Raw genomic sequence first — 144179 nt, forward strand, 5'->3', positions numbered from 1 at the left:
GTGGCGTACAGAAGACTGACTCCCCGGCGTCGCTCAGGGGGCCCAAGTCCTACTGATCGAGGCTCACCCCGCGGACAGTGTTAGGACGGTAGAGGCCCCTGGCACGCCGAGATCAGGTCTTCTCGGAGTCGGGTTGTTTGGGAATGTGTGGTAAACTCCATCTAAGGCTAAATACGGGTGCTAGACCGATAGCCAACAAGTACCATAAGGAAAAGTTGAAAAGAACTTTGAAGAGAGAGTTCAAGAGGGCATGAAACCGTCGAGAGGTAAACAGGTGGGGTCCATGCAGTCCACCTGGAGGATTCAACACGGCGAGCAGGTCGGTCGCCCGGAATGGCAGATCACTTCGCAGGACCGCTGCCCGGGCGCACCCGGCCCCCGCATGGCTCATTTCCTCCGTGGCAGTGCACCGTGACCGGCTACGGTTCAGCTGGGAAGGCCCTGGGAGGGCACGTGGCTCTCCTCTCTGGCGGAGAGTGTTACAGCCCCCTGGCAGCAGTTTCGCCGTGTCTGTGGGGCCAAGGGAGAGTGGCCACTGTTGCACCCTTCTGTGGCAACCGTCCCGGCCCCTCTTGGCGGGTCATGGGGGACGGGGCCCCCTGCTCCCGGTGCGACTGTCGATTGGGGTGGAATGTCCTCAGTGCACCCTGACCATGTTGCACTGCCTTGCGGGGAGACCCATGAAGGGCGCCAGGGGTCTTCTGCGGTGATGTCGGTTACCCACCCGACCTGTCTTGAAACACGGACCAAGGAATCTAACACGTGCGGGAGTCAGAGGGCCGTACGAAACCCTGTGGCACAATGAAGGTGAGGGCTGGCGCACACTGGCTGAGGTGGGAACCATTGCAGCGTTGTGGTGGGTGCACCACCGGCCCGTCTAGCCCGCTCTATCGGGGAGTTAGAGTATGAGCGTGTGTGATAGGACCCAAAAGATGGTGAACTATGCCTGGGCAGGGTGAATCCAGAGGAAACTCTGGTGGAGGTCAGTAGCGGTTCTGACGTGCAAATTGGTCATCCGACCTGGATATAGGGGCGAAAGACTAATTGAACCATCTAGTAGCTGGTTCCCTCTGAAGTTTCCCTCAGGATAGCTGATGCTGGGAAACCATAGTTTTATCTGGTAAAGCGAATGATTAGAGGTCTTGGGGCTGAAACGATCTCAACCTATTCCCAAACTTTAAATGGGTAAGAAGCCTGGCTCAATGGCGTGGAGCCAGCCATCGAATGCCAGTGCCCAGTGGGCCACTTTTGGTAAGCAGAACTGGTGCTGCGGGATGAACTGAACGCCGGGTTAAGGCACCCGATGCCAACGCTCATCAGACCCCAGAAAAGGTGTTGGTTGATATAGACAGCAGGACGGTGGCCATGGAAGTGAGAATCCTCTAATCAACCACCTGCCTAATCAACTAGCCCTGAAAATGGATGGCGCTGGAGCACCGGGCTCATACCTGGCCCTCGCTGGTGCTGAGAGCCGAGGGAGCTAAGCCACGACGAGTAGGAGGGCCACTGTGGTGCACACGGAAGCCCGGGGCCAGGGCCAAGGTGGAGCAGCCTCAGGTGCAGATTTTGGTGGTAGTAGCAAATATTCAAACAAGAACTTTGAAGGCCGAAGTAGAGAAGGGATCCATGTGAACAGCAGTTGACCATGGGTCAGTCGGTCCTAGGAGATGGGCGAGCGCCGTTCGGAAGGGACGGGCGATGGCCTTCGTTGCCCTCAGCCGATCAAAAGGGATTCGGGTTCAGATCCCCGAGCCCGGAGTGGCGGAGACAGGCGCCCTCGCAGCGTCCAGTGCGGTAACGCAAATGATCCCGGAGAAGCCGGCGGTAGCCCTGAGGAGAGTTCTCTTTTCTTTGTGAAGGGCAGGACACCCTGGAATGGGTTTGCCCCGAGAAAGGGGCCCGAGCCTTGGAAAGCACACGGTTCCGGCGGCATCCGGTGAGCTCTCGCTGGTCTTTGAAAATCCAGGGTGAGATGGTGTAAATCTCGCGCAGAGCCGTACCCATATCCGCAGCAGGTCTCCAAGGTGAACAGCCTCTGGCATGTTGGAACAATGTAGGTAAGGGAAGTCAGCAAGATCCGTAACTTCGGGATAAGGATTGGCTCTAAGGGCTGGGTCAGTCAGGCTGGGGCATGAAGTGGGGCTCGGCATGCGCCACTGCTGGATGAGGCGTCTCCCCCCAGGGGCGGCGCCGATTCTAGATGCGAGCCGGGCCCTTCCTGTGGATTGCTCCAGTTGCGGTGGTCGCCTCTCTCCATTTCCCTTGCGGAATTCGGGGCTGACGTTCTGCCTCTGCCGATGCCTAGCAGCTGACTTAGAACTGGTGCGGACCAGGGGAATCCGACTGTTTAATTAAAACAAAGCATTGCGAAGGCCCGCAGTGGGTGTTGACGCAATGTGATTTCTGCCCAGTGCTCTGAATGTCAAAGTGAAGAAATTCAATGAAGCGCAGGTAAACAGCGGGGGTAACTATGACTCTCTTAAGGTAGCCAAATGCCTTATCATCTAATTAGTGACGCGCATGAATGGATGAACGAGATTCCCACTGTCCCTACCTACTATCTAGCCGCTCGCCTTGGGACTCGAGTGTGGACAGAAGGGGGCCATCTCTCTCACCCTTAGTGCAATGCATGTTCATGGGGAACCTGGTGCTAAATCATTCGTAAACGACTTGATTCTGGGTCAGGGTTTCGTAAGTAGCACAGCAGCTACCTCGCTGCGCTCTATTAAAAGTCATCTTCTGAGCCAAGCTTTTGTCACAAGGTCCTCGAAGGGCCTCAGTCCTTCCTCCCGCCTTTCTGCGGGGAGCACGGGAGACTCCCACCCACTCTAGGTGCACATCCGCGGGGGTGTGCGGGATGGGCGGTGAGCGCTCTTCTCACCTTTCCCAGTCTGCCCGGTGGACCAGATGGCCTCAGCCCCGGGCCGGCGTCGAGGTGGTGCCTTAAGTCCCAGGACAGGGCGGGGGAATAGAGGCTGCAAGCCTCCCCAGGGTGTGCGGGGGGCTTGGAACCTTCCTTAAGCCCCGTGCCCATGGATGGTGGGGTCGGAGCAGGCGCAGCTGGCAGGCCGCCGGGCCAATAGGCCAGGGGAGTAGGACCAGATGGCCCGAGTCATGGCTGGCAGACCAGATGGCCCAAGTTGTGGCTGGCGAGGCTGGCTCCTGCACTTGTCTCCTCCGGTCGGGTTCCTTAAGCCCCCCACTGTGTGGGGCTTAATAGTCAGCAAGGAAGTGTCTCCCAGGCCCGGGCCCGAGGGCGCATGAGGTTGGTGCCTTAAGCCCCGGGAAGAGAGGCAGCGGCTTAAGCCCCCGACCCCACGGGGGTGGAATCTTAAGCCTGTGCCCCTGGATGGTGGGTTCGGGGCAGGCGTGGCCAGAGGGCCGCCGGGCTATCTGGTCCGGGGAGTAGAACTAGATGGCCCAAGTCACGGACGGTGGATCAGATGGCCCAAGTTGCAGCCGGCGTGGCTGGCTCATACATTTGTCTCCAGTCGGTGTGGAAGGGCCACCCTGTGGCCTCCAGGTCAGCCATTGCGCTGTTACTGGCCTCCATTCCATGGCGTTCGTGGGCTGCTCCCGGTCCTCGGGGTGCGTGTGTCAAGGTGGCACCCTGAGCGGGCCCCTTCCCTCCACTGGGCTATAACTGCTTATAGCATCCGGCCTTGAGTTCCATGGCATTCGTGGGTTGCTCCTGGTTCTCGGTCCAGTGCCTCCCTTTTGCGGTCAAGTCCAAAACGAGGTGCGCGTGTCAAGGGGCGCTCGTAGTGGCCGGACCTGACTTCCATGGTGTTTGTGGGTTAGTTTGGAGGGCAAGGCTCAAATGTGGAGGGAGCAGCTCTAAGGGGACCTGGCCAGAGCTCCAGGGTGGCCAGGGCTGCTGCCCCTGGCCTTGGGCATCTGTCTCAAAGGTTCCCGGGACCAGTGGTGGTCGCAGGGAGCCCCGGCGGGGTCCCCATCACTCCTCACAGGGAAAAGCTCATAAGGGGGCATGCTGAAGCCCCGGGGCGGCTGGAGGGGCTGGCCCCTGGCCTTGCATGCCTCCCTTGCGATTGGGTCCCAGTCCCGCCCGTGGGAGAAGCTCTAATGTTGCAGGGGAAGCTCTGAGGCAGCCCAGCCCGAGCTCCAGGCTGCTGAAAACCCATCCTTGGGAGCCTGTCGACTATCCCCCAGCCTGGCGGCGAGCCCGGCATGGCCCTGTCCCTCCACGGAGGGAAAAGCTCTAATGTGGAGGGGGAAGCTCTAAGGTGGGCCGGGACAGAGCTCCATGCAGGCGCCCAATGCCGGGCTGCTGCAACCTGGCCTTGGGTGCCTGTCGACCGTCACCAGGCCTGGCGGCAGTCCAGGGGTGCCCCGGCAGGGTCCCCATCCCTCCCCGGTGGGAAAAGCTCTAATGTGGAGTGGGAAGCTCTAAGACGGGCCAGGCCTTTGCCGAGCTCCAGGGAGGAGGCTGGGGCTGTTGCAGCCTGGCCATGGGTGCCTGGTGGTCTTAAAAGGTCCCTACGCCCGGCGGGATCCCCGTCCCTCCCCGGAGGGAAAAAATTCTAAAGGGGCTGGTTCGACCGTCACTCAAAGCTCGGCAGCGGTCCCAGTATCCCCGTCTCTCCCCCTAGGGAAAAGCATTAATGTGGGGGGAGAAGCTCTAAGCGGCCTGGGCGGAGCTCAAGGAGGACCGTCCGGCACCTGCCAGCCCTTGGTTCTTTGCCAGACGGGGGCCAAAGGCCCTTCCTGTCCAGGCCCATTGTAATGCATTGCCCTACCAGATGGCTGCTCTCTGAGCCCGGCCATCTGGTCGTCGGCCATAGGAACGACTGCAAGGACCAGATGGCCGGGCTTCTCTGGAAATCCTGATGGTTGTCAATTGGAAATTTGCTTTCAGTTGGGTCTACAAGGAGCCCGGATGCTTTTGGCAAGAGGTCCCCCTCTGTCAATCTGGGCGCACACATTACATGAAAGCTTAGTCACCTTTGTCTGGATTACTATAGATAGGGGGAGAGGGACTTGTCTGCGCATCCTCTGGGTTCTACCTGCCTGATCTTGGCTCTGTGGCAAAACCACTGCACCTCCCTGGGCCAGCCGGGGGGCCGTGCCCCATGCAGCACCCCAGCAGAGACTGGCCTGCTGGGGGTGCTCTTCCGAGCACTCCATTGGATCGATTTGGTGCACTTGGTCCATCTAGGGTTGGACTGCTTGTCAGATCAGACTGGACAGGGTCGGGTGGCCGGGCCCTGCTCCGTCAAGCACGTTTTTCCAGCCATTCGGAACGCATGTTCCGCGGGGTGCTGACCCCCTCCATCGCCACTATGGTGGCAGTGTTGCGGGCAAAACCCCTTACCGCTCCAAGTTGTGCCTGGGCTGGTTCGACTTCCCACCCACCATGTGGCGTGGTGGAGCGGGCCGGACCGCCAGCGCCCACGTGACCGACCTGACCACCCAGGCCCGACGCTCAAGTGACGGCCCCCAGAGGACGCGAAGGTTGGCTCTTAGGCGGGCCCGCGGCTCCCCCCATTGCCACCCTCCAGCAGGTGGGGCTACCTGGTTAATCCTGCCTGTAGCATGTGCTTGTCTCAAAGATTAACCCATGCACGTGTAAGTACACACAGCCGGTACAGTGAAACTGCGAATGGCTCATTAAATCAGTTATGGTTCCTTTGGTCGCTCCATCTGTTACCTTGATAACTGTGGTAATTCTCGAGATAGTACATGCCGACGAGCACTGACCTCCCGGGATGCGTGCATTTATCAGACCAAGACCATTCCGGGCTCGCCCGGCCGCTTTGGTGACTCTAGATAACCTCAGACTGATCGCCACTGCTCAAATCATGCCCAAGAGTGAGGGTAAAAGAGTCTCACTCTTGGCAGGAGAAAAAAATAAACCCCAAAAATCCAGCAAAGCTGCTGGGGGACTCACTAGGTTAGGAAATTCAGCCTAAATAGAGAATTCTCCCTAACACTGGACCCTTACCTAGGCCTGAGAGAACTGGTTATTCTCAATACTGGTGGAAAACCAGGAAAGAAAAGTCTAAGGCCAAAACCCTTCAGACTGTTGGACCTTCTACTGAAGACCCCAACTCTAATCCTAATATTAGGGGGAAAGAACAGTCTAAGGCCAAAACCCTTCAGACTGTTGGACCTTCTACTGAAGACCCCAACTCTAATCCTAATATTAGGGGGGGAACTCCTAAAGTAGGTAAGGTTAGATCTAAGAGGAAGGGGAAGCAGGTACATTGCCTAACCCTAACCCCTCCAACCAAGAGGCCTAAGACCCAACCTGCTCCCACAAGAGAGGTGGTGAGGAACCTTGGAGGCCCCTCTAAATCCAAGGGAATCCTTTATAAGGACCCCTGGAAAAAGCTAACACAGGTTCAGAAGTTGTACCAACTTCTGAGGGACTGGTCAACCAGATCCCCTATAGTTTCAAAAAAAAAAACTGATGCTCCTCAAACGGTTTGTAGGTCATACAGCTTGCAAAGCTTGCAAAGGAAAACCTTTTATTTGACCATAGAACATAGGTCAAGGTGTCACCATCAAAATGCTGATGGACTCTCTAGGATGTATGGACGGAGTGCGACTTGAGTTGCCTAGGCAACTCGGTCCAGGGTGCCTAAATCCCCCTCCACCCCTCCTAAGTACCCCAGACAGAGTGGCACCACTTTGGAGGGCTTCTGTGGAGAAGCCCGCCAAAATAGTGGAACGAAAGGGCTCAACTTGGGTTGGAGTCACAGAAGCGAACACAAACGCCATTTTAGAACCGAGTTCTGGCAAAAAAATACCAACCGGGGAATTAATATTAAATAAATAAACTGGCGGGATGTTCGAGGCTATAGGAATTAAATAATTAAAGTTGGAAGCCTCGAACAATGGGAAATCCCATAGGGATATATTCGTGGTTGAATATAAAAAGTAGTATCCACTGCCACCAGCCAAAACTCAATCAGGGGGGATGGAGACGTGCCCCCTCGACTAACAGACCCCGGGGCAATCGAATTGCCCCGGCCAGTATGTCCACAATATGATGGTTTGTACTTGTTCTGTTCAGAATTTGAGACTAGTAAAGTCAATGGTGACTTTACATGCCCTGGGAGACAGTAGTCAGTCCCAGGGTATGGAGTCTATACTGGGGGGTCACTATGACACCCCTGTGTTACTGCACTGAGGGTGACACACATCACAAAAACACATGAAGCCCTATGGAGTAAAATACCCCATAGCCCATTAAACACATCTAGAATCAAAGAGACACACTCAAATCATGCCCAAGAGTGAGGGTAAAAGAGTCTCACTCTTGGCAGGAGAAAAAAAAATAAACCCCAAAAATCCAGCAAAGCTGCTGTGGGACTCACTAGGTTAGGAATTTCAGCCTAAACAGAGAATTCTCCCTAACACCATCTCTGTTCATTGCATGTATAAGCAGTAAGATGAAAGAGTCTTATTTATTTATTTAATTTTATGCTCATAAAAGCCTCCCTGCCGCAGGTTACAAACTGCCCATGTGGTCACTTGGTGTCGCAGGGCGCTTAGCTGGCGTATGTGTGGCTCTATTTGATTAACTGGTAAAGTGCAGCTAAAGTGCTGCTGCACTGAAACTATTATTGTATTATTATTAGTGGGTAGAGTACCAGTCAGGGCAAGTGCTGGGCCAGGGGTTATAGTAAGGTAGGGTTAATAGAGTAAGGGTTTAAATAAGTGTGAAAGCAATAGGATAGGGAGGTTGGGGAGGACTTGTGATTGCACTGTTTAGAATTAGGTTAGGGGTTAGGGTGAGGGTAGGGTTATGTCAGGTTTCGTGGGATTTGGTTGAATGTGGTAGAATGAGGATATGATTAACATAAAGTATGGTTTGGGCCTTGGCTTTCTGTGCAGAGTGTGGAGAGCTTCCCAAGTCAAAATGGAGACTTCCAAAAGGATCAGTGATTGGTCAGAAGTAACAGAAGGGCATTGTTGGAACATTCTAAACCGCCTTTCATTGTCAGAAGCCCAGCTGGAAGGTCCTATGTTTGAAGCTCTTAAGATTTAGAAAACTTTAGTTAGGCCCTTGTGCCTAAAATTAGTTATTTTGGTTCTGGAAAGTGTTGGAGATTTAAGAAGAAACTTAGAAAACGTTCCGGTGAAAGAAAGAAGCAAGCTAAGTGAATTCATTATCTTTTATGGATCTTTGTGATTTTCAAGCAGGAGTTAAATATTAATTCCATTAATTAACTTGTTCCTGTTTTTATTAGTTTTTGTTAAAATAGTAGTTCATTTCGTTCTTTCATGAATCTATTTTTGAACTTCTAGAACTGTATTTAAATTTACTGAACTGCGTCACATTTTTTGCAATTGGCTAGTTGGAGTGTGGAGGTCTGTTTATCATTTTAGCGTCGTGTGTTTTTTCGGCCGTATAAAATATTGAGTATTGTACCCTTTTTCGGTAACAGTGCTTTTATTAGCGTCGGACTAGCGTTAGAAATCTTACACTGTCTGCGCAAGTGACAGTGTGGTAGCCATGCGACTCTGAAGCGTTATGTTTAATTTACTAACATTCTAACCTGGCGCGTGATCATCACTGGGCTGCCTCTTCAAGGATTAGTGTCCGGAACTGAGGACTTTCTCCTTCCTGTTTGAACACTTCATATTAAGAAGAGTGGAATACTATTCATTTACGCATGCGCCCATGCCAGTTTCATTTTTGAACTCATTTCCTTGTTTTTGTGCGCTTCCATTTTAGAAGGAGTAAACAATATCTTCACGCATGCGCATATTCTGGTTAAAAGAACGCTTCTTTTATGAGCGATCATCTTTGCCAGCAAAAGATCCAATTAATGAACACTTTTATATATTCAGGAAACAAACCATTTTAACTTGAATAGCCAGAGTGTCATTTTTGGAATTGGTATTGAAGCAGCTAGAAATCATCAATACAAACTACATGTAAAATATTTCCAGCGGGTTGTTTGGGTAAATGACATTGGAACTGCTTGAAGATTAACTCATTAAACTGAGAGAGATTAGCAGCTTTTTCACAACCGAATTGAAGAAATTAGTAAGAGCATCTGAGACTCTATTTTTCTGTTTTCTTCATTTGAATTCACACACACGTCCTCTAAGTTATTCACAGAGGATAATCAGGTATGGTGGCGTGTTTATTTACTTAATATTATAACGAGAAGTCAGAGCCAAGGAATTCAAAGGTTAGTGACTAAAGTGAATTTGTTGTTATTTTCACCAACAGGTTGACAGATAAAGAAGCTGAGCAAAACCTGAAGTTTATTATTTTGTCCCATTTTCCCCCTTTCCCTTGGGGGTGCTCTCAACTGAACTGTTTGATACCAGTTAAGAGGTTAGCATCCAAAGGGGACTGCGGGGGTTCAGCAGCTTCCGGGGACAACATCAGATTTGAGAAAGCCTGACAGTATGAAAGGCCAGAAAAAATAGTCCTCCTAAGCTGTCATGAACCCCGAGTTCTCAATGGAAGCGTTAAGTGTTTTAGTGAGGGAATTACAGGAAGAATTAAAGGTGGCATATCAAGAGAATAAAAAATTAGGACAACGAGTAGATGAGTTAAGTGAAAAGATGGCACAGACGCAGGGAATTGGGAGAGAAGAATTTCCCCCGGAATTGGTAAGGGTTGGTGAGGAGAGAGGTGTGGGTAGAGGTGATGGGGCAGAGGGAGGTTTTAGGGCATTAGTTATGCCAGTACCTTTGGCAGCTCCAGAGCGTTACTACGGAGATTCAAGTAAATTTCAGACGTTTGTAACCCAATGTGAGTTGCACTTTCTTAGTAGGCCCGAACTATTTCCTTCTGATGCTTCCAAAGTTACTTTTATGATGTCTTATTTATCTGGAGAGGCTTCTACTTGGGCAGGTTTATTGGTCAGGCAGAAGAGTTTATCTTTAAAAGATGTTTCTCTTTTTATGGAAGAATTTAAGAAAATGTTTGATAAAAGACAACTGTCCTTAGAAATTGATGGTGAATTATTAGATTTGCGTCAAGGAAACAGAGACTTGGTTACATATATCACACAGTTTAGGTCTTTGGTTTTAGAATCCCAGTGGCCAGCAGAGAAGAGGTCTTCTCTTTTTTATAGAGGCCTCAAGGAGGAGTTGAAGGATGCCTTGTCCAGTGTAGTCCAACGCCCTTCTTCTTGTGAGGAATTGATTGATTTAGTAGTTCAGTTGGACTATCGTATAAGTGAAAGGAAAGCAGAAAGGCGTCGTTGTACTCAGGGGGAGGTGAGGTCAGTCATTAGAGGAGAGCGTTCAAAGCTTGAGGTGGGTAGTAAAGAAGTGAAACCAAGGGTGAATGATCAACAAATTAGAATAAAAGGTCCTTTATCAAAAGAGGAAAAAACTAGGAGGCGTGAGAATAATTTGTGTTTATATTGTGGTAGGGGCGGTCATTTTTTAGGAAATTGTCCCTTTACACCCAAAAAATTTTCATCAGCCGGAGGAAAAGCACAGCAGGTTGCAAATACAGTTCAGTCAGCGGTTCCACATATAACTGTAAATGTATCCTTGTATTTGAAGGAGGAAAAGAAAGGGTATGGACCGGTAGTGATTGATTCAGGAGCCACCGGGAACTTTATGGATTGGGGAGTAGCTAAGGCATTGGGAATACCACTAGTGAGGAAGGAAGTTGTGGAACAAGTTCGGGCTGTAGATGGAACTTCTCTTTCATCAGGTCCTATAACTCATGAAACTGGTGTCTTGGTTATGGAATTACTTGGAGGTCATAGAGAAGAAATCTCATTTGATTTAATTGATACACCAATTTTGAAAATAATTTTAGGCATGCCATGGCTAACCTTGCATAATCCTCACATTGATTGGAGTAGACGAGTGGTAGAATTACAGTCTAGTTTCTGTTTAGAAAATTGCCTTTTGAAAGGTAATCCTGGGAGGGAAGAAACACAAGGTTTAGTTTCCTCTTTTCTGACTGATGCAGGTATTACAGGACATAATATAGGAGCGGTGTTAGGACATCTTCCGGAGTGTTATCAAGGGTACAAGGAGGTGTTTGATGAAAAGGAGGCAGGAGAATTACCTCCACATAGGAGTTTTGACTGTAAAATTGATTTGGAGCCCGGGGCGGTTTTACCAAGTAGTCGAGTGTATGCATTAACTGAAAAGGAGAATGATTATCTTAAAGAGTACCTTGCAGAAAATTTGGCTAAAGGTTTTATTCGTCATTCTCAATCTCCAGCCGCATCTCCATTATTTTTTGTACCAAAGCCAGATGGGTCTCTCAGAACATGCATTGATTATAGAGCTGTGAATAGAATTACAATCAAAAACAAGTATCCTCTCCCTCTAATTTCGGAAATCTTGAATCAGGTCCAGGGAGCCACAATTTTTTCCAAACTAGATTTACGTGGTGCCTATCATCTGGTGAGAGTCCAGGAGGGTGATGAGTGGAAGACGGCATTCAAAACCCGATTTGGGCTTTATGAGTACTTGGTGATGCCTTTTGGTTTATGCAATGCTCCAGCTGCCTTTCAATTCTTTATGGATGAAATTTTAAGAGATTTTTTAGATATATTCGTAGTAGTATACATTGATGATATTTTGATTTATTCTCAGGATTTAGAGTCGCATAAAATTCATGTGGGAAAGGTTCTACAAAGACTCAAAGAGAATCATTTGTTTGCTAAATTAGAAAAATCTCAGTTTCATACTAATTCAGTGGAATTTTTAGGATACATTGTTTCTCCCAAGGGATTGGAGATGAATCCGAACAAAGTTCAAGCCATCACGGATTGGCCAACACCAACGAAAGTAAAAGAAATTCAAAGCTTTTTAGGTTTTGCGAATTTTTATAGAAGATTTATTGAAGGATTTTCTCGATTGATTACTCCCATAACAAAACTTTTAAAGAAAGGTGCCAAATTTGTGTGGTCGACAGAGGCAGAGGAGGCATTTCAAGAATTAAAGAAAAGGTTCAGTTCGGCCCCTATTTTAATTCATCCAGATCCATCTCAGCCTTTTTATGTAGAAGCGGATGCATCGAATCTTGCCATGGGGGCTGTTCTTTCTCAGAGACATCGAGAGACCGGACAACTTCATCCAGTGGCTTACTATTCTAAAAAATTCTCTATGGCAGAACAAAATTATACGATCTCAGATCGAGAATTATTGGCAATCAAGTTTGCTTTTGAAGAGTGGAGGCATTTTTTAAAAGGAGCAAGACATACAGTGACTGTGTTAACAGACCATAGAAATTTGCTTTTTCTGAAATCAGCCAAGACTCTCACACCAAGGCAGTTAAGATGGTCATTGTTCTTTGCTGATTACGATTTTGTAGTGACATTTAAGCCAGGTAGGCTTAATGGAAAGGCTGATGCTTTATCACGTCAATTTCCTGGAAGTGAGATGGAATCAGAAAAGGAGATGATATCCATTATCGATCCATGCTGTTTTATTTCTGCCGGAATACAGAAAATTGAGGATGTTGAGGAAGAAGTTCGAAAGTCCATGTCAATTGCACAAATGGAGGAATGGGTCCGAAAGGATCCGGTTCGAAAAATTGAGAAAGGATTGCCGTTCTTTGAAAATAAACTTTACTTACCTATTTTGGAATTGAGAGAGAGAGTAATAAGAGACTGTCATGAATCTATGCTGTCCGGACACCCAGGTTTTAGAAAGACGCTAGAATTGGTCAGGAGGAGCTTCTGGTGGGAAAAAATGCGTCAGGACATCTTAAATTTTGTAAAAACTTGTGCTATTTGCGCTCAAATGAAGAGTCAAACCGGAAAACCAGTCGGGTTGTTGGAGCCGTTGCCTATTCCACCTCGTCCTTGGCATACAATTTCCCTGGACTTCATTACAGATCTTCCTTGTGACAAGGGTTGTACATCTATTCTAGTTGTGGTGGACCTCTTGTCAAAAGAGGCTCACTTTGTTCCAATGGAGGGAGAGGTTACTGCAGACAATTTGGCCAAAGTCTTTTTGCGAGAAATAGTTAGACTGCATGGTCTTCCTAATCAAATTATCTCAGATAGAGGTCCTCAATTTATTTCTAGATTTTGGAGGGTTTTTTGTAAGGATTTGGGTGTGGAAGTCAGTTTATCATCAGGTTATCATCCCGAGACCAATGGACAAGTAGAAAGAGTAAATCAAGAACTGGAGAAGTATTTGAGGTGTTATCTACAGGCAGGGGAAGAATGGGTGGATTTGATTTGGCTTGCCGAATTTGCTTATAATAATTGTGCTAAAGATTCAACTAACATGTCTCCATTTTATCTTGGAAGAGGTTTTCACCCACGGTTTTTAAGTTTTGAAATTACTGAAGAGTCAGAAAATCCTGGAGTTGAGGTTCGATTAAAAACTATGAGAAAAAATTTGGAAAGAGCAAAAAGGGTACTTTTCGATAGTAAACAGAAGTACAAAAGATTTGCAGATCAAAAAAGGAGGTTGGGTCCTAAATATAAGGTTGGTGACTTGGTTTGGCTTTCGACGAGACATTTGAGAATTAAGGGCAAAAACAAATTTACTCCACGTTTTGTAGGTCCATTTAAAGTAGAAAAGATAATCAATCCAGTGTCAGTACGGTTAAAACTACCTACTTCCTTGAAAATACATCCAACTTTTCACATTAGTCTATTAAAACCTGTGATTCCGGGGACTAGAGTTGTACATCCACCTTCACCAGTTCAGTTAGAGAATTCATCCGAAGAGTTTGTGGTGAAAAGAATTGTAGATTCCAGGAGGTTAAGAGGGAAACTACAATATTTAATAGACTGGGAAGGTTTCGGACCTGAGGAACGTACATGGGAAGACGAGGTGAATGTGCATGCACCACAATTAGTCTCAAAATTTCATAGAAAGTATCCTTCTAAAGTTGGCCCTGGGACAGGGCATTAAGGGGGGGGTACTGTCAGGTTTCGTGGGATTTGGTTGAATGTGGTAGAATGAGGATATGATTAACATAAAGTATGGTTTGGGCCTTGGCTTTCTGTGCAGAGTGTGGAGAGCTTCCCAAGTCAAAATGGAGACTTCCAAAAGGATCAGTGATTGGTCAGAAGTAACAGAAGGGCATTGTTGGAACATTCTAAACCGCCTTTCATTGTCAGAAGCCCAGCTGGAAGGTCCTATGTTTGAAGCTCTTAAGATTTAGAAAACTTTAGTTAGGCCCTTGTGCCTAAAATTAGTTATTTTGGTTCTGGAAAGTGTTGGAGATTTAAGAAGAAACTTAGAAAACGTTCCGGTGAAAGAAAGAAGCAAGCTAAGTGAATTCATTATCTTTTATGGATCTTTGTGATTTTCAAGCAGGAGTTAAATATTAATTCCATTAATTAACTTGTTCCTGTTTTTATTAGTTTTTGTTAAAATAGTAGTTCATTTCGTTCTTTCATGAATCTATTTTTGAACTTCTAGAACTGTATTTAAATTTACTGAACTGCGTCACATTTTTTGCAATTGGCTAGTTGGAGTGTGGAGGTCTGTTTATCATTTTAGCGTCGTGTTTTTTCGGCCGTATAAAATATTGAGTATTGTACCCTTTTTCGGTAACAGTGCTTTTATTAGCGTCGGACTAGCGTTAGAAATCTTACACTGTCTGCGCAAGTGACAGTGTGGTAGCCATGCGACTCTGAAGCGTTATGTTTAATTTACTAACATTCTAACCTGGCGCGTGATCATCACTGGGCTGCCTCTTCAAGGATTAGTGTCCGGAACTGAGGACTTTCTCCTTCCTGTTTGAACACTTCATATTAAGAAGAGTGGAATACTATTCATTTACGCATGCGCCCATGCCAGTTTCATTTTTGAACTCATTTCCTTGTTTTTGTGCGCTTCCATTTTAGAAGGAGTAAACAATATCTTCACGCATGCGCATATTCTGGTTAAAAGAACGCTTCTTTTATGAGCGATCATCTTTGCCAGCAAAAGATCCAATTAATGAACACTTTTATATATTCAGGAAACAAACCATTTTAACTTGAATAGCCAGAGTGTCATTTTTGGAATTGGTATTGAAGCAGCTAGAAATCATCAATACAAACTACATGTAAAATATTTCCAGCGGGTTGTTTGGGTAAATGACATTGGAACTGCTTGAAGATTAACTCATTAAACTGAGAGAGATTAGCAGCTTTTTCACAACCGAATTGAAGAAATTAGTAAGAGCATCTGAGACTCTATTTTTCTGTTTTCTTCATTTGAATTCACACACACGTCCTCTAAGTTATTCACAGAGGATAATCAGGTATGGTGGCGTGTTTATTTACTTAATATTATAACGAGAAGTCAGAGCCAAGGAATTCAAAGGTTAGTGACTAAAGTGAATTTGTTGTTATTTTCACCAACAGGTTGACAGATAAAGAAGCTGAGCAAAACCTGAAGTTTATTATTTTGTCCCATTTTCCCCCTTTCCCTTGGGGGTGCTCTCAACTGAACTGTTTGATACCAGTTAAGAGGTTAGCATCCAAAGGGGACTGCGGGGGTTCAGCAGCTTCCGGGGACAACATCAGATTTGAGAAAGCCTGACAGGTTAAGGGTAGAGCAGAGATGTTGGTTTAGTACAGTTAGGGTAATGGGTAATGGGTTAGGGTCAGGCTGGTTGTGTAGAGCTGGTGATGTTGAACCTTGATTTGGTACTAGGTAGAGTAAGGGTCAGGGCAAGTGCTGGCGTAGGGGGCAGGGGTTAGGGTAAGGCTAGGGCAAATAGAATAATGGTTATGCGTATGTGTTAAGGAAATGGAAGGGGAGGTTGTGGACGGTTTGTGCTAAGATTGGGATAGGGGTTAGGTTAAGGGCAGGGGTATGGTTAGAATAGAGACTTTGGATTGGTACATTTAGGGTGAAGGGTTATTGTCTTGGTGGCTGTGTGGGACTAGTGATGTTGGGGCTTGATTAGGGATTAGATAAGGGTCAATGCAAATGCTTGGATAGGTGTTATGGCAAGGCTAGTGCTAATGGAGTAAAGGTTTAGGTACATTTTAAAGAGAGGGATAGGAAGGTTGCGGAGGGGTTGTGTTGGCCTTGTTTAAGTTTAGGATAGCATCTAGGGTAAGGGTAGGGTTATGGTTAGACTATATCTGTTGGGCTGGTACAATTAGGGTAAGGGGTTAGAGTTTGGATGGTTGTGTAGGGCTGGCGATATTGGGGTTTGATTAAGGAGCAGGTAGAGCAAGGTTGAGGGCAAGTGAAATGGTAGGTGTTATGTTAAGGCTAGGTCTAATGGAGTAAGGGTTTAGGTAAGTTTTAAAGAAAGGGAAAGGAAGGTGGTGAAGGACTCGTGATTGCCTTGATTAGGATAGGGGCATGGTTTGGGAGAAGATTTTGGTTTTGTACAATTAAGGGTAAAGGTTATGTCGAAGTGGTTTTATAAGGCTGGTGATGGGGATTGATTAGTTAGAGTAAGGGTCAGGGCAAGTTCTAGTGTAGAGATTAGGGTAAGGATATGGACAAGGATAAGGATGTGGAGGACTTGATAAGGCCTTCTTTAGGATTTGGATAGGGGTTAGGAAAAAAGCATAGGGGGTAAGGTTAGGATAAATATTTTTCTTTGGTACAATTATGATATAGGGTTATGGTCGTGGTGGGTTTGTAGGGTTGGTAATGTTGGGGCTTGATTATGGCCTCAGTAGAATCAGGGTCAGGGTAAGTTCTATGGTATGGATTATGGTAAGGCTAGGGCTAATAGAGTAATGGTTTAGGTAAGTGTTACAGAAATGGATAGGGAGGTTGGGGAGGCCTTGTGATTGTCTTGTTTTTGATTAGGATAGGGGTTAGTGTAAGGATAACGGTAAGGTTAGAGTAAAGATTTTGGTTTGGTACATTTATGCTAAGGGGTTAGGTTTCTGCTGTTTTTTAGGGCTGGTGATGTTGGGACTTAATTAGTGGTTAGGTAGAGTACCAGTCAGGACAAGCGCTGTGGCAGGGGTTATTGTAAGGTAGTGCTAATAGAGTAAGGTTTTGAGTAAGTGTTAAAGAATGTGATAGAGAGGTTGGGGAGGACTTGTGATTGCCTTGTTTAGGATTAGGCCAGTGTAAAGGTAAGGCTATGGGTAAAGATTTTTATCTGCTAGAATTTGGGTATGGGGTTAGGGGTGAGGTGGTTGTGTAGGGCTGGTGATGTTGTGGCTTGATTAGGGGCTAGGTCGAGTAAGGGTCAGGGCAAGTGCTGTGGCAGTGGTTGGAATACGGCCATGCTAATGGAGTAAGGGTTTAAGTAAGTGTTAAAGGGACAGAGAGGTTGTGGAGGGCTTGTGATTCCCTTGTTTCGAATTAGGGTAGGTGTTCAGATAAGGATAGAGGTAAGATTAGAGTCAAGATTTTGCTTTGGTTCATTTATGCTAAGGGATTATGTTTGGGGCTGTTGTTTATGGCTGATGATTTTGGGACTTTATTAGTGGCTCGGTAGAGTAACAATCACGGCAAGTGCTAGGGCAGGACTTAGGGTAAGGCTAGGCCAAATAGAGTTAGGGTTTAAGTACATTTTAAAGAATGGAATAAGGAGTTTGGGGAGAACATGCGATTGCCTTGTTTATGATTTGGATAGGGGTTAGGGTAAGGGTAGGGCTACAATTAGAGTAAAGAATTTGGTTAGCTGCAGTTAGGGTAAGGGGATAGGATATTTGTGATTGTATAGGTCTTGGAATGGGGCTACAATAAGGGCTAGGTAAAGTAAGGGTAAGAGGAAGTGCTTGGGCTGAGATTATGATAAGATTGGGGCTAATAGTGTAAGGGTTTAGGTAAGTGCTAAAGAAAGGGACAGGGAGGTTGGCAGGGGCTCGTTATGTCCTTGGTTAAGATGTCAGATGGAGTGTCAGCATGTGAGGACTCCTCTAAGATGATCTGATAGATGTTTACATTTGCAAAGGTTCCATGTGTGGGCAGTTGATGGGCTCTTGAAGGAGATCAGGCTGCGTGCGGGCAGCTGGGGGTCCTTTATGTATTTAACTCATAATAAATGCTTATGAAACAATCCTTTGTGATCCTCAGTGTGCATCCTAACATTGGCGACGAGGATCTGGCACCATTACCCAAGAAAAAGGACCAGAGGAGGACCAGAGGGACCAGAGGGACCCCTAGTAGGAGTCAGTTGATTGACTCTCACCAGACTCCAAGGCCGCTCTCCCTCCGCCGCCCCAGGCTTTGCTGCGGCCCCATTTGCCCATTCGTGTCGCACCTGATATTTGGCCATGCCGCTCCGCTTTACTGCGTAGCAGCAGCTGCTGTGGGATCACCAGCAGCAGTCGCGTGAGTATTGCCACTTACAAACTTCGCGGCTCCACCCTGGTGTGTGAGGACATCGGCATCTGCGTGGGAGGAAGAGGACGGGAGGCCCAGTTTGAAGCTTCTTGTCTGCGGCCTGCTCCGATGTCAGAGATACTGCATGTAACGTAAGAGAGGGGAACTCTCTTACAGAAAACACGGAGGCACGGCGGAGATCCAAAATACAGGCATCCAATACAACATGAGAGAGGGGCACTTCCTCATTCAGGCACCAGGAAGAGTGGAAGAAATACCAAGCACAATATAAGAGAAGTCTACTCTCTTCAGCATTGAAGCCACCAAGCACAGCATAAGAGATACAAAATACTGTATAAGAGAGGGGCACTTTCTTTAGTATTGGAGATGCCAGGCACAGCACAATAAAGGCAACGCCATTATTACAGAATAGGTGCATGCAACCATCTGGAAGGTGGAAAGAGCAAAATAAAGGCTGTCAACGTAGTGGTATTGTGAGTACCACACATTGTATAGGAGAGAGACAGAACCTTTAGCACAGAACAAGCGCACCCATCTGGAAGTTTCAGGTTGCAACACATCCAGTAATTCACGACATACATGGGGAAGAAGAACAGAGAAAGCAGAAATAGAGAGAGGAGAGAACAGCTCTTAGTGTTCATAATGAGAAGTTAAAGGAGCCACAAAACAGAATGGCAATGTCAGGAATAAACGGGCCCCCAATGTTTATGGCTACCCCAGGGATGCCCAATATAGCATGGTTGCAATGGAAGAAGGGCTTCCTACATTATCTAAAAGCAGCGTGTGGCAATTCATATCCCAATGACAGGAAGATGGCCTTGCTCATGCATTTTCTGGGGTATGAGGGTCAGAGAATATTTAAAACTTTGCTGCATGCCCAGGACGATGGAACAGGTGATGCTTCAAATGAACTAGATAGTGCTTTGCTGAGACTTGACAAACACTTAAATCCCAAAACTAGCACAATCCTAGAGCGTTTCAATTTCCGTATGTGTGTACAGGAGCAAAATTAATCTGTCGAGGATTACATCACTGCACTACGGCTCTTGGAATTGTCCTGCAAATTCAATGATGCATTTGATGAACATATAAGAGATCAATTTATGACACCTTGTTGTTCAAACAAGATTAGGGAGGAACTATGGCTGACGGACGAGCCGTCTCTGGATGAAGTGTTAACAATCGCACGCAGGGTTGAGCATTCATTGGCATGTGTGGCTACATTGTCAAAGAATGAGAACAGCACACACAAGGATGTAAAGCCCAAAATTATGATTGTGAATGAAACCAAAGGCAAGAAAAATATAAGCCCAAACAAAATAGTTGAGGAGGAGGAGAGTCGAAATCCACACAAAGTTCTAGCCAGAAGGGAGACAAGAAAGAAGGGCAGAAGAGAGAAGACCACCTTTGCTTTCGGTGTGCTAGCGGAATCCATTTTGCAGCGTTTCTGGGATGTCCTGGAAGGAGAGGAACATGTTCTAAGTGCAAAAGAAGAGGACATTTTCCTAATTGTCGCAAGAACTATCAGTCCGGTCAATTTAACCAGAGGAGAGTACTATACTTAAATGATGAGTCAGACCGAAGATCGTCAGAAGACGAAGAGTCAACATATGTTGAGAATATAACTGTTGGCACTATAAATTTCATTGGTGATGATGATGATGATGATGATTGCAAGCATCCATATGCATGCATCAATGTGAATAGTCAGGATGTGATGATGATGGCTAACTCAGGGTTTAAGATTACATTAGTGTCCAAAGAAGTATTTGAAAGGGATGTGAAGGGAAGTGAGACTACTTGCTAAACCTGATATTAACCCAGGTGGATACAACCAGGATAAAATTGAGTTGTTGGGTTACTGTGTGGGTCAATTTGAGTTCAAGGGCTGCCGATGTGTGTCAAAGAAAGGTCTCACGCTATTGGGATGGAGAGAACAGAGAAAGTTGAAAATATGATTAGACCCCAATGAAGAGGAGCAGGTTCTTCATGTGGGTTGTACTATAGCTGAAAGATATCCAGGTGTATTTAAGAAGGGTGTTGGGAAAATAAAAGGGGCCCAACATCAAATCATTCTGAGGAAGGATAGTAAACCTGTGGTAGCGAAGTTAAGTCCTGTACCTATGACTCTAAGAGAAGGTGTCAAAAAGGAGATATACAAACTCTTGCAGATGGATATCATTGAAAGGGCTCGAGGTGTAGAATGGACATCCCTGGTGGTGGTGGTGAGAGTTTTGGAGAGCTCAGGTTATGTGTAGATCTGCGCGAACTCAATAGATGTGTGTTGGTAGATCGTCATCCACTCCCTAATATGGGTGAGAAGTTGGCAAGGGTCGGCCGCGGTAAGGTATTTTCAAAACTTGACATGGCGTCAGCATACCATCAAGTGGAGCTTGAGGAGAAATGTCGGAAACTAACTGATTTTGTTACCCATGAAGGGCTTTTTCAATTTAAAAGGATGCCTTTTGGGTTAATATCAGCATCATCAGTGTTTCAAAAACTCATGGACAGAATGTTAAGTGGTGTAAAAGGTGTACTTTGTTTTCAAGACAACGTGCTTATTTGTGGTGAATCTGCTGAGGATCATGAGGCCATACTAAATGACGCTTTGAGAATTCTTGAAAGGAAAGGTATTACCCTGAGGGAGGAAAAATGTTTGTTCGGTGTGAGTCAGGTAGAATATTTGGATCACGAAGTATCAGGAAATGGGGTCAGGCCAAAGAAAAGTTTAGTGGATGCAATAAAGGTGGTGGAGAGGCCCACCAACAAAGTAGAATTGAGGTCTTTTCTTGGCTTAGCAGAATCTTACCAGAAATATGTGGAAAGTTACGCATCTGAGAATGTAGAATTGAGGACATTGTTAAAGAAAGGGGTTGAGTTTGTGTGGACCCAGGCATGTGAGGAGGAGTTCATAAGAGTGAAAATGGAAATTGATTTGGCACAAACGTTAGGGTGCTATGACACCAGACGGAAAAGTGTTATAACTGTTGATGTATGTGATTCGGGGTTGGTACAGTTTTATCTCATATTAAGGCAGATGAATCTCATGACATAATAGCACATGCGTCGCGAGCATTGAGGGGTGCAGAAGAGAGATACTCCGTTTTGAAGAACAGAGGCACTAACGTGTTATTGGACAGTAGAACATTTTAAAAATGTTGTATGGGGAACAGATTTCATAATTCGAACGGATCATAAGCCGCTGAAGGTCATTTCTGAGAACAAAGGATTAGACAAAGTATCAAGGAGGGTGGCAGGATGCAATGCCATCGATTTTAGATGAAAGTAATATCTGGCAAGGAAAATGTTTTAGCTGACAGCTTATCTAGACTAAGGGTAGCATCCAATACAATGGAGGATGAAGAGGTGCAAATGGAGATGGTGTTTGTGAATACAGAAGGTATTGTTCCCAGAGAGACATAGAAGAAGGAAGAAAAGATGAAGTCTTGTCATGTGTCATGACATATGTTTTAGCTTCGGTGTGGCCTAGAAGGATGGACTTATTGGAGGGAGAGAAGCCCTTTTGGGAAATTAGGGATGAACTATCTTTAAGGGAAGAGGTGATGTTCCGATGGGAGCGTGCAGTTTTTCCGATTGGATTACGGGCCAAAGTCATTGATTTAGCTCATGTTGTGCACATTGGCATAACCAAAACCAAAGGGGTGCTCAGATCGGATTATTGGTGGCCTGGCTTTGAAAGGGACATTGAGAAGAGAGTAAGTGATTGTCAGGTATGCATAAACTCAGGGAAGGGCCTGGTCGCGGTGAGGCAACAAATGGTGGAGGTGAACATTCCCACGGGTGTATGGAGAGAATTGGCCATGGAAATATTAGGACCAGTTGACTTGGGCTATGGAAGAAGAGGTAAATATGTGGTACTTATCATGGACATGTTTTCACAGTGGTGTGAGTGTGCGATTGTGAGGGAGATTTCCAGTGAAAGTATGGTTGATGTCTTGCAAGAAATGTTTGCAAGTGAAGGTGTTCCCGAGAGTATTCTAACAGATAATGGATGCAGTTTACTGGAGGATATTTACTTGAGTATTTGATGAAATGTGGGGTTAAACACAAAAAATCGGACCTGTACCACCCAGAGACAAATGCTATGGTGGAAAGGATGAATAGATGTGTGCTGGAAAGTGTACGCATGGCTCAGGAAAACGGGTGCGATAATAAAGTAGCCATTCAGGAAAGGATATGGGCTTTACGAATGGCTCCACATGTGGGGATGGGTTTATGTCCTTTGAACTGATGCATGGGCGGAAACCTAATTCTGTAGGGAGTCCACCATGGTTAGGTGTGTGTAGAGAATCTGAGGTGGTGGTTGAGGATGTGAGAAAGTTGTTAAAAAGGAAGAAGGAGAAATGGGTAATGAGAGAGAATGTGAGGAGAGGAAGAAAGGAGCTGAAAGTTAAATGTGGTGTAATGGTGTGAATAAGAAAAGCTGTGTTAAAATGGAAATGGGATTCTTTGTATTCTGAACCTGTGAAGGTAGCTTCTGTGTTGAAGGGGGCCATTTGAGTTGTGGGTGGTCAGGTATGTAACAATAGTAGAGTTGCTGTGGTCAGGAGAAGTGTTGTTTGAATGAGTGGAGGAGAGAATGAGAAGAGTTTCAGTTTCAGTTTTAGTTACATTTAATTAGTTCTATGTTATTAGTTCATTGTTATTTAATGTATGAATTCATTAATGTATTATATATGTAATAGGATGGAGAGGTGTTATGATGTGGCTTGAGGGATGTCTGCCATTATAATGAATCTTGGCAGGAGCCTTAGCGATGTCAGATGGATTCTTCTAAGATGATCTGATAGATGTTTACATTTGCAAAGGTTCCATGTGTGGGCAGTTTATGGGCTCTTGAAGGAGATCATGCTGCGTGCAGGCAGTTGGGTCCTTTATGCATTTAACTTATAATAAATGCTTATGAAACAATCCTTCGTGATCCTGAGTGTGCATCCTAACATTAACCTTGCAGGATTGTCAGGTTAGAGCTTAGTACTAGCTATGGACCTTTAGGTTTAGTGCTTATTGTGAGCAGTGGCCCTCTAGAGGTTAAGTCAAAACCTTCATGATGATAGAGCTGCAAGCTAGCTGTTATATATTGTTTTTGTACAGTTGACTACTCTCAGAAGTACTTGAGGTAGTCACAGGAGAGCAGTGATATTAAGTTTACTAAACCCTGGTAGAGAAAGGTGCTGCATCCTCCACGTTGACTAGAGTTCCACCTCTCGTTAAAAGGTTGCAGTGACAGAGGTGTAAGGTGTGGGTGTTGATGTATACTTGCATGTTCTTCTCAAAGGATGAGTGGTGGTTGGTGAAAAGTGCTTTCTTGCTTTGTTTGAGGATAAAGACACTTGGCCTCCACTTGCTTTTGTTTATCTGCAGAGAAGTTGGTGCTGCCCCATCTCCATTCTCAAATTCTTTGTGTCATCAGCGTGCGGTTGATATCAGTTGTGGTGAATGAGTGATGTGTGTGTATGGTGTATGGTTTGATTTGTCAATGAGAGGAGAAGTGGTGCTGAAGGATCAGTAAGTTGGGAGGTCCAACCCTCCTGTGAGTGGAGTGGGCAGTTTGATCAGTGGTTGTGCTCAACCCAGTGGGTTTGTGCCTGTCCACCTTGTATGTTGTCTTTAGAGAAAAATAGTCATGGACTTTGCTTTTTGGGGTTTCTCTCTCACTGAGTAGAAAGTGAGAGGGGCATTGTTGGAGTAAGTTGTGGGAGTCCCTCTCCTACCCAGTAGAAAAGAAGAGAGGCTTTGTTTGGTGGACTTGTGGTTTTTCCTTTGTTGGGTCCCTATTTTTCTGAGTAGAAAAAGAGAGGGGTGACAATTGGTTATTGGGTTTGTCACTTTTGACATTCATGCTTATTCAATCTTGTTGTGTGTAGTTTCGAAAGAAAGGAGATTTGTTGCAAAGTGCTTGGGATGTATGCAGGAGCCTGGTGATATCAGAGGGAATGTTGGTTGTGACTGAGAGAATGTTGGGTCTGACTGACAGAATGTGTGCAGCAAAGGTTCTAGTGACAGGCAGTTGGAGAGCCCCTGTCTGGGTGATGGAAACCAGTGGTGTTCTCACAGAGTTATCTTGATGTACCTAACATGACTGTAATAAAGTAACATGCTGGAACCAACCTGATGTGACTGAGGATCCTCCTTTAGTCAACTGGCGCCAAGTTGGTCTTCTTGGAAGACTGGAAACAGACCTGTGATGCAAAATAAGGAACTTAAGGTGACCGGTCTGCAGTGGGGGGTGCAGAGAAAAAGAGAGAGGAACCACTGCCCCCACAAGTAAGTCCCTTCATCCAGGGCCAAGAAAGAGGGGGAACTGCAGGTGGCCCCAAGGGTCAAAGCACAAGTTCACAATGACCCCAGGGCAAGAAGTGGCTGTGAGGCCAGGACTTTGTAAAAGGCAGTGGGACAGTGACCAGGCTCGAGACGGGAGAAATGCCCTAGGAGTAGTGGATCTGAAGAAAAATAAAAAGGGCTCCGCCCCTCACTAGAAGACCATGGGAATGTAAAGAAGCTGAAGATGTTTGTCCCCAGGGTACATGCAGCTCCTGATATATGTATATGGTATAGGGGTGGAGAAGTGCTGCCAAAACCCAGCAGGAGGAAGTATTGCATGCGGTTCAGTGCTGCTTACCTGGTGCTGAAGAGGAGGGTGGAGTCACGAAGCTCTGCTGGGCTTGGTGTCACACAATGCACTTATGACGTCAATGACACAGTGGAGGGGATGGCGGACAGCTGAAACGTTGATTGTGAGGAAGTGTGTGTTCCTCGGCCTATGGCTTCATTGTGGAGAGTTCCGAAAGAAGTAGGAAGATCCGAGTAAAGGACCTTGCTGAGCCGCCAGACCGTGTTGTCATCACGCCAAGAGTAGGAGCAGTCATGAGCTCTGTCAGGGTGTGGAAGTAATCAAAGTCATGAGCTCTGTCGGGGTGTGGAAGCAATCAAAAATCCCCTCAGCCATTCTTCAAACAAGTGTGCTTATGTGCCAGGTGCCAGTCCGAGTAGAAATGTGATCATAGTAGGGCAGGGCATGTGAAATGTCCTAAAGAAAAAGATGATATGTGTACGAGAACGTTTCGAGAATGGTCAAGTTGAGCCTGCTTGATAGCGGCGCCAATAAGGAAAGAGCAGAAGTAGGAGGTGCCATGTGTTTAAATGTTGAGCCCAATTCCGACAGGTTTGAGCGTTCCAGGAGGAATTTTATCGTGATCTGACTATTGTCGTAGGCTACCAAAAAAGGGAAAAAGCCACGTTCTTGGGACTTCTGAGGGTTATTTGTATAATTCGCTTAGTAAAATATGTTTCAATATTGTGACACCGTGAGTCGGTGAATAGGAAATGATGGCATATCAGGATGTTTAATATTTGTGTAGTACATATGTGTAGTACATTGTAGGAGGTGCAAAGTGTTAACCGTGCAAGATTGTCAGGTTAGAGCTTAGTACTAGCAATGGACTTTTAGGTTTAGTGATTTTTGTGAGCAGTGGACCTCTAGAGGTTAAGTCAAAATCTTCTTGAAGATTGAGCTGCAAACTAGCAATGGACCTTTAGGGTATGATAGGACTGTGTATCTCTAAAGATTAGCACAGACTCTTTATCTATAAAATGCAGAGCCTTATAGCTAGTCCTGGTTATGGTGTGTAATGATTGTACTTCATTGTAGTAATGGCTGTGAATGTGGGCTAGCTTGAGGAGGTTTAAGTGTGGTATGGTGTAATTGAAGACTGAGTGTAGCTAGTATTAACTGAATTGAGGAATTTCAGGTTAAAGCTGAAGTCAGCTATGAACTCTTAGCACAATATGTTTTACAAAATGTTGAAATGCCATATTTCTTGTGTGTGTGTGTGTATAACATTGTGTGGAGAGTGTTTGCTGAAATCTATTTGAGAATTGTCCAGATGTGTCTGTGTACTAGCATGCTCTGGGGGAATGTTTGTATATGCACCTGGCACCTGAGTGTTTTGGTTATATTAGGATTAGCTTGTTGTGTGGATTTGCAACAAGAATAGGTGTGTGGCGTCTGCAGAGCGACACAGCTCTTTACAAAGGTGTGTTGTGCAGTTGACTACTCTCAGATGTACTTGAGGTAGTCACAGGAGAGCAGTTGATATTAAGTTTACTAAACCCTAGTAGAGAAAGTGGCTCCGTCCTCCACTTTGCATAGAGATCCACCTCTCGTTAAAAAGTTGTAGTGACAGAAGTGTGCAGTGTGGGTGTTGATGTATAGTCTTACAAAGGAGGAGGGGTGGTTGGTGAAAAGTGCTTTCTTGCTTTGTTTGAGGATAAAGACACATGGCCTCCACTTGCTTTTGTTTATCTGCAGAGAAGTTGGTGCTGCCCCATCTCCATTCGCAAATTCCTTGTGTCATCAGCGTGTGGTTGATATCAGTTGTGGTGAATGAGTGATGTGTGTGTATGGTGTATGGTTTGATTAGTTAATTAGAGGAGAAGTGGTTGGTGAAGGATCAGTAAGTTGGGAGGATCAACCCTCCTGTGAGTGGAGTGGGCAGTTTGATCAGTGGTTGTGCTCAACCCAGTGGGTTTCTGCCTTTCCACCTTGTATGTTGTCTTTAGAGGAAAATAGTCATGGACTTTGCTTTTTGGGGTTTCTCTCTCACTGAGTAGAAGGTGAGAGGGGCATTATTGTAGTACGTTGTGGGAGTCCCTCTCCTGCTCAGTAGAAAAGAAGAGAGGCTTTGTTTGGTGGATTCGTGACTTTTCCTTTGTTGGGTCCCTATTTTTCTGAGTAGAAAAAGAGAGGGGTGACGTTTGGTTATTGGGTGTTGTCACTGTTGACATTCATGCCTATTCAATCGTGTGTGTAGTTTAGAAAGAAGGGAGATTTGTTGTAAAGTGCTTGAGATGTATGCAGGAGCCTGTTGATGTCAGAGGGAATGTTGGTTGTGACTGAGAGAATGTTGGGTGTGATTGAGAGAATGTGTGCAGCAAAGGTTCTAGTAACAGTCAGTTGGAGAGCCCCTGCCTGGGTGATGGGAGCCAGTGGTGTTCTCACAGAGTTATCTTGATGTATTTAACATGACTGTAATAAAGTAACATGCTGGAACCAACCTGATGTGACTGAGGATCCTCCTTTAGTCAACTGGCGCCAAGTGGTCTTCTTGGAAGACTGGAAACAGACCTGCGAGCAAGATAAGGAGCTTAAGGTGACCGGTCTGCTGTGGGGGGTGCAGAGAAAAAGAGAGAGGAACCACTGCCCCCACAAGTAAGTCCCATCATCCAGGGCCAAGAAAGAGGGGGAACTGCAGGTGGCCCCAAGGGTCAGAGCACAAGTTCCCAATGACCCCTGGGCAAGAAGTGGCTGTCAGGCCAGGACTTTGTAAAAGGCAGTGGGACAGTGACCGGGCTCGAGACGGGAGAAATGCCCTAGGAGTAGTTGATCTGAAGAAAAATAAAAAGGGCTCCGCCCCTCACTAGAAGACCATGGGAATGTAAAGAAGCTGATGTTTATCCCCAGGGCACATGCAGCCCCTGATATAAGTATATGGCACAGGGGTGGAGAAGCACTGCCAAAACCCAGCAGGAAGAAGTATTGCATGCGGTTCAGTGCTGCTTACCTGGTGCTGAAGTGGAGGGTGGAGTCACGAAGCTTTGCTGCGCTTGGTGTCACACAATGCACTTATGACGTCAGTGACACAGTGGAGGGCATGACGGACAGCTGACACGTTGGTTGCGAGGAAGTGTGTGTTCTACAGCCTATGGCTTCATTGTGGAGAGTTCCATAAGAAGTAGGAAGATCAGAGTAAAGGACCTTGCTGAGCCGCCAGATCGTGTTGTCATCACGCTAAGGAGGAGGAGCAGTCATGAGCTCTGTTGGGGTGTGGAAGCAATCAAAAATCCCCTCAGCCATGCCTCAAACAAGTGTGCTTATGTGCCAGTCCGAGAACAAATGTGATCATAGTGGGGAAGGGCATGTGAAATGTCCTAAAGAAAAAGATGATATGTGTACGAGAACGTTTCGAGAATGGTCAAGTTCAGCCTGCTTCATAGCGGCGCAAGTAAGAAAAGAGCAGAAGTAGGAGGTGCCATGTGTTTAATTGTTGAGTCCAATTCTGACAGGTTTGAGCGTTCCAGGAGTATTTTTGTTGTGATCTGACTATTGTGGTAGGCTACCAAATAAGGGAAAAAGTCACGTTCTTTGGACATCTGAGTGTTGTTTGTATAATTCGCTTAGTAAAATATGTTTCAATATTGTGACACCGTGAGTCGTTGAATAGGAACTGATGGCATTTCAGGATGTTCAATATTTGTGTAGTACATTGTAGGAGGTGCAAAGTGTTAACCTTGCAAGATTGTCAGGTTAGAGCTTAGTACTAGCTATGGACTTTTAAGTTTAGTGATTTTTGTGAGCAGTGGACCTCTAGAGGTTAAGTCAAAATCTTCATGAAGATAGAGCTGCAAACTAGCAATGGAACTTTAGGGTATGATAGGACTGTGTATCTCTAAAGATTAGCACAGAATCTTTATCTATAAAATGCAGAGCCTCATAGTTTAGTCCTGGTTATGGTGTGTAATGATTGTACTTCATTGCAGTAAGGCCTGTGAATGTGGGCTAGCTCGAGGAGGTTTAAGTGTGTTAGGGTGTAATTGAAGACTGAGTGTAGCTAGTATTAACTGAATTGAGGAATTTTAGGTTAAAGCTGAAGTCAGCTATGAACTCTTAGCACAATATGTTTTACAAAATGTTGAAATGCCATATTTCTTGTGTGTGTGTGTGTATATAACATTGTGTGGAGAGTGTTGTTTGCTGAGATTTATTGGAGAATTGTCCAGATGTGTCTGTGTACTAGCGTGTTCTTGGGGAGTGTTTGATTATGCACCAGGCACCTGAGTTTTTTTGTTGCATTAGCCACATTGTGGTGAGGATTCACAAGAAGAATAGGTGTGCAGCATCTGCAGAGCGACACAGCTCTTTTAAAAGGTGTGTTGTGCAGTTGACTACTTATCATGCGCCGCCTTCCTTGGACATTATGGGCCCGATCGCGGCTGACGGGCCGACATTGCAACGTCCCACCACGTTTTCGGACGTCGCTGTAGCGGTCTAGTTTTTCCAACGCTGTGAACCGGGAGGCTTATTAGCCACGCCCTCCCTGTTCACAGTGCGTTGCAACCCGCTTGGTCAGCCCCGCCGGCTGTGTTTTTCTTCCGGTTGCTGTACGCATGTTTTTCTTTCCTTTTCTCTGGCTCTCTCTTTTCCCTTCTCAGTTGCCCTTCGGGCCGCTCCTCATCCCCGCTGCTCCTTCCCAGGCTCACTTGCCTTCTCTTTCTCTGCCTCCCTCTACGTTTACTTTTTTCCGCGCTTCCCGCGGTTGTTTACTTGCGGTCTGTCTCTCCTACTGCACTCCTTCTCTGTGCTTGTTGGTTCGCTGCTTTCTCACCATCAGTCTTCCATTACTTCCCTGTTACTCCTGGTCTGAACGCCTCGCCCTTCTTCCGGTGCCTTCGGAGCCCACATTCCACTTGGTATCTCCACTGCGGACAGCTGCTGCTACTATTCTGCCTTTGGGGTTTTTTGTGCTGACATGCTTTTTCCCCAGATTGTCCCTATCGGAAGAGGGGCCGGAGGTAGTGCTTATCTTAGCAGTATGCTGTGGCTTCCTTCCACGAGAAAGACACTTTCCCAGAAAAAAAAGAAAGAAGGAAGAAGGATTACCGCACCAGAAGACCACAGATATCTTCTGTTCAAGACCAATCTTCAGGTGAGGAGGAGGAAAGGGGTGAAAGGTCGGATTCGGAGGTGGTTCAGTCTCCAAAGGCTGACAGTTTGCAACGCCAGGTGATCAGGATGGCAACCCCAGAGCAATTGCAAGAGATGGTGGCCGCTGTTCAAAACCTTTCAGTAGAGGTTCAGAATTTATCTATAGAAGTGCAGACATTGAGGACTGAAAATAACGTGCTAAAACAACTGGTTTCCACTCGTGAGCCCAAACGGGTAGACTTGCTTCCCATGGCACTACCATCTGGGAAATATGATGGAACACCAAAAAGCTAAAGGAATTCCTGGAGGCTTGTAGTGTCCATTTCACCTTCAGACCAAATACTTTTCCCACCGGTCATACCCGGGTGGGATTCATGATCTCTAACATGTCTGGAAATGCCCTGGCCTGGGCCACTCCACTAGTGTTGGGAACTGATCCGATACTTCAAGATTAGGAGGCATTTGTAGCCCGACTGAAACAAGAGTTTGAGAGGCCTGAAATTACTTTTGCCGCAGGTGAAGACCTGTTAGATATACGTCAAGCTCAGACGGATGTACTCACATATATTACCACTTTCAAACGTTTAGCCACAGAAGCTGGTTGGCAGGAGCAGACACAATAAGTTATATTCAGAAGAGGATTACGGGAAGAAATCAAAGATGAGTTAGCCAGATCACCCCGACCTGCATCATTTCTGGAATTGATGGCCGCAGCTTTACAGATCGAACATCGACTCCACGGGCGCAGAACAGAAAGGCGATGGAGTCGGAATCCGACCTTCCCCACCAGTTTTCCTCCTTCATCAGCTTCAGCGTCGACACGAACAGAAGAGCCTATGCAGATCGGAAGCACTCGTTCATCCTTGACCCCAGAAGAAAGAAAGAGAAGAAGAGACTTGGGGTTATGCGCATATTGTGGTTCGGACCAACACCAAATAAAGAATTGCCCAGAGATTCCATCCCGAAGAGCGGGAAACAAGAACCTTCAGTCCTAGGAGGGACGGGAATCTGAGGGGAAACAGTCAGTCCATATGTGTCGTTATCGGTGGGTCCAGCAAACCCACTGGAAGATTCGAGGCTAATGGTACTAAAGGTACTATTGATTATAGACCATCGCAAGATTGAAGCACTGGCCCTATTGGATTGTGGGGCCGCAGTGCAACTTTGTTGATACAATCTGGGCGGATACAGTAGGCTTACGCCGCATGGACCCCAAGGAAGATCAAAAGGTGGAAGGGGTGGATGGAAGTCCCCTCAGTTCGGGTCCCATCACACAGATTACTGAGTTTCTTAACATGTCCATACAACAACATTCAGAATATATCCAGTTCGATATTATCCATGCGGCCCACTTTCCGCTCATTTTGGGCATTACCTGGCTAAGCAAACACAACCCGCAGATCAATTGGTCCACCAACAGCATTAACTTTGATTCAGGGTTTTGTCGATAGGCTTGTTTAAAGAATCTACTGTATATGGAAGCCAAGGCCCAGACTGTTCCTCAAGCCAGTACCGTTGGGGTCCATTCCCTTCCCATGGACATTTCATCTTTTGAAGACATTTTTCCAGAAAAGAACCCTTTGGAACTACCTCCCCATAGGGCGGATGACTGCGCAATCGATCTCCTTCTTAATACCCTCATCCCTTTTGGCCGAAAAGAAGGCTCTCAGGGCTTATTTAGAGGACAACTTACAGAACGGACTCATCCGGCCATCCAAGTCCCCAGCGGGAGCCCCCTTATTCTTCATACCGAAAAAAGATTCTCCAGACCTTCAACCATGTATCGATTATCGCGGGTTGAACAAAGTTACGATCCGGGATCGATATCCCATGCCTGTAATATATGATATTCTAGAGGCGGTTCAAGGAGCAACTATATTTATCAAATTGGATCTGCGCAGTGCCTACCATCTTTTACGTATCCAATCAGGGGACGAATGGAAGACGGCATTCCATACTCCATTCGGGCAATTTGAATACCATGTAATGCCGTTTGGATAGGTCAACGCACCAGCGGTGTTGCAGAGATTTATGGACCGGGCATTTTCAGATCTTATGTTTGTTTCAGTAATTGTTTATCTGGACGATATACTTGTATACTCTAAGGATCCCGAACAACATCAGAAACACTAAGGATCCTGAACAACATCAGAAACACTTCACTGAAGTCTTACTTCGCCTAAAGAAACACAAGCGTTTCGGTAAAAAAGGAGAAATGCCAGTTTGGAGTTTGTACGGTACCCTATTTGGGATATGTACTCTCACCCCAGGGGGTTCTTATGGATCAAAGAAAGGTGGATGCCATTTTAAGTTGGCACTCTCCCAGATAGGTCAAAGAGGTACAGAAATTTCTGGGAGTAGCAAATTTCTATAGGCGTTTCATACCCTCTTTTTCTGAGGTGATGTTACCTATTACTTGCCTGTTGAAAAAGTCCTCTTTACCTTTTTGTTGGAATGACCAAGCAGAAAGGAATTTCAAACACTTGAAGGAACTGTTTTGCCAAGCTCCCATTTTGCGTCACCCAGATCAAGCAAAACCCTTTATACTAGAAACGGATGCCTCTGCGGCCGCGGTGGGAGCAGTCTTACTTCAAGAGCATGATGGGAATGAACATCACATCGCATATCTCTCACGTACTCTTACTTCAAGTCAGCAGAATTATTCGGTCATTGAGAGGGAACTCCTAGCCATGAAATTAGCGTGTGAAGAATGGAGGCACTTGCTGCAAGGAAGTAGCTGTCCATTCACCATTCGAACAGACCATGAGAACTTGCAGGTCCTTCAGTCTATGGACTGCGTCAACTCTCGTCAAGCCCGGTGGACAAATTGTTTTGCCCAGTACGACTTCCGTATTACTTATATACCTGGAAGTCAGAATCTTCTTGCTGACGCTTTATCACGGAAAAGTGGATTGGAAGCTTCCCATTTACCGACCACAGAAAGACTTTTCCCCAGAAATCGGGTTTTTCTCTATGTTACCAATTTTCTCCAACAGCTTAAAGAGGCTACAATTCTGTCTACCCCCAAGAAGGAGAAGGAAGCCTTAATAGACAAAGAGGGCCTTTTGTTTCATGATCATCGGTTGTTTATACCTTTGGCCCCCCTCCAACGACAGGTCATTCAGTGGCGCCATGATCACAAAACTGCAGGGCATCGAGGACAAGCAAGCTCACTTGACCTGGTCAAGAGATATTTCTATTGGGCCGGAATGCGGTCCGGAGTCAGACATTATGTCCAATCCTGCAAGATCTGCAACAGCAGTAAGAATCGCACCACAAAACCCTTCGGTTTACTCGAACAGAGTGCGCTACCCTTACGTCCATGGAGTCACATCTCCACTGATTTCATTGTGGACCTACCGGTTTCTTGGTCTTGTACCTGCATTATGGTAACGGTAGACTATATGTCCAAAATGGCTCATTTCACTCCCCTTCCCGGATTGCCCACTGCACCAATATGTCTCCAAATTTTGACAGCCTTATGTCATCGGTTGGGCATCGAAAGGGCATTGTCATCGGGTTTCCATCATCAGACAAATGGGCAAACCGAGCGATTGAATGGCACTCTCAGTCAATACTTACACTGTTACATCAACCAGGAACAGGACAACTGGGTGTCTCTTCTTCCTACGGCGGAATTTGCTTACAACAATACTTGTCATTCTGCTTCTGGCCTCACTCCGTTCATCTGTACCATATGGGTTTCATCCCCGCACATTTTTTCCCGTTCTATCAGCTGAGTCTAACCTGCCTGCCATGGAAAGTGTTTTGACCAAAATACGAGAGGCTAACAGAACTGCCAGGTGCAGTCTTTCGGAAAGTCAAGTGGCAAATAAAGCTCAAGGGGATCATCACCATTTGGCGGTGCCGGGGTGGAAGGTGGGAACCCGGGTATGGCTCTCCACCAAATATTTACCTCGGTTGACCCATCCATCCAAACTCTCTCCCCGTTTCATTGGTCCTTATCCGATTGTAGCTAGAGTCAACCCGGTGGCTTTCCGCCTGAAGTTGCCTCCTTGCTTACACAGGGTCCACCCGGTATTCCATTCCTCTCTTCTGAGGGAGGTTCCCATGGGTTCATCCACCCGATCGGTTCCCCTATGTCCACCGTCTCGGGCCGAGGCAGAGTTTGAGGTGTCTCAAATTTGTGATTCCCGTTACAGGCGGGGTCGCCTGGAATACTTAGTACACTAGAAGGGATACTCTATGGCGGATGATTCATGGGAGCCCTCTTCTTTTGTTAATGCTCCTGTATTGCTGCGGAAGTTTCATAGAGCTCACCCCGGTAAACCGGGGGGATGCAGCATTGGCAGGGGGCATACTGTCATGTGCCGCCTTCCTTGGACATTATGGTCCCGATCGCGGCTCACGGGCCGACATTGCAACGTCCCACCACATTTTCGGACGTCGCTGTAGCGGTCTAGTTTTTCCAACGCTGTGAACCGGGAGGCTTATCAGGCACGCCCTCCCTGTTCACAGTGCGTTGCAACCCACTTGGTCAGCCCCGCCGGCTGTGTTTTTCTTCCGGTTGCTGTACGCGTGTTTTTCTTTCCTTTTCTCTGACTCTCTCTTTTCAATTCTCAGTTGCCCTTCGGGCCGCTCCTCAGTCCCCGCTGCTCCTTCCCAGGCTCGCTTGCCTTCTCTTTCTTTGCCTCCCTCTACGTTTACCTTTTTCTGCGCTTCCCGCGGTTGTTTACTTGCGGTCCTGCTGCACTCCTTCTCTGTGCTTGTTGGTTCTCTGCTTTCTCACCTTCAGTCTTCCGTTACTTCCCTGTTACTCCTGGTCTGAACGCCTCGCCCTCGTTCCGGTGCCTTCGGAGCCCACATTCCACTCAGTATCTCCACTGCGGACCGCTGCTGCTACTATTTCACCTTTGGGGTTTTTTGTGCCGACAGGCTTTTTCCCCAGATTGTCCCTCTCGGAAGAGGGGCCGCAGGTAGTGCTTATCTTGGCAGTACACTGTGGCTTCCTACCGCGAGAAAGACACTTTCCCAGAAAAAAAAGAAAGAAGGAAGAAGAAGAAGGATTACCGCGCCAGAAGACCACAGATATCTTCTGTTCAAGACCAATCTTCAGGAGGCGAGAATGAGGAAAGGGGTGAAAGGTCAGATTCGGAGGTGGTTCAGTCTCCAAAGGCTGACACTACTCTCAGAAGTACTTGAGGTAGTCACAGGATAGGGATTGATGTTAAGTTTACTAAACCGTAGTACAGAAAAGAGTTGTGTCCTCCAAATTGATTAGAATTCCAACTCTCATTAAAAAGATGCAGTGAGAGAGGTGTGCAGTGTTGGTGTTGATGTATAGTCTTAATAGGAAATAATGGCATTTCAGGATGTTCAATATTTGTGTAGTACATATCTGTAGTACATTGTAGGAGGTGCAAAGTGTTAACTTAACCTTGCAGGATTGTCAGGTTAGAGCTTAGTACTAGCTATGGACTTTTAGGATTAGTGATTATTGTGAGCAGTGGACCTCTAGAGGTTAAGTCAAAATCTTCACGATGATAGAGCTGCAAGCTAGCAATGGACCTTTAGAGTATGATAGGACTGTGAATCTCTAAAAATTAGCACAGACTTTATAGCTATAAAACGCAGACCATAATAGTTTGGTCTTTGTTATGTTTTGTAATGATACTACTCCGTTGCAGTAATGGCTGTGGATGTGGGCTAGCTTGAGGAGGTTTAAGTGTGTTAGGGTGTAATTGAAGACTGAGTGTAGCTAGTATTAACTGAATTGAGGCATTTCAGGTTAAAACTGAAGCCAGCTATGAACTCTTAGCACAATATTTTTTACAGAATGTTGTAATGCCATATTTCTTGTGTGTGTGTGTGTGTATAACATTGTGTGGAGAGTGTTTGCTGAAATCTATTTGAGAATTGTCCAGATGTGTCTGTGCACTGGCATGCTTGTATATGCACCTGGCACCTGAGTGTTTTGGTTATATTAGCATTAGCTTGTTGTGTGGATTTCCAACAAGAATAGGTGTGTGGCATCTGCAGAGCCACACAGCTCTTAACAAATCTGTGTTGTGCAGTTGACTACTCTCAGAAGTACTTAAGGTAGTCACAGGAGAGCAGTTGATATTAAGTTTACTAAACACTAGTAGAGAAAGGGGCTGCGTCCTCCACGTTGAGTAGAGTTCCACCTCTCGTTAAAAAGTTGCAGTGAGAGAGGTGTGCAGTGTGTGTGCTGATGTATATACTATATACTGAAGCGATGCAATCTCTCATGGGGAGACGGTTAGAGGTGTGGGACTGGCTTGAAAATTTTGACCATCTACGCAAGCTAAAAAGATATAGCTTTGTGTAAAATAGATTATACACATTTAAGAAGCCGCAGACATATCTGTCGCTTTGCCCACCCCTTAGGCTCAGAAGATTTATACTGCTGCTAATAATTGAATATCTTCCCATAAAGATGACTACAGGGGTGATAGATAAGCTACCCAAAGATCAACGCTATTGCCGTCTCTGTAAGAATTTGGAATATCTTGAGACAGCTAAGCATGTACTCACGGAATGTTTGGCAATGATAGATGATATAACTACTCATCTGGGAAAGCATGTACATAATAGGGAAACCATAGGGGACATGCTTTTCTGGAATCATTGTATCAACACCGATAGCATGAGCTTGTTAAAAGCACTCTATTCTATCTGGTTAAGGGTATATCTATATAATGCTTGCTGGGAGTCGGCCAGGTTGTGCTCCTATATGGAAATTGTGATATTGCTAAGTGTATCATAATGTAGGTGAATATGCCCATGACTATCAGGCAAACAATAATTAGTACCTTTGGTTTATATGGCTGATGATGAATTATAGAGACAGTGAACGAATCATAACTCTGCATTGTTTGAATTTGCATTTTTCTAATGTATATATATTGTATTGGAACTTTATTCAATGTATGGTTTTATTGTATAGATTAATATGTGTAAAGTTTATTATTTAAACTATGTCACATTAAAATTATTATTATCAATGCTGATGTATAGTCTTACATGTTGTTCTCAAAGGAAGAGGGGTGGTTGGTGAAAAGTGCTTTCTTGCTTTGTTTGAGGATAAAGACACATGGCCTCCACTTGCTTTTGTTTATCTGCAGAGAAGTTGGTGCTGCCCCATCTCCATTCGCAAATTCTTTGTGTCATCAGCGTGCGGTTGATATCAGTTGTGGTGAATGAGTGATATGTGTGTATGGTGTATGGTTTGATTAGTTAATTAGATGAGAAGTGGTTGGTGAAGGATCAGTAAGTTGGGAGGATCAACCCTCCTGTGAGTGGAGTGGGCAGTTTGATCAGTGGTTGTGCTCAACCCAGTGGGTTTGTGCTTGTCCACCTTGTATGTTGTCTTTAGAGGAAAATAGTCATGGACTTTGCTTTTTGAGGTTTCTCTCTCACTGAGTAGAAAGCGAGAGGGGCATTGTTGTAGTAAGTTGTGGGAGTCCCTCTCCTGCTCAGTAGAAAAGAAGAGAGGCTTTGTTTGGTGGATTTGTGATTTTTCCTTTGTTCGGTCCCTATTTTTCTGAGTAGAAAAAGAGAGGGGTGACGTTTGGTTATTGGGTGTTGTCACTGTTGACATTCATGCCTATTCAATCGTGTTGTGTGTAGTTTTGAAAGAAGGGAGATTTGTTGTAAAGTGCTTGAGATGTATGCAGGAGCCTGGTGATGTCAGAGGGAATGTTGGTTGTGACTGAGAGAATGTTGGGTGTGATTGAGAGAATGTGTGCAGCAAAGGTTCTAGTGACAGTCAGTTGGAGAGCCCCTGCCTGGGTGATGGGAGCCAGTGGTGTTCTCACAGAGTTATCTTGATGTATTTAACATGACTGTAATAAAGTAACATGCTGGGACCAACCTGATGTGACTGAGGATCCTCTTTTAGTCAACTGGCGCCAAGTTGGTCTTCTTGGAAGACTGGAAACAGACCTGCGATGCAAGATAAGGAGCTTAAGGTGACCGGTCTGCTTTGGGGGGTGCAGAGAAAAAGAGAAAGGAACCACTGCCCCCACAAGTAAGTCCCATCATCCAGGGCCAAGAAAGAGGGGGAACTGCAGGTGGCCCCAAGGGTCACAGCACAAGTTCCCAATGACCCCAGGGCAAGAAGTGGCTGTCAGGCCAGGACTTTGTAAAAGGCAGTGGGACAGTGACCGGGCTTGAGACGGGAGAAATGCCCTTGGAGTAGTTGATCTGAAGAAAAATAAAAAGGGCTCTGCCCCTCACTAGAAGACCATGGGAATGTAAAGAAGCTGATGTTTATCCCCAGGGCACATGCAGCTCCTGATATAAGTATATGGCACAGGGGTGGAGAAGCGCTGTCAAAACCCAGCAGGAAGAAGTATTGCATGCGGTTCAGTGCTGCTTACCTGGTGCTGAAGTGGAGGGTGGAGTCACGAAGCTTTGCTGCGCTTGGTGTCACACAATGCACTTATGATGTCAGTGACACAGTGGAGGGGATGACGGACAGCTGACACGTTGGTTGCGAGGAAGTGTGTGTTCTACAGCCTATGGCTTCATTGTGGAGAGTTCCATAAGAAGTAGGAAGATCAGAGTAAAGGACCTTGTTGAGCCGCCAGATCATGTTGTCATCACGCTAAGAGGAGGAGCAGTCATGAGCTCTGTTGGGGTGTGGAAGCAATCAAAAATCCCCTGAGCCATGCCACAAACAAGTGTGCTTATGTGGCAGTCCGAGAACAAATCTGATCATAGTGGTGAAGGGCATGTGAAATGTCCTAAAGAAAAAGATGATATGTGTACGAGAACGTTTCGAGAATGGTCAAGTTCAGCCTGCTTCATAGCGGCGCAAGTAAGAAAAGAGTAGAAGTAGGAGGTGCCATGTGTTTAATTGTTGAGTCCAATTCTGACAGGTGTGAGCATTCAGGAGTATTTTTGTTGTGATCTGACTATTGTGGTAGGCTACCAAATAAGGGAAAAAGTCACGTTCTTGTGTTGCTTGTATAATTCGCTTAGTAAAATATGTTTCAATATTGTGACACCATGAGTCGGTGAATAGGAACTGATGGCATTTCAGGATGTTCAATATTTGTGTAGTACATATGTGTAGTACATTGTAGGAGGTGCAAAGTGTTAACCATGCAGGATTGTCAGGTTAGAGCTTAGTACTAGCTATGGACTTTTAAGTTTAGTGATTTTTGTGAGCAGTGGACCTCTAGAGGTTAAGTCAAAATCTTCATGAAGATAGAGCTGCAAACTAGCAATGGAACTTTAGGGTATGATAGGACTGTGTATCTCTAAAGATTAGCACAGAATCTTTATCTATAAAATGCAGAGCCTCATAGTCTAGTCCTGGTTATGGTGTGTAATGATTGTACTTCATTGCAGTAAGGCCTGTGAATGTGGGCTAGCTTGAGGAGGTTTAAGTGTGGTATGGTGTAATTGAAGACTGAGTGTAGCTAGTATTAACTGAATTGAGGAATTTCAGGTTAAAGCTGAAGTCTGCTATGAACTCAATCCTTTGTGATCCTCAGTGTGCATCCTAACATTGGCGACGAGGATCTGGCACCATTACCCAAGAAAAAGGACCAGAGGAGGAGCAGAGGGACCAGAGGGACCCCTAGTAGGAGTCCGTTGATTGACTCTCACCAGACTCCAAGGCCGCTCTCCCTCCGCCACCCCAGGCGTTGCAGCGGCCCCATTTGCCCATTCGTGTCGCACCTGATATATGGCCATGCCGCTCCGCTTTACTGCGTAGCAGCAGTTGCCGTGGGATCACCAGCAGCAGTCGCATGAGTATTGCCACTTACAAACTTCGGGGCTCCACCCTGGTGTGTGAGGACAACGGCATCTGCGTGGGAGGAAGGGGACGGGAGGCCCAGTTTGAAGCTTTTTGTCTGCGGCCTGCTCCGATGTCAGAGATACTGCATGTAACGTAAGAGAGGGGCACTCTCTTACAGAAAACACGGAGGCACGGCGGAGATCCAAAATACAGGCATCCAATACAACATGAGAGAGGGGCACTTCCTCATTCAGGCACCAGGAAGAGTGGAAAAAATACCAAGCACAATATAAGAGAAGTCTACTCTCTTCAGCATTGAAGCCACCAAGCACAGCATAAGAGATACAAAATACTGTATAAGAGAGGGGCACTTTCTTTAGTATTGGAGATGCCAGGCACAGCACAATAAAGGCAACGCCATTATTACAGAATAGGTGCATGCAACCATCTGGAAGGTGGAAAGAGCAAAATAAAGGCTGTCAACGTAGTGGTATTGTGAGTACCACACATTGTATAGGAGAGAGACAGAACCTTTAGCACAGAACAAGCGCACCCATCTGGAAGGTTCAGGTTGCAACACATCCAGTAATTCACGACATACATGGGGAAGAAGAACAGAGAAAGCAGAAATAGAGAGAGGAGAGAACAGCTCTTAGTGTTCATAATGAGAAGTTAAAGGAGCCACAAAACAGAATGGCAATGTCAGGAATAATCGGGCCCCCAATGTTTATGGCTACCCCAGGGATGCCCAAGATAGCATGGTCGCAATGGAAGAAGGGCTTCCTACATTATCTAAAAGCAGCGTGTGGCAATTCATATCCCAATGACAGGAAGATGGCCTTGCTCATGCATTTTCTGGGGTATGAGGGTCAGAGAATATTCAAAACTTTGCTGCATGCCCAGGACGATGGAACAGGTGATGCTTCAAATGAACTAGATAGTGCTTTGCTGAGACTTGACAAACACTTAAATCCCAAAACTAGCACAATCCTAGAGCGTTTCAATTTCCGTATGTGTGTACAGGAGCAAAATTAATCTGTCGAGGATTACATCACTGCACTACGGCTCTTGGAATTGTCCTGCAAATTCAATGATGCATTTGATGAACATATAAGAGATCAATTTATGACACCTTGTTGTTCAAACAAGATTAGGGAGGAACTATGGCTGACGGACGAGCCGTCTCTGGATGAAGTGTTAACAATCGCACGCAGGGTTGAGCATTCATTGGCATGTGTGGCTACATTGTCAAAGAATGAGAACAGCACACACAAGGATGTAAAGCCCAAAATTATGATTGTGAATGAAACCAAAGGCAAGAAAAATATAAGCCCAAACAAAATAGTTGAGGAGGAGGAGAGTCGAAATCCACACAAAGTTCTAGCCAGAAGGGAGACAAGAAAGAAGGGCAGAAGAGAGAAGACCACCTTTGCTTTCGTTGTGCTAGCGGAAGCCATTTTGCAGCGTTTCTGGGATGTCCTGGAAGGAGAGGAACATGTTCTAAGTGCAAAAGAAGAGGACATTTTCCTAATTGTCGCAAGAACTATCAGTCCGGTCAATTTAACCAGAGGAGAGTACTATACTTAAATGATGAGTCAGACCGAAGATCGTCAGAAGACGAAGAGTCATCATAGGTTGAGAATATAACTGTTGGCACTATAAATTTCATTGGTGATGATGATGATGATGATGATTGCAAGCATCCATATGCATGCATCAATGTGAATGGTCAGGATGTGATGATGATGGCTAACTCAGGGTTTAAGATTACATTAGTGTCCAAAGAAGTATTTGAAAGGGATGTGAAGGGAAGTGAGACTACTTGCTAAACCTGATATTAACCCAGGTGGATACAACCAGGATAAAATTGGGTTGTTGGGTTACTGTGTGGGTCAATTTGAGTTCAAGGGCTGCCGATGTGTGTCAAAGAAAGGTCTCACGCTATTGGGATGGAGAGAACAGAGAGAGAACATTAGTGTCCAAAGAAGTATTTGAAAGGGATGTGAAGGGAAGTGAGACTACTTGCTAAACCTGATATTAACCCAGGTGGATACAAGCAGGATAAAATTGGGTTGTTGGGTTACTGTGTGGGTCAATTTGAGTTCAAGGGCTGCCGATGTGTGTCAAAGAAAGGTCTCACGCTATTGGGATGGAGAGAACAGAGAAAGTTGAAAATATGGTTAGACCCCAATGAAGAGGAGCAGGTTCTTCATGTGGGTTGTACTATAGCTGAAAGATATCCAGGTGTATTTAAGAAGGGTGTTGGGAAAATAAAAGGGGCCCAACATCAAATCATTCTGAGGAAGGATAGTAAACCTGTGGTAGCGAAGTTAAGTCCTGTACCTATGACTCTAAGAGAAGGTGTCAAAAAGGAGATATACAAACTCTTGCAGATGGATATCATTGAAAGGGCTCGAGGTGTAGAATGGACATCCCTGGTGGTGGTGGTGAGAGTTTTGGAGAGCTCAGGTTATGTGTAGATCTGCGCGAACTCAATACATGTGTGTTGGTAGATCGTCATCCACTCCCTAATATGGGTGAGAATTTGGCAAGGGTCGGCCGCGGTAAGGTATTTTCAAAACTTGACATGGCGTCAGCATACCATCAAGTGGAGCTTGAGGAGAAATGTCGGAAACTAACTGATTTTGTTACCCATGAAGGGGTTTTTCAATTTAAAAGGATGCCTTTTGGGTTAATATCAGCATCATCAGTGTTTCAAAAACTCATGGACAGAATGTTAAGTGGTGTAAAAGGTGTATTTTGTTTTCAAGACAACGTGCTTATTTGTGGTGAATCTGCTGAGGAACATGAGGCCAAACTAAATGACGCTTTGAGAATTCTTGAAAGGAAAGGTATTACCCTGAGGGAGGAAAAATGTTTGTTCGGTGTGAGTCAGGTAGAATATTTGGATCACGAAGTATCAGGAAATGGGGTCAGGCCAAAGAAAAGTTTAGTGGATGCAATAAAGGTGGTGGAGAGGCCCACCAACAAAGTAGAATTGAGGTCTTTTCTTGGCTTAGCAGAATCTTACCAGAAATATGTGGAAAGTTACGCATCTGAGAATGTAGAATTGAGGACATTGTTAAAGAAAGGGGTTGAGTTTGTGTGGACCCAGGCATGTGAGGAGGAGTTCATAAGAGTGAAAATGGAAATTGATTTGGCACAAACGTTAGGGTGCTATGACACCAGACGGAAAAGTGTTATAACTGTTGATGTATGTGATTCGGGGTTGGTACAGTTTTATCTCATATTAAGGCAGATGAATCTCATGACATAATAGCACATGCGTCGCGAGCATTGAGGGGTGCAGAAGAGAGATACTCCGTTTTGAAGAACAGAGGCACTAACGTGTTATTGGACAGTAGAACATTTTAAAAATGTTGTATGGGGAACAGATTTCATAATTCGAACGGATCATAAGCCGCTGAAGGTCATTTCTGAGAACAAAGGATTAGACAAAGTATCAAGGAGGGTGGCAGGATGCAATGCCATCGATTTTAGATGAAAGTAATATCTGGCAAGGAAAATGTTTTAGCTGACAGCTTATCTAGACTAAGGGTAGCATCCAATACAATGGAGGATGAAGAGGTGCAAATGGAGATGGTGTTTGTGAATACAGAAGGTATTGTTCCCAGAGAGACATAGAAGAAGGAAGAAAAGATGAAGTCTTGTCATGTGTCATGACATATGTTTTAGCTTCGGTGTGGCCTAGAAGGATGGACTTATTGGAGGGAGAGAAGCCCTTTTGGGAAATTAGGGATGAACTATCTTTAAGGGAAGAGGTGATGTTCCGATGGGAGCGTGCAGTTTTTCCGATTGGATTACGGGCCAAAGTCATTGATTTAGCTCATGTTGTGCACATTGGCATAACCAAAACCAAAGGGGTGCTCAGATCGGATTATTGGTGGCCTGGCTTTGAAGGGGACATTGAGAAGAGAATAAGTGATTGTCAGGTATGCATAAACTCAGGGAAGGGCCTGGTCGCGGTGAGGCAACAAATGGTGGAGGTGAACATTCCCACGGGTGTATGGAGAGAATTGGCCATGGACATATTAGGACCAGTTGACTTGGGCTAGGGAAGAAGAGGTAAATATGTGGTACTTATCATGGACATGTTTTCACAGTGGTGTGAGTGTGCGATTGTGAGGGAGATTTCCAGTGAAAGTATGGTTGATGTCTTGCAAGAAATGTTTGCAAGTGAAGGTGTTCCCGAGAGTATTCTAACAGATAATGGATGCAGTTTACTGGAGGATATTTACTTGAGTATTTGATGAAATGTGGGGTTAAACACAAAAAATCGGACCTGTACCACCCAGAGACAAATGCTATGGTGGAAAGGATGAATAGATGTGTGCTGGAAAGTGTACGCATGGCTCAGGAAAACGGGTGCGATAATAAAGTAGCCATTCAGGAAAGGATATGGGCTTTACGAATGGCTCCACATGCGGGGATGGGTTTATGTCCTTTGAACTGATGCATGGGCGGAAACCTAATTCTGTAGGGAGTCCACCATGGTTAGGTGTGTGTAGAGAATCTGAGGTGGTGGTTGAGGATGTGAGAAAGTTGTTAAAAAGGAAGAAGGAGAAATGGGTAATGAGAGAGAACGTGAGGAGAGGAAGAAAGGAGCTGAAAGTTAAATGTGGTGTAATGGTGTGAATAAGAAAAGCTGTGTTGAAATGGAAATGGGATTCTTTGTATTCTGAACCTGTGAAGGTAGCTTCTGTGTTGAAGGGGGGCATTTGAGTTGTGGGTGGTCAGGTATGTAACAATAGTAGAGTTGCTGTGGTCAGGAGAAGTGTTGTTTGAATGAGTGGAGGAGAGAATGAGAAGAGTTTCAGTTTCAGTTTTAGTTACATTTAATTAGTTCTATGTTATTAGTTCATTGTTATTTAATGTATGAATTCATTAATGTATTATATATGTAATAGGATGGAGAGGTGTTATGATGTGGCTTGAGGGATGTCTGCCATTATAATGAATCTTGGCAGGAGCCTTAGCGATGTCAGATGGAGTGTCATCATATGAGGATTCTTCTAAGATGATCTGATAGATGTTTACATTTGCAAAGGTTCCATGTGTGGGCAGTTTATGGGCTCTTGAAGGAGATCAGGCTGCGTGCAGGCAGCTGGGGTCCTTTATGCATTTAACTTATAATAAATGCTTATGAACAATCCTTCGTGATCCTGAGTGTGCATCCTAACATTAACCTTGCAGGATTGTCAGGTTAGAGCTTAGTACTAGCTATGGACCTTTAGGTTTAGTGCTTATTGTGAGCAGTGGCCCTCTAGAGGTTAAGTCAAAACCTTCATGATGATAGAGCTGCAAGCTAGCTGTTATATATTGTTGTTCTACAGTTGACTACTCTCAGAAGTACTTGAGGTAGTCACAGGAGAGCAGTGATATTAAGTTTACTAAACCCTGGTAGAGAAAGGGGCTGCATCCTCCACGTTGACTAGAGTTCCACCTCTCGTTAAAAGGTTGCAGTGACAGAGGTGTACAGTGTGGGTGTTGATGTATACTTGCATGTTCTTCTCAAAGGATGAGTGGTGGTTGGTGAAAAGTGCTTTCTTGCTTTGTTTGAGGATAAAGACACTTGGCCTCCACTTGCTTTTGTTTATCTGCAGAGAAGTTGGTGCTGCCCCATCTCCATTCTCAAATTCTTTGTGTCATTAGCGTGCGGTTGATATCAGTTGTGGTGAATGAGTGATGTGTGTGTATGGTGTATGGTTTGATTTGTTAATGAGAGGAGAAGTGGTGCTGAAGGATCAGTAAGTTGGGAGGTCAAACCCTCCTGTGAGTGGAGTGGGCAGTTTGATCAGTGGTTGTGCTCAACCCAGTGGGTTTGTGCCTGTCCACCTTGTATGTTGTCTTTAGAGAAAAATAGTCATGGACTTTGCTTTTTGGGGTTTCTCTCTCACTGAGTAGTAAGTGAGAGGGGCATTGTTGGAGTAAGTTGTGGGAGTCCCTCTCCTACCCAGTAGAAAAGAAGAGAGGCTTTGCTTGGTGGACTTGTGGTTTTTCCTTTGTTGGGTCCCTATTTTTCTGAGTAGAAAAAGAGAGGGGTGACGATTGGTTATTGGGTTTGTCACTTTTGACATTCATGCTTATTCAATCTTGTTGTGTGTAGTTTCGAAAGAAAGGAGATTTGTTGCAAAGTGCTTGGGATGTATGCAGGAGCCTGGTGATGTCAGAGGGAATGTTGGTTGTGACTGAGAGAATGTTGGGTGTGATTGAGAGAATGTGTGCAGCAAAGGTTCTAGTGACAGTCAGTTGGAGAGCCCCTGCCTGGGTGATGGGAGCCAGTGGTGTTCTCACAGAGTTATCTTGATGTATTTAACATGACTGTAATAAAGTAACATGCTGGAACCAACCTGATGTGACTGAGGATCCTCTTTTAGTCAACTGGCGCCAAGTTGGTCTTCTTGGAAGACTGGAAACAGACCTGCGATGCAAGATAAGGAGCTTAAGGTGACCGGTCTGCTTTGGGGGGTGCAGAGAAAAAGAGAAAGGAACCACTGCCCCCACAAGTAAGTCCCATCATCCAGGGCCAAGAAAGAGGGGGAACTGCAGGTGGCCCCAAGGGTCACAGCACAAGTTCCCAATGACCCCAGGGCAAGAAGTGGCTGTCAGGCCAGGACTTTGTAAAAGGCAGTGGGACAGTGACCGGCTTGAGACGGGAGAAATGCCCTTGGAGTAGTTGATCTGAAGAAAAATAAAAAGGGATCTGCCCCTCACTAGAAGACCATGGGAATGTTAAGAAGCTGACGTTTATCCCCAGGGCACATGCAGCTCCTGATATAAGTATATGGCACAGGGGTCGAGAAGCGCTGCCAAAACCCAGCAGGAAGAAGTATTGCATGCGGTTCAGTGCTGCTTACCTGGTGCTGAAGTGGAGGGTGGAGTCACGAAGCTTTGCTGCGCTTGGTGTCACACAATGCACTTATGATGTCAGTGACACAGTGGAGGGGATGACGGACAGCTGACACGTTGATTGCGAGGAAGTGTGTGTTCTACAGCCTATGGCTTCATTGTGGAGAGTTCCATAAGAAGTAGGAAGATCAGAGTAAAGGACCTTGTTGAGCCGCCAGATCATGTTGTCATCACGCTAAGAGGAGGAGCAGTCATGAGCTCTGTTGGGGTGTGGAAGCAATCAAAAATCCCCTGAGCCATGCCACAAACAAGTGTGCTTATGTGCCAGTCCGAGAACAAATGTGATCATAGTGGTGAAGGGCATGTGAAATGTCCTAAAGAAAAAGATGATATGTGTACGAGAACGTTTCGAGAATGGTCAAGTTCAGCCTGCTTCATAGCGGCGCAAGTAAGAAAAGAGTAGAAGTAGGAGGTGCCATGTGTTTAATTGTTGAGTCCAATTCTGACAGGTGTGAGCATTCCAGGAGTATTTTTGTTGTGATCTGACTATTGTGGTAGGCTACCAAATAAGGGAAAAAGTCACGTTCTTGTGTTGTTTGTATAATTCGCTTAGTAAAATATGTTTCAATATTGTGACACCGTGAGTCGTTGAATAGGAACTGATGGCATTTCAGGATGTTCAATATTTGTGTAGTACATATGTGTAGTACATTGTAGGAGGTGCAAAGTGTTAACCTTGCAGGATTGTCAGGTTAGAGCTTAGTACTAGCGATGGACTTTTAAGTTTAGTGATTTTTGTGAGCAGTGGACCTCTAGAGGTTAAGTCAAAATCTTCATGAAGATAGAGCTGCAAACTAGCAATGGAACTTTAGGGTATGATAGGACTGTGTATCTCTAAAGATTAGCACAGAATCTTTATCTATAAAATGCAGAGCCTCATAGTCTAGTCCTGGTTATGGTGTGTAATGATTGTACTTCATTGCAGTAAGGCCTGTGAATGTGGGCTAGCTTGAGGAGGTTTAAGTGTGGTATGGTGTAATTGAAGACTGAGTGTAGCTAGTATTAACTGAATTGAGGAATTTCAGGTTAAAGCTGAAGTCTGCTATGAACTCAATCCTTTGTGATCCTCAGTGTGCATCCTAACATTGGCGACGAGGATCTGGCACCATTACCCAAGAAAAAGGACCAGAGGAGGACCAGAGGGACCAGAGGGACCCCTAGTAGGAGTCCGTTGATTGACTCTCACCAGACTCCAAGGCCGCTCTCCCTCCGCCACCCCAGGCGTTGCAGCGGCCCCATTTGCCCATTCGTGTCGCACCTGATATTTGGCCATGCCGCTCCGCTTTACTGCATAGCAGCAGCTGCCGTGGGATCACCAGCAGCAGTCGCATGAGTATTGCCACTTACAAACTTCGGGGCTCCACCCTGGTGTGTGAGGACAACGGCATCTGCGTGGGAGGAAGGGGACGGGAGGCCCAGTTTAAAGCTTTTTGTCTGCGGCCTGCTCCGATGTCAGAGATACTGCATGTAACGTAAGAGAGGGGCACTCTCTTACAGAAAACACGGAGGCACGGCGGAGATCCAAAATACAGGCATCCAATACAACATGAGAGAGGGGCACTTCCTCATTCAGGCACCAGGAAGAGTGGAAGAAATACCAAGCACAATATAAGAGAAGTCTACTCTCTTCAGCATTGAAGCCACCAAGCACAGCATAAGAGATACAAAATACTGTATAAGAGAGGGGCACTTTCTTTAGTATTGGAGATGCCAGGCACAGCACAATAAAGGCAACGCCATTATTACAGAATAGGTGCATGCAACCATCTGGAAGGTGGAAAGAGCAAAATAAAGGCTGTCAACGTAGTGGTATTGTGAGTACCACACATTGTATAGGAGAGAGACAGAACCTTTAGCACAGAACAAGCACACCCATCTGGAAGGTTCAGGTTGCAACACATCCAGTAATTCACGACATACATGGGGAAGAAGAACACAGTAAGCAGAAATAGAGAGAGGAGAGAACAGCTCTTAGTGTTCATAATGAGAAGTTAAAGGAGCCACAAAACAGAATGGCAACGTCAGGAATAATCGGGCCCCCAATGTTTATGGCTATCCCAGGGATGCCCAAGATAGCATGGTCGCAATGGAAGAAGGGCTTCCTACATTATCTAAAAGCAGCGCGTGGCAATTCATATCCCAATGACAGGAAGATGGCCTTGCTCATGCATTTTTTGGGGTATGAGGGTCAGAGAATATTCAAAACTTTGCTGCATGCCCAGGACGATGGAACAGGTGATGCTTCAAATGAACTAGATAGTGCTTTGCTGAGACTTGACAAACACTTAAATCCCAAAACTAGCACAATCCTAGAGCGTTTCAATTTCCGTATGTGTGTACAGGAGCAAAATTAATCTGTCGAGGATTACATCACTGCACTACGGCTCTTGGAATTGTCCTGCAAATTCAATGATGCATTTGATGAACATATAAGAGATCAATTTATGACACCTTGTTGTTCAAACAAGATTAGGGAGGAACTATGGCTGACGGACGAGCCGTCTCTGGATGAAGTGTTAACAATCGCACGCAGGGTTGAGCATTCATTGGCATGTGTGGCTACATTGTCAAAGAATGAGAACAGCACACACAAGGATGTAAAGCCCAAAATTATGATTGTGAATGAAACCAAAGGCAAGAAAAATATAAGCCCAAACAAAATAGTTGAGGAGGAGGAGAGTCGAAATCCACACAAAGTTCTAGCCAGAAGGGAGACAAGAAAGAGGGCAGAAGAGAGAAGACCACCTTTGCTTTCGTTGTGCTAGCGGAAGCCATTTTGCAGCGTTTCTGGGATGTCCTGGAAGGAGAGGAACATGTTCTAAGTGCAAAAGAAGAGGACATTTTCCTAATTGTCGCAAGAACTATCAGTCCGGTCAATTTAACCAGAGGAGAGTACTATACTTAAATGATGAGTCAGACCGAAGATCGTCAGAAGACGAAGAGTCATCATAGGTTGAGAATATAACTGTTGGCACTATAAATTTCATTGGTGATGATGATGATGATGATGATTGCAAGCATCCATATGCATGCATCAATGTGAATGGTCAGGATGTGATGATGATGGCTAACTCAGGGTTTAAGATTACATTAGTGTCCAAAGAAGTATTTGAAAGGGATGTGAAGGGAAGTGAGACTACTTGCTAAACCTGATATTAACCCAGGTGGATACAACCAGGATAAAATTGGGTTGTTGGGTTACTGTGTGGGTCAATTTGAGTTCAAGGGCTGCCGATGTGTGTCAAAGAAAGGTCTCACGCTATTGGGATGGAGAGAACAGAGAGAGAACATTAGTGTCCAAAGAAGTATTTGAAAGGGATGTGAAGGGAAGTGAGACTACTTGCTAAACCTGATATTAACCCAGGTGGATACAAGCAGGATAAAATTGGGTTGTTGGGTTACTGTGTGGGTCAATTTGAGTTCAAGGGCTGCCGATGTGTGTCAAAGAAAGGTCTCACGCTATTGGGATGGAGAGAACAGAGAAAGTTGAAAATATGATTAGACCCCAATGAAGAGGAGCAGGTTCTTCATGTGGGTTGTACTATAGCTGAAAGATATCCAGGTGTATTTAAGAAGGGTGTTGGGAAAATAAAAGGGGCCCAACATCAAATCATTCTGAGGAAGGATACTAAACCTGTGGTAGCGAAGTTAAGTCCTGTACCTATGACTCTAAGAGAAGGTGTCAAAAAGGAGATATACAAACTCTTGCAGATGGATATCATTGAAAGGGCTCGAGGTGTAGAATGGACATCCCTGGTGGTGGTGGTGAAAGAGAGTTCTGGAGAGCTCAGGTTATGTGTAGATCTGCGCGAACTCAATACATGTGTGTTGGTAGACCGTCATCCACTCCCTAATATGGGTGAGAAGTTGGCAAGGGTCGGCCGCGGTAAGGTATTTTCAAAACTTGACATGGCGTCAGCATACCATCAAGTGGAGCTTGAGGAGAAATGTCGGAAACTAACTGATTTTGTTACCCATGAAGGGCTTTTTCAATTTAAAAGGATGCCTTTTGGGTTAATATCAGCATCATCAGTGTTTCAAAAACTCATGGACAGAATGTTAAGTGGTGTAAAAGGTGTATTTTCTTTTCAAGACAACGTGCTTATTTGTGGTGAATCTGCTGAGGAACATGAGGCCATACTAAATGACGTTTTGAGAATTCTTGAAAGGAAAGGTATTACCCTGAGGGAGGAAAAATGTTTGTTCGGTGTGAGTCAGGTAGAATATTTGGGTCACGAAGTATCAGGAAATGGGGTCGGGCCAAAGAAAGGTTTAGTGGATGCAATAAAGGTGGTGGAGAGGCCCACCAACAAAGTAGAGTTGAGGTCTTTTCTTGGCTTAGCAGAATCTTACCAGAAATATGTGGAAAGTTACGCATCTGAGAATGTAGAATTGAGGACATTGTTAAAGAAAGGGGTTGAGTTTGTGTGGACCCAGGCATGTGAGGAGGAGTTCATAAGAGTGAAAATGGAAATTGATTTGGCACAAACGTTAGGGTGCTATGACACCAGACGGAAAAGTGTTATAACTGTTGATGTATGTGATTCGGGGTTGGTACAGTTTTATCTCATATTAAAGCAGATGAATCTCATGACATAATAGCACATGCGTCGCGAGCATTGAGGGGTGCAGAAGAGAGATACTCCGTTTTGAAGAACAGAGGCACTAACGTGTTATTGGACAGTAGAACATTTTAAAAATGTTGTATGGGGAACAGATTTCATAATTCGAACGGATCATAAGCCGCTGAAGGTTATTTCTGAGAACAAAGGATTAGACAAAGTATTAAGGAGGGTGGCAGGATGCAATGCCATCAATTTTAGATGAAAGTAATATCTGGCAAGGAAAATGTTTTAGCTGACAGCTTATCTAGACTAAGGGTAGCATCCAATACAATGGAGGATGAAGAGGTGCAAATGGAGATGGTGTTTGTGAATACAGAAGGTATTGTTCCCAGAGAGACATAGAAGAAGGAAGAAAAGATGAAGTCTTGTCATGTGTCATGACATATGTTTTAGCTTCGGTGTGGCCTAGAAGGATGGACTTATTGGAGGGAGAGAAGCCCTTTTGGGAAATTAGGGATGAACTATCTTTAAGGGAAGAGGTGAGGTTCCGATGGGAGCGTGCAGTTTTTCCGATTGGATTACGGGCCAAAGTCATTGATTTAGCTCATGTTGTGCACATTGGCATAACCAAAACCAAAGGGGTGCTCAGATCGGATTATTGGTGGCCTGGCTTTGAAAGGGACATTGAGAAGAGAGTAAGTGATTGTCAGGTATGCATAAACTCAGGGAAGGGCCTGGTCGCGGTGAGGCAACAAATGGTGGAGGTGAACATTCCCACGGGTGTATGGAGAGAATTGGCCATGGACATATTAGGACCAGTTGACTTGGGCTATGGAAGAAGAGGTAAATATGTGGTACTTATCATGGACATGTTTTCACAGTGGTGTGAGTGTGCGATTGTGAGGGAGATTTCCAGTGAAAGTATGGTTGATGTCTTGCAAGAAATGTTTGCAAGTGAAGGTGTTCCCGAGAGTATTCTAACAGATAATGGATGCAGTTTACTGGAGGATATTTACTTGAGTATTTGATGAAATGTGGGGTTAAACACAAAAAATCGGACCTGTACCACCCAGAGACAAATGCTATGGTGGAAAGGATGAATAGATGTGTGCTGGAAAGTGTACGCATGGCTCAGGAAAACGGGTGCGATAATAAAGTAGCCATTCAGGAAAGGATATGGGCTTTACGAATGGCTCCACATGTGGGGATGGGTTTATGTCCTTTGAACTGATGTATGGGCGGAAACCTAATTCTGTAGGGAGTCCACCATGGTTAGGTGTGTGTAGAGAATCTGAGGTGGTGGTTGAGGATGTGAGAAAGTTGTTAAAAAGGAAGAAGGAGAAATGGGTAATGAGAGAGAATGTGAGGAGAGGAAGAAAGGAGCTGAAACTTAAATGTGGTGTAATGGTGTGAATAAGAAAATCTGTGTTAAAATGGAAATGGGATTCTTTGTATTCTGAACCTGTGAAGGTAGCTTCTGTGTTGAAGGGGGCCATTTGAGTTGTGGGTGGTCAGGTATGTAACAATAGTAGAGTTGCTGTGGTCAGGAGAAGTGTTGTTTGAATAAATGGAGGAGAGAATGAGAAGAGTTTCAGTTTCAGTTTTAGTTACATTTAATTAGTTCTATGTTATTAGTTCATTGTTATTTAATGTATGAATTTATTAATGTATTATATATGTAATAGGATGGAGAGGTGTTATGATGTGGCTTGAGGGATGTCTGCCATTATAATGAATCTTGGCAGGAGCCTTAGCGATGTCAGATGGAGTGTCATCATATGATGATTCTTCTAAGATGATCTGATAGATGTTTACATTTGCAAAGGTTCCATGTGTGGGCAGTTTATGGGCTCTTGAAGGAGATCAGGCTGCGTGCAGGCAGCTGGGGTCCTTTATGCATTTAACTTATAATAAATGCTTATGAACAATCCTTCGTGATCCTGAGTGTGCATCCTAACATTAACCTTGCAGGATTGTCAGGTTAGAGCTTAGTACTAGCTATGGACCTTTAGGTTTAGTGCTTATTGTGAGCAGTGGCCCTCTAGAGGTTAAGTCAAAACCTTCATGATGATAGAGCTGCAAGCTAGCTGTTATATATTGTTGTTCTACAGTTGACTACTCTCAGAAGTACTTGAGGTAGTCACAGGAGAGCAGTGATATTAAGTTTACTAAACCCTGGTAGAGAAAGGGGCTGCATCCTCCACGTTGACTAGAGTTCCACCTCTCGTTAAAAGGTTGCAGTGACAGAGGTGTACAGTGTGGGTGTTGATGTATACTTGCATGTTCTTCTCAAAGGATGAGTGGTGGTTGGTGAAAAGTGCTTTCTTGCTTTGTTTGAGGATAAAGACACTTGGCCTCCACTTGCTTTTGTTTATCTGCAGAGAAGTTGGTGCTGCCCCATCTCCATTCTCAAATTCTTTGTGTCATTAGCGTGCGGTTGATATCAGTTGTGGTGAATGAGTGATGTGTGTGTATGGTGTATGGTTTGATTTGTTAATGAGAGGAGAAGTGGTGCTGAAGGATCAGTAAGTTGGGAGGTCAAACCCTCCTGTGAGTGGAGTGGGCAGTTTGATCAGTGGTTGTGCTCAACCCAGTGGGTTTGTGCCTGTCCACCTTGTATGTTGTCTTTAGAGAAAAATAGTCATGGACTTTGCTTTTTGGGGTTTCTCTCTCACTGAGTAGAAAGTAAGAGGGGCATTGTTGGAGTAAGTTGTGGGAGTCCCTCTCCTACCCAGTAGAAAAGAAGAGAGGCTTTGTTTGGTGGACTTGTGGTTTTTCCTTTGTTGGGTCCCTATTTTTCTGAGTAGAAAAAGAGAGGGGTGACAATTGGTTATTGGGTTTGTCACTTTTGACATTCATGCTTATTCAATCTTGTTGTGTGTAGTTTCGAAAGAAAGGAGATTTGTTGCAAAGTGCTTGGGATGTATGCAGGAGCCTGGTGATATCAGAGGGAATGTTGGTTGTGACTGAGAGAATGTTGGGTCTGACTGACAGAATGTGTGCAGCAAAGGTTCTAGTGACAGGCAGTTGGAGAGCCCCTGTCTGGGTGATGGAAACCAGTGGTGTTCTCACAGAGTTATCTTGATGTACCTAACATGACTGTAATAAAGTAACATGCTGGAACCAACCTGATGTGACTGAGGATCCTCCTTTAGTCAACTGGCGCCAAGTTGGTCTTCTTGGAAGACTGGAAACAGACCTGTGATGCAAAATAAGGAACTTAAGGTGACCGGTCTGCAGTGGGGGGTGCAGAGAAAAAGAGAGAGGAACCACTGCCCCCACAAGTAAGTCCCTTCATCCAGGGCCAAGAAAGAGGGGGAACTGCAGGTGGCCCCAAGGGTCAAAGCACAAGTTCACAATGACCCCAGGGCAAGAAGTGGCTGTGAGGCCAGGACTTTGTAAAAGGCAGTGGGACAGTGACCAGGCTCGAGACGGGAGAAATGCCCTAGGAGTAGTGGATCTGAAGAAAAATAAAAAGGGCTCCGCCCCTCACTAGAAGACCATGGGAATGTAAAGAAGCTGAAGATGTTTGTCCCCAGGGTACATGCAGCTCCTGATATATGTATATGGTATAGGGGTGGAGAAGTGCTGCCAAAACCCAGCAGGAGGAAGTATTGCATGTGGTTCAGTGCTGCTTACCTGGTGCTGAAGAGGAGGGTGGAGTCACGAAGCTCTGCTGGGCTTGGTGTCACACAATGCACTTATGACGTCAGTGACACAGTGGAGGGGATGGCGGACAGCTGAAACGTTGATTGCGAGGAAGTGTGTGTTCCTCGGCCTATGGCTTCATTGTGGAGAGTTCCGAAAGAAGTAGGAAGATCCGAGTAAAGGACCTTGCTGAGCCGCCAGACCGTGTTGTCATCACGCCAAGAGTAGGAGCAGTCATGAGCTCTGTCAGGGTGTGGAAGTAATCAAAGTCATGAGCTCTGTCGGGGTGTGGAAGCAATCAAAAATCCCCTCAGCCATTCTTCAAACAAGTGTGCTTATGTGCCAGGTGCCAGTCCGAGTAGAAATGTGATCATAGTAGGGCAGGGCATGTGAAATGTCCTAAAGAAAAAGATGATGATATGTGTACGAGAACTTTTCGAGAATGGTCAAGTTGAGCCTGCTTGATAGCGGCGCCAATAAGGAAAGAGCAGAAGTAGGAGGTGCCATGTGTTTAAATGTTGAGCCCAATTCCGACAGGTTTGAGCGTTCCAGGAGGAATTTTATCGTGATCTGACTATTGTCGTAGGCTACCAAAAAAGGGAAAAAGCCTCGTTCTTGGGACTTCTGAGGGTTATTTGTATAATTCGCTTAGTAAAATATGTTTCAATATTGTGACACCGTGAGTCGGTGAATAGGAAATGATGGCATATCAGGATGTTTAATATTTGTGTAGTACATATGTGTAGTACATTGTAGGAGGTGCAAAGTGTTAACCCTGCAGGATTGTCAGGTTAGAGCTTAGTACTAGCAATGGACTTTTAGGTTTAGTGATTTTTGTGAGCAGTGGACCTCTAGAGGTTAAGTCAAAATCTTCTTGAAGATTGAGCTGCAAACTAGCAATGGACCTTTAGGGTATGATAGGACTGTGTATCTCTAAAGATTAGCACGGACTCTTTATCTATAAAATGCAGAGCCTTATAACTTAGTCCTGGTTATGGTGTGTAATGATTGTACTTCATTGTAGTAATGGCTGTGAATGTGGGCTAGCTTGAGGAGGTTTAAGTGTGATATGGTGTAATTGAAGACTGAGTGTAGCTAGTATTAACTGAATTGAGGAATTTCAGGTTAAAGCTGAAGTCAGCTATGAACTCTTAGCACAATATGTTTTACAAAATGTTGAAATGCCATATTTCTTGTGTGTGTGTGTGTATAACATTGTGTGGAGAGTGTTTGCTGAAATCTATTTGAGAATTGTCCAGATGTGTCTGTGTACTAGCATGCTCTGGGGGAATGTTTGTATATGCACCTGGCACCTGAGTGTTTTGGTTATATTAGAATTCGCTTGTTGTGTGGATTTGCAACAAGAATAGGTGTGTGGCGTCTGCAGAGCGACACAGCTCTTAACAAAGGTGTGTTGTGCAGTTGACTACTCTCAGATGTACTTGAGGTAGTCACAGGAGAGCAGTTGATATTAAGTTTACTAAACCCTAGTAGAGAAAGTGGCTCCGTCCTCCACTTTGCATAGAGTTCCACCTCTCGTTAAAAAGTTGTAGTGACAGAAGTGTGCAGTGTGGGTGTTGATGTATAGTCTTACAAAGGAGGAGGGGTGGTTGGTGAAAAGTGCTTTCTTGCTTTGTTTGAGTATAAAGACACATGGCCTCCACTTGCTTTTGTTTATCTGCAGAGAAGTTGGTGCTGCCCCATCTCCATTCGCAAATTCCTTGTGTCTTCAGCGTGTGGTTGATATCAGTTGTGGTGAATGAGTGATGTGTGTGTATGGTGTATGGTTTGATTAGTTAATTAGAGGAGAAGTGGTTGGTGAAGGATCAGTAAGTTGGGAGGATCAACCCTCCTGTGAGTGGAGTGGGCAGTTTGATCAGTGGTTGTGCTCAACCCAGTGGGTTTCTGCCTGTCCACCTTGTATGTTGTCTTTAGAGGAAAATAGTCATGGACTTTGCTTTTTGGGGTTTCTCTCTCACTGAGTAGAAAGTGAGAGGGGCATTGTTGTAGTAAGTTGTGGGAGTCCCTCTCCTGCTCAGTAGAAAAGAAGAGAGGCTTTGTTTGGTGGATTCGTGATTTTTCCTTTGTTGGGTCCCTATTTTTCTGAGTAGAAAAAGAGAGGGGTGACGTTTGGTTATTGGGTGTTGTCACTATTGACATTCATGCCTATTCAATCGTGTGTGTAGTTTAGAAAGAAGGGGGATTTGTTGTAAAGTGCTTGAGATGTATGCAGGAGCCTGTTGATGTCAGAGGGAATGTTGGTTGTGACTGAGAGAATGTTGGGTGTGATTGAGAGAATGTGTGCAGCAAAGGTTCTAGTAACAGTCAGTTGGGGAGCCCCTGCCTGGGTGATGGGAGCCAGTGGTGTTCTCACAGAGTTATCTTGATGTATTTAACATGACTGTAATAAAGTAACATGCTGGAACCAACCTGATGTGACTGAGGATCCTCCTTTAGTCAACTGGCGCCAAGTTGGTCTTCTTGGAAGACTGGAAACAGACCTGCGATGCAAGATAAGGAGCTTAAGGTGACCGGTCTGCTGTGGGGGGTGCAGAGAAAAAGAGAGGGGAACCACTGCCCCCACAAGTAAGTCCCATCATCCAGGTCCAAGAAAGAGGGGGAACTGCAGGTGGCCCCAAGGGTCAGAGCACAAGTTCCCAATGCCCCCCCTGGGCAAGAGGTGGCTGTCAGGCCAGGACTTTGTAAAAGGCAGTGGGACAGTGACCGGGCTTGTGACGGGAGAAATGCCCTAGGAGTAGTTGATCTGAAGAAAAATAAAAAGGGCTCCGCCCCTCACTAGAAGACCATGGGAATGTAAAGAAGCTGATGTTTGTCCCTAGGGCACATGCAGATCCTGATATAAGTATATGGCACAGGGGTGGATAAGCGCTGCCAAAACCCAGCAGGAAAGAGTATTGTATGCGGTTCAGTGCTGCTTACCTGGTGCTGAAGTGGAGGGTGGAGTCACGAAGCTTTGCTGCGCTTGGTGTCACAAAATGCACTTATGATGTCAGTGACACAGTGGAGGGGATGACGGACAGCTGAAACGCTGATTGCGAGGAAGTGTGTGTTCCACAGCCTATGGCTTCATTGTGGAGAGTCCATAAGAAGTACGAAGATCAGAGTAAAGGACCTTGCTGAGCCGCCAGATCATGTTGTCATCACGCTAAGAGGAGGAGCAGTCATGAGCTCTGTTGGGGTGTGGAAGCAATCAAAAATCCCCTGAGCCATGCCTCAAACAAGTGTGCTTATTTGCCAGTCCGAGAACAAATGTGATCATAGTGGGGAAGGGCATGTGAAATGTCCTAAAGAAAAAGATGATATGTGTACGAGAACGTTTCGAGAATGGTCAAGTTCAGGCTGCTTCATAGCGGCGCAAGTAAGAAAAGAGCAGAAGTAGGAGGTGCCATGTGTTTAATTGTTGAGCCCAATTCTGACAGGTGTGAGCGTTCCAGGAGTATTTCTGTTGTGATCTGACTATTGTCGTAGGCTACCAAATAAGGGAAAAAGTCACGTTCTTGGGACATCTGAGTGTTGTTTGTATAATTCGCTTAGTAAAATATGTTTCAATATTGTGACACCGTGAGTCGTTGAATAGGAACTGATGGCATTTCAGGATGTTCAATATTTGTGTAGTACATATGTGTAGTACATTGTAGGAGGTGCAAAGTGTTAACCTTGCAAGATTGTCAGGTTAGAGCTTAGTACTAGCTATGGACTTTTAAGTTTAGTGATTTTTGTGAGCAGTGGACCTCTAGAGGTTAAGTCAAAATCTTCATGAAGATAGAGCTGCAAACTAGCAATGGAACTTTAGGGTATGATAGGACTGTGTATCTCTAAAGATTAGCACAGAATCTTTATCTATAAAATGCAGAGCCTCATAGTCTAGTCCTGGTTATGGTGTGTAATGATTGTACTTCATTGCAGTAAGGGCTGTGAATGTGGGCTAGCTCGAGGAGGTTTAAGTGTGGTATGGTGTAATTGAAGACTGAGTGTAGCTAGTATTAACTGAATTGAGGAATTTCAGGTAAAAGCTGAAGTCAGCTATGAACTCTTAGCACAATATGTTTTACAAAATGTTGAAATGCCATATTTCTTGTGTGTGTGTGTGTGTATATAACATTGTGTGGAGAGTGCTGTTTGCTGAGATCTATTGGAGAATTGTCCAGATGTGTCTGTGTACTAGCGTGTTCTTGGGGAGTGTTTGATTATGCACCAGGCACCTGAGTTTTTTCGTTGCATTAGCCACATTGTGGGTGAGGATTCACAAGAAGAATAGGTGTGCAGCATCTGCAGAGCGACACAGCTCTTTTAAAAGGTGTGTTGTGCAGTTGACTACTTATCATGCGCCGCCTTCCTTGGACATTATGGTCCCGATCGCGGCTGACGGGCCGACATTGCAACGTCCCACCACGTTTTCGGACGTCACTGTAGCAGTCTAGTTGTTCCAACGCTGTGAACCGGGAGGCTTATTAGCCACGCCCTCCCTGTTCACAGTGCGTTGCAGCCCGCTTGGTCAGCCCCGCCGGCTGTGTTTTTCTTCCGGTTGCTGTACGCATGTTTTTCTTTCCTTTTCTCTGGCTCTCTCTTTTCCCTTCTGAGTTGCCCTTCGGGCCGCTCCTCAGTCCCCGCTGCTCCTTCCCAGGCTCGCTTGCCTTCTCTTTCTCTGCCTCCCTCTACGTTTACTTTTTTCCGCGCTTCCCGCGGTTGTTTACTTGCGGTCTGTCTCTCCTACTGCACTCCTTCTCTGTGCTTGTTGGTTCGCTGCTTTCTCACCATCAGTCTTCCATTACTTCCCTGTTACTCCTGGTCTGAACGCCTCGCCCTTCTTCCGGTGCCTTTGGAGCCCACATTCCACTTGGTATCTCCACTGCGGACAGCTGCTGCTACTATTCTGCCTTTGGGGTTTTTTGTGCCGACAGGCTTTTTCCCCAGATTGTCCCTATCGGAAGAGGGGCCGCAGGTAGTGCTTATCTTAGCAGTATGCTGTGGCTTCCTTCCACGAGAAAGACACTTTCCCAGAAAAAAAAGAAAGAAGGAAGAAGGATTACCGCACCAGAAGACCACAGATATCTTCTGTTCAAGACCAATCTTCAGGTGAGGAGGAGGAAAGGGGTGAAAGGTCGGATTCGGAGGTGGTTTAGTCTCCAAAGGCTGACAGTTTGCAACGCCAGGTGATCAGGATGGCAACCCCAGAGCAATTGCAAGAGATGGTGGCCGCTGTTCAAAACCTTTCAGTAGAGGTTCAAAATTTATCTATAGAAGTGCAGACATTGAGGACTGAAAATAACGTGCTAAAACAACTGGTTTCCACTCGTGAGCCCAAACGGGTAGACTTGCTTCCCATGGCACTACCATCTGGGAAATATGATGGAACACCAAAAAGCTAAAGGAATTCCTGGAGGCTTGTAGCGTCCATTTCACCTTCAGACCAAATACTTTTCCCACCGGTCATACCCGGGTGGGATTCATGATCTCTAACATGTCTGGAAATGCCCTGGCCTGGGCTACTCCACTAGTGTTGGGAACTGATCTGATACTTCAAGATTAGGAGGCATTTGTAGCCCGACTGAAACAAGAGTTTGAGAGGCCTGAAATTACTTTTGCCGCAGGTGAAGACCTGTTAGATATACGTCAAGCTCAGACGGATGTACTCACATATATTACCACTTTCAAACGTTTAGCCACAGAAGCTGGTTGGCAGGAGCAGACACAATAAGTTATACTCAGAAGAGGATTACGGGAAGAAATCAAAGATGAGTTAGCCAGATCACCCCGACCTGCATCATTTCTGGAATTGATGGCCGCAGCTTTACAGATCGAACATCGACTCCACGCGCGCAGAACAGAAAGGCGATGGAGTCGGAATCCGACCTTCCCCACCAGTTTTCCTCCTTCATCAGCTTCAGCGTCGACACGAACAGAAGAGCCTATGCAGATCGGAAGCACTCGTTCATCCTTGACCCCAGAAGAAAGAAAGAGAAGAAGAGACTTGAGGTTATGTGCATATTGTGGTTCGGACCAACACCAAATAAAGAATTGCCCAGAGATTCCATCCCGAAGAGCGGGAAACAAGAACCTTCAGTCCTAGGAGGGACGGGAATCTGAGGGGAAACAGTCAGTCGCTATGTGTCGTTATCGGTGGGTCCAGCAAACCCACTGGAAGATTCGAGGCTAATGGTACTAAAGGTACTATTGATTATAGACCATCGCAATATTGAAGCACTGGCCCTATTGGATTGTGGGGCCGCAGTGCAACCTTGTTGATACAATCTGGGCGGATACAGTAGGCTTACGCCGCATGGACCGCAAGGAAGATCAAAAGGTGGAAGGGGTGGATGGAAGTCCCCTCAGTTCGGGTCCCATCACACAGATTACTGAGTTTCTTAACATGTCCATACAACAACATTCAGAATATATCCAGTTCGATATTATCCATGCAGCCCACTTTCCGCTCATTTTGGGCATTACCTGGCTAAGCAAACATAACCCGCAGATCAATTGGTCCACCAACAGCATTAACTTTGATTCAGGGTTTTGTCGATAGGCTTGTTTAAAGAATCTACTGTATATGGAAGCCAAGGCCCAGACTGTTCCTCAAGCCAGTACCGTTGGGGTCCATTCCCTTCCCATGGACATTTCATCTTTTGAAGACATTTTTCCAGAAAAGAACCCTTTGGAACTACCTCCCCATAGGCCGGATGACTGCGCAATCGATCTCCTTCTTAATACCCTCATCCCTTTTGGCCGAAAAGAAGGCTCTCAGGGCTTATTTAGAGGACAACTTACAGAACGGACTCATCCGGCCATCCAAGTCCCCAGCGGGAGCCCCCTTATTCTTCATGCCGAAAAAAGATTCTCCAGACCTTCGACCATGTATCGATTATCGCGTGTTGAACAAAGTTACGATCCGGGATCGATATCCCATGCCTGTAATATATGATATTCTAGAGGCGGTTCAAGGAGCAACTATATTTATCAAATTGGATCTGCGCAGTGCCTACCATTTTTTACGTATCCAATCAGGGGATGAATGGAAGACGGCATTCCATACTCCATTTGGGCAATTTGAATACCATGTAATGCCGTTTGGATAGGTCAACGCACCAGCGGTATTGCAGAGATTTATGGACCGGGCATTTTCAGATCTTATGTTTGTTTCAGTAATTGTTTATCTGGACGATATACTTGTATACTCTAAGGATCCGGAACAACATCAGAAACACTAAGGATCCTGAACAACATCAGAAACACCTCACTGAAGTCTTACTTCGCCTAAAGAAACACAAGCGTTTCGGTAAAAAAGGAGAAATGCAGTTTGGAGTTTGTACGGTACCCTATTTGGGATATGTACTCTCACCCCAGGGGGTTCTTATGGATCAAAGAAAGGTGGATGCCATTTTAAGTTGGCACTCTCCCAGATAGGTCAAAGAGGTACAGAAATTTCTGGGAGTAGCAAATTTCTATAGGCGTTTCATACCCTCTTTTTCTGAGGTGGTGTTACCTATTACTTGCCTGTTGAAAAAGTCCTCTTTACCTTTTTGTTGGAATGACCAAGCAGAAAGGAATTTCAAACACTTGAAGGAACTGTTTTGCCAAGCTCCCATTTTGCGTCACCCAGATCAAGCAAAACCCTTTATACTAGAAACGGATGCCTCTGCGGCCGCGGTGGGAGCAGTCTTACTTCAAGAACATGATGGGAATGAACATCCCATCGCCTATCTCTCACGTACTCTTACTTCAAGTCAGCAGAATTATTCGGTCATTGAGAGGGAACTCCTAGCCATGAAATTAGCGTGTGAAGAATGGAGGCACTTGCTGCAAGGAAGTAGCTGTCCATTCACCATTCGAACAGACCATGAGAACTTGCAGGTCCTTCAGTCTATGGACTGCGTCAACTCTCGTCAAGCCCGGTGGACAAATTGTTTTGCCCAGTACGACTTCCGTATTACTTATATACCTGGAAGTCAGAATCTTCTTGCTGACGCTTTATCACGGAAAAGTGGATTGGAAGCTTCCCATTTACCGACCACAGAAAGACTCTTCCCCAGAAATCGGGTTTTTCTCCATGTTACCAATTTTCTCCAACAGCTTAATGAGGCTACAATTCTGTCTACCCCCAAGAAGGAGAAGGAAGCCTTAATAGACAAAGAGGGCCTTTTGTTTCATGATCATCGGTTGTTTATACCTTCGGCCCCCCTCCAACGACAGGTCATTCAGTGGCGCCATGATCACAAAACTGCCGGGCATCGAGGACAAGCAAGCTCACTTGACCTGGTCAAGAGATATTTCTATTGGGCCGGAATGCGGTCCGGAGTCAGACATTATGTCCAATCCTGCAAGATCTGCAACAGCAGTAAGAATCGCACCACAAAACCCTTGGGTTTACTCGAACAGAGTGCTTTACCCTTACGTCCATGGAGTCACATCTCCACTGATTTCATTGTGGACCTACCGGTTTCTTGGTCTTGTACCTGCATTATGGTAACGGTAGACTATATGTCCAAAATGGCTCATTTCACTCCCCTTCCCGGATTGCCCACTGCACCAATATGTCTCCAAATTTTGACAGCCTTATGTCATCGGTTGGGCATCGAAAGGGCATTGTCATCGGGTTTCCATCATCAGACAAATGTGCAAACCGAGCGATTGAATGGCACTCTCGAACAATACTTGCACTGTTACATCAACCAGGAACAGGACAACTGGGTGTCTCTTCTTCCTACGGCGGAATTTGCTTACAACAATACTTGTCATTCTGCTTCTGGCCTCACTCCGTTCATCTGTACCATATGGGTTTCATCCCCGCACAATTTTTCCCGTTCTATCAGCTGAGTCTAACCTGCCTGCCATGGAAAGTGTTTTGACCAAAATACGAGAGGCTAACAGAACTGCCAGGTGCAGTCTTTCGGAAAGTCAAGTGGCAAATAAAGCTCAAGGGGATCATCACCATTTGGCGGTGCCGGGGTGGAAGGTGGGAACCCGGGTATGGCTCTCCACCAAATATTTACCTCGGTTGACCCATCCATCCAAACTCTCTCCCCGTTTCAATGGTCCTTATCCGATTGTAGCTAGAGTCAACCCGGTGGCTTTCCGCCTGAAGTTGCCTCCTTGCTTACACAGGGTCCACCCGGTATTCCATTCCTCTCTTCTGAGGGAGGTTCCCATGGGTTCATCCACCCGATCGGTTCCCCTATGTCCACCGTCTCGGGCCGAGGCAGAGTTTGAGGTGTCTCAAATTTGTGATTCACGTTACAGGCTGGGTCGCCTGGAATACTTAGTACACTAGAAGGGATACTCTATGGCGGATGATTCATGGGAGCCCTCTTCTTTTGTTAATGCTCCTGTATTGCTGCGGAAGTTTCATAGAGCTCACCCCGGTAAACCGGGGGGATGCAGCATTGGCAGGGGGCATACTGTCATGTGCCGCCTTCCTTGGACATTATGGTCCCGATCGCGGCTCACGGGCAGACATTGCAACGTCCCACCACATTTTCGGACGTCGCTGTAGCGGTCTAGTTTTTCCAACGCTGTGAACCGGGAGGCTTATCAGGCACGCCCTCCCTGTTCACAGTGCGTTGCAACCCATTTGGTCAGCCCGGCCGGCTGTGTTTTTCTTCCGGTTGCTGTACGCGTGTTTTTCTTTCCTTTTCTCTGACTCTCTCTTTTCAATTCTCAGTTGCCCTTCGGGCCGCTCCTCAGTCCCCGCTGCTCCTTCCCAGGCTCGCTTGCCTTCTCTTTCTTTGCCTCCCTCTACGTTTACCTTTTTCTGCGATTCCCGCGGTTGTTTACTTGCGGTCCTGCTGCACTCCTTCTCTGTGCTTGTTGGTTCTCTGCTTTCTCACCATCAGTCTTCCGTTACTTCCCTGTTACTCCTGGTCTGAACGCCTCGCCCTCGTTCCGGTGCCTTCGGAGCCCACATTCCACTCAGTATCTCCACTGCGGACCGCTGCTGCTACTATTTCACCTTTGGGGTTTTTTGTGCCGACAGGCTTTTTCCCCAGATTGTCCCTCTCGGAAGAGGGGCCGCAGGTAGTGCTTATCTTGGCAGTACACTGTGGCTTCCTACCGCGAGAAAGACACTTTCCCAGAAAAAAAGAAAGAAGGAAGAAGAAGAAGGATTACCGCGCCAGAAGACCACAGATATCTTCTGTTCAAGACCAATCTTCAGGAGGTGAGAATGAGGAAAGGGGTGAAAGGTCAGATTCGGAGGTGGTTCAGTCTCCAAAGGCTGACACTACTCTCAGAAGTACTTGAGGTAGTCACAGGATAGGGATTGATGTTAAGTTTACTAAACCATAGTACAGAAAAGAGTTGTGTCCTCCAAATTGATTAGAATTCCAACTCTCATTAAAAAGATGCAGTGAGAGAGGTGTGCAGTGTTGGTGTTGATGTATAGTCTTAATAGGAAATAATGGCATTTCAGGATGTTCAATATTTGTGTAGTACATATGTGTAGTACATTGTAGGAGGTGCAAAGTGTTAACTTAACCTTGCAGGATTGTCAGGTTAGAGCTTAGTACTAGCTATGGACTTTTAGGATTAGTGCTTATTGTGAGCAGTGGACCTCTAGAGGTTAAGTCAAAACCTTCACGATGATAGAGCTGCAAGCTAGCAATGGACCTTTAGAGTATGATAGGACTGTGAATCTCTAAAAATTAGCACAGACTTTATAGCTATAAAACGCAGACCATAATAGTTTGGTCTTTGTTATGTTTTGTAATGATAGTACTCCATTGCAGTAATGGCTGTGGATGTGGGCTAGCTTGAGGAGGTTTAAGTGTGTTAGGGTGTAATTGAAGACTGAGTGTAGCTAGTATTAACTGAATTGAGGAATTTCAGGTTAAAACTGAAGCCAGCTATGAACTCTTAGCACAATATTTTTTACAGAATGTTGTAATGCCATATTTCTTGTGTGTGTGTGTGTGTATAACATTGTGTGGAGAGTGTTTGCTGAAATCTATTTGAGAATTGTCCAGATGTGTCTGTGTACTGGCATGCTTGTATATGCACCTGGCACCTGAGTGTTTTGGTTATATTAGCATTAGCTTGTTGTGTGGATTTGCAACAAGAATAGGTGTGTGGCATCTGCAGAGCCACAAAGCTCTTAACAAAGGTGTGTTGTGCAGTTGACTACTCTCAGAAGTACTTAAGGTAGTCACAGGAGAGCAGTTGATATTAAGTTTACTAAACACTAGTAGAGAAAGGGGCTGCGTCCTCCACGTTGAGTAGAGTTCCACCTCTCGTTAAAAAGTTGCAGTGAGAGAGGTGTGCAGTGTGTGTGCTGATGTATATACTATATACTGAAGCGATGCAATCTCTCATGGGGAGACGGTTAGAGGTGTGGGACTGGCTTGAAAATTTTGACCATCTACGCAAGCTAAAAAGATATAGCTTTGTGTAAAATAGATTATACACATTTAAGAAGCCGCAGACATATCTGTCGCTTTGCCCACCCCTTAGGCTCAGGAGATTTATACTGCTGCTAATAATTGAATATCTTCCCATAAAGATGACTACAGGGGTGATAGATAAGCTACCCAAAGATCAACGCTATTGCCGTCTCTGTAAGAATTTGGAATATCTTGAGACAGCTAAGCATGTACTCACGGAATGTTTGGCAATGATAGATGATATAACTACTCATCTGGGAAAGCATGTACATAATAGGGAAACCATAGGGGACATGCTTTTCTGGAATCATTGTATCAACACCGATAGCATAAGCTTGTTAAAAGCACTCTATTCTATCTGGTTAAGGGTATATCTATATAATGCTTGCTGGGAGTCGGCCAGGTTGTGCTCCTATATGGAAATTGTGATATTGCTAAGTGTATCATAATGTAGGTGAATATGCCCATGACTATCAGGCAAACAATAATTAGTACCTTTGGGTTATATGATTGATGATGAATTATAGAGACAGTGAACGAATCATAACTCTGCATTGTTTGAATTTGCATTTTTCTAATGTATATATATTGTATTGGAACTTTATTCAATGTATGGTTTTATTGTATAGATTAATATGTGTAAAGTTTATTATTTAAACTATGTCACATTAAAATTATTATTATCAATGCTGATGTATAGTCTTACATGTTGTTCTCAAAGGAAGAGGGGTGGTTGGTGAAAAGTGCTTTCTTGCTTTGTTTGAGGATAAAGACACATGGCCTCCACTTGCTTTTGTTTATCTGCAGAGAAGTTGGTGCTGCCCCATCTCCATTCGCAAATTCTTTGTGTCATCAGCGTGCGGTTGATATCAGTTGTGGTGAATGAGTGATATGTGTGTATGGTGTATGGTTTGATTAGTTAATTAGATGAGAAGTGGTTGGTGAAGGATCAGTAAGTTGGGAGGATCAACCCTCCTGTGAGTGGAGTGGGCAGTTTGATCAGTGGTTGTGCTCAACCCAGTGGGTTTGTGCTTGTCCACCTTGTATGTTGTCTTTAGACGAAAATAGTCATGGACTTTGCTTTTTGGGGTTTCTCTCTCTCTGAGTAGAAAGCGAGAGGGGCATTGTTGTAGTAAGTTGTGGGAGTCCCTCTCCTGCTCAGTAGAAAAGAAGAGAGGCTTTGTTTGGTGGATTCGTGATTTTTCCTTTGTTCGGTCCCTATTTTTCTGAGTAGAAAAAGAGAGGGGTGACGTTTGGTTATTGGGTGTTGTCACTGTTGACAAGCATGCCTATTCAATCGTGTTGTGTGTAGTTTTGAAAGAAGGGAGATTTGTTGTAAAGTGCTTGAGATGTATGCAGGAGCCTGGTGATGTCAGAGGGAATGTTAGTTGTGACTGAGAGAATGTTGGGTGTGATTGAGAGAATGTGTGCAGCAAAGGTTCTAGTAACAGTCAGTTGGAGAGCCCCTGCCTGGGTGATGGGAGCCAGTGGTGTTCTCACAGAGTTATCTTGATGTATTTAACATGACTGTAATAAAGTAACATGCTGGAACCAACCTGATGTGACTGAGGATCCTCTTTTAGTCAACTGGCGCCAAGTTGGTCTTCTTGGAAGACTGAAAACAGACCTGCGATGCAAGATAAGGAGCTTAAGGTGAACCACTGCCCACACAAGTAAGTCCCATCATCCAGGGCCAAGAAAGAGGGGGAACTGCAGGTGGCCCCAAGGGTCACAGCACAAGTTCCCAATGACCCCAGGGCAAGAAGTGGCTGTCAGGCCAGGACTTTGTAAAAGGCAGTGGGACAGTGACCGGGCTTGAGACGGGAGAAATGCCCTTGGAGTAGTTGATCTGAAGAAAAATAAAAAGGGCTCTGCCCCTCACTAGAAGACCATGGGAATGTAAAGAAGCTGATGTTTATCCCCAGGGCACATGCAGCTCCTGATATAAGTATATGGCACAGGGGTGGAGAAGCGCTGCCAAAACCCAGCAGGAAGAAGTATTGCATGCGGTTCAGTGCTGCTTACCTGGTGCTGAAGTGGAGGGTGGAGTCACGAAGCTTTGCTGCGCTTGGTGTCACACAATGCACTTATGATGTCAGTGACACAGTGGAGGGGATGACGGACAGCTGACACGTTGGTTGCGAGGAAGTGTGTGTTCTACAGCCTATGGCTTCATTGTGGAGAGTTCCATAAGAAGTAGGAAGATCAGAGTAAAGGACTTTGTTGAGCCGCCAGATCATGTTGTCATCACGCTAAGAGGAGGAGCAGTCATGAGCTCTGTTGGGGTGTGGAAGCAATCAAAAATCCCCTGAGCCATGCCACAAACAAGTGTGCTTATGTGCCAGTCCTAGAACAAATGTGATCATAGTGGTGAAGGGCATGTGAAATGTCCTAAAGAAAAAGATGATATGTGTACGAGAACGTTTCGAGAATGGTCAAGTTCAGCCTGCGTCATAGCGGCGCAAGTAAGAAAAGAGTAGAAGTAGGAGGTGCCATGTGTTTAATTGTTGAGTCCAATTCTGACAGGTGTGAGCATTCCAGGAGTATTTTTGTTGTGATCAGACTATTGTGGTAGGCTACCAAATAAGGGAAAAAGTCACGTTCTTGTGTTGTTTGTATAATTCGCTTAGTAAAATATGTTTCAATATTGTGACACCGTGAGTCGTTGAATAGGAACTGATGGCATTTCAGGATGTTCAATATTTGTGTAGTACATATGTGTAGTACATTGTAGGAGGTGCAAAGTGTTAACCTTGCAGGATTGTCAGGTTAGAGCTTAGTACTAGCGATGGACTTTTAAGTTTAGTGATTTTTGTGAGCAGTGGACCTCTAGAGGTTAAGTCAAAATCTTCATGAAGATAGAGCTGCAAACTAGCAATGGAACTTTAGGGTATGATAGGACTGTGTATCTCTAAAGATTAGCACAGAATCTTTATCTATAAAATGCAGAGCCTCATAGTCTAGTCCTGGTTATGGTGTGTAATGATTGTACTTCATTGCAGTAAGGCCTGTGAATGTGGGCTAGCTTGAGGAGGTTTAAGTGTGGTATGGTGTAATTGAAGACTGAGTGTAGCTAGTATTAACTGAATTGAGGAATTTCAGGTTAAAGCTGAAGTCTGCTATGAACTCAATCCTTTGTGATCCTCAGTGTGCATCCTAACATTGGCGACGAGGATCTGGCACCATTACCCAAGAAAAAGGACCAGAGGAGGAGCAGAGGGACCAGAGGGACCCCTAGTAGGAGTCCGTTGATTGACTCTCACCAGACTCCAAGGCCGCTCTCCCTCCGCCACCCCAGGCGTTGCAGCGGCCCCATTTGCCCATTCGTGTCGCCCCTGATATTTGGCCATGCCGCTCCGCTTTACTACGTAGCAGCAGCTGCCGTGGGATCACCAGCAGCAGTCGCATGAGTATTGCCACTTACAAACTTCGGGGCTCCACCCTGGTGTGTGAGGACAACGGCATCTGCGTGGGAGGAAGGGGACGGGAGGCCCAGTTTGAAGCTTTTTGTCTGCGGCCTGCTCCGATGTCAGAGATACTGCATGTAACGTAAGAGAGGGGCACTCTCTTACAGAAAACACGAGGCACGGCGGAGATCCAAAATACAGGCATCCAATACAACATGAGAGAGGGGCACTTCCTCATTCAGGCACCAGGAAGAGTGGAAGAAATACCAAGCACAATATAAGAGAAGTCTACTCTCTTCAGCATTGAAGCCACCAAGCACAGCATAAGAGATACAAAATACTGTATAAGAGAGGGGCACTTTCTTTAGTATTGGAGATGCCAGGCACAGCACAATAAAGGCAACGCCATTATTACAGAATAGGTGCATGCAACCATCTGGAAGGTGGAAAGAGCAAAATAAAGGCTGTCAACGTAGTGGCATTGTGAGTACCACACATTGTATAGGAGAGAGACAGAACCTTTAGCACAGAACAAGCGCACCCATCTGGAAGGTTCAGGTTGCAACACATCCAGTAATTCACGACATACATGGGGAAGAAGAACAGAGAAAGCAGAAATAGAGAGAGGAGAGAACAGCTCTTAGTGTTCATAATGAGAAGTTAAAGGAGCCACAAAACAGAATGGCAATGTCAGGAATAATCGGGCCCCCAATGTTTATGGCTACCCCAGGGATGCCCAAGATAGCATGGTCGCAATGGAAGAAGGGCTTCCTACATTATCTAAAAGCAGCGTGTGGCAATTCATATCCCAATGACAGGAAGATGGCCTTGCTCATGCATTTTTTGGGGTATGAGGGTCAGAGAATATTCAAAACTTTGCTGCATGCCCAGGACGATGGAACAGGTGATGCTTCAAATGAACTAGATAGTGCTTTGCTGAGACTTGACAAACACTTAAATCCCAAAACTAGCACAATCCTAGAGCGTTTCAATTTCCGTATGTGTGTACAGGAGCAAAATTAATCTGTCGAGGATTACATCACTGCACTACGGCTCTTGGAATTGTCCTGCAAATTCAATGATGCATTTGATGAACATATAAGAGATCAATTTATGACACCTTGTTGTTCAAACAAGATTAGGGAGGAACTATGGCTGACGGACGAGCCGTCTCTGGATGAAGTGTTAACAATCGCACGCAGGGTTGAGCATTCATTGGCATGTGTGGCTACATTGTCAAAGAATGAGAACAGCACACACAAGGATGTAAAGCCCAAAATTATGATTGTGAATGAAACCAAAGGCAAGAAAAATATAAGCCCAAACAAAATAGTTGAGGAGGAGGAGAGTCGAAATCCACACAAAGTTCTAGCCAGAAGGGAGACAAGAAAGAAGGGCAGAAGAGAGAAGACCACCTTTGCTTTCGTTGTGCTAGCGGAAGCCATTTTGCAGCGTTTCTGGGATGTCCTGGAAGGAGAGGAACATGTTCTAAGTGCAAAAGAAGAGGACATTTTCCTAATTGTCGCAAGAACTATCAGTCCGGTCAATTTAACCAGAGGAGAGTACTATACTTAAATGATGAGTCAGACCGAAGATCGTCAGAAGACGAAGAGTCATCATATGTTGAGAATATAACTGTTGGCACTATACATTTCATTGGTGATGATGATGATGATGATGATGATTGCAAGCATCCATATGCATGCATCAATGTGAATGGTCAGGATGTGATGATGATGGCTAACTCAGGGTTTAAGATTACATTAGTGTCCAAAGAAGTATTTGAAAGGGATGTGAAGGGAAGTGAGACTACTTGCTAAACCAGATATTAACCCAGGTGGATACAACCAGGATAAAATTGGGTTGTTGGGTTACTGTGTGGGTCAATTTGAGTTCAAGGGCTGCCGATGTGTGTCAAAGAAAGGTCTCACGCTATTGGGATGGAGAGAACAGAGAGAGAACATTAGTGTCCAAAGAAGTATTTGAAAGGGATGTGAAGGGAAGTGAGACTACTTGCTAAACCTGATATTAACCCAGGTGGATACAAGCAGGATAAAATTGGGTTGTTGGGTTACTGTGTGGGTCAATTTGAGTTCAAGGGCTGCCGATGTGTGTCAAAGAAAGGTCTCACGCTATTGGGATGGAGAGAACAGAGAAAGTTGAAAATATGGTTAGACCCCAATGAAGAGGAGCAGGTTCTTCATGTGGGTTGTACTATAGCTGAAAGATATCCAGGTGTATTTAAGAAGGGTGTTGGGAAAATAAAAGGGGCCCAACATCAAATCATTCTGAGGAAGGATAGTAAACCTGTGGTAGCGAAGTTAAGTCCTGTACCTATGACTCTAAGAGAAGGTGTCAAAAAGGAGATATACAAACTCTTGCAGATGGATATCATTGAAAGGGCTCGAGGTGTAGAATGGACATCCCTGGTGGTGGTGGTGAAAGAGAGTTCTGGAGAGCTCAGGTTATGTGTAGATCTGCGCGAACTCAATACATGTGTGTTGGTAGATCGTCATCCACTCCCTAATATGGGTGAGAAGTTGGCAAGGGTCGGCCGCGGTAAGGTATTTTCAAAACTTGACATGGCGTCAGCATACCATCAAGTGGAGCTTGAGGAGAAATGTCGGAAACTAACTGATTTTGTTACCCATGAAGGGCTTTTTCAATTTAAAAGGATGCCTTTTGGGTTAATATCAGCATCATCAGTGTTTCAAAAACTCATGGACAGAATGTTAAGTGGTGTAAAAGGTGTATTTTGTTTTCAAGACAACGTGCTTATTTGTGGTGAATCTGCTGAGGAACATGAGGCCAAACTAAATGACGCTTTGAGAATTCTTGAAAGGAAAGGTATTACCCTGAGGGAGGAAAAATGTTTGTTCGGTGTGAGTCAGGTAGAATATTTGGATCACGAAGTATCAGGAAATGGGGTCAGGCCAAAGAAAAGTTTAGTGGATGCAATAAAGGTGGTGGAGAGGCCCACCAACAAAGTAGAATTGAGGTCTTTTCTTGGCTTAGCAGAATCTTACCAGAAATATGTGGAAAGTTACGCATCTGAGAATGTAGAATTGAGGACATTGTTAAAGAAAGGGGTTGAGTTTGTGTGGACCCAGGCATGTGAGGAGGAGTTCATAAGAGTGAAAATGGAAATTGATTTGGCACAAACGTTAGGGTGCTATGACACCAGACGGAAAAGTGTTATAACTGTTGATGTATGTGATTCGGGGTTGGTACAGTTTTATCTCATATTAAGGCAGATGAATCTCATGACATAATAGCACATGCGTCGCGAGCATTGAGGGGTGCAGAAGAGAGATACTCCGTTTTGAAGAACAGAGGCACTAACGTGTTATTGGACAGTAGAACATTTTAAAAATGTTGTATGGGGAACAGATTTCATAATTCGAACGGATCATAAGCCGCTGAAGGTCATTTCTGAGAACAAAGGATTAGACAAAGTATCAAGGAGGGTGGCAGGATGCAATGCCATCGATTTTAGATGAAAGTAATATCTGGCAAGGAAAATGTTTTAGCTGACAGCTTATCTAGACTAAGGGTAGCATCCAATACAATGGAGGATGAAGAGGTGCAAATGGAGATGGTGTTTGTGAATACAGAAGGTATTGTTCCCAGAGAGACATAGAAGAAGGAAGAAAAGATGAAGTCTTGTCATGTGTCATGACATATGTTTTAGCTTCGGTGTGGCCTAGAAGGATGGACTTATTGGAGGGAGAGAAGCCCTTTTGGGAAATTAGGAATGAACTATCTTTAAGGGAAGAGGTGATGTTCCGATGGGAGCGTGCAGTTTTTCCGATTGGATTACGGGCCAAAGTCATTGATTTAGCTCATGTTGTGCACATTGGCATAACCAAAACCAAAGGGGTGCTCAGATCGGATTATTGGTGGCCTGGCTTTGAAGGGGACATTGAGAAGAGAATAAGTGATTGTCAGGTATGCATAAACTCAGGGAAGGGCCTGGTCGCGGTGAGGCAACAAATGGTGGAGGTGAACATTCCCACGGGTGTATGGAGAGAATTGGCCATGGACATATTAGGACCAGTTGACTTGGGCTAGGGAAGAAGAGGTAAATATGTGGTACTTATCATGGACATGTTTTCACAGTGGTGTGAGTGTGCGATTGTGAGGGAGATTTCCAGTGAAAGTATGGTTGATGTCTTGCAAGAAATGTTTGCAAGTGAAGGTGTTCCCGAGAGTATTCTAACAGATAATGGATGCAGTTTACTGGAGGATATTTACTTGAGTATTTGATGAAATGTGGGGTTAAACACAAAAAATCGGACCTGTACCACCCAGAGACAAATGCTATGGTGGAAAGGATGAATAGATGTGTGCTGGAAAGTGTACGCATGGCTCAGGAAAACGGGTGCGATAATAAAGTAGCCATTCAGGAAAGGATATGGGCTTTACGAATGGCTCCACATGCGGGGATGGGTTTATGTCCTTTGAACTGATGCATGGGCGGAAACCTAATTCTGTAGGGAGTCCACCATGGTTAGGTGTGTGTAGAGAATCTGAGGTGGTGGTTGAGGATGTGAGAAAGTTGTTAAAAAGGAAGAAGGAGAAATGGGTAATGAGAGAGAACGTGAGGAGAGGAAGAAAGGAGCTGAAAGTTAAATGTGGTGTAATGGTGTGAATAAGAAAAGCTGTGTTGAAATGGAAATGGGATTCTTTGTATTCTGAACCTGTGAAGGTAGCTTCTGTGTTGAAGGGGGGCATTTGAGTTGTGGGTGGTCAGGTATGTAACAATAGTAGAGTTGCTGTGGTCAGGAGAAGTGTTGTTTGAATGAGTGGAGGAGAGAATGAGAAGAGTTTCAGTTTCAGTTTTAGTTACATTTAATTAGTTCTATGTTATTAGTTCATTGTTATTTAATGTATGAATTCATTAATGTATTATATATGTAATAGGATGGAGAGGTGTTATGATGTGGCTTGAGGGATGTCTGCCATTATAATGAATCTTGGCAGGAGCCTTAGCGATGTCAGATGGAGTGTCATCATATGAGGATTCTTCTAAGATGATCTGATAGATGTTTACATTTGCAAAGGTTCCATGTGTGGGCAGTTTATGGGCTCTTGAAGGAGATCAGGCTGCGTGCAGGCAGCTGGGGTCCTTTATGCATTTAACTTATAATAAATGCTTATGAACAATCCTTCGTGATCCTGAGTGTGCATCCTAACATTAACCTTGCAGGATTGTCAGGTTAGAGCTTAGTACTAGCTATGGACCTTTAGGTTTAGTGCTTATTGTGAGCAGTGGCCCTCTAGAGGTTAAGTCAAAACCTTCATGATGATAGAGCTGCAAGCTAGGTGTTATATATTGTTGTTGTACAGTTGACTACTCTCAGAAGTACTTGAGGTAGTCACAGGAGAGCAGTGATATTAAGTTTACTAAACCCTGGTAGAGAAAGGGGCTGCATCCTCCACGTTGACTAGAGTTCCACCTCTCGTTAAAAGGTTGCAGTGACAGAGGTGTAAGGTGTGGGTGTTGATGTATACTTGCATGTTCTTCTCAAAGGATGAGTGGTGGTTGGTGAAAAGTGCTTTCTTGCTTTGTTTGAGGATAAAGACACTTGGCCTCCACTTGCTTTTGTTTATCTGCAGAGAAGTTGGTGCTGCCCCATCTCCATTCTCAAATTCTTTGTGTCATCAGCGTGCGGTTGATATCAGTTGTGGTGAATGAGTGGTGTGTGTGTATGGTGTATGGTTTGATTAGTTAATGAGAGGAGAGAAGTGGTGGTGAAGGATCAGTAAGTTGGGAGGATCAACCCTCCTGTGAGTGGAGTGGGCAGTTTGATCAGTGGTTGTGCTCAACCCAGTGGGTTTGTGCCTGTCCACCTTGTATGTTGTCTTTAGAGAAAAATAGTCATGGACTTTGCTTTTTGGGGTTTCTCTCTCACTGAGTAGAAAGTAAGAGGGGCATTGTTGGAGTAAGTTGTGGGAGTCCCTCTCCTACCCAGTAGAAAAGAAGAGAGGCTTTGCTTGGTGGACTTGTGGTTTTTCCTTTGTTGGGTCCCTATTTTTCTGAGTAGAAAAAGAGAGGGGTGACGATTGGTTATTGGGTTTGTCACTTTTGACATTCATGCTTATTCAATCTTGTTGTGTGTAGTTTCGAAAGAAAGGAGATTTGTTGCAAAGTGCTTGGGATGTATGCAGGAGCCTGGTGATGTCAGAGGGAATGTTGGTTGTGACTGAGAGAATGTTGGGTGTGATTGAGAGAATGTGTGCAGCAAAGGTTCTAGTGACAGTCAGTTGGAGAGCCCCTGCCTGGGTGATGGGAGCCAGTGGTGTTCTCACAGAGTTATCTTGATGTATTTAACATGACTGTAATAAAGTAACATGCTGGAACCAACCTGATGTGACTGAGGATCCTCTTTTAGTCAACTGGCGCCAAGTTGGTCTTCTTGGAAGACTGGAAACAGACCTGCGATGCAAGATAAGGAGCTTAAGGTGACCGGTCTGCTTTGGGGGGTGCAGAGAAAAAGAGAAAGGAACCACTGCCCCCACAAGTAAGTCCCATCATCCAGGGCCAAGAAAGAGGGGGAACTGCAGGTGGCCCCAAGGGTCACAGCACAAGTTCCCAATGACCCCAGGGCAAGAAGTGGCTGTCAGGCCAGGACTTTGTAAAAGGCAGTGGGACAGTGACCGGCTTGAGACGGGAGAAATGCCCTTGGAGTAGTTGATCTGAAGAAAAATAAAAAGGGATCTGCCCCTCACTAGAAGACCATGGGAATGTTAAGAAGCTGACGTTTATCCCCAGGGCACATGCAGCTCCTGATATAAGTATATGGCACAGGGGTGGAGAAGCGCTGCCAAAACCCAGCAGGAAGAAGTATTGCATGCGGTTCAGTGCTGCTTACCTGGTGCTGAAGTGGAGGGTGGAGTCACGAAGCTTTGCTGCGCTTGGTGTCACACAATGCACTTATGATGTCAGTGACACAGTGGAGGGGATGACGGACAGCTGACACGTTGATTGCGAGGAAGTGTGTGTTCTACAGCCTATGGCTTCATTGTGGAGAGTTCCATAAGAAGTAGGAAGATCAGAGTAAAGGACCTTGTTGAGCCGCCAGATCATGTTGTCATCACGCTAAGAGGAGGAGCAGTCATGAGCTCTGTTGGGGTGTGGAAGCAATCAAAAATCCCCTGAGCCATGCCACAAACAAGTGTGCTTATGTGCCAGTCCGAGAACAAATGTGATCATAGTGGTGAAGGGCATGTGAAATGTCCTAAAGAAAAAGATGATATGTGTACGAGAACGTTTCGAGAATGGTCAAGTTCAGCCTGCTTCATAGCGGCGCAAGTAAGAAAAGAGTAGAAGTAGGAGGTGCCATGTGTTTAATTGTTGAGTCCAATTCTGACAGGTGTGAGCATTCCAGGAGTATTTTTGTTGTGATCTGACTATTGTGGTAGGCTACCAAATAAGGGAAAAAGTCACGTTCTTGTGTTGTTTGTATAATTCGCTTAGTAAAATATGTTTCAATATTGTGACACCGTGAGTCGTTGAATAGGAACTGATGGCATTTCAGGATGTTCAATATTTGTGTAGTACATATGTGTAGTACATTGTAGGAGGTGCAAAGTGTTAACCTTGCAGGATTGTCAGGTTAGAGCTTAGTACTAGCGATGGACTTTTAAGTTTAGTGATTTTTGTGAGCAGTGGACCTCTAGAGGTTAAGTCAAAATCTTCATGAAGATAGAGCTGCAAACTAGCAATGGAACTTTAGGGTATGATAGGACTGTGTATCTCTAAAGATTAGCACAGAATCTTTATCTATAAAATGCAGAGCCTCATAGTCTAGTCCTGGTTATGGTGTGTAATGATTGTACTTCATTGCAGTAAGGCCTGTGAATGTGGGCTAGCTTGAGGAGGTTTAAGTGTGGTATGGTGTAATTGAAGACTGAGTGTAGCTAGTATTAACTGAATTGAGGAATTTCAGGTTAAAGCTGAAGTCTGCTATGAACTCAATCCTTTGTGATCCTCAGTGTGCATCCTAACATTGGCGACGAGGATCTGGCACCATTACCCAAGAAAAAGGACCAGAGGAGGACCAGAGGGACCAGAGGGACCCCTAGTAGGAGTCCGTTGATTGACTCTCACCAGACTCCAAGGCCGCTCTCCCTCCGCCACCCCAGGCGTTGCAGCGGCCCCATTTGCCCATTCGTGTCGCACCTGATATTTGGCCATGCCGCTCCGCTTTACTGCATAGCAGCAGCTGCCGTGGGATCACCAGCAGCAGTCGCATGAGTATTGCCACTTACAAACTTCGGGGCTCCACCCTGGTGTGTGAGGACAACGGCATCTGCGTGGGAGGAAGGGGACGGGAGGCCCAGTTTAAAGCTTTTTGTCTGCGGCCTGCTCCGATGTCAGAGATACTGCATGTAACGTAAGAGAGGGGCACTCTCTTACAGAAAACACGGAGGCACGGCGGAGATCCAAAATACAGGCATCCAATACAACATGAGAGAGGGGCACTTCCTCATTCAGGCACCAGGAAGAGTGGAAGAAATACCAAGCACAATATAAGAGAAGTCTACTCTCTTCAGCATTGAAGCCACCAAGCACAGCATAAGAGATACAAAATACTGTATAAGAGAGGGGCACTTTCTTTAGTATTGGAGATGCCAGGCACAGCACAATAAAGGCAACGCCATTATTACAGAATAGGTGCATGCAACCATCTGGAAGGTGGAAAGAGCAAAATAAAGGCTGTCAACGTAGTGGTATTGTGAGTACCACACATTGTATAGGAGAGAGACAGAACCTTTAGCACAGAACAAGCACACCCATCTGGAAGGTTCAGGTTGCAACACATCCAGTAATTCACGACATACATGGGGAAGAAGAACACAGTAAGCAGAAATAGAGAGAGGAGAGAACAGCTCTTAGTGTTCATAATGAGAAGTTAAAGGAGCCACAAAAAAGAATGGCAACGTCAGGAATAATCGGGCCCCCAATGTTTATGGCTATCCCAGGGATGCCCAAGATAGCATGGTCGCAATGGAAGAAGGGCTTCCTACATTATCTAAAAGCAGCGCGTGGCAATTCATATCCCAATGACAGGAAGATGGCCTTGCTCATGCATTTTTTGGGGTATGAGGGTCAGAGAATATTCAAAACTTTGCTGCATGCCCAGGACGATGGAACAGGTGATGCTTCAAATGAACTAGATAGTGCTTTGCTGAGACTTGACAAACACTTAAATCCCAAAACTAGCACAATCCTAGAGCGTTTCAATTTCCGTATGTGTGTACAGGAGCAAAATTAATCTGTCGAGGATTACATCACTGCACTACGGCTCTTGGAATTGTCCTGCAAATTCAATGATGCATTTGATGAACATATAAGAGATCAATTTATGACACCTTGTTGTTCAAACAAGATTAGGGAGGAACTATGGCTGACGGACGAGCCGTCTCTGGATGAAGTGTTAACAATCGCACGCAGGGTTGAGCATTCATTGGCATGTGTGGCTACATTGTCAAAGAATGAGAACAACACACACAAGGATGTAAAGCCCAAAATTATGATTGTGAATGAAACCAAAGGCAAGAAAAATATAAGCCCAAACAAAATAGTTGAGGAGGAGGAGAGTCGAAATCCACACAAAGTTCTAGCCAGAAGGGAGACAAGAAAGAGGGCAGAAGAGAGAAGACCACCTTTGCTTTCGTTGTGCTAGCGGAAGCCATTTTGCAGCGTTTCTGGGATGTCCTGGAAGGAGAGGAACATGTTCTAAGTGCAAAAGAAGAGGACATTTTCCTAATTGTCGCAAGAACTATCAGTCCGGTCAATTTAACCAGAGGAGAGTACTATACTTAAATGATGAGTCAGACCGAAGATCGTCAGAAGACGAAGAGTCATCATAGGTTGAGAATATAACTGTTGGCACTATAAATTTCATTGGTGATGATGATGATGATGATGATTGCAAGCATCCATATGCATGCATCAATGTGAATGGTCAGGATGTGATGATGATGGCTAACTCAGGGTTTAAGATTACATTAGTGTCCAAAGAAGTATTTGAAAGGGATGTGAAGGGAAGTGAGACTACTTGCTAAACCTGATATTAACCCAGGTGGATACAACCAGGATAAAATTGGGTTGTTGGGTTACTGTGTGGGTCAATTTGAGTTCAAGGGCTGCCGATGTGTGTCAAAGAAAGGTCTCACGCTATTGGGATGGAGAGAACAGAGAGAGAACATTAGTGTCCAAAGAAGTATTTGAAAGGGATGTGAAGGGAAGTGAGACTACTTGCTAAACCTGATATTAACCCAGGTGGATACAAGCAGGATAAAATTGGGTTGTTGGGTTACTGTGTGGGTCAATTTGAGTTCAAGGGCTGCCGATGTGTGTCAAAGAAAGGTCTCACGCTATTGGGATGGAGAGAACAGAGAAAGTTGAAAATATGATTAGACCCCAATGAAGAGGAGCAGGTTCTTCATGTGGGTTGTACTATAGCTGAAAGATATCCAGGTGTATTTAAGAAGGGTGTTGGGAAAATAAAAGGGGCCCAACATCAAATCATTCTGAGGAAGGATACTAAACCTGTGGTAGCGAAGTTAAGTCCTGTACCTATGACTCTAAGAGAAGGTGTCAAAAAGGAGATATACAAACTCTTGCAGATGGATATCATTGAAAGGGCTCGAGGTGTAGAATGGACATCCCTGGTGGTGGTGGTGAAAGAGAGTTCTGGAGAGCTCAGGTTATGTGTAGATCTGCGCGAACTCAATACATGTGTGTTGGTAGACCGTCATCCACTCCCTAATATGGGTGAGAAGTTGGCAAGGGTCGGCCGCGGTAAGGTATTTTCAAAACTTGACATGGCGTCAGCATACCATCAAGTGGAGCTTGAGGAGAAATGTCGGAAACTAACTGATTTTGTTACCCATGAAGGGCTTTTTCAATTTGAAAGGATGCCTTTTGGGTTAATATCAGCATCATCAGTGTTTCAAAAACTCATGGACAGAATGTTAAGTGGTGTAAAAGGTGTATTTTCTTTTCAAGACAACGTGCTTATTTGTGGTGAATCTGCTGAGGAACATGAGGCCATACTAAATGACGTTTTGAGAATTCTTGAAAGGAAAGGTATTACCCTGAGGGAGGAAAAATGTTTGTTCGGTGTGAGTCAGGTAGAATATTTGGGTCACGAAGTATCAGGAAATGGGGTCGGGCCAAAGAAAGGTTTAGTGGATGCAATAAAGGTGGTGGAGAGGCCCACCAACAAAGTAGAGTTGAGGTCTTTTCTTGGCTTAGCAGAATCTTACCAGAAATATGTGGAAAATTACGCATCTGAGAATGTAGAATTGAGGACATTGTTAAAGAAAGGGGTTGAGTTTGTGTGGACCCAGGCATGTGAGGAGGAGTTCATAAGAGTGAAAATGGAAATTGATTTGGCACAAACGTTAGGGTGCTATGACACCAGACGGAAAAGTGTTATAACTGTTGATGTATGTGATTCGGGGTTGGTACAGTTTTATCTCATATTAAAGCAGATGAATCTCATGACATAATAGCACATGCGTCGCGAGCATTGAGGGGTGCAGAAGAGAGATACTCCGTTTTGAAGAACAGAGGCACTAACGTGTTATTGGACAGTAGAACATTTTAAAAATGTTGTATGGGGAACAGATTTCATAATTCGAACGGATCATAAGCCGCTGAAGGTTATTTCTGAGAACAAAGGATTAGACAAAGTATTAAGGAGGGTGGCAGGATGCAATGCCATCAATTTTAGATGAAAGTAATATCTGGCAAGGAAAATGTTTTAGCTGACAGCTTATCTAGACTAAGGGTAGCATCCAATACAATGGAGGATGAAGAGGTGCAAATGGAGATGGTGTTTGTGAATACAGAAGGTATTGTTCCCAGAGAGACATAGAAGAAGGAAGAAAAGATGAAGTCTTGTCATGTGTCATGACATATGTTTTAGCTTCGGTGTGGCCTAGAAGGATGGACTTATTGGAGGGAGAGAAGCCCTTTTGGGAAATTAGGGATGAACTATCTTTAAGGGAAGAGGTGATGTTCCGATGGGAGCGTGCAGTTTTTCCGATTGGATTACGGGCCAAAGTCATTGATTTAGCTCATGTTGTGCACATTGGCATAACCAAAACCAAAGGGGTGCTCAGATCGGATTATTGGTGGCCTGGCTTTGAAAGGGACATTGAGAAGAGAGTAAGTGATTGTCAGGTATGCATAAACTCAGGGAAGGGCCTGGTCGCGGTGAGGCAACAAATGGTGGAGGTGAACATTCCCACGGGTGTATGGAGAGAATTGGCCATGGACATATTAGGACCAGTTGACTTGGGCTATGGAAGAAGAGGTAAATATGTGGTACTTATCATGGACATGTTTTCACAGTGGTGTGAGTGTGCGATTGTGAGGGAGATTTCCAGTGAAAGTATGGTTGATGTCTTGCAAGAAATGTTTGCAAGTGAAGGTGTTCCCGAGAGTATTCTAACAGATAATGGATGCAGTTTACTGGAGGATATTTACTTGAGTATTTGATGAAATGTGGGGTTAAACACAAAAAATCGGACCTGTACCACCCAGAGACAAATGCTATGGTGGAAAGGATGAATAGATGTGTGCTGGAAAGTGTACGCATGGCTCAGGAAAACGGGTGCGATAATAAAGTAGCCATTCAGGAAAGGATATGGGCTTTACGAATGGCTCCACATGTGGGGATGGGTTTATGTCCTTTGAACTGATGTATGGGCGGAAACCTAATTCTGTAGGGAGTCCACCATGGTTAGGTGTGTGTAGAGAATCTGAGGTGGTGGTTGAGGATGTGAGAAAGTTGTTAAAAAGGAAGAAGGAGAAATGGGTAATGAGAGAGAATGTGAGGAGAGGAAGAAAGGAGCTGAAACTTAAATGTGGTGTAATGGTGTGAATAAGAAAATCTGTGTTAAAATGGAAATGGGATTCTTTGTATTCTGAACCTGTGAAGGTAGCTTCTGTGTTGAAGGGGGCCATTTGAGTTGTGGGTGGTCAGGTATGTAACAATAGTAGAGTTGCTGTGGTCAGGAGAAGTGTTGTTTGAATAAATGGAGGAGAGAATGAGAAGAGTTTCAGTTTCAGTTTTAGTTACATTTAATTAGTTCTATGTTATTAGTTCATTGTTATTTAATGTATGAATTTATTAATGTATTATATATGTAATAGGATGGAGAGGTGTTATGATGTGGCTTGAGGGATGTCTGCCATTATAATGAATCTTGGCAGGAGCCTTAGCGATGTCAGATGGAGTGTCATCATATGATGATTCTTCTAAGATGATCTGATAGATGTTTACATTTGCAAAGGTTCCATGTGTGGGCAGTTTATGGGCTCTTGAAGGAGATCAGGCTGCGTGCAGGCAGCTGGGGTCCTTTATGCATTTAACTTATAATAAATGCTTATGAACAATCCTTCGTGATCCTGAATGTGCATCCTAACATTAACCTTGCAGGATTGTCAGGTTAGAGCTTAGTACTAGCTATGGACCTTTAGGTTTAGTGCTTATTGTGAGCAGTGGCCCTCTAGAGGTTAAGTCAAAACCTTCATGATGATAGAGCTGCAAGCTAGCTGTTATATATTGTTGTTCTACAGTTGACTACTCTCAGAAGTACTTGAGGTAGTCACAGGAGAGCAGTGATATTAAGTTTACTAAACCCTGGTAGAGAAAGGGGCTGCATCCTCCACGTTGACTAGAGTTCCACCTCTCGTTAAAAGGTTGCAGTGACAGAGGTGTACAGTGTGGGTGTTGATGTATACTTGCATGTTCTTCTCAAAGGATGAGTGGTGGTTGGTGAAAAGTGCTTTCTTGCTTTGTTTGAGGATAAAGACACTTGGCCTCCACTTGCTTTTGTTTATCTGCAGAGAAGTTGGTGCTGCCCCATCTCCATTCTCAAATTCTTTGTGTCATTAGCGTGCGGTTGATATCAGTTGTGGTGAATGAGTGATGTGTGTGTATGGTGTATGGTTTGATTTGTTAATGAGAGGAGAAGTGGTGCTGAAGGATCAGTAAGTTGGGAGGTCAAACCCTCCTGTGAGTGGAGTGGGCAGTTTGATCAGTGGTTGTGCTCAACCCAGTGGGTTTGTGCCTGTCCACCTTGTATGTTGTCTTTAGAGAAAAATAGTCATGGACTTTGCTTTTTGGGGTTTCTCTCTCACTGAGTAGAAAGTAAGAGGGGCATTGTTGGAGTAAGTTGTGGGAGTCCCTCTCCTACCCAGTAGAAAAGAAGAGAGGCTTTGTTTGGTGGACTTGTGGTTTTTCCTTTGTTGGGTCCCTATTTTTCTGAGTAGAAAAAGAGAGGGGTGACAATTGGTTATTGGGTTTGTCACTTTTGACATTCATGCTTATTCAATCTTGTTGTGTGTAGTTTCGAAAGAAAGGAGATTTGTTGCAAAGTGCTTGGGATGTATGCAGGAGCCTGGTGATATCAGAGGGAATGTTGGTTGTGACTGAGAGAATGTTGGGTCTGACTGACAGAATGTGTGCAGCAAAGGTTCTAGTGACAGGCAGTTGGAGAGCCCCTGTCTGGGTGATGGAAACCAGTGGTGTTCTCACAGAGTTATCTTGATGTACCTAACATGACTGTAATAAAGTAACATGCTGGAACCAACCTGATGTGACTGAGGATCCTCCTTTAGTCAACTGGCGCCAAGTTGGTCTTCTTGGAAGACTGGAAACAGACCTGTGATGCAAAATAAGGAACTTAAGGTGACCGGTCTGCAGTGGGGGGTGCAGAGAAAAAGAGAGAGGAACCACTGCCCCCACAAGTAAGTCCCTTCATCCAGGGCCAAGAAAGAGGGGGAACTGCAGGTGGCCCCAAGGGTCAAAGCACAAGTTCACAATGACCCCAGGGCAAGAAGTGGCTGTGAGGCCAGGACTTTGTAAAAGGCAGTGGGACAGTGACCAGGCTCGAGACGGGAGAAATGCCCTAGGAGTAGTGGATCTGAAGAAAAATAAAAAGGGCTCCGCCCCTCACTAGAAGACCATGGGAATGTAAAGAAGCTGAAGATGTTTGTCCCCAGGGTACATGCAGCTCCTGATATATGTATATGGTATAGGGGTGGAGAAGTGCTGCCAAAACCCAGCAGGAGGAAGTATTGCATGTGGTTCAGTGCTGCTTACCTGGTGCTGAAGAGGAGGGTGGAGTCACGAAGCTCTGCTGGGCTTGGTGTCACACAATGCACTTATGACGTCAGTGACACAGTGGAGGGGATGGCGGACAGCTGAAACGTTGATTGCGAGGAAGTGTGTGTTCCTCGGCCTATGGCTTCATTGTGGAGAGTTCCGAAAGAAGTAGGAAGATCCGAGTAAAGGACCTTGCTGAGCCGCCAGACCGTGTTGTCATCACGCCAAGAGTAGGAGCAGTCATGAGCTCTGTCAGGGTGTGGAAGTAATCAAAGTCATGAGCTCTGTCGGGGTGTGGAAGCAATCAAAAATCCCCTCAGCCATTCTTCAAACAAGTGTGCTTATGTGCCAGGTGCCAGTCCGAGTAGAAATGTGATCATAGTAGGGCAGGGCATGTGAAATGTCCTAAAGAAAAAGATGATGATATGTGTACGAGAACTTTTCGAGAATGGTCAAGTTGAGCCTGCTTGATAGCGGCGCCAATAAGGAAAGAGCAGAAGTAGGAGGTGCCATGTGTTTAAATGTTGAGCCCAATTCCGACAGGTTTGAGCGTTCCAGGAGGAATTTTATCGTGATCTGACTATTGTCGTAGGCTACCAAAAAAGGGAAAAAGCCACGTTCTTGGGACTTCTGAGGGTTATTTGTATAATTCGCTTAGTAAAATATGTTTCAATATTGTGACACCGTGAGTCGGTGAATAGGAAATGATGGCATATCAGGATGTTTAATATTTGTGTAGTACATATGTGTAGTACATTGTAGGAGGTGCAAAGTGTTAACCCTGCAGGATTGTCAGGTTAGAGCTTAGTACTAGCAATGGACTTTTAGGTTTAGTGATTTTTGTGAGCAGTGGACCTCTAGAGGTTAAGTCAAAATCTTCTTGAAGATTGAGCTGCAAACTAGCAATGGACCTTTAGGGTATGATAGGACTGTGTATCTCTAAAGATTAGCACGGACTCTTTATCTATAAAATGCAGAGCCTTATAACTTAGTCCTGGTTATGGTGTGTAATGATTGTACTTCATTGTAGTAATGGCTGTGAATGTGGGCTAGCTTGAGGAGGTTTAAGTGTGATATGGTGTAATTGAAGACTGAGTGTAGCTAGTATTAACTGAATTGAGGAATTTCAGGTTAAAGCTGAAGTCAGCTATGAACTCTTAGCACAATATGTTTTACAAAATGTTGAAATGCCATATTTCTTGTGTGTGTGTGTATAACATTGTGTGGAGAGTGTTTGCTGAAATCTATTTGAGAATTGTCCAGATGTGTCTGTGTACTAGCATGCTCTGGGGGAATGTTTGTATATGCACCTGGCACCTGAGTGTTTTGGTTATATTAGAATTCGCTTGTTGTGTGGATTTGCAACAAGAATAGGTGTGTGGCGTCTGCAGAGCGACACAGCTCTTAACAAAGGTGTGTTGTGCAGTTGACTACTCTCAGATGTACTTGAGGTAGTCACAGGAGAGCAGTTGATATTAAGTTTACTAAACCCTAGTAGAGAAAGTGGCTCCGTCCTCCACTTTGCATAGAGTTCCACCTCTCGTTAAAAAGTTGTAGTGACAGAAGTGTGCAGTGTGGGTGTTGATGTATAGTCTTACAAAGGAGGAGGGGTGGTTGGTGAAAAGTGCTTTCTTGCTTTGTTTGAGTATAAAGACACATGGCCTCCACTTGCTTTTGTTTATCTGCAGAGAAGTTGGTGCTGCCCCATCTCCATTCGCAAATTCCTTGTGTCATCAGCGTGTGGTTGATATCAGTTGTGGTGAATGAGTGATGTGTGTGTATGGTGTATGGTTTGATTAGTTAATTAGAGGAGAAGTGGTTGGTGAAGGATCAGTAAGTTGGGAGGATCAACCCTCCTGTGAGTGGAGTGGGCAGTTTGATCAGTGGTTGTGCTCAACCCAGTGGGTTTCTGCCTGTCCACCTTGTATGTTGTCTTTAGAGGAAAATAGTCATGGACTTTGCTTTTTGGGGTTTCTCTCTCACTGAGTAGAAAGTGAGAGGGGCATTGTTGTAGTAAGTTGTGGGAGTCCCTCTCCTGCTCAGTAGAAAAGAAGAGAGGCTTTGTTTGGTGGATTCGTGATTTTTCCTTTGTTGGGTCCCTATTTTTCTGAGTAGAAAAAGAGAGGGGTGACGTTTGGTTATTGGGTGTTGTCACTATTGACATTCATGCCTATTCAATCGTGTGTGTAGTTTAGAAAGAAGGGGGATTTGTTGTAAAGTGCTTGAGATGTATGCAGGAGCCTGTTGATGTCAGAGGGAATGTTGGTTGTGACTGAGAGAATGTTGGGTGTGATTGAGAGAATGTGTGCAGCAAAGGTTCTAGTAACAGTCAGTTGGGGAGCCCCTGCCTGGGTGATGGGAGCCAGTGGTGTTCTCACAGAGTTATCTTGATGTATTTAACATGACTGTAATAAAGTAACATGCTGGAACCAACCTGATGTGACTGAGGATCCTCCTTTAGTCAACTGGCGCCAAGTTGGTCTTCTTGGAAGACTGGAAACAGACCTGCGATGCAAGATAAGGAGCTTAAGGTGACCGGTCTGCTGTGGGGGGTGCAGAGAAAAAGAGAGGGGAACCACTGCCCCCACAAGTAAGTCCCATCATCCAGGTCCAAGAAAGAGGGGGAACTGCAGGTGGCCCCAAGGGTCAGAGCACAAGTTCCCAATGCCCCCCCTGGGCAAGAGGTGGCTGTCAGGCCAGGACTTTGTAAAAGGCAGTGGGACAGTGACCGGGCTTGTGACGGGAGAAATGCCCTAGGAGTAGTTGATCTGAAGAAAAATAAAAAGGGCTCCGCCCCTCACTAGAAGACCATGGGAATGTAAAGAAGCTGATGTTTGTCCCTAGGGCACATGCAGATCCTGATATAAGTATATGGCACAGGGGTGGATAAGCGCTGCCAAAACCCAGCAGGAAAGAGTATTGTATGCGGTTCAGTGCTGCTTACCTGGTGCTGAAGTGGAGGGTGGAGTCACGAAGCTTTGCTGCGCTTGGTGTCACAAAATGCACTTATGATGTCAGTGACACAGTGGAGGGGATGACGGACAGCTGAAACGCTGATTGCGAGGAAGTGTGTGTTCCACAGCCTATGGCTTCATTGTGGAGAGTCCATAAGAAGTACGAAGATCAGAGTAAAGGACCTTGCTGAGCCACCAGATCATGTTGTCATCACGCTAAGAGGAGGAGCAGTCATGAGCTCTGTTGGGGTGTGGAAGCAATCAAAAATCCCCTGAGCCATGCCTCAAACAAGTGTGCTTATTTGCCAGTCCGAGAACAAATGTGATCATAGTGGGGAAGGGCATGTGAAATGTCCTAAAGAAAAAGATGATATGTGTACGAGAACGTTTCGAGAATGGTCAAGTTCAGGCTGCTTCATAGCGGCGCAAGTAAGAAAAGAGCAGAAGTAGGAGGTGCCATGTGTTTAATTGTTGAGCCCAATTCTGACAGGTGTGAGCGTTCCAGGAGTATTTCTGTTGTGATCTGACTATTGTCGTAGGCTACCAAATAAGGGAAAAAGTCACGTTCTTGGGACATCTGAGTGTTGTTTGTATAATTCGCTTAGTAAAATATGTTTCAATATTGTGACACCGTGAGTCGTTGAATAGGAACTGATGGCATTTCAGGATGTTCAATATTTGTGTAGTACATATGTGTAGTACATTGTAGGAGGTGCAAAGTGTTAACCTTGCAAGATTGTCAGGTTAGAGCTTAGTACTAGCTATGGACTTTTAAGTTTAGTGATTTTTGTGAGCAGTGGACCTCTAGAGGTTAAGTCAAAATCTTCATGAAGATAGAGCTGCAAACTAGCAATGGAACTTTAGGGTATGATAGGACTGTGTATCTCTAAAGATTAGCACAGAATCTTTATCTATAAAATGCAGAGCCTCATAGTCTAGTCCTGGTTATGGTGTGTAATGATTGTACTTCATTGCAGTAAGGGCTGTGAATGTGGGCTAGCTCGAGGAGGTTTAAGTGTGGTATGGTGTAATTGAAGACTGAGTGTAGCTAGTATTAACTGAATTGAGGAATTTCAGGTAAAAGCTGAAGTCAGCTATGAACTCTTAGCACAATATGTTTTACAAAATGTTGAAATGCCATATTTCTTGTGTGTGTGTGTGTGTATATAACATTGTGTGGAGAGTGCTGTTTGCTGAGATCTATTGGAGAATTGTCCAGATGTGTCTGTGTACTAGCGTGTTCTTGGGGAGTGTTTGATTATGCACCAGGCACCTGAGTTTTTTCGTTGCATTAGCCACATTGTGGGTGAGGATTCACAAGAAGAATAGGTGTGCAGCATCTGCAGAGCGACACAGCTCTTTTAAAAGGTGTGTTGTGCAGTTGACTACTTATCATGCGCCGCCTTCCTTGGACATTATGGTCCCGATCGCGGCTGACGGGCCGACATTGCAACGTCCCACCACGTTTTCGGACGTCACTGTAGCAGTCTAGTTGTTCCAACGCTGTGAACCGGGAGGCTTATTAGCCACGCCCTCCCTGTTCACAGTGCGTTGCAGCCCGCTTGGTCAGCCCCGCCGGCTGTGTTTTTCTTCCGGTTGCTGTACGCATGTTTTTCTTTCCTTTTCTCTGGCTCTCTCTTTTCCCTTCTGAGTTGCCCTTCGGGCCGCTCCTCAGTCCCCGCTGCTCCTTCCCAGGCTCGCTTGCCTTCTCTTTCTCTGCCTCCCTCTACGTTTACTTTTTTCCGCGCTTCCCGCGGTTGTTTACTTGCGGTCTGTCTCTCCTACTGCACTCCTTCTCTGTGCTTGTTGGTTCGCTGCTTTCTCACCATCAGTCTTCCATTACTTCCCTGTTACTCCTGGTCTGAACGCCTCGCCCTTCTTCCGGTGCCTTTGGAGCCCACATTCCACTTGGTATCTCCACTGCGGACAGCTGCTGCTACTATTCTGCCTTTGGGGTTTTTTGTGCCGACAGGCTTTTTCCCCAGATTGTCCCTATCGGAAGAGGGGCCGCAGGTAGTGCTTATCTTAGCAGTATGCTGTGGCTTCCTTCCACGAGAAAGACACTTTCCCAGAAAAAAAAGAAAGAAGGAAGAAGGATTACCGCACCAGAAGACCACAGATATCTTCTGTTCAAGACCAATCTTCAGGTGAGGAGGAGGAAAGGGGTGAAAGGTCGGATTCGGAGGTGGTTTAGTCTCCAAAGGCTGACAGTTTGCAACGCCAGGTGATCAGGATGGCAACCCCAGAGCAATTGCAAGAGATGGTGGCCGCTGTTCAAAACCTTTCAGTAGAGGTTCAAAATTTATCTATAGAAGTGCAGACATTGAGGACTGAAAATAACGTGCTAAAACAACTGGTTTCCACTCGTGAGCCCAAACGGGTAGACTTGCTTCCCATGGCACTACCATCTGGGAAATATGATGGAACACCAAAAAGCTAAAGGAATTCCTGGAGGCTTGTAGCGTCCATTTCACCTTCAGACCAAATACTTTTCCCACCGGTCATACCCGGGTGGGATTCATGATCTCTAACATGTCTGGAAATGCCCTGGCCTGGGCTACTCCACTAGTGTTGGGAACTGATCTGATACTTCAAGATTAGGAGGCATTTGTAGCCCGACTGAAACAAGAGTTTGAGAGGCCTGAAATTACTTTTGCCGCAGGTGAAGACCTGTTAGATATACGTCAAGCTCAGACGGATGTACTCACATATATTACCACTTTCAAACGTTTAGCCACAGAAGCTGGTTGGCAGGAGCAGACACAATAAGTTATATTCAGAAGAGGATTACGGGAAGAAATCAAAGATGAGTTAGCCAGATCACCCCGACCTGCATCATTTCTGGAATTGATGGCCGCAGCTTTACAGATCGAACATCGACTCCACGCGCGCAGAACAGAAAGGCGATGGAGTCGGAATCCGACCTTCCCCACCAGTTTTCCTCCTTCATCAGCTTCAGCGTCGACACGAACAGAAGAGCCTATGCAGATCGGAAGCACTCGTTCATCCTTGACCCCAGAAGAAAGAAAGAGAAGAAGAGACTTGAGGTTATGTGCATATTGTGGTTTGGACCAACACCAAATAAAGAATTGCCCAGAGATTCCATCCCGAAGAGCGGGAAACAAGAACCTTCAGTCCTAGGAGGGACGGGAATCTGAGGGGAAACAGTCAGTCGCTATGTGTCGTTATCGGTGGGTCCAGCAAACCCACTGGAAGATTCGAGGCTAATGGTACTAAAGGTACTATTGATTATAGACCATCGCAAGATTGAAGCACTGGCCCTATTGGATTGTGGGGCCGCAGTGCAACCTTGTTTATACAATCTGGGCGGATACAGTAGGCTTACGCCGCATGGACCGCAAGGAAGATCAAAAGGTGGAAGGGGTGGATGGAAGTCCCCTCAGTTCGGGTCCCATCACACAGATTACTGAGTTTCTTAACATGTCCATACAACAACATTCAGAATATATCCAGTTCGATATTATCCATGCAGCCCACTTTCCGCTCATTTTGGGCATTACCTGGCTAAGCAAACATAACCCGCAGATCAATTGGTCCACCAACAGCATTAACTTTGATTCAGGGTTTTGTCGATAGGCTTGTTTAAAGAATCTACTGTATATGGAAGCCAAGGCCCAGACTGTTCCTCAAGCCAGTACCGTTGGGGTCCATTCCCTTCCCATGGACATTTCATCTTTTGAAGACATTTTTCCAGAAAAGAACCCTTTGGAACTACCTCCCCATAGGCCGGATGACTGCGCAATCGATCTCCTTCTTAATACCCTCATCCCTTTTGGCCGAAAAGAAGGCTCTCAGGGCTTATTTAGAGGACAACTTACAGAACGGACTCATCCGGCCATCCAAGTCCCCAGCGGGAGCCCCCTTATTCTTCATGCCGAAAAAAGATTCTCCAGACCTTCGACCATGTATCGATTATCGCGTGTTGAACAAAGTTACGATCCAGGATCGATATCCCATGCCTGTAATATATGATATTCTAGAGGCGGTTCAAGGAGCAACTATATTTATCAAATTGGATCTGCGCAGTGCCTACCATTTTTTACGTATCCAATCAGGGGATGAATGGAAGACGGCATTCCATACTCCATTCGGGCAATTTGAATACCATGTAATGCCGTTTGGATAGGTCAACGCACCAGCGGTATTGCAGAGATTTATGGACCGGGCATTTTCAGATCTTATGTTTGTTTCAGTAATTGTTTATCTGGACGATATACTTGTATACTCTAAGGATCCGGAACAACATCAGAAACACTAAGGATCCTGAACAACATCAGAAACACCTCACTGAAGTCTTACTTCGCCTAAAGAAACACAAGCGTTTCGGTAAAAAAGGAGAAATGCAGTTTGGAGTTTGTACGGTACCCTATTTGGGATATGTACTCTCACCCCAGGGGGTTCTTATGGATCAAAGAAAGGTGGATGCCATTTTAAGTTGGCACTCTCCCAGATAGGTCAAAGAGGTACAGAAATTTCTGGGAGTAGCAAATTTCTATAGGCGTTTCATACCCTCTTTTTCTGAGGTGGTGTTACCTATTACTTGCCTGTTGAAAAAGTCCTCTTTACCTTTTTGTTGGAATGACCAAGCAGAAAGGAATTTCAAACACTTGAAGGAACTGTTTTGCCAAGCTCCCATTTTGCGTCACCCAGATCAAGCAAAACCCTTTATACTAGAAACGGATGCCTCTGCGGCCGCGGTGGGAGCAGTCTTACTTCAAGAACATGATGGGAATGAACATCCCATCGCCTATCTCTCACGTACTCTTACTTCAAGTCAGCAGAATTATTCGGTCATTGAGAGGGAACTCCTAGCCATGAAATTAGCGTGTGAAGAATGGAGGCACTTGCTGCAAGGAAGTAGCTGTCCATTCACCATTCGAACAGACCATGAGAACTTGCAGGTCCTTCAGTCTATGGACTGCGTCAACTCTCGTCAAGCCCGGTGGACAAATTGTTTTGCCCAGTACGACTTCCGTATTACTTATATACCTGGAAGTCAGAATCTTCTTGCTGACGCTTTATCACGGAAAAGTGGATTGGAAGCTTCCCATTTACCGACCACAGAAAGACTCTTCCCCAGAAATCGGGTTTTTCTCCATGTTACCAATTTTCTCCAACAGCTTAATGAGGCTACAATTCTGTCTACCCCCAAGAAGGAGAAGGAAGCCTTAATAGACAAAGAGGGCCTTTTGTTTCATGATCATCGGTTGTTTATACCTTCGGCCCCCCTCCAACGACAGGTCATTCAGTGGCGCCATGATCACAAAACTGCCGGGCATCGAGGACAAGCAAGCTCACTTGACCTGGTCAAGAGATATTTCTATTGGGCCGGAATGCGGTCCGGAGTCAGACATTATGTCCAATCCTGCAAGATCTGCAACAGCAGTAAGAATCGCACCACAAAACCCTTGGGTTTACTCGAACAGAGTGCTTTACCCTTACGTCCATGGAGTCACATCTCCACTGATTTCATTGTGGACCTACCGGTTTCTTGGTCTTGTACCTGCATTATGGTAACGGTAGACTATATGTCCAAAATGGCTCATTTCACTCCCCTTCCCGGATTGCCCACTGCACCAATATGTCTCCAAATTTTGACAGCCTTATGTCATCGGTTGGGCATCGAAAGGGCATTGTCATCGGGTTTCCATCATCAGACAAATGTGCAAACCGAGCGATTGAATGGCACTCTCGAACAATACTTGCACTGTTACATCAACCAGGAACAGGACAACTGGGTGTCTCTTCTTCCTACGGCGGAATTTGCTTACAACAATACTTGTCATTCTGCTTCTGGCCTCACTCCGTTCATCTGTACCATATGGGTTTCATCCCCGCACAATTTTTCCCGTTCTATCAGCTGAGTCTAACCTGCCTGCCATGGAAAGTGTTTTGACCAAAATACGAGAGGCTAACAGAACTGCCAGGTGCAGTCTTTCGGAAAGTCAAGTGGCAAATAAAGCTCAAGGGGATCATCACCATTTGGCGGTGCCGGGGTGGAAGGTGGGAACCCGGGTATGGCTCTCCACCAAATATTTACCTCGGTTGACCCATCCATCCAAACTCTCTCCCCGTTTCAATGGTCCTTATCCGATTGTAGCTAGAGTCAACCCGGTGGCTTTCCGCCTGAAGTTGCCTCCTTGCTTACACAGGGTCCACCCGGTATTCCATTCCTCTCTTCTGAGGGAGGTTCCCATGGGTTCATCCACCCGATCGGTTCCCCTATGTCCACCGTCTCGGGCCGAGGCAGAGTTTGAGGTGTCTCAAATTTGTGATTCACGTTACAGGCTGGGTCGCCTGGAATACTTAGTACACTAGAAGGGATACTCTATGGCGGATGATTCATGGGAGCCCTCTTCTTTTGTTAATGCTCCTGTATTGCTGCGGAAGTTTCATAGAGCTCACCCCGGTAAACCGGGGGGATGCAGCATTGGCAGGGGGCATACTGTCATGTGCCGCCTTCCTTGGACATTATGGTCCCGATCGCGGCTCACGGGCAGACATTGCAACGTCCCACCACATTTTCGGACGTCGCTGTAGCGGTCTAGTTTTTCCAACGCTGTGAACCGGGAGGCTTATCAGGCACGCCCTCCCTGTTCACAGTGCGTTGCAACCCATTTGGTCAGCCCGGCCGGCTGTGTTTTTCTTCCGGTTGCTGTACGCGTGTTTTTCTTTCCTTTTCTCTGACTCTCTCTTTTCAATTCTCAGTTGCCCTTCGGGCCGCTCCTCAGTCCCCGCTGCTCCTTCCCAGGCTCGCTTGCCTTCTCTTTCTTTGCCTCCCTCTACGTTTACCTTTTTCTGCGATTCCCGCGGTTGTTTACTTGCGGTCCTGCTGCACTCCTTCTCTGTGCTTGTTGGTTCTCTGCTTTCTCACCATCAGTCTTCCGTTACTTCCCTGTTACTCCTGGTCTGAACGCCTCGCCCTCGTTCCGGTGCCTTCGGAGCCCACATTCCACTCAGTATCTCCACTGCGGACCGCTGCTGCTACTATTTCACCTTTGGGGTTTTTTGTGCCGACAGGCTTTTTCCCCAGATTGTCCCTCTCGGAAGAGGGGCCGCAGGTAGTGCTTATCTTGGCAGTACACTGTGGCTTCCTACCGCGAGAAAGACACTTTCCCAGAAAAAAAGAAAGAAGGAAGAAGAAGAAGGATTACCGCGCCAGAAGACCACAGATATCTTCTGTTCAAGACCAATCTTCAGGAGGTGAGAATGAGGAAAGGGGTGAAAGGTCAGATTCGGAGGTGGTTCAGTCTCCAAAGGCTGACACTACTCTCAGAAGTACTTGAGGTAGTCACAGGATAGGGATTGATGTTAAGTTTACTAAACCATAGTACAGAAAAGAGTTGTGTCCTCCAAATTGATTAGAATTCCAACTCTCATTAAAAAGATGCAGTGAGAGAGGTGTGCAGTGTTGGTGTTGATGTATAGTCTTAATAGGAAATAATGGCATTTCAGGATGTTCAATATTTGTGTAGTACATATGTGTAGTACATTGTAGGAGGTGCAAAGTGTTAACTTAACCTTGCAGGATTGTCAGGTTAGAGCTTAGTACTAGCTATGGACTTTTAGGATTAGTGCTTATTGTGAGCAGTGGACCTCTAGAGGTTAAGTCAAAACCTTCACGATGATAGAGCTGCAAGCTAGCAATGGACCTTTAGAGTATGATAGGACTGTGAATCTCTAAAAATTAGCACAGACTTTATAGCTATAAAACGCAGACCATAATAGTTTGGTCTTTGTTATGTTTTGTAATGATAGTACTCCATTGCAGTAATGGCTGTGGATGTGGGCTAGCTTGAGGAGGTTTAAGTGTGTTAGGGTGTAATTGAAGACTGAGTGTAGCTAGTATTAACTGAATTGAGGAATTTCAGGTTAAAACTGAAGCCAGCTATGAACTCTTAGCACAATATTTTTTACAGAATGTTGTAATGCCATATTTCTTGTGTGTGTGTGTGTGTATAACATTGTGTGGAGAGTGTTTGCTGAAATCTATTTGAGAATTGTCCAGATGTGTCTGTGTACTGGCATGCTTGTATATGCACCTGGCACCTGAGTGTTTTGGTTATATTAGCATTAGCTTGTTGTGTGGATTTGCAACAAGAATAGGTGTGTGGCATCTGCAGAGCCACACAGCTCTTAACAAAGGTGTGTTGTGCAGTTGACTACTCTCAGAAGTACTTAAGGTAGTCACAGGAGAGCAGTTGATATTAAGTTTACTAAACACTAGTAGAGAAAGGGGCTGCGTCCTCCACGTTGAGTAGAGTTCCACCTCTCGTTAAAAAGTTGCAGTGAGAGAGGTGTGCAGTGTGTGTGCTGATGTATATACTATATACTGAAGCGATGCAATCTCTCATGGGGAGACGGTTAGAGGTGTGGGACTGGCTTGAAAATTTTGACCATCTACGCAAGCTAAAAAGATATAGCTTTGTGCAAAATAGATTATACACATTTAAGAAGCCGCAGACATATCTGTCGCTTTGCCCACCCCTTAGGCTCAGGAGATTTATACTGCTGCTAATAATTGAATATCTTCCCATAAAGATGACTACAGGGGTGATAGATAAGCTACCCAAAGATCAACGCTATTGCCGTCTCTGTAAGAATTTGGAATATCTTGAGACAGCTAAGCATGTACTCACGGAATGTTTGGCAATGATAGATGATATAACTACTCATCTGGGAAAGCATGTACATAATAGGGAAACCATAGGGGACATGCTTTTCTGGAATCATTGTATCAACACCGATAGCATAAGCTTGTTAAAAGCACTCTATTCTATCTGGTTAAGGGTATATCTATATAATGCTTGCTGGGAGTCGGCCAGGTTGTGCTCCTATATGGAAATTGTGATATTGCTAAGTGTATCATAATGTAGGTGAATATGCCCATGACTATCAGGCAAACAATAATTAGTACCTTTGGTTTATATGGCTGATGATGAATTATAGAGACAGTGAACGAATCATAACTCTGCATTGTTTGAATTTGCATTTTTCTAATGTATATATATTGTATTGGAACTTTATTCAATGTATGGTTTTATTGTATAGATTAATATGTGTAAAGTTTATTATTTAAACTATGTCACATTAAAATTATTATTATCAATGCTGATGTATAGTCTTACATGTTGTTCTCAAAGGAAGAGGGGTGGTTGGTGAAAAGTGCTTTCTTGCTTTGTTTGAGGATAAAGACACATGGCCTCCACTTGCTTTTGTTTATCTGCAGAGAAGTTGGTGCTGCCCCATCTCCATTCGCAAATCCTTTGTGTCATCAGCGTGCGGTTGATATCAGTTGTGGTGAATGAGTGATATGTGTGTATGGTGTATGGTTTGATTAGTTAATTAGATGAGAAGTGGTTGGTGAAGGATCAGTAAGTTGGGAGGCTCAACCCTCCTGTGAGTGGAGTAGGCAGTTTGATCAGTGGTTGTGCTCAACCCAGTGGGTTTGTGCTTGTCCACCTTGTATGTTGTCTTTAGAGGAAAATAGTCATGGACTTTGCTTTTTGAGGTTTCTCTCTCACTGAGTAGAAAGCGAGAGGGGCATTGTTGTAGTAAGTTGTGGGAGTCCCTCTCCTGCTCAGTAGAAAAGAAGAGAGGCTTTGTTTGGTGGATTCGTGATTTTTCCTTTGTTCTGTCCCTATTTTTCTGAGTAGGAAAAGAGAGGGGTGACGTTTGGTTATTGGGTGTTGTCAGTGTTGACATTCATGCCTATTCAATCGTGTTGTGTGTAGTTTTGAAAGAAGGGAGATTTGTTGTAAAGTGCTTGAGATGTATGCAGGAGCCTGGTGATGTCAGAGGGAATGTTGGTTGTGACTGAGAGAATGTTGGGTGTGATTGAGAGAATGTGTGCAGCAAAGGTTCTAGTGACAGTCAGTTGGAGAGCCCCTGCCTGGGTGATGGGAGCCAGTGGTGTTCTCACAGAGTTATCTTGATGTATTTAACATGACTGTAATAAAGTAACATGCTGGAACCAACCTGATGTGACTGAGGATCCTCCTTTAGTCAACTGGCGCCAAGTTGGTCTTCTTTGAAGACTGGAAACAGACCTGCGATGCAAGATAAGGAGCTTAAGGTGACCGGTCTGCTTTGGGGGTGCAGAGAAAAAGAGAAAGGAACCACTGCCCCCACAAGTAAGTCCCATCATCCAGGGCCAAGAAAGAGGGGGAACTGCAGGTGGCCCCAAGGGTCACAGCACAAGTTCCCAATGACCCCAGGGCAAGAAGTGGCTGTCAGGCCAGGACTTTGTAAAAGGCAGTGGGACAGTGACCGGGCTTGAGACGGGAGAAATGCCCTTGGAGTAGTTGATCTGAAGAAAAATAAAAAGGGCTCTGCCCCTCACTAGAAGACCATGGGAATGTAAAGAAGCTGATGTTTATCCCCAGGGCACATGCAGCTCCTGATATATGTATATGGCACAGGGGTGGAGAAGCGCTGCCAAAACCCAGCAGGAAGAAGTATTGCATGCGGTTCAGTGCTGCTTACCTGGTGCTGAAGTGGAGGGTGGAGTCACAAAGCTTTGCTGCGCTTGGTGTCACACAATGCACTTATGATGTCAGTGACACAGAGGAGGGGATGACGGACAGCTGATACGTTGGTTGCGAGGAAGTGTGTGTTCTACAGCCTATGGCTTCATTGTGGAGAGTTCCATAAGAAGTAGGAAGATCAGAGTAAAGGACCTTGCTGAGCCGCCAGACCATGTTGTCATCACGCTAAGAGGAGGAGCAGTCATGAGCTCTGTTGGGGTGTGGAAGCAATCAAAAATCCCCTGAGCCATGCCTCAAACAAGTGTGCTTATGTGCCAGTCCGAGAACAAATGTGATCATAGTGGGGAAGGGCATGTGAAATGTCCTAAAGAAAAAGATGATATGTGTACGAGAACGTTTCGAGAATGGTCAAGTTCAGCCTGCTTCATAGCGGCGCAAGTAAGAAAAGAGCAGAAGTAGGAGGTGCCATGTGTTTAATTGTTGAGCCCAATTCTGACAGGTGTGAGCGTTCCAGGAGTATTTCTGTTGTGATCTGACTATTGTCGTAGGCTACCAAATAAGGGAAAAAGTCACGTTCTTGGGACATCTGAGTGTTGTTTGTATAATTCGCTTAGTAAAATATGTTTCAATATTGTGACACCGTGAGTCGTTGAATAGGAACTGATGGCATTTCAGGATGTTCAATATTTGTGTAGTACATATGTGTAGTACATTGTAGGAGGTGCAAAGTGTTAACCTTGCAAGATTGTCAGGTTAGAGCTTAGTACTAGCTATGGACTTTTAAGTTTAGTGATTTTTGTGAGCAGTGGACCTCTAGAGGTTAAGTCAAAATCTTCATGAAGATAGAGCTGCAAACTCGCAATGGAACTTTAGGGTATGATAGGACTGTGTATCTCTAAAGATTAGCACAGAATCTTTATCTATAAAATGCAGAGCCTCATAGTCTAGTCCTGGTTATGGTGTGTAATGATTGTACTTCATTGCAGTAAGGCCTGTGAATGTGGGCTAGCTCGAGGAGGTTTAAGTGTGTTAGGGTGTAATTGAAGACTGAGTGTAGCTAGTATTAACTGAATTGAGGAATTCCAGGTTAAAGCTTAAGTCTGCTATGAACTCTTAGCACAATATGTTTTGCAAAATGTTGAAACGCCATGTTTCTTGTGTGTGTGTGTATATAACATTGTGTGGAGAGTGTTGTTTGCTGAGATCTATTGGAGAATTGTCCAGATGTGTCTGTGTACTAGCGTGTTCTTGGGGAGTGTTTGATTATGCACCAGGCACCTGAGTGTTTTGGTTGCATTAGCCACATAGTGGTGAGGATTCACAAGAAGAATAGGTGTGCAGCATCTGCAGAGCGACACAGCTCTGTTAAAAGGTGTGTTGTGCAGTTGACTACTTATCATGCGCCACATTCCTTGGACATTATGGTCCCGATCGCGGTTGACGGGCCGACATTGCAACGTCCCACCACGTTTTCGGACGTCGCTGTAACGGTCTAGTTTTTCCAACGCTGTGAACCCGGGAGGCTTATCAGCCACGCCCTCCCTGTTCACAGTACGTTGCAACCCGCTTGGTCAGCCCCGTCGGCTGTGTTTTTCTTCCGGTTGCTATATGCATGTTTTTATTTCCTTTTCTCGGGCTCTCTCTTTTCCCTTCTCAGTTGCCTTTCGGGCCGCTCCTCAGACCCTGCTGCTCCTTCCCAGGCTTTCTTGCCTTCTCTTTCTCTGCCTCCCTCTACGTTTACTTTTTTCCGCGCCACCCGCGGTTGTTTACTTGCGATCTGTCTCTCCTGCTGCACTCCTTCTCTGTGCTTGTTGGTTCGCTGCTTTCTCACCATCAGTCTTCCATTACTTCCCTGTTACTCCTGGTCTGAACGCCTCGCCCTCCTTCCGGTGCCTTCGGAGCCCACATTCCACTCGGTATCTCCATTGCGGACAGCTGCTGCTACTATTCTGCCTTTGGGGTTTTTTGTGCCGACAGGCTTTTTCCCCAGATTGTCCCTATCGGAAGAGGGGCCGCAGGTAGTGCTTATCTTAGCAGTATGCTGTGGCTTCCTTCCGCGAGAAAGACACTTTCCCAGAAAAAAACGAAAGAAGGAAGAAGGATTACCGCGCCAGAAGACCACAGATATCTTCTGTTCAAGACCAATCTTCAGGTGAGGAAGAGGAAAGGGGTGAAAGTTCGGATTCGGAGGTGGTTCAGTCTCCAAAGGCTGACAGTTTGCAACACCAGGTGATCAGGATGGCAACCCCAGAGCAATTGCAAGAGATGGTGGCCGCTGTTCAAAACCTTTCAGTAGAGGTTCAGAATTTATCCATAGAAGTGCAGACATTGAGGACTGAAAATAACGTGCTAAAACAACTGGTTTCCACTCGTGAGCCCAAACGGGTAGACTTGCCTCCCATGGCACTACCATCTGGGAAATATGATGGAACACCAAAAAGCTAAAGAAATTCCTGGAGGCTTGTAGCGTCCATTTCACCTTCAGACCAAATACTTTTCCCACCGGTCATACCCGTGTGGGATTCATGATCTCTAACATGTCTGGAAATTCCCTGGCCTGGGCCACTCCACTAGTGTTGGGAACTGATCCGATACTTCAAGATTACGAGGCATTTGTAGCCGGACTGAAACAAGAGTGTGTGAGGCCTGAAATTACTTTTGCCGCAGGTGAAGACCTGTTAGATATACGTCAAGCTCAGACGGATGTACTCACATATATTACCACTTTCAAACGTTTAGCCACAGAAGCTGGTTGGCAGGAGCAGACACAATAAGTTATATTCAGAAGAGGATTACGGGAAGAAATCAAAGATGAGTTAGCCAGATCACCCGGACCTGCATCATTTCTGGAATTGATGGCCGCAGCTTTACAGATCGAACATCGACTCCATGAGCGCAGAACAGAAAGGCGACGGAATCGGAATCCGACCTTCCCCACCAGTTTTCCTCCTTCATCAGCTTCAGAGTCGACACGAACAGAGGAGCCTATGCAGATCGGAACCACTCGTTTATCCTTGACCCCAGAAGAAAGAAAGAGAAGAAGAGACTTGGGGTTATGCGCATATTGTGGTTCGGACCAACACCAAATAAAGAATTGCCCAGAGATTCCATCCCGAAGAGCGGGAAACGAGAACCTTCGGTCCTAGGAGGGACGGGAATCTGAGTGGAAACAGTCAGTCCCTATGTGTCGTTATCGGTGGGTCCAGCAAACCCACTGGAAGATTCGAGGCTAATGGTACTAAAGGCACTATTGATTATAGACCATTGCAAGATTGAAGCACTGGCCCTATTGGATTGTGGGGCGCAGTGCAACTTTGTTGATACCATCTGGGCGGATGCAGTAGACTTACGCCGCATGGACCGCAAGGAAGATCAGAAGGTGGAAAGGCTGGATGGAAGTCCCCTCAGTTCGGGTCCCATCACACAGATTACTGAGTTTCTTAACATGTCCATACAACAACATTTAGAATCTATCCAGTTCGATATTATCCATGCGGCCCACTTTCCGCTCATTTTGGGCATTACCTGGTTACGCAAACACAACCCGCAGATCAATTGGTCCACCAACAGCATTAACTTTGATTCGGGGTTTTGTCGATAGTCTTGTTTAAAGAATGTACTGTATATGGAAGCCAAGGCCCAGACTGTCCCTCAAGCCAGTACCGTTGGGGTCCATTCCCTTCCCATGGACATTTCATCTTTTGAAGAAATTTTTGTAGAAAAGAACCCTTTGGAACTACCTCCCCATAGGCCGGAGGACTGCACAATCGATCTCCTTCCTAATACCCTCGTCCCTTTTGTCCGAAAAGAAGGCTCTCAGGGCTTATTTAGAGGACAACTTACAGAACCGACTCATCCGGCCATCCAAGTCCCCAGCGGGAGCCTCCTTATTCTTCATACCGAAAAAAGATTTTCCAGACCTTCGACCATGTATCGATTATCGCGTGTTGAACAAAGTTACGATCCGGGATCGATATCCCATGCCTCTAATATATGATATTCTAGAGGCGGTTCAAGGAGCTACTATCTTTACCAAATTGGATCTGCGCAGTGCCTACCATCTTTTACGTATCCAATCAGGGGACGAATGGAAGATGGCATTCCATACTCCATTCGGGCTATTTGAATACCATGTAATGCTGTTTGGATTGGTCAACGCACAAGCGGTGTTGCAGAGATTTATGGACCGGGCATTTTCAGATCTTATGTTTGTTTCAGTAATTGTTTATCTGGACGATATACTTGTATGCTCTAAGGATCCCGAACAACATCAGAAACACCTCACTGAAGTCTTACTTCGCCTAAAGAAACACAAGCGTTTCGGTAAAAAAGGAGAAATGCCAGTTTGGAGTTAGTACGGTACCCTATTTGGGATGTGTACTCTCACCCCAGGGGGTTCTTATGGATCAAAGAAAGGTGGATTCCATTTTAAGTTGGCACTCTCCCAGATAGGTCAAAGAGGTACAGAAATTTCTGGAAGTAGCAAATTTCTATAGGCGTTTCATACCCTCTTTTTCTGAGGTGGGGTTATCTAATACTTGGCTGTTGAAAAAGTCCTCTTTACCGTTTTGTTGGAATGACCAAGCAGAAAGGAATTTCAAACACTTGAAGGAACTGTTTTGTCAAGCTCCCATTTTGCGTCACCCAGATCAAGCAAAACCCTTTATACTAGAAACTGATGCCTCTGTGGCCGCGGTGGGAGCAGTCTTACTTCAAGAACATGATGGGAATGAACATCCCATCGCCTATCTCTCACGTACTCTTACTTCAAGTCAGCAGAATTATTCGGTCATTGAGAGGGAACTCCTAGCCATCAAATTAGCGTGTGAAGAATGGAGGCACTTGCTGCAAGGAAGTAGCTGTCCATTCACCATTCGAGCAGACCATGAGAACTTGCAGGTCCTTCAGTCTATGGACTGCGTCAACTCTCGTCAACCCCGGTGGGCACATTTTTTTGCCCAGTACAACTTCCTTATTACTTATATACCTGGAAGTCAGAATCTTCTTGCTGACGCTTTATCACGGAAAGGTGGATTGGAAGCTTCCCATTTACCGACCACAGAAAGACTCTTCCCCAGAAATCGGGTTTTTCTCCATGTTACCAATTTTCTCCAACAGGTTAAAGAGGCTACAATTCTGTCTACCCCCAAGAAGGAGAAGGAAGCCTTAATAGACAAAGAGGGCCTTTTGTTTCATGATCATCGGTTGTTTATACCTTCGGCCCCCCTCCAACGACAGGTCATTCAGTGGCGCCATGATCACAAAACTGCCGGGCATCGAGGACAAGCAAGCACACTTGACCTGGTCAAGAGATATTTCTATTGGGCCGGAATGCGGTCCGGAGTCAGACATTATGTCCAATCCTGCAAGATCTGCAACAGCAGTAAGAATCGCACCACAAAACCCTTAGGTTTACTCGAACAGAGTCCGGTACCCTTACGTCCATGGAGTCACTTCTCCACTGATTTCATTGTGGACCTACCGGTTTCTTGTGCTTGTACCTGCATTATGGTAACGGTAGACTATATGTCCAAAATGGCTCATTTCACTCCCCTTCCCGGATTGCCCACTGCACCAATATGTCTCCAAATTTTGACAGCCTTATGTCATCGGTTGGGCATCGAAAGGGCATTGTCATCGGGTTTCCATCCTCAGAGAAATGGACAAACTGAGCGATTGAATGGCACTCTCGAACAATACTTACGCTGTTACATCAACCAGGAACAGGACAACTGGGTGTCTCTTCTTCCTACGGCAGAATTTGCTTACAACAATACTCGTCATTCTGCTTCTGGCCTCACTCCGTTCTTCTGTACCTATGGGTTTCATCCCGGCACAATTTTTCCCGTTCTATCAGCTGAGTCTAACCTGCCTGCCATGGAAGGTGTTTTGACCAAAATACGAGAGGCTCACAGAACTGCCAGGTGCAGTCTTTCGGAAAGTCAAGTGGCAAATAAAGCTCAAGGGGATCATCACCATTTGGCGGTGCCGGAGTGGAAGGTGGGCACCCGGGTATGGCTCTCCACCAAATATTTACCTCGGTGGACCCATCCATCCAAACTCTCCCCCCGTTTCATTGATCCTTATCCGATTGTAGCTAGAGTCAACCCGGTGGCTTTCCGTCTGAAGTTGCCTCCTTGCTTACACAGGGTCCACCCGGTTTTCCATTCCTCTCTTCTGAGGGAGGCTCCCATGGGTTCATCCACCCGATCGGTTCCCCTATGTCCACCGCCTCGGGCCGAGGCAGAATTTGAGGTGTCTCAAGTTTGTGATTCCCGTTACAGGCGGGGTCGCCTGGAATACTTAGTACACTAGAAGGGATACTCTATGGCGGATGATTCATGGAAGCCCTCTTCTTTTGTTAATGCTCCTGTATTGCTGCGGAAGTTTCATAGAGCTCACCCCGGTAAGCCAGGGGGATGCAGCATTGGCAGGGGGCATACTGTCATGTGCCGCCTTCCTTGGACATTATGGTCCCGATCGCGGCTGACAGGCCGACATTGCAGTGTCCCACCACATTTTTGGACGTCGCTGTAGCGGTCTAGTTTTTCCAACGCTGTGAACCGGGAGGCTTATCAGCCACGCCCTCCCTGTTCACAGTGCGTTGCAACCCGCTTGGTCAGCCCCGCCGGCTGTGTTTTTCTTCCGGATGCTGTACGCGTGTTTTTCTTTCCTTTTCTCTGGCTCTCTTTTCAATTCTCAGTTGCCCTTCGGGCCGCTCCTCAGTCCCCGCTGCTCCTTCCCAGGCTCGCTTGCCTTCTCTTTCTCTGCCTCCCACTACGTTTACCTTTTTCCGCGCTTCCCGCGGTTGTTTACTTGCGGTCTGTCTCTCCTGCTGCACTCCTTCTCTGTGCTTGTTGGTTCTCTGCTTTCTCACCATCGGTCTTCCGTTACTTCCCTGTTACTCCGGGTTTGAACGCCTCGCCCTCGCTCCGGTGCCTTCGGAGCCCACATTCCACTCGGTATCTCCACTGCGGACCACTGCTGCTACAATTTCACCTTTGGGGTTTTTTGTGCCGACAGGCTTTTTCCCCAGATTGTCCCTCTCGGAAGAGGGGCCGCAGGTAGTGCTTATCTTGGCAGTACACTGTGGCTTCGTACCGCGAGAAAGACACTTTCCCAGAAAAAAAAGAAAGAAGGAAGAAGGAGAAGGATTACCACGGCAGAAGACCACAGATATCTTCTGTTGAAGACCAATGTTCAGGTGAGGATGAGGAAAGTGGTGAAAGGTCAGATTCGGAGGTGGTTCAGTCTCCAAAGACTGACACTACTCTCAGAAGTACTTGAGGTAGTCACAGGAGAGGGATTGATGTTAAGTTTACTAAACCGTAGTAGAGAAAAGAGTTGTGTCCTCCAAATTGATTAGAATTCCAACTCTCATTAAAAAGATGCAGTGAGAGAGGTGTGCAGTGTTGGTGTTGATGTATAGTCTTAATAGGAAATAATGGCATTTCAGGATGTTCAATATTTGTGTAGTACATATGTGTAGTACATTGTAGGAGGTGCAAAGTGTTAACTTAACCTTGCAGGATTGTCAGGTTAGAGCTTAGTACTAGCTATGGACTTTTAGGATTAGTGATTTTTGTGAGCAGTGGACCTCTAGAGGTTAAGTCAAAATCTTCATGAAGATAGAGCTGCAAGCTAGCAATGGACCTTTAGGGTATGATAGGACTCTGTATCTCTAAAGATTAGCACAGACTCTTTAGCTATAGAACGCAGAGCCTAATAGTTTAGTCCTGGTTATGGTGTGTAATGATTGTACTTCATTGTAGTAATGGCTGTGAATGTGGGCTAGCTTGAGGAGGTTTAAGTGTGATATGGTGTAATTGAAGACTGAGTGTAGCTAGTATTAACTGAATTGAGGAATTTCAGGTTAAAGCTGAAGTCAGCTATGAACTCTTAGCACAATATGTTTTACAAAATGTTGAAATGCCATAATTCTTGTCTGTGTGTGTATACAACATTGTGTGGAAAGTGTTGTTCGCTGAGATCTATTGGAGAATTGTCCAGATGTGTCTGTGTACTAGCATGTACTCGTGGGGAGTGTTTGATTATGCACCAGGCACCTGAGTGTTTGGGTTGCATTAGCCACATAGTGGTGAGGATTCACAACAAGAATAGGTGTGCAGTATCTGCAGAGCGACACAGCTCTTTAAAAAGGTGGTTGTGCAGTTGACTACTCTCAGAAGTACTTGAGGTAGTCACAGGAGAGGGATTGATGTTGAGTTTACTAAACCGTAGTAGAGAAAGGAGTTGTGTCCTCCACGTTGACTAGAATTCAAACTCTCATTAAAAAGGTGCAGTGAAAGAGGTGTGCAGTGTGGGTGTTGATGTATAGTCTTATATGTTCTTGAAGGAGGAGTGTTCTTTGTTGAAAAGTGCTTTCTCGCTTTGTTTAAGGATGAAGACATTTGGCCTCCACTTGCCTTTGTTTTCCTGCAGAGAAGTTGGTGCTGCCCCATCTCTAATGACACATTCTTTGTGTCATAAGCGTGCGGTTGATATCAGTTGTGGTGAATGAGTGGTGTGTGTGTATGGTGTATGGTTTGATTAGTTAATGAGAGGAGAGAAGTGGTGGTGAAGGATCAGTAAGTTGGGAGGATCAACCCTCCTGTGAGTGGAGTGGGCTGTTTGATCAGTGGTTGTGCTCAACCCAGTGGGTTTGTGCCTGTCCACCTTGTATGTTGACTTTAGAGGAAAATAGTCATGGACTTTGCTTTTTGGGGTTTCTCTCTTACTGAGTAGAAGGCGAGAGGGACATTGTTGCAGTGAGTTGTGGGAGTCTCTTTCCTACTCAGTAGAAAAGAAGAGAGGCTTTGTTTGGTGGACTTGTGGTTTTCCCTTTGTTGGGTCCCTATTTTTCTGAGTAGAAAAAGAGAGGGGTGACAGTTGGTTATTGGGGGTTGTCACTGTTGATATTCATGCCTATTCAATATTGTTTTGTGTGTAGTTTTGAAAGAAGGGAGTTTTGTTGTTAAGTGCTTGAGATGTATGCAGGAGCCTGGTGATGTCAGAGGGAATGTTGGTTGTGACTGAGAGAATGTTGGGTGTGACTGAGAGAATGTGTGCAGCAAAGGTTCTAGTGACAGTCAGTTGGAGAGCCCCAGCCTGGGTGATGGGAGCCAGTGGTGTTCTCACAGAGCTATCTTGATGTATTTAACATGACTGTAATAAAGTAACATGCTGGAACCAACCTGATGTGACTGAGGATCCTCCTTTAGTCAACTGGTGCCAATTTGGTCTTCTAGGAAGACTGGAATCAGACCTGCGATGCAAGATAAGGAGCTTAAGGTGACTGGTCTGCTGTCGGGGGTGCAGAGAAAAAGAGAGAGGAACCACTGCCTCCACAAGTAAGTCCCATCATCCAGGGCCAAGAAAGAGGGGGAACTGCAGCTGGCCCCAAGGGTCAAAGAACAAGTTCCCAATGACCCCAGGGCAAGAAGTGGCTGTCAGGCCAGGACTTTGTAAAAGGCAGTGGGACAGTGACCGGGCTTGAGATGGGAGAAATGCCCTAGGAGTAGTGGATCTGAAGAAAAATAAAAAGGGCTCCACACCTCACTAGAAGACCATGGGAATGTAAAGAAGCTGATGGTGTTTGTCCACAGGGCACATGCAGCTCCTGATATATGTATATGGTATAGGGGTGGAGAAGTGCTGCCAAAACCCAGCAAGAAGAAGTATTGCATGCGTTTCAGCACTGCTTACCTGGTGCTGAAGCGGAGGGTGGAGTCACGAAGCTCTGCTGGGCTTGGTGTCACACAATGCACTTACGACATCAGTGACACCGTGGAGGGGATGATGGCGGACAGCTGAAACATTGATTGCGAGGAAGTGTGTGTTCCTCGGCCTATGGCTTCATTGTGGAGGGTTCCGTAAGAAGTAGGAAGATCAGAGTAAAGGACCTTGCTGAGCGCCAGACCGTCTTGTCTTCACGCTAAGAGGAGGAGCAGTCATGTGCTCTGTCGGGGTGTGGAAGCAATCAAAAATCCCCTCAGCCATGCCCCAAACAAGTGTGCTTATGTGCCAGTCCAAGAAGAAATGTCCTAAAGACAAAGATGATGATATGTGTTGGAGAACGTTTCGAGAAAGGTCAAGTTTAGCCTGCTTCATAGCGGCGCCACTAAGGAGAGAGCAGATGTAGGAGGTGCCATGTGTTTCATTCTTAATCCCAATTCTGACAGGTGTGAGCGTTCCAGGAGGATTTTTTTTGTGATCTGACTATTGTCATAGGCTACCAAAAAAAGGAAAATGCCACGTTCTTGAGACATCTGAGTGTTGTCTGTATAATTCGCTTAGTAAAATGTTTCAATACTGTGACACTGTGAGTCGGTGAATAGGAACTGATGGCATTTCAGGATATTCAATAGTTGTGTAGTACATATGTGTAGTACATTGTAGGAGGTACAAAGTGTTAACTTAACCTTGCAGGATTGTCAGGTTAGAGCTTAGTACTAGCTATGGACTTTTAGGCTTAATGCTTATTGTGAGCAGTGGACCTCTAGAGGTTAAGTCAAAACCTTCATGATGATAGAGCTGCAAGCTAGCAATGGACCTTTAGGGTATGATAGGACAGTGTATCTCTAAAGATTAGCACAGACTTTTTAGCTATAAAACGCAGAGCATAATAGTTTAGTCCTCGTTATGTTTTGTAATGATAGTACTCCATTGCAGTAATGGCTGTGAATGTGGGCTAGCTTGAGGAGGTTTAAGTGTGTTAGGGTGTAATTGAAGACTGAGTGTAGCTAGTATTAACTGAATTGAGGAATCCCAGGTTAAAGCTGAAGTCAGCTATGAACTCTTAGCACAATAGGTTTTACAACATGTTGAAATGCCATATTTCTTGTGTGTGTGTATGTGTGTGTGTGTGTATAACATTGTGTGGAGAGTGTTTGCTGAAATCTATTTGAGAATTGTCCAGATGTGTCTGTGTACTGGCATGCTATGGGGGAATGTCTGTATATGCAACTGGCACTTGAGTGTTTTGGTTATATTAGCATTAGCTTGTTGTGTGGATTTGCAACACGAATAGGTTTGTTGTGTCTGCAGAGCGACACAGCTCTTAACAAAGGTGTGTTGTACAGTTGACTACTCTCAGAAGTACTTGAGGTAGTCACAGGAGAGCAGTTGATATTAAGTTTACTAAACCCTAGTAGACCTCCATGTTGCCTAGAGTTCCACCTCTCGTTAAAATGTTGCAGTGACAGAGGTTTGCAGTGTGTGTGTTGATGTCTAGTCTTACATGTTATTCTCAAAGGAAGAGGGGTGGTTGGTGAAAAGTGCTTTCTTGCTTTGTTTGAGGATAAAGACACATGGCCTCCACTTGCCTTTGTTTTCCTGCGATGGAGTTGGTGCTGCCCCATCTCCAATGATACATTCTTTGTGTCATCAGCGTGCGGTTGATATCAGTTGTGGTGAATGAGTGATGTGTGTATATGGTGTATGGTTTGATTAGTTGATGAGAGGAGAAGTGGTGGTGAAGGATCAGTAAGTTGGGAGGATCAACCCTCCTGTGAGTAGAGTGGGCCATTTGCTCATTGGTTGTGCTCAACCCAGTGGGTTAACCCGACCCTCTTGTATGTTGTCTTTAGAGGAAAATAGTCGTGGACTTCTCTCTCACTGAGTAGAAAGAGAGAGGGTCACTGTTGGAGTAAGTTGTGGGTGTCCCTCTCCCAGTCAGTAGAAAAGGAGAGAGGCTTTGTTTGGTGGACTGGTGGTTTTCCTGTTGTAGGGTCACTCTTTTACTGAGTAGAAAAGGAGAGGGGAATCATTTGGTTATTATGCGTGGTCGCGGTTGACATTCCTATTCAACCGTTGCCTATTCAATCTTGTTGTGTGTGGTTTTGAAAGAAGGGAGATTTGTTGTAAAGTGCTTTGGATGTATGCAGGAGCTTGGCGATGTCAGAGGATATGTTGGTTGTGACTGAGAGAATGTTGGGTGTGACTGAGAGAACGTGTGCAGCAAAGGTTCTAGTGACAGGCAGTTGGAGAGCCCGTCCCTGGGTGATGGGAGCCAGTGGTGTTCTCACAGAGCTATTTTGATGTACCTAACATTACTGTAATAAAGTAACATGCTGGAACCAACCTGATGTGACTGAGGATCCTCCTTTGCTTTACATTTCCTGTAGTTAGGATAAGCGGATAGGATCTGCGTGGTTGCGTAGGGCTGGTGATGTTGGTCCTTGATTAGTGGCTAATGGAGTAAGGGTTTAAGTAAGTGCTAAATACAACCATGGTGGATGTTAGGGAGGGCTTGTGATGGCCTAATTTAAGATTAGGATAGTGGCTAGGGCAAGGGTAGTGTTAAGGTTAGACTATACCTTTTGGTTTGGTACAGGTAGGGTAATGGGTTAGAGTTGTAGTTGTGTAGATCCGGTGATAATGGGATTGGATTAAGGGGTAGGCAGAGTAAGGGTGAGGGCAATTTAAAGGGCATGGGTTAGCGTAAGACTAGGGCAAATACAGCAATGATTTAGGGATGTATTATAGAAGGGGATTGGGTGGTTGGGAAGGGTTTGTGATTGCATTGTTTATGATTAGGATAGGTGCTGAGGTAAGGGTTGGGGGTAAGGTTAGACTTCACAATTTGGCTTTGTACAATTAGGGTAAGGGGTTAGGTCTGGGTGTTTGTGTAGGGCTGGTGATGTTGGGGCTTGATTATGGGGCAAGGCAAAGTCAGGGATAGGGCAAGTGCTATGGCAGTGGTTATAGTAAGGTTGGGCTAATAGAGTAAGAGTTCAAGTAAGTGTTAACACGGCAACACGTTTGGAGAGGGCGTTTGATTGCCTTGTTTAGGATTAGGATAGAGGTTAGGGTAAGAGTGTGCTTAGAGTCAAGATTTTGGTTTGGTACAATTAGCGTACGGGTTAGGGTTGTGGTGGTTGTATAGGGCTGGTGATGTTAAGGCTTGTTTAGGGGATAGATAGATAAAGGTCAGGGCAAGCGCTAAGGCAGGAGTAATGCTAGGGCAAATAGAGTAATGTTTTAGGTAAGTGTTAAGGAAAAGTATAGGGAGGTTCGGTAGGGCTTGTCTAGGATTAGGATAGAGGATATGGCAAGGATGAGGTTAGACTATACAGGAAGGAATTAGAGTCTTTGTAGCTGGGTAGCTGTGTAGCGCTGGTGATATTGGGGTTTGAATAGATGTTAGACAGTTTAAGGTTGAGAGCTAGTGCTATGGTAGGGATTATGACGAGAACTAGGTCTACTAGAGTCAGGGATTAGATAAGTGTTAAAGAAATGGTTAGAGAGGTTGGGGAGGGCTTGTAGTGGCCTTGTATAGGATTTGGATAGGGGTTAGGGTAAAGGTAGGGGTATGGTTGGAGTAAAGATATTAATTTGGTACAATTAGGGTAAGGTGTTAGGGTCGAGGTGGTTGTGTAGTGCTGGTGATGTTGGGGCTTGATTAGAGGCTAAGTGGAGTAACAATTTGGGCAAGTGGTAGGGCAGGGCTTAGTGCAAGGGAAGGGCAAATACAGTAATCGTATATGTGGCTAAGTGTTAAAGAAAGGAATAGGGAGGTTTGGGGATTAGTATAGTGGCTAGGACAGGGGTGAGACTACACTACAGATTCTGGTTTGGTACAATTAGTGTAAAGGGTTACAGTCTTGTTGTTTGTTTAGGGCTGGTGATATTGGGGTTTGTTAGGGTGTTGGTAGAGTAAGGGGGAGTGCAAGTGCTAGCGTATGTGTTATGGTAAAGCTAGGGCTAACAGAGTAAAGATTTAGGTAAGTGTAACACTAACGATAGAGAGGTTGGGGAGTGCTTGTGATTGCTTTGTTTATCATTAGTATAGGGGTTCATGTAAAGGTGGGGATACAGTTAGGGTCAAGATATTTGTTTTCTATAATTAGGGTAAGGCGTTAAGGACTAGGTGGTTGTCTAGGGCTGGTGATGTTTGAGCTTAATTAGAGGTTAGGTAGAGTAACAGTGAGGGCGTGCTCTAGGGAAGTGGTTAGGCATAGGCAAATAGAGTAAGGGCATGGGTACATGTTGGAGAAAGGGATGGGGGTTTGGAGATGACTTCCTATTGTCATTTTTAGGATTAGGATAGGGTCTAGGGTAACGGTAAAGGTGAGATTAGACCATACATATTGGTTTGGTACAATTAGTGTAAAGGGTTAGCGTTGGGTGGTTGTTTAGGGCGGGCAGTATTCAGATTTGATTAGGGGGTAGGAAGAGTAAGGGTGAGGGCAAGTGCTATAGTAGGGGGTATGGTATGGCTAGGTCTAGTAGAGACAGGGGTTAGGTAAGTGTTAAAGAAAGGCATAGGGAGGTAGTGGAGCACTTTATAAGACATGGTTTAGGACTAGTATAGGGTTGAGGGTAAGGGCAGGGGGGTAAGGTTAGAGTAAACATTATTGTTTGGTACATTTAGGGTAAGGGGTGGTTGTTTAGGATAAGAGGTTAGGTTTGGGGTGGTTGTTTAGGGCTGGTGATGTTGGGGTTTGATTATGCACACAGTAGAGTCAAGTCAGGGCAAGGGCTAGAAGCATAATGATTTAGGTAAGTGTTAAAGAAAAAGAAAGGGAGGTTGGGGAGGGCTTGCCATTGCCTTGTTAAGGATTAGGATAGGGGTTAGGGTAAAGGTAGGGGTACGGTTAGAGTAAGGATTTTCATTTGGTACAATAAGGGTAAGAGGTTATGGTCGACGTGGCTGTGTAGGGCTGGTGATGTTGCGTCTTGATTAGGGGCTAGGTCGAGCATGGGTCAGGGCAAGTGCTATGTAAGATTTTAGGCGAGTATTAAAGAAAGGGATAGGGAGGTTGGGGAGGGCTAGGATAGGGGTGGGTTAGCTTAAGGATTTTGGTTTGGTACAGTTATGGTAAGGGTTAATGGTATTGCTGTTATTTAGGGCTGATGATGTTGGGGCTTGATTAGTGACTAGGGAGAGTAACGGTAAGGGCAAGTGATGGCGCAGGGGTTAGGGTAATGCTAGGGAAATAGAGTAAGAGTTTAACTAAGTCTTAAATAATGGGATAGGGGTTTTGGGAAGGACTTGCGATTGCCTTGTTTATGATTAGGGTAGGGTTTAGGGTACGGCTAGGGGTAAGATTAAAGATTTTGGTGTGTTACAATTAGGGCAAGAGGTTAAGGTTTGGGTAGTTCTGTAGGGCTTGTGAAATTGGGTTTGATTAGTGAGTAGGGAGAGTAATAAGGGCAAGTCTAGGGCAAATAGGGTATTGGTTTAGGTTAGTGTTAAAAAAAGGGATAAAAAAAGGGATAGGGAGAGTTAGGGAAGGCTTGCTTTTGCCTTGTTTAGGATTAGGATTGGGTTAAGGGTATGGGTATGGTTAGACAATATATTTTGGTTTGGTACAATTAGGATAAGGGGTTACAGTCTGGGTGGTTATGTAGGGCTGGGTATATTGGGGTTTGAGTAAGGGTAGGTAGAGTAAGGGTGATGGCAAATTCTATGGTACAGGTCATGGTAAGGCTAGGTATAATAGAGTAAGGGTTTAGGTAAGTAAGTAAGAACGGGATAGGGAGGTTTTGGAGGAATTGATATGGCCTTGTTTAGGATTGGCATAGGGGTTAGAGTAAGGTTGGAGTAAAATGTTTTCTTTGATACAGTTAGGGTAAGGGATTAGGGTTGGGGTGGTTTCGTACAGCTGGTGATGTTGGAGCTTGATTATGGGCCTCGTAGAGTCAGGGTGAGTGCTAGAGGTATGGGTTATGGTAAGTCTAGTGCTAATAGAGTAAGGTTTTAGGTGAGTCTTAACGAAAGAAATAGTGAGGTTGGGGTTGGCTTGTGATTACCCTGTTTAGGATTAGGATAATGGTTAGGGTAAAGGTAGGGTTATGGTTAGAGTAATGATTTTCATTTAGTATAATTAGGATAAGGGCTTAGCGTCAACGTGGTTGTGTAGGGATGTTGATGTTGGGGCTTGTTTAGGTCCTAGGATAAGTAAGGGACAGAGCAAGTGCTTTGGCAGTTGTTGGAGTAAGCTTGTGCTAATGAAGAAAGGGTTCACGTAAGTGCTAAAGGGATAGAGAGGTTGGGGAGGGCTTGTGATTGCCTTGTTTATGGTTAGGATAGGATTGGGTTAGATTAAAGATGTTGGTATGGTATATTTATGCTAAGGATTAAGGGTATTGCAGTTATTTAGGGCTGATGGTATTGGGGCTTGATTAGTGACTAGGGAGAGTAACGGTAAGGGCAAGTGATGGCGCAGGGCTTAGGGTAATGCTAGGGAAATAGAGTTAGGGTTTAACTAAGTGTTAAATAATGGGATAGGGGTTTTGGGAAGGACTTGTGATGGCCTTGTTTATGATTAGGATAGGGGTATGGGTAAGGCTAGGGGTTAGATTAGAGTAATGATTTTGGTGTGGTTAGGGTAAGAGGTTAGGGTCTGGGTGGTTATGTAGGGCTGGTGATATTGGGTTTGATTAGTGACTAGGGAGAGTAATGTTCAGGGCATGTGCTAGGACAGGGGTTAGGGCATATAGTGCAATGGTTTAGGTTAGTGATAAAAAGGGATAGGGAGGTTGGGGAAGGCTTGCTATTGCCTTGTTTAGGATTAGGATTGGGGTAAGGGTATGGGTACGGTTAGACAATATATTTTGGTTTGGTACAATTAGGGGAAGGGGTTACTGTCTGGGTGGTTATGTAGGGCTGGGTATTTTGGGGCTTGACTAGAGGTAGGTACAGTAAGGGTAATGGCAAGTGCTATGGTTGAGGTTATCGTAAGGCTAGGTATAATAGAATGAGGGTTTAGGTAAGTGTTAAAGAACGGGATATGGAGGTTTTGGAGGAATTGATAAGGCATTGTTTAGGATTGGGATAGGGGTTAGAGTACAGTGTTTTCTTTGATACAGTTGGGGTAAGGGATTAGGGTTGGGGTGGTGTTGTACAGCTGGTGATGTTGGAGCTTGATTATTGGCCTCGTAGAGTCAGGTTAAGTGCTAGGGGTATGGGTTATGGTAAGCCTAGTGCTAATACAGTAAGGTTTTAGGTGAGTCTTAAGGAAAGGTATTGGGAGGTTGCAGAGGGCTTGCGACTGCCTTGTTTAGGATTAGGATAGTGTTTAGGGTAAAGGTTGGGGTATGGTTAGAGTAATGATTTTCTTTTGGTATAAGTAGGATAAGGGGTTAGAGTCAACGTGGTTGTGTAGGGCTGGTGATGTTGGGGCTTGTTAAGTGACTAGGGAGAGTAACGGTAAGGGCAAGTGCTGGGGCCAGGGTTAGGGTAATGCTAGTGAAATAGAATAGGGTTTAATAATGAGATAGGAATTTTGGGAATTACTTGTGATGGCCTTGTTTATGATTAGGAAAGGGGTTAGGGTAAGATTAGAGTAATGATTTTGGTGTGGTACGGTTAGGGTAAGGAGTTAGGGTCTGGAGGTTATGTAGGGCTGGTGATATTGGGGTTTGATTAGGGGGTAGGTAGAATAAGGGTGAGGGCAAGTGCTCTGGTAGCGGTTATGGTAAGGCTAGCTCAGGGTTTAAGTCATTGATAAAGAAAGGGATAGGGAGGTTGCGATATGGCCTTGTTTAGGATTAAGATAGGGTTTAGGGTAAGCGCAGGGCGGTAATGATAGAGTAAGTATTTTTGTTTGGTACAGTTAGGGTAAGGAGGTTTGGCGTGGTTGTGTAGGGCTGGTGATGTTGGGGCTTCATTGTGCACCTGCTAGAGTCACGTCAGGGCTAGGGTATGGGTTATGGTAAGAATAGGGCAAACAGAGTAAGGATTTAGGTAAGTGTTAAAGAAAGGGATAGGGAGGTTAGGGAGGAGTTGTGATTGTCTTGGTTAGGACTAGGATAGGGTTTAGGGTAAATGTAGGTGTATGGTTCGAGTAAAGATTTGTGTTTGGTGCAATTTGGGTAAGACTTTAGGATTGAGGTGGTTGTGTAGGGTTGGTGATGTGGCTTGTTGAGGTGCTAGGTTGAGTAAGGGGCAGGGCAAGTGCTATGGGTGTGGTTGGAGTAAGGTTGCACTTATTGAGTAAGGGATTAAGCAAGTGTTAAAGGTTTAGAGACGTGGAGGGCTTGTGATTGCCTAGTTTAGGATTAGGATATGGGTTAGGGTAATGGTAAGGTTCGAGTAAAGATTTTGGTTTGGTACATTTATGGTAAGGTCCTAGGGTAGGGCTGGTGATATTGGAGCTTAATTCGTGGCTAGGTAGAGTAAAAAAGCACCAGGGGGAAATGTGTCAAGTGGAACTCCACTGTGAATAAATTGAACACAACTTCAAATGAACGGCCTGTGTGCTTAAATGAGCAGTGCGTTGACGCTTTCACGTCTACTTCCTGTCGGGCCATTGGAAAGGCATGCCGGGCCCTCTTGCGCGGCCAGCCGAACGGTTAGCAGCCGGAGAAGCTGGGTCAATTTAGATTGCCACCTAAGTTGGGAACTCTCTTTTTCTTCTTACCCTTTGCCATTCCTCGCCTTTGGCTTGGGAGGTCGTTGGAATCTTCCAGACCAGGCGCGAGTATTTGTGGACACGTGAAGCAGTCACTGCAGGCTATTTGATGTTTGAGCCTGCCATGGTGAAGGAGCACTCAGCGCCAGGTTGACAGGGGCTGGCGTTTTGTGATTGACACGCCAGCGGTCGCGTTGTTGCTTTTTTCCATCGTATTACGACGAGGCAGGGATCTGCAGAGCATGTTAAGCCCACATGTTTTCCTTTGTATGATTCTTCTAGGTTTTACGCATCTTCTGCCTAGTATATCTGAACTGAATGTGTGCGTGGCAGCAGTATTCAGAATAGCAGTATATCTTGTTGCCACATCTATTTTGTCATATGTTACTGCTATCTCTGCGGCTGTCTTTTCGCACGCTTTATATCTCTTGGCATTATTTTATTTTCCCAAAGCTTATACACGGCACAGTATGGAGGCATGGATTGTGTCGTTTGAACCTGCTATTTGTTCCATGCCTGGACAGTTGAGCTCTTTATTGCAAGGGCGCATGTCTATTTTAGTGCACTTTAGCTTAGGTCATTCAGTGCCCGATGCCTTTAGGCGGGTGGCTGATTTGTCTCACAATTTGAACTTAGGGGGGCTTTACCCCAGTTCCATTTTTTGTCCTCGTTTATTCTCTACAGACCAATTGATTGGGGTCTGGTTATGGGGGTTTGATCAGATATTGCAAGTGACCGCATAATGTAACCCTACCTTTAGGTTGAGAAAATGGCATTCATTGTTCCTGCCACCACTGTGTAATTCATTGAGCTTCATCTGTGAAAGTGCGGTGAGGTAAGCTCTTTTGGAGCGGTTTTAACCACAATGTTGGTTTTTTGTCTTTTTCCTTTTGGTCGCTCTAGGCTTTGAGCTGCAAACGAGTGAAACCGGCCACGCCTTAACTAAGTAATGCGGCCTGAAGAAGACGGGCATCAGCTGGTTTCCAGCTAGATGCATCATTTTGTCGAAATTACTAATCTTCTAAAAATGCTGTTCATGGGTTGGCACTGTTTATATATGCTTATTGTCCCCTGAAGTCTGTAGTTGACCATTTGCACTCTAATTTTCGAGAGAATGTGTATTCTTCACGTTTGTTGGCTACATTTGAAGAGCTTTTGCACCCTACTTTCTGATAGAATGTTTATTCTTCATTTGTTTTGGCTACATTTGAAATCATGAATATTTAATTGTGCATTATTCATGTTTCTTTGTGAAGTTTAGTTGCGGGTGGGATCAGGAGTGCCAGCCTTTCGCCACGTGATCCCCTTCACTTGGTGCAAGTTCTGTCCTCTTGGCTCACACTATTTAGTGTTGACCAGATACTGGGTCCACACATAGTACGCAATAGCACTTTCTTTAGCACTTAATCTAGCACTTTTTCTAGCACTTTATCTAGCACTTTATCCATCAGTGTTCTATTTTCAATCATGAAACTTTCAGATGTTTTTAGATATAGATTCAATACTTTTTATTCATTTGATATTAATAACATTTGTCATATAGCATATGTGTTTCTAGTTTTGCTCGTTATTGTATTTCTCTACAGCTATTCATTTGCATTTAATCAGAGGGGAGTTCAGCTTGACACATTTTCCCTGGTGCTTAGCGATGAAGGGGACACCCATCTCTTTTGTTCTTAGGTAGAGTAACAGTCCGGGCAAGTGCTGGAGCAGGGGTTAGGGTAATGCTAGGGCAAATAGAGATACAGGTTGAGTAAATGCCAAATAATAGGATAGGGAAGTTGGAGGGGACTTGTGGTTGCCTTGTTTAGGATTAGGATTGGGATCAGGGTTAGAGTAAGTGCATGGGTATGATTAGAGTAAAGATTTTGGTGTGGTACAGTTAGGGTAAGGGATTAGGGTCTGGCTGGTTGTGTAGGGCTGGTGACGCTGGGGCTTGATTAGGTGCTAGGGCAGGGCAAGCTCTAGGGTAGTGGTTATGGTAAGGATAGTTCAAATGGAGATAGGGTTTAGGTAAGTGTTAAAGAATGGGATAGGGAGGTTGGGGAGGACTTGTGATTGCAGTGTTTAGCTTAGGGATAGAGGTTAGGGTAAGACTAGCAGTAAAGTTAGCGTGGAGATTTTGTTTTGGTACATTTAGGGTAAATGGTTGGGGACATGGTCATTATGTTGGGGCTTGATTAGGGGCTAGACAGAGTAAAAGTCAAGACAAGTGCTTGGATAGGGGTTATGCCAAGTCCAGTGCTAATAGAGTAAAGGTTTGAGTAGGTTTTAAAGAAAGGTATGGGGAGGTTGGGGAGGATATGGGATCACACTGTTCATGATTGGTATAGGGGAAGGGTACGGTGATGGTTAGAGGAAAGATTTTGGTTTGATACAATTTGGTAAGTGTTAGGGTTGAGGTAGTTGAGGAGCACTGGTGATGTTGAGACTGATTTAGGGGTTAGGTATAGTAAGGGTCATGGCAAGTGCTATATCACTGGTTGTTATATGGTAGTGCTAATGGAGTGCAGGTTTTGTTACGTGTTAAAGAGATATGGAGGTTGGAGAGGGCTTGTGTTTGTCTGGTTTAGGTTTGGGGGTTAGGGTAAGGTTAAAATAAAGATTCTGGTTTGGTACAATTAGGGTCTGGGTGGTTGTGTAGGGCTGGTGAGTTTGGGGATTGATTAAGGGCTAGGTAGAGTAAGGGTCAGAGTAAGTGCTAGGGCAGTGGTTAAGGTAAGGCTGGGAGTGATAGAGTAAGGGAAGTGCTAACGAAAGGGATACGGAGGTTGTGAAGGCTGTTGTGGATTGTTGAAGGGCTATTGTGCTTGGCAGAATGCAATCCCATTTAGTTAAGCTCTATCACTAGGTTTGGAACTGAACATGTGTGAAATAAGGATGTTGTGACTTGTCAACTGAGCACTTTAATGTGGGAATGTGGGTCCTATGCATTCTCTGCAGACCAAAGAAAATGGCCACTCGGCCTCCAACTGTCAATGCGCTTTCCTCCAATCCACTACAAGAATAGGCCAAGGTGCATCATCATCATCAAATCAAACCGTGAAGTACTAGCTGCTCACAGTGCTATCCTGAGGCTTACGTGGCATCAAGCAATATCCCTCATGCTTGTGTTTTCCAGCTGGGTTCCCCGAACACCGGCCAATGCGTAAGGTATATACTGCTCAGCGGCTCCTTATGCAGCTGGGACGCAGCCAACTGTTTGGATTCCATTCTTGAGCAAGAAAAGTGCAGCATGTTTAGGAAGATTTGCTATAATCAAGTCCACCGTTGGGATATTTAGGGGAATCAACATGAAAGCCAATACATGGTGCCCTGCTGAGATGAAGTTCTGCAAGTGAAGCACTTGCTTCTGTCTGGGAATGCTGCCACTAACCAGAGAGGTCTTCTGGTTTAAGTCTGTTTACCTCAGGAAAATGTCCACCATTTCATGTGGGATAACCTTTGCTGTATCAGGCAGATTTTCATGCTGTTAAGGTACATTTAGGTTATAAGGATCGAAAAGGAGATGATGAGAAATGCCCTCAGTTTTTGCCTTATTTTATTTGTTGCTTTTCATGTAAAAACCTTTGTATAATGATTAAAAATAAAAAATATGTTTGCTAGATTTATATTTTACCTACTCTTACCATGCCTACGCTACATCCTTTTTGTTTTTGCCTATGCTACATTGTTTTGTTTTGGGTTTATGTTTTTTCATCATGCACGCCTTACAATATTTTTGTTGTTTTTATTGTAAAGGCCTTTCTATATTTTTTGATTGAAGCTTGACTGAATTTTACCATGGCAATTAGCAATCTTTTTTTAATTATTTTTTTATTTTTTTTATATTTTGGTATGTCAACAACTTGTTTTATGTGTTGTTTCAAGTGTAATATCCTTTGTATATTAGCTAAGATTAAAACTTTTTTTATTGATTGCTGTATCACTAAATTTTGCCATGCCTATTCTAATTTTGTTTTTTGATTTTGTTTTTTTGGGCAGGTGGAGAAATATGTTGGTTAGGAAGGGAAGGTTTTTAAACTATGTACAATTTTCATGCATCCCATATCTGGGAATGGTAAATGTGATTTAGAATTTGGCTCCCCTAGAAGGCTCCCCCACTATCAGAGGTCCATGCCTGCTTGATCTCAAATCCCCAGCAGTATTGTTTTGCTCTCTTCTGTTTGTGCGTCGAAATATGTTTCTTATCCTGGAAAAGAGTGATCTTACGTTAAAGCATGAGACTGAGCGCTCGTCATCGTCCTTCTCTGTGATAATTTCCTCGCTTCTGGCACGGCTTAGTCTGACTGGTTCCGGAGACTCCGCTGCTGGTAACAGATTCATATTAGACCTGATTTTGCTGAGTGCTGCCTGAGTGCCATCATAGCTCTTCTCCTGATTATACCCATTGCACGGTTCAGCCTCCCGGTTCTTCTGTAAAACAAATACCAATGTAGGTTATCGTTCATTTTCTTCATCACTCAGATATGCCTTGTTGCTCTAATGAATATATTGCCCATTGCCATCTCTTGAAATATTTGTAATACACTATGCAATTCTATTTATTTTATCAACATGCTCAACCACTTCAAAGTAGGAGTGTACTGGTGAACATTTAACACTTATTACACATCATCATTTTGTTCAGTACGTTTACTGCATTTTTGCAGAATTGATTGCATTCCGTACCTCAAAAATCTTTTTTCCGACCGCATTGCATCAGTACCCTTACACAATGGCCCTCATTACGACCCTGGCGGATTTCGCGGTGCTATATGCACCGCGGAGCACGGCGGAAAGCCGTCGATAGCGCCATGGGGGTTGGCGGATTTACCACCCCATGCCGACCTTGGCGGAGCGGTAAATCCCCAATCCCCATTCTGCCCTTCCCCATTCCCATTCTTGCCCCATAGGGTATAATGGGAGTGGGGAAGGAGTTAATTACGCCACCGTAAAATACGGTGGCGTAATTAACAACGAGGTCCCGTAGCGCCATGGTTTTCTCCGGCTGGTAAAACCAGGCGGAAAACGGCGCCATGGCGCTACGGGAACTCGTAGTAGGGCGGACGGGTCCGCCGCGAATACCGCTGGCGTAGACCCACTCCGCCAGGGTCGTAATGAGGCCCAATGTATTCATATGGTGTGTCATGAACAGAAGTAATATGTAAAGCAACAACATTGTACTAATAATAACCCCCTTAATTTAGATTACAATTTAAACACACTTAGGTAATTCAAAAACAATTGTAAAATGCCTTATCATATCAAAAGTCAGTAACCCCCACAAGCATTGGATTCAAGTGCTTATATTGATATCTCTTAAAACACCAAAATGTTCTATAATTCCTAAAAAAGATCCCAATGCCACCCTCTGTTAAGAAACCATCATGGACTTGCACTTGTTGGAGGGCGGTGATTGAAGTCGGTGGTTGGCCCATGTTAGGGACCACTGCAGCCAATTGGGATAAGTGAGGTCTGCCTTGCTCCAGGTTCCATTACCTAAGCCCTTCCTGAGTTTGGTCAAGAAGCATACAGAGAATTCAAGCGGCATACCCGTCTAAAGCTGCTGTTTTAGCAAGGAAGATAAGAAAGAGGCACATGCTCATTTTGCAGTCCACAAATGTAGCAGTTGTTATTTGTGCGTTATTATAATTCTCAAGCGTAGCATGCAAGCAAGGGCAGCATTATTTGGGGTTTAGGAGGTAGGGGAATGGTAGATTTGTAAGGATACATAAGGCCTCATTAGGAGTTTGGTGGTCATTCTATTAGAATTACTGCTGATTGTGAGTGGCAGTAAGGTGGTCTTAGTCTCCATGGGGAGTCTGCGACGTACCACGAGTGGCAATTCTGACATGGTAAGTTTCATGATTTTTGGAGGTAAATCCTACACTTTTCCAGCACTGGATTCACGTGCTTTAATTATTCCCTGTTGTCTGACTAGGAATCCCAGGTATATAAAATATCACATACAAAGCAAAGGGCATTGCTATCAAAGACTGAGCAGCTTCTTTTTGCAGCCTAGCCACCTCATTGTGATCCTTTTTGCCTCTAACCTATGAGGTGTCAGGGCTTTAGTACCACACCACGCAGCCATCTTCAGATGTTTCACTGCAGTCTAGTGACTTGGGAATCCTCAGAACTCAATGAACTTTTTAAAATCTAAATACCACTTTGTCAAGATTTTTCACAATCCTCAAATTGTTGTGGAATAGCTACACTTATTCTACCAACTAGAGTGCTTTTTAGCTTCTAGTGCTTTCTGGATTATGAAAAGGTCCACTGGTTTCTCCTCACGTGGCTCTTCATGGCCATGACTGAGAGAAACAGGGACGATTCATAAAAAATAAACCTTTTCAAGGATGTTTTTCTGAGGGACCAATAATGCATTTATTGTCTACACTCTAATGACACAGAGGTTTGTGACATATGCGAAACCTTTACTCAAAAGACTCCCCAGGACAGGTGCAGAAGACTCCTTCTCTTTTTTGGAAGAAAACCAGTTCTACTACTCAGAAGGAGAATCCATCAGTACAGCTCCATCCTCTTTACACAGAACCTCTGGGAAGCATACTCTTCCGCATTGGAAAGGGGCACAGTCCCTTCTCCTAGGACCAAATCCAGAGGTGAAACAGGAAATGGAGTGTCATCTAGTTCCGAGAAGCACCCAACAACCAAGGTTAGACAATCTTCAGTGATGGAAACTCATCAGCTGATGAGCAAATCCATATCTAAAACATCCTCGACGTGCTTGTCCATGACCACTTCATTGCTATTGAATAGTGTCAACAATGTCAACCACCACACCGTCGACGGGAAAGCAGCCATCACTGGGTGAATCACCATCTTTGGACACAGCCTTGTCAATGAGAAAGACCTTGTCCACGAGCACCTACATCCCATTCGTCGATGGATCAGCACAGCTCATCGATGGGCCATCGCTTGTCCATGACAAAAAAAAGACAACCACCAACAACTTTGCAACCATCAGGGAATAACATAATCAATCTCTCCCCAATAACAGAGATGACAGAACTGCCTGACATCATTCTCCAAGAGGAGTTTTCAGACGCAGAGGACCACATGCCTAGGACACCCGAGAAGAGTCCCCTCTGGCAGCCACACATGGAACCACCAGAGGTTACTGATGGCCCCTTTTCACCAGCCCTTATGCAGTCCCTGCAATATATCCTTGCAGTGTTTCAGAGGAGGCGAAGTGTCCGGACAGAGGTAGCCTCGACTTCTCAGGGCATTCTACCACAGTTCCTAGACAAAGAAGCCTGTCTCCCTCAACCTGGCCGACACTGTGTTCCATTGTATCTGATGCCACAGCAGTGCCAGCACACAAGCGACCAAGGTGCGTCTCACCTCCGGCATCCACCAAGGCAAGATCCATAGCCTCTACCGAAGACCTGCATGCATCGGAGGACCCAGTGGGTGACCGCAGGTTTTCTGATGATGATGCTGATATGGATGGAGCTGGAAGAGGGAGAAGTTACACAGGACTCACCACAAGGTGAGCTGGACAAATGGGATGAACATGTCATCCCCAAACAAAGGAAGAGGGTTGTCTCCACCAGATGAAATAGTTTGTTTTCACACACTAATTAGCAAGACCACACAGATTTTTGATCTTCTTAGGGAGAATTCTCCAGAATGGCTAATTTCTCTTATCTACTGATTCCCTCAGCAGCTTTGCTGGATTTCTATGATTTATTTTTTTCACCTGGTAAGAGTGTGAGCCTTTTTTTCCCACTCTTACATGTGTTTTGCTGTGTGTTTTACCTTTTTGTCTTCATGGACTGTGGAGTCTCACCTACTCCATAGGCATCATCTTTTTACTGTGTGTCACAGAGCACCTTTAGTGCAGTGACACAGGGTTGTCTTTTTCAGCCTTCCCACTTTAAACTCCATTTTCTGGGACTGACTACTGTCTCCCAGAACATGTAAAGTTGCCATTGACTTTATTAGTCTTTTTAAATTCACAGACCCAGTACAAACTATCTTCCATAGAGTCCTGGAAAGGGTTAATTATTATCCCTTTGTGTCTGTTTCTCATGGAACATTATTTTGTTCTCCTTTCTTTAAGATTTGGCTGGTGGCAGTGGTATCTACCCTATTTTTCCTACCGCGGTCTATGAAAATAACCTTGGTACTGTTTTAGGCTAAGTTAGTAGCCTCTAACTTTAATCCGCTAGACACAATTTTCTTTTATTTGGTTCCGGCTGGGTTTATTCACCATTTCTTTTTGTAAAGGTTTTTCTCTTGTTTTACGCTGCGCGGCAAACCAGGTTTGGTTCCTTTGTTTGCCGTCCTTTGGCGGGCTTCTGCTCAGAAGCCCCCCTTAGGCGCCTGAGAGTCTGGGTGGGCTGCATGGGAGGGAAGCGTTTTAAGCCCCCTGCACAGCGTCTCCTTGGAGACCCAAGTCACACTCCTGTTTGATTGGCTAGCCAGGACAGCCACCCTGCTGTGTGATTGACAACCAGGCTGAGTGAATGGGGGAAAACTGCATGAAAAGCAGGTCTCTGGGACTTGGAAGGCAGAGTTGCCACTGGAGCGAGAGAACCGAAGAGAAGCTCTTCTGCTGCAACTACTGAACCTCCCGGTGAAGTCCTGCTGTGGGTCCGAATCTCCTACACTTCGACGACAGAGAAGATCTGCAAGGAATCTTCTTCCCTCGAGCTGGTGGGACCAACCAGTTCGCCAAACACCAAGCAAGGCCTCCCTCCCCTGGTCGAATTTGCTGTGCATTGCTGCAGTGAACCGGATAGCCAGGACGACCGGACCCTGTTTGGGTTTTAAGGAGCACACCTTTTATCCGCTGCTTTGCTCTGCTGCTGGTTTCTTCCCTGGTCAGTGCAGAACCCTCCAGTATTCCTTCTTTGTATCAGTCCGACAGTCGCTTCAGGAACCGTGAGCCTGCAGGATCTGCCAGTAACTTCTGCCTCAGCTACATCATTCTTCTTCTATTAATGTACTGTTCAAACCCGGTCGTTCATTCCTTCCGACCGCGGTGAAAGTGTTTTAAATCTTTCGCCAATCCAAGGGCTTGTCCTTCTCTACTCTTTTAAGTAACTTTTCTTCTGACCAACTTCGTTTTAAACTCTTGGCAAAGTTTTAACCTTGAACTACTCTGAACTTGGTGATCCTCTGCAAAGACTCTGAACCATTGACATTGGCCCAGGCCTATTGATTTGAATCTTCATTGTAGCCTGCCTTTTCTAGATTGCCCTGCCTACTTACTTATTGGTACTGCTTGATTGTGAATAACCTTGTCTTCCCCTCCCTTTTTAAATTGCTGGAGTGCCATTTTGCTCACACTTCATTTTGAGCTTAACTTGTCCAGAATTCATTGGGTGTGGGGTAGTATATTAAGATTGTGATTTTCTACTGCTTTACTTTAGTGATCTTTTTTACAAATGATTTTGTAAATAAATGTATATTATTTTACTCAGAAACCTTGAGTTAGTGTTTGTTTGAACCATAGCAATTGCTGTCCTTTGTGTAACTTCTGATACTGCTCACTTTACTCTTGAGATAAGTCTGGCTACTCAGCCATCGCTACCACTTTACTGTGAAGTACAGGCTTCTACCAAAGGTGAATTTGTACTGTCACATGCAGTCTTAATTGTGTGTGGTGTTCGCAAGGGTACTATATATGATTCTGCCTAACAGATCTCCAGCAGTCGACCGAGGAGAAAAATGCAGTGCTTTGTGAGCACAGTGACGAACAGAGAAGAACCACACCAGCCATAACGATACTAGATACCACACAGCAAGGCAGACTACCCCACAATGGCAGTCACCACCAGAGCTCAGCCTCCTGTGCCTCATGGTACTGGGATGCACCTGCATTCACCAGCAAGGCTAACCCACTCTATGATGGCTGCCGCCATCACGTCCAGAGATGTTTCACTTGGAACCTATGGAATGGCTTCCTGCCAGGCCCTCACTAACAGGTTTTAAAATTTGACGCAGATCCTCATCCAATGGTATCTGCCAGCATGTAGGAGCCGGACAAATTCGATTACCACTTTCAAAGGCCTGCAAGCCCTGTCTACCCCTGTCCGCCCATGTCTGCCATTCCTGCCCTTAACTTGTCAGAGCCTGATAATGCTTGAGCACTGCACGGATACAAACAAGCACTATAATGGTCTTCCAGATGCACCGACTGGCCTCCACACAGGTCATTGAAGAGTATTGCCTCTTCCTGAACCTGCTTTAATTATGTGCCCAACATCAGTTCAACTATTTTCCCTTCTGCACTCCCATCCACTACGTGCTTCCTACCTGAGTTGTACCATGCCACCCTAGTAGCATTTGAGCAACTATGTGACCCATCTCCACACTACGCTCTCTGCCAAAACATCATATAAGACCTGTAGTATCCAATCTGCATTACTTAACTCCCCAACCACTTCCACTCACGGCTCTACCACCTATAATTCAAAACTGGCTGTGTCACTACAGTACCACCGTAAAACATGACACAAGCGTGCCTTTAAACATCTTGCAATCACCGCCACTAAGATCAGCACTCTCAAGGCCAGCCTTGCAGAACCAAGCTCTCCACATATTATTCCAACATGTGGATACTGCACACATCAGCACTGTGCCTCATGCTCATTCCTGCTACCCGGATCTACCTCGCCCTACCCCAGTTCTACCTTCTGCTATTACCCAACAGGCTCAACCAAGCGTACCGTTTTATTTGGTTGCTCCACCACTCATCAAATAGCAACCTCTGATGCCCTTGCCTCCCACCTCCCCCCACCATTTCCCTACTCCTGCCATGCCTATAACCACTCCTTTCCTACCTACTCTCATACCAGGTCTAACGCCACGCAGACCTGATACCCTACGTACAACCCACCTATCCATCAAGCAGCGCCTATAACCTTGCAGTCAGATTCTACTACCAGTACCAGCTCACCCAATAAAACGAGCCCCATACCTCGCAGAACTACTACCACAGTCCCTACCAGCCTATCCAGTAGGCCATATCATGTTCTCTGCTGCCTCAACCCAACAGGCAACTCATGCCTGTCCAACTAACCTGGCTCATTAGCCATACCATTCCCTCCATGAGGCCACCAGACACACATGCTACCAATCAACTGCCCGCACCGCTGCAACCACTGTTTAACAAAGGCCTGTCACAGCCATGTGTGGGATCCCACCGCTTCAAGATCTGCGTTAGAAGCCTCCACCTGGTACCAGCTACCTCCGAACTCGCTCTGCCCTCTTTTCACGACTCCAGACATGCAAGACTCAGTTCATGCATTAGATGTCCCTCCATTGTAACTACCAGTGAAATGCAACAGACTTTTAGTCCCACTGCCCACTGGCCTCCAACAAAAGAGATAAGAGCACTTAACTCTGCATTGACTAATGTACGCTCATTAGGAGCACATGCCGTTGATGTCCATGACACTATTCTGGATCACCACCTTGATGTCACAGCCACTATGGAAGCCTGGCTCCACAGTGCTTCAGGCCCGTTGCTTTGCTTAGCTATCCCTCCTAACTATACAATTTTTAGGGCAGGCCACCGTAATACCATAGGAGGAGGCGTTGACCTCATCCCAAAATCCTATCTAAAGATCATATCCATTTCAATCCCCTCCCCACATCCCTGTATGAAATGCTGTTACTTAAACTCTCCTCCAATCCCCAAACTACTTACAATCTGCTCTTGCTGCATTGGCAACCCAACGACTCTAGCCACCTGAACTAGACCCCCCCCACCCTGATTACCCCTCTCCTGAAACCTAGCACCAGGTTTATTATCTTGGGCAGCCTTCATCCCGGTATTAATGACACGTCAGACATGAAAGCCACTGCACTGATATAAGCACTAGGAGACATGCACTTCACCCAATCAGTTTCCTCCCCCACTCACACTAAAGGGTGCACCCTGGATTGGATTCTATCAGCCAATGCCACTATTGATATCTCCTCCATCAGTTCAGCATCATGTTCAGACAACTCCCTCATAGAGATATTTCCCTCACATACCCCCCATAGCTCCCCCGCCTACACTGAGCATAGTAACGAACCGCAACACCCGCAAAGGACACATGAGGGGCTTACGATTACACTCCTGGCATCACGTAACACAAGCTCCTTGCCTAGCAACAAAACTCCCCAGGATTTAGCCAATAATTTCCACCACTGCCTCCTCTACACCATGGATCAGCATTCTTTGGTCAAAACCAAAATCCCCAAACCACACAAACCCAACAACATCTGGTTTACAGAGGAACTTGTCACCCCATGAAAAAACACCCTTCCCCGAGCAACAGTAAATCTCTCTCCCTTGCCATGAACTATTGCAAGAGAACCCTTTTTACTCTTAAAGCTAACTCTGATGATAGAATCCCGAATGCAGGTTTCAACACTAAAGAGCTATTCTCCATTCTGAGAGAACTTGAAACCCCCATTACTACAAGCCCCCCGATCCACACGGATAAAGTTTGACACCCTCACCAACAAATTTGAGACACTATGGGAAAAGTCAGAATAAAAAAACCCATTTGAATGGATTGTGTCCTCCCACGCATTGCTCATCTTTGATACTGAAGTCTGCTTGCAACCTGCTTTTGAAAAATATTTCTCATAGAATCGGGTGCTGTGCAGTTTTGAGTCATGGCCCTCGACGGCCTCTGCCGTGTCTTCGGCCATGATGTCAACGCTGGTACAAGTAGCACGCGTGGCAACCATTTCCTGAGTTCCTTTTTTCCTCATGCCAGCAAGCTTTGGAGCATTATCGCCTCTGCAAATGTATTGAAACCTTGAGTTATGTCTTTGACACCCAAGACCGGTTTTAAGCAGTGTTCTGATTGTGGGACAAATATGTCCATAACGGACCTGCACCAAGTCTCTATGTGGTGCTTAGGGGATGAGCACAAGGTGGAGGACTACGGCTTTTGCCAGTGCATGAAGTCCAAGGCCTTGCATGAGAGGAATGGGAAACTTGAGGTAGGTGGGTCCTCTTCTAAATACCCCTAAGAGCCTCGTTGTTCAGGCTGCGATGTCCTCTTCTAGGGTCTCAGTATACTCTTCAGCCCCGGCTGACGGGGATGACAGGAAAGTGGGCACTCTAAGGAAGAGAATGTTCCGTGCGGGCAGCATGGCCCTCAAGTCTGTTAACTCCACAAGTGCCCTCGCCCCATGGGAGGATGCACCTTTGGCAGTGGATTATATCCCAGAGGGTGAGGGTGGGGTTTTTGAGCCTCATTCAGGACAGCAAGGAGACCATGCAGCAAGGTTACCTGCCTTTATATTGACGTAATGTATAACGAATACCCAAATATCAAATCTTTTATCTTGAAAACCTTTATAGTGAATGCTTTTATTTGTTATTTTGGGGGGTGGTCCACCCTAAACCCCTGTTTCCCACCTGTAAAAATCCAGCCCGACTGTTTCAAAAAATATGTAACCCTTTATCCCCCTAAATACATTCACTATAAAGGTTTCCAAGATAAAAGATTCGATATATGGGGAATCAATATACAGGATTCGATATAAACACTGGGCCTCATTATAAGTTTGGTGGTAGCCGTGCCCTTATTAAGGGCACAGCTACCGACAAACTCGCTACCGGCCCGTCACCCGCGAATGGGCCATTACCATCCCATTACGAGATGAACGAGAGAATGGCCGGCCTCCCGATCCCCATCCTGCCCCGTTAATAATGGTGCCGGTGCAAACACGAGTTCTGCTCATGGGTCCCGGACTGCACGCCTGGTCAGACCACGCGTTGCTCACGGATGCCGGACTGCACGCCTGGTCATACCACTCGTGCAGTCCGGCACCGGCAAGCAGAACTCGTAATGTGGCGGAGAGGTAACAACGGCGACGGTAGCACTACCAGCACCGTTGCTGCCTTTCCGCCAAATTCATAATGAGGCCCACTGTATACCTGCAGCAATCACTTCAATCCAGTCTGGATACAGCGGACTCCATAAACAGGGCGATGGCGGCCAGCACCATCATGCAGCATTTTCCTTGACTAAGAAGACCAGGTTTCGCACCGGATGTTCAAGAACGTCTTTTAGACATGCCTTTTGACGGATCCCAGGTTTTTGGGGAGAAAGCTGATGATAGTTTGGAGAAATGGCAAGTCTCTAAGGTAGCAGCAAAATCTTTGGGGGCGGCAATCTGACAACCTTCAACATCACAAACCTCTTCTCAGGGTTGGAAGGGGCAACCTTTTCATTTCTACTCTTCAGTATCAAGCGGTAGGGGGCAATGTCCTCAGAGAGGGCAGAAGAGAATGCTACGTGGCTCAAGAGATAGAGGAAGTAAAGTCACCACCCACGCCTCTTCTGCATTGCCCTTCGTACACAAGACTGTGGTGGGAGGCAGACTAACAACGCATCTTCAGAGTTGGCAGGGCATTACCTTGGCTCCATGGGCACTACAAACAGTGGCCTATGGATACTTCCTCCCATTCTTGACATAATCCCTGAATTGCTCCCCAAGAGGCCTCCCTATTTCAGATCCGGACCTGCTCCTCCAACAGGAGTTTACTACCCTGTTGGGGAAATGTGTGATAGAGTCAGTACCTGCAGTGGAGAGGGGTCACAGATGGTACTTCTCTTATTTTCTAATCCCCAAGAAGAATGGAGTAGTGCAACACATCTTGAACTTGGAACACTTGAACAAGTACCACAGGAAGGGAAAATTCAAGATCCTTCAGGCCCTCCAGCTCCAGGATTGGTGTCATTGGACCTTCAGGATGCTTACTTTCATGTGCCGATCCATTGGAAACACAGAAAGTACCCGAGGTTCAAAGTTGGCGGTTCTTATTTTCAGTTTTGGGTTCTGCCATTCGGGTTTGCCTCTGCCCTGAGGGTTTTCACCAAGTTAATGGTGGTGGTGGCAGCTAGTCTCAGGAGAGGGGAGATTCATGTCTACAGCGCCCCTGGACGAATGGTTAATAAGGGCTTGCTCTCCCAAACAGGCCCTGGAACATCTCAGCATAACCTGCTACTCTCTCCACAGACTGGGCTTATCCCTCAATTACAAGAAGTCCCACATGATACCATCTCAAAGACTCTGGTACAATGGAGCAGTCCTGAATGTGTCCTCAGGAAAAGCCTTGCCACCCGAGGTGACGGCTCAACAGATTCTGCAGATGCTCAGCATGCTGCTATTCGGAATGCTCAATTCGACAGAACTTTCAAATTTGATTGACTTTCATCAATATGACACCTCTTTAGGTGTCTGGGTTCAAGCGTTGCCACGACTGCAACTCTAAGAGGTCGATTAACGACCCACATGGCATCTGAGTGTGGTGTCTCGGTAAAGATCATGATGTTGATGAGTGCAGCTCTTGCCAACAAATGAATACTAATTCATTGAGGGAGCGATCGGCTAAATTAGTGCTTGGGTGGTTTACGTCAAAGCCGCTGACTCATTCAACCGTCAGGTCATTGGGGCAAGAGACCGAGGATGCCACACCTGAAAAGAAGGACAGACGTCATAAAAAAAGAAAAGAAACGTCACACTCACGAAGCCATTCATCCTCTTTGTCCTCCCATAGGAAGAAACAATGCCATTGACACAGGCATGACTCAGATCCTTCAGAAGATTGTGATAAGATCTGCCCGAATCCGGCCACATCGAAGGCAGAGTGGAAGGCATTCAAGTAGCAGATGTTCCACATGTTTAAGAAAGCTGCAGCAGGTATGACTCCAGTCTTGATGCTGCAGGCCCCCATGGCTCCAGTTGCACCTTAGTGCTCGCCCATGATGACCAGGAAATCGTCCATGGCGCCGAAGGGCCCCGTGTTACTAGTGCTGATAGGCCTGGTGGAAACGATATCATCGACGTTGGCACCACCAGCTGATCGTTTCTTTATCCCCGATTAATATCTGACGTTGTTCAACACAATGTGGTCGATTTTCGATGACAATGGGGACCAGGTGCGGAGTGCCTGGAGGTGATGACTACTTTACCAACCAGGTGGATCTGATTGCCCTGGCTGAAGGTCCTTACGGTGCAAGTGGATTGGATGAGTCTCCTGAGCTTGACAGACAGCAAGATGCTTCTTAGAGTCACCCTAATGCACAGTACCGAAGGATGGTGGAGATGGCAGTTGAGGCCTTGTGTCTGGGAGCTCCAGCAAAGCCCCTGTCAGCCTATGACCTCGCAGACATCCTAGATAAGGATCCACCTATGGAGACAGCATTACCCTTTGATTATGGCTGAGACCTAGCTCTATCCCAGCGGTGGATTCACAGTTTACCAAAATGTACATTCCGCCTAGACGGGATTTATCCTTCCTGTATTCCCACCCCCAGCCAGATGGTCTAGTGGTACATGCTGCTCCAGCTCAGCAAGGCCCACCTTTAACCTACCTATGGATAGGGTATGTCAGAAAACTGATGCCCTAGCTATGATGATGTTTGCCTTGGGCAGCATGGCCCTGAAGCCAGTAAATGCATCCTGTAGAAAACCAGAAGGGTGCCCCTGAGTGGAAGGACTGAGGGATGAGCAAAGATATGAAACGCACATAGTCCTGACACTTACTAGTTTGGCATACAATTTTTGGTGTATGGAGCAATTGTTTATGAGGATTGCTGGATGAGTCAGCCTTGCTAACGCTTCCAAAGCCTGGTACAGGGTCCAACCTTTGTACAGGTAAAAATGTTCTTCACAACAAATTTCATGCAAATCAACCTATAAAATTGGCCGAATCAGTTTTATTTCTGTTTGCATATACTGACACATTGATAAACTGCCTTTTCCATTATGTTTAGGCATTTTTTTCTCTAAGGCTGCTATTTTCTTTTTTAACAATTTTTAGCACTTGTCTTTCCTTTACGTGTTTGTGCATTGAAGACAAAAGATATAGTGGTGATAAAATAATGGTGTGTAACATGTAAACCACACACATTTTGAGCGCCTCAGTGCTTGTAAATGATACTTAATTACAAACCAAATAGTTCGACACAAATATAAGCATATTAGACATAGAAAAACATTTCAACAACAACATTGAATCTTGTAAGTGTCAAATTATTTGACCTAACATAGGCCATGCTGCAGACAAGAAGTGACCAATCCTGGTAAATGCATCCCGTTCATTCGCAAAGTATTACCAGAGGCGGTGGAGGCAGCAGAGCAGCTGGGGAGATGAGGAATGGGTTTCTGCGATTTGTAGATGAGTGCAAAGAGTTGGCCAGCAAGCACTTCAGTCATGCCTGGACGCTGAAGATTTCGTAGACATTGCAATGGGGTCGTCAACTGTGTTAAGGAGGTCAGCCTACCTACAAAGTTTGGGTTTCTTGCTGAATGTCCAAGCTGAACGGTTGGGCATAGCTTTTAACCATGTGCACCTGTTCGGCCCAAAGGCTGATGATCCTTGGAGAAATTAGAGGATTCTAAATTAGCTGCCAAGTCGCTAGGCCTCGCTGTTCAGCAACTTGCAAAGCAATCTTTTGGCTTCTCCTTTAGGGGAAGAGTCTACAGATGGTACATTTTGTTTGGAAGTAGGGCACAGCTTCCCGCAAAACAGGCAAGGGTATTTGTGTTTCTCGCATCCCCCACGGGGCAGAGGGACATCTATGGGTCAGCGGACAGCAGCAGCAGGGATCAACGAAGTAGAATTAGACAGAATATTCGACCACTTGCATGTCGGCTTCAGACCCACGAGAGGAACAGAATCAGCATCCCTATCCATATGGGACGATCTAAAAATAAATGCAGACAACCACACAGGTTCTGCCCTCATACTACTGGACATCCACCATGTTCGACACAACCGAATCGAAAGAACGTACCTACTGCCATTTACCACTAACACCAAAAACAGTTTGCGGATTGACTTTCTGATTTCTCTAGCTGTTCTGTGAACCACCTTGCTGCCATTTTGTTTTCCGTGGCTTTGAAAAGTTTTGCTGATGCTGATTGGTCTAGGGCCTTAGTGATCCAGGCGTCAAGTTTTTTCTGCTGAGTCACAAGTCATTCTGTTCAATTCGGCGATGTTTGGTTGAGTTGATTCCAGCAGTTCTGTTAAGGATTCCAGGGCCAGACTCTTCCAGTGTCTCTGCAATATAGTGTTTCCGTTTAACATGCAGGTCGGACGTTTGATGCAAAATGGTATCAGATGGTGATCACTTCATATCATTTGTACCGGTGGGGCGGTGACAGAGAGTTCTTCTCTGCAGAAGATTGTGTCCCAGGTGTGCCCTTGGATATTTACCAGGGATTTCCATCTGACGACCAGGAATGATTCAAGCATGTGAATCTATGAAAGATACCAATGCTGGAGAAATACTGTTACAGGTAAGCAACTAAACCTTCAGCATCAAGTCGGAATTCAACTTTGAAGGAACACTGGCAATTAATATGTTACTACCCAAAAAAGTTGCAGTAACAGAATTACAGCCAGAAATGCATTGCACTGCCAAATAAGTAGTGTTTGCTTTAGCCCGTTAGAGCATAATGTCTTCTAGGACTCTTTGTGATTTGGTATGTAGATTTATATTTCATTTTTTATATAAAGGGTATCACTGGAGTACTGACTGATTCAATAAAGATTCTCTCTGGAAGTGTACACGATAAATAGATTGCATTGGTTAAAGATCATTCTTCACGGCCTGGCAAGGGCCTCCTTTCCTGCCAGTCATGGACAGTGCCAGCAGGAATCCCAGAATGCACTTGTCACACTCATATGGGATACACAAAAATGTAATTATCTGCCCTTGGTTTGGTCCATTTTTCTATTTCTAAACAAGTAAAGCATGCCGTTTTTCCTATCCCCCCAATCCCTTATTTTCCGTACTTCCTTCTCTTTACGGCTTCAGCTACCTCAGTTGAACTTCTAGGTACTACATGCACATATCTTTCCATGAGCCATTAGCATCTGGCGCAGGGAACGAGCCAATCAGATCCCTCCAGCACCTGGCAGTGGCAGGAACTGGCAGTGAAACCCTGCGTTTGGAAGGAGCTCCTTGCTCCTCTGCACTTTGGTAACCTTGTCCCACTGCCCCAAAGTTCCCCTTTCTCTGCACACCCTGATGCCCCACTGATTTAGATCTCCACATTATTATTATTATTATTATTATTATTATTATTATTATTATTATTATTATTATTATTATTATTATCATCATCATCACCGGCTGCTGCAATCCTTTTCAAAGCCAGAATCCATAGATCGCGATCTATGATGCTCTATCTACCGCAGTGTTGGACCAAGCCTGATTTGCATATGGTCTTTCTTCTTCTGTAATGACTTGGCAGGCTGAAAAAGGATGGTCTGGAGGGTTGCCCAGAGTGTGCCTGTGGTTATGATGAATTAAAAACCTTCCGGCCATCACCATTTTGTTTTGTTTAAGTCACCCCGAGTGGGACAGGTATGCCCAGACATGGGTCTCGAGCCAGCTGGGCCTAGAGACTTAAGCTGCTCCTCACTGATGATGCCCAACAAGGCCTGGAGCTGCTTGTGGTCTCGTGCAGAAGGGATGTGACCTAGCAGTTTGGGTTGGACTGCCCATTTTTGGGTGGGTCCAAGCATGATTTGCATATGGTCTTCTCCCTTCTGAAATGGCTTGTCAGGCTGAAAAACGATGGCCTGAAGGGTTGGCCAGAGCTGTGCCAGTGGTTATGATGAATTCAAAACTTTCCAGCCATTACCTTTTTGGTATGCCTATCTACTGCGCAGCGGCCTTGCAGACATTTCTATCGCATCAAGGTGGTGCAGCATGGCTCGCTGCAGTCGTGCTGAACTCCTCTACTTTCCCAGAGTTGGACATCCTTCCGGTGCTGACTCAGGAAAAGCCCCACACCTCATTCCAAAAGAAAATTGGGAAGGTTGTGACTACACTGGGACTATTAACTGCAACCAGACCCACGGCTCAATACAAGCTCACAGACATCCTGGATGAGACACCCCAAGAGAAACATGTCACTAGTGTTGGAGGCTTGGATGCAGCCAGTCCCGGCCCCTGCTGTGGACAGAGAACAAGCCAGGTCGCATCATGTGGCACTTTTGACCTGGTGCTTCTCTACGCCCATACCTTTCTCCGAGCTTGGTAGTGGAGGGCGCTACAGCAAATCTAAAGACCACTTCCTTCCCTTCTTTGCCTCCTGACAGGGAGAGCGAGAGGTTGGATGCATGGCCGTGTAAGGTATTCACCTCTGCCAGCTTTGTCATGCGGATGGTGAACACATCCTGTGCTCTATCCAAACTTTTGTTTGGTTCAAAGGATGTGCAATGAGTTGTCAGAGGCTGCTGAGAATTTCGTAGAGCGAGGTATGAGGCAAGGCTTCAATGCACTTGTCAAGGATAACAGAGAGGCATCACGTCAGAGCTTACAGTCTGGCCTGAACACAGCCGGCCGTTGTGCATGCAATGGCCATGGGCACAGTCGTCAGGAGGCACATGTGGATGAAGACTTTAGGGTCCATTCCAGAAATCCAATTGAAACTCCTGGACATGCATTTTGATGGGCACAAACTTTTCTGGCTAAGGTAGATGACGCTTGCTAAAGTTCCAGTCATTCAAGGCCACAGCATAGTCCTTAGACTTAGCTGTTCAATTGCCCTTGGCCTCCACTGCTAGGGGAAGGGGCTTTTGACTCTTTTATTTCTGCTCCCACTGTGCCAGATGGCAGGTATTCTCAGTTAAGTGACAGCTCTTTCCCCCTCTGGGTGGAGGTCCTGGAGCCCATGCAGGAGGTATCTCTGCCACTGTGGTGCCCACTGCCCCATCAGGCATGAAGCCACTGTGAAGAGGACTCAATACACTATACCCGAGTAGAGAGGACAATACCCCAGTTCAGCGAGTAAGCGAGTATTTGCATTGTATTTGCATTGCAATAAATCCGACGCTTGGTAACTTGCCATTTTCTTCAACACTCTCCAAACCATCCCCCTACTAGCTCCTGTCTGCATCCAGACCCTCTCCTGTCAGAGGATGTTTATCAGCTTCTAGTGTACGATGCTACAAAACTGTTTCCCTACTCCGAAATAGGCAGAGACGTGTATTCTCTGTATTATCCTAATCTGGATCTGAGGCTCTGTTATCTGTATAGGGAAAAGTTGAAGATCGTCACGATTGCCCAGATCCTTCAGGCCCTCGATATGCAGGACTGGCTGGTGTCTCTGTATATTCAGGATGCAAACTTCCACATGCCTGCAAATCCCAAACACAGAAGTACCTGAGATTCAACCATAGGGTCTTCCCCCTACAGGCTCCAGGTCCTGCCGTTCAGCCTTTTCTTTAGCACCAAACTGTTTGCAGTGGTTGAACTTGCCTCAAGAGGGAAAGTATCCATGCATTTCCCTACCTGGAAGACTGGCTCATCCAAACCCACTCCCATGACCAGGCGTCAGCACATCTGTACCACACATGGAGCCTGTTACACAGCTTGGGCTACTCCTTGAACTTTGCACGTTTTGCTGTCCCACTCCCTCCCATGTTTTGGTACATCCACATCACCTGAGGTCCATGCGTGGAACACCTTTTAGATGGTTCACGTCTTCCAATGGTAAAACCAGGATCCCACCTCAGCCTCTCTGTGTGTACTGGGCCTCATGGCTTCTGGCATTCTAGTAGTGCCAGTGGCTCGGTTGGGCATGAGGCCTCTTCAGTGACTACTTCATTGTCAGTGGTCTCGATTGCAGGGAAACATGTCAGCAATTTTGTGGGTCCTGAGCATTGTGTCTCGAAACTACATATGGTGGTCCATAAGGGACAACCTACTGAAGGGGAAGTTGCTCCAGCAACTCTGGCCCTGACTGACAGTAATTATCGGTGAGTCCTTGAAAGGCTGGAGCGCTCACATGCAAGACGGGATTGTGAATGGACTGTTGTCCCACAATGAGTTGCGGGAACACATCAACTTGTTGGAAATTAGGGCAATCCAGCTGAACCTGGTTGTCTTCCTCACCTCTGTACAGGGCAAATGGGTGCTGGTCCTGATGGTAGACATGCATTGCCTCAACAAGCAAGCTGGTGTGGGTCCTTGTCTCTGTGCAGAGAATCAATGCAACTATGGTTCTGGATTTTGGAGAAAGAGGTGTCTCTGACAGAGGCCCATCCGACAGGGTCAGGGAACGTCACTGTGGATGCCTTAAACAGGCAGATTGCAGCCTCTCATGGGTGGGAGTGCTGCAATGAAGTTCTGGAGTAGATCATATGCTTCTTAGTGTCCTCTTAAGTGCACCTCTTTACCTCCAATGTGAACAGGAAGTGCGAAATATGATCCACTGAAATTCCTCAGCTGGGAACTCGGACGATCAAGTGAGACTTGGATCCACTATATGCATCCTATCTGCCGATCCCCCTCATACCTCTTTTTCTTAGGATACTACATATATTTGAGCCCACGTTGATTCTGTTTGCTCCGGCCTGAGCCTGGAGGATGGGGTACCTGGAATTTCTGGGCATGTCCATTTGTTCTGGTGCCTCCCGAAGAGAGTTAACCTGCCCTTCCAGCCAAAGAGGAGGCTTCTCCACCTGCTCTATGCAATCTAACCACCAATTAGTCATACTGCTTTTTCTCAGGTGACTACCTATATTTCGGGCCCACGTTGATTCTGTTTGCTCCAGTCTTGGCCCGGAGGATGAGGTAGGAATTGCTGGGCTGTCATTTGCCCTCCATGGTGCCTCCCAGAGAGGCGGCTTCTGCACCCGAACCTTGGCAGCCTGAACCTTCATACTTGCTTGTGGAGAAACTGAGTTAGAAGGAGTGGGTTTTGTCAGAGAACATCTGGGATATACTCCATTCAGTTAGGAAGAAGGTCACTAATACCAGTTATTGATTAGTGCAAACAACTTTGAAGAAGAAGCAGCAATAGAATGTTATGACTGGGAAACACAAGGGGCCTCATTACGGCCTGTGCGGAATGCGTTTAACGGCCCTGGTAATGGTGCCGGTGACGTTAAACGCATTCCGCACTATTAAGAGGTTCCCTCGCGGGACCCGATGTGGACGTCTGGTTTTACCAGACGTCCACAGCGGGTCCCGCGAGGGAACCAGGGAGCTAACAACGGGCCGGTCATAATAGGCCCGTTGTTAGCTCCCTCACCCATTCCCATTGAGCCCTATGGGGGCTCAAATGGGAAGGGGGAAGGTCCGGGCCTGGGTTCCCTGAAGGAGGAATTACCGGGCCTTCCAAACTCAGAATGGCCCGGTAATTCCCCATTCAGGGAACCCGGACACGGTTTTGGAGGCAGCCATGCCCTTTTAATTAAGGGCATGGCTGCCTCCAAAGTCGTAGTGCGGCCCAAGGTGCGCTGAATGGCAGCTACCTGAGGATGGTCAAATGGATGTTGTGGCGGACAATTGCTGCAACAGAAGCATTTTGAATGATTACATGTACTTGCACTATAAAACACAAAGGAATCAGCATGGAGTTTTCTATAAAGAAAGGTGGTCACACCGTAATGTAAAGAGGTCTCATCGCACAGCAAGTTCTCTGCTGTTTACCACACACACATCCTAATACCAGTTATGCCTGCAGATGTAATACATTCTTGGTTTGTCATTGGGGGAAGGATCTGTAGCCTTTTACCTGTACTATCTCCTCTGTTTGGATTAGCTGGCCAGGCATCTGTTAAACATCCCTCTTTCTTTTTTTCCATTGAGAAGGTGACATTGAGAGTGAGACCTTCCTTCCATCCTAAAGTAGTCTCAGATTTCCATCTCTCCAAAGATCCATCTTCCAGAGGATCAATTCCATTGGCTGGACCCAGAGTGCGCCCTCAGCTACTATATCTTTTGTAAGTTTGTGGTCAGGCTAGATGACCAGGTTTTGTGGGTTATACTAGTGAACCTGCTGGCAGGTTGGCGGCTAAACAGACCCTGTCAAGGTGTGTTAGGGAGGTTTCTCCAGAATGGCTAATTTCCCTTACCTACTGAGTCCCTCAGCAGCTTTGCTGGATTTCTAGGATTTATTTTTTTCACCTGGTAAGAGTGTGAGCTTTTTTCCCACTCTTGCATGTATTTTGCTGTGTGTGTTTTACATTTTTATGTGTTCTTGGACTGTGGAGCTTCACCTACTCCATAGGCATCATCTTTTTTCTGTGTGTTACACAGCACCTTCAGTGCAGTGACACAGGGTTGTCTTTTTCAGACTTCCTAACTCTAACTCCATTTTTCTGGGACTTACTACTGTCTCCCAGAAACATGTAAAGTTGCTATTGACTTTATTAGTCTTTTTAAACTCACAGACCCAGTACAAACTACCTTTCATAGAGCTCTGGAAAGGGTTAATAGATATCCCTTTGTGTCTGTTTCTCATGGAACACTGTTTCGCTCCCTTTTCATTAATACTTGGCTGGTGGCAGTGGTAACTACCCTATATTTCCTACCGCGGTTATCTTAAATAGCACTGTTAGTGTTTTAGGCCATCTTAGTAGCCTCAAACTTAAACCCGCTTGTCCATATAGATTTTTATTCGGTTCCGGCTGGGTTTACTCGCTATTTCTTTATGTAAAAGTCTTTCTCGTGTTCTCCTCTACGCGCCAAACCGGGGTTGATTCCTTTGTTCGCTGTCCTTTCGCAGGCTTGTGCACAGAAGCCCTCCTTAGGTGCCTGAATGTCTGAGGGGGACAGGATGTGAGGGAGGGGTTGGAGACTCCCCGCACAGGGGCTCCTTGGAGACCCATGTTGCACTCTAGCATGATTGGCTGAGGTGACTATCCCGGCAGGACAGCCACCCTGCTGTGTGATTGTATGAATGGGGGAAAACTGCATAAAAGGCAGATCTCTTGGGATTGGAAGTCAGAGTTGCCACTGGAATGAAAGAACCGAAGAGGAGCTGACAGAAAAGGACCCCTACAACGACTGAACCGCCCAGTGAATCCCTGCTGCAGGTCCGAATCTTCATACTCCAACGACAGGGAAGATCTTCAAGGAATCTTCTCCCCTTGAGTTGGTGGGAACAACCAGCTCACCAAACTGCTCGCCAGGTCTCTCTTCTCTGGTCGAATTTGCTGTACAGAGCTACAGTGAACCGGATAGCTAGGAGGAGTGGACCCTGCTTGCGTTTTAAGGAGCGCACCTTTTATTCGTTGCTTTGCTCTGCTGCTGGTTTCTTCCCTGGGCAGTGCATGACCCCCCTAGTGTTCCTACTTTGTGCCAGTCTGACAGTCGCTTCAGGACCGTGAGCCTGCAGGACCTGTTAAGAACGTCTGCCCCAGCTACAGCCTTCTTCTTCATTTAAGGTACTGTTCAAATCCGGTTGTCCGTTTCGTTCAGTCGCTGTAAAGTGTGTGAAACGGTTCGCCAATCCGAGGGCTTGTCCTTCCCCACTCTTTAAAGTAACTTTTTGTCTGACCAACTTCGTTCTGAACTCTTGGCAAAGACTTAACCGCAAACTACCCTGAACTGTGTTATCTTGAGCAAATACTCTGTTCCATTGACTTTGGGCCGGGTCCCTTGAATCTGATTTACTCATTGTAGTCTTTTTTTCTAGATTGCACTGCTTAAATAACTTGTTGGTTCTGCTCAATTTCTGCATAACTTTTGTCTTACCTCCCTTTTGCCATTTTGCTCACATTTCATTTTGAGGTTAACTTGTCCAGAATCTATTGGGTGCGGTGTAGTGTATTGGTAAAGTGATTTTTCAACTGCTTTACTTTAGTGAAATGTTTTACAACTGATGTGTAAATAAATGTATATTCTTTTAATCAGAAACCTTGAGTAAGTGTTTGTTTGAATCATGGTAATTGCTGTCCTTTGTGTAACTATTGATACTGCTCACTTGCTCTTGAGATAAGTCTGGCTGCTCAGCCATCACTACCACTTTACTGTGTAGTACAGTCTTGTACCAAAGGTGAAATTGTACTGTCACTTGTAGTCTTAATTGTGTGTGGTGTTCCCAAAGAGTATTGCATATAATTCTACCTAACACTGGTGTATAGCAGTGAGGATCACGTATAGTGATTACACTTAGAGTGCTGCTATTACCTTGGATAAACTAACCACAAGGCTAAACATCACTAAAAAGCAATATTAATCATGTCTGATATGGAAAGCTACAGTAAGGAGACCCTCCTTAGTTACACTGTGGATTATCTGAAATATCTTTGTAGAGAAAGGAATCACTCTGTTAAAGGCAAAAGGTCTGAACTGATTGAAAGGTTGTTCGAGAAACAAAGTCTGGAGAGTGGGTCTGGAAAATGATGAGGATGATAATGTGTCAGTTATTATGGATGAGTTAGATGAGGCAGATGTGTCTCACAATGTAGGCCTCACTGCTCCTCTAACTTCTCAGCAACCTCAGCCTTTGTCCAGTGGGACCCCAACAGGTCCTACACTCATTCCTGAATTCATTGTTCTAGAAAATATGAAGCTTGAATTGGAATTCAAACGTATTAATGCTCAAACTGAACAAAAGCATTAAGAACTTAAGCTCAGAGAAATGAAGTTGAATCATGCACTAGAAATGAAGAAATTGTCTATTGAATATGCTTCTCTCCCAGAGTCTTCTAGGCCTTCCAGTCCTAAGAGACCCTGTATGCCTAAAGAAAGTGTGGGTATGTATGAGGCTAAGCTTGACATTCTGGATTGGTTGGCAATGTTTGAATATAACCATGGGATTCAAGACATTGCAGGGAATCAGTTGCTTCCTTGGCTCTTCTCTAGGCTACCCACTGTTGCATCTGATGTTGTGATGGAGTTGGGGGAGGTGGATAGGATGGATTATGAGTGTGTGAAGCTAGCTTTAATTGGTAGATTTGGGAAGACCCCTTCCCAGTACCTTTAGGGGTTTAGGACCCTCAAAAAACATGATGGTACCTCTTGAAAACCTGCGTATGTGAATGTTTGAAAAACATAGATGGTTGGGTTATAGGTTACAGAGTGAATAGTTATGAAGATATGATAAATCTTGTTATGTTGGAGTCAATTTATGATGCCTGCTCTCCTGAGCTCAGACAGCACTTGACTGATTCTACAGAGATTTATCCAAAGAAGCTAGCTAAGGCTGCTGACCTGTGGGTTACCAAAAGGACTACTCACAAGGATTCTGGGGCTACTCAGAAGAAGGATGAGGGAAAGCAGCCAAAGAAAGATAACAAGAAGAATTCTAATACATCCAGTCCAAAAGAGGGCCACAAAAAGCAACATAAAGGGAAACCACAGGGGAAAACAAATCAGGCTAGTGCACCATCTGGAACCAAACCAGATGGAGGTCAGAACAATCCCCCATTCATCAAGACATCTGGGAAATGTTATGTTTGTGGGTCAACCGACCATGTGAAAGGGGATCCCAGATGTAAGGGTAAACCTTCAGGGGTCCACACTGTCTACTTAGCCTTCTCCCCAGAGGAAGAAGTACCTATGGCAAGTGGAAACTGTTAGGCAAAAACTTGTGCAGTTCCCTCTGGGACCACTGCAAAAGATTTAGGACTACAGGTGTTTGGCAGTAAACCCACTTGGTAGCAGTCTGTACCACACAGATTCACTTGGTAGCTGTGGCTGAGCAGTCAGACTTCCCTCAAGAAGAGTTAGGCAGCATACAGAGTATTCACAATAGGTCAAGAGAACACAGTAGAACAAGTAAACACTGACCAGGGCTTGGTGTAAAAGAGATATAATTATTTATTTAAAACCACATCTAGAAAAACACACACGCACTAATAATAAGCAATTCAAAAACACGGTCACTAAAAGATGTACACTCCCTT

Source organism: Ambystoma mexicanum, chromosome 1p, assembly GCF_040938575.1.
Source record: "Ambystoma mexicanum isolate Mex_15411 chromosome 1p, UKY_AmexF1_1, whole genome shotgun sequence".
Classification (NCBI taxonomy): domain Eukaryota; kingdom Metazoa; phylum Chordata; class Amphibia; order Caudata; family Ambystomatidae; genus Ambystoma; species Ambystoma mexicanum.